At 45.2% G+C, this 144179-nt stretch overlaps 2 protein-coding genes across 2 annotated transcripts; one reads left to right on the top strand and one right to left on the bottom strand.

The window, feature by feature from the left end:
• Positions 1 to 27532: 27532 nt before the first annotated feature.
• LOC141056823 (uncharacterized) lies at positions 27533 to 118883 on the bottom strand. Its single transcript, XM_073553297.1, has 3 exons — positions 118868 to 118883; positions 111982 to 112983; positions 27533 to 28564 (listed from the first exon to the last, which is right to left on the bottom strand). The coding sequence occupies exons 1-3, from the start codon at positions 118881 to 118883 to the stop codon at positions 27780 to 27782; spliced, it is 1803 nt and encodes a 600-aa protein (XP_073409398.1). The 3' UTR covers positions 27533 to 27779.
• Positions 49982 to 108149, top strand: LOC141056798 (zinc finger protein 316-like). Its single transcript, XM_073553283.1, has 6 exons — positions 49982 to 50090; positions 69093 to 69262; positions 69345 to 69468; positions 69552 to 69649; positions 69848 to 69938; positions 108106 to 108149. The coding sequence occupies exons 1-6, from the start codon at positions 49982 to 49984 to the stop codon at positions 108147 to 108149; spliced, it is 636 nt and encodes a 211-aa protein (XP_073409384.1).
• Positions 118884 to 144179: the final 25296 nt, after the last annotated feature.

The raw sequence follows: 144179 nt of genomic DNA, 5'->3' as shown, positions 1-144179 counted from the left end.
GGCAAAAACCACTCCATTGTACTATGTCCTGAGTTTTCCAATCAATTACCGGGTTGTGTCTGGACAACCATGGAAAACCCAGGACCATTTGTGCTGGGAGATTACGGAGGACCCTACATGTAACCGACTCAGAATGTAGGACCCCAATGTGGAGTTTCACCTCTGCCACAAACTCCGTAATCTCCCCTTGAGGGAGGGGAACAGCATTAATGGTCACCACCTGTATGGGGTGAGGAAGTTTTTCAATCTTAAACCCGGCGGTGTGTGCAAACTCCTCATCTATGAGATTGGTGGCGGAACCGCTATCCACACTGATATTGGTAGCTCTCTGCCCGCGATAATAACCTTGGCAGGGAGCATACATTGAGATACCATCATGGAGGATATGCATACGCTCAGTTGGGTCTCCTCCATACCCTCTGAGCTTAATAGTTTTCCGCCGATGTGACCCTCTTAGGTAGTACCGGGCAAACGTTAATATAATGACCTCTTTTACCACAGTAGAAACATGCTCCGGGCTTCCGGAATCCCGGAGCGCGATGCTTAACCTGTGCCACGCCAGCAATCTGCATAAGTTCAGGGGACTCATCTACTTCAACCACACTTGCACCTCTGCTTTCCCCCAGAGGTAGCGTCTCCTGTGCCCCCTGACGAAAACGGCGATCAATACGTATCACCAAACTCATGGCAGACTCCAACGATGCCGGAGACTCATACATCAGGAGGGCTTGTTTAACCCTCCCTGACACCCCATGCATAAACTGGCTCCGCAGCGCTGGGTCATTCCACTGTGTGTCTACGGCCCAGCGGCGAAATTCCGAACAATAGTCCTCTGCCAAGCGCTCCCCCTGGCGGAGGGCGCGGATTTTAGATTCCGCTAGAGCCAGTCGGTCAGGATCATCGTAAATGAGTCCGAGGGCAGAAAAAACATTATCCACAGAAAGAAATGTAGCAGAGTCAGCTGGTAAGGAAAATGCCCATGCTTGGGGGTCACCACTCAGTAATGACAACACCAGCCCTACCCGCTGGGCCTCATTACCTGCGGAGATTGGCCGCATGCGGAAGTATAACTTGCAGGCCTCCTGAAATACGACAAATTTGCTGCGATCCCCTGAAAAACGTTCTGGCAGCGGAAACTTCGGCTCTGCACCGATACCTGCAGATGCCGTTTGCACCTTCGCTACTACCAGGCCCTGCTGCTGAACTGCCCCTTTCAACTCGGAGACCTGTAAGGACAGCGCCGCCAACTGGCGGGTTATGGAATCTAATGGATCCATGGACTCCTGAAAAAATGTGGGCCGATTATAATGTCTCGTGGGGCTTAGTCCCACTAAGGCTGTAATACCCTGGGGGCCCTGTGATGTCCCTATAACTAGGGGAAACCCTGTCTGACCATCAACCCAGGGTTTTTGCTGATGGTGCAAATGCCTGAGCCTCCAACCTTTCCTTGTCTCCTGCTCAGCCCTGCACTTAACCCTCCACCCAGTGAGGAGACACACCACCAAAGCCCCCCCACACAAATAAAGACAGACAGGGAGAACTTAAACTGCACTGCGCCGCACACACACAGGAATATACAGTAATGTGAACAGGGCACAACTAAACACAAATATGGGAAGGAGAAAGGATAACAACGGATTATACGACACCAGATATGAATCTCTCTCTCTGCAACACCTCCACTCCAGACCGGAACCACTTGGTATGAAACACAAGCTATAATCGGCGACGCCCATAGGCCAGCATGACTATTTAAAGACCGTGGGCGTGACTAACCATCCAACCTGGTCTCCAGCAGGATTAACCCCCGAGAGCCTGAAGATCAGGCCGGCGCCACTGAGGCTATAGTGGCTGGAGGTGGAACTACCTCTGCCTGCTGGACGCTGTGGTGTGAACAGCGTCCGACATGACACCAACATCACGTGGACACTCAGGGTATCCTTCCCATACAACAGGCTCCTTACCAGGTACCTGAATCTGTTCGAAACACCATGCAGCACGAACTGGAGGAGATGTTACAGCTTGGGGTAATCCAGGCCTCCCATAGCCCTTGGGCCTCTCCTGTGGTGTTAGTACCCAAGAAGAATGGGAGTACTCGATTTTGTGTGGACTATCGACGACTAAACGACCATACTGTCAGCGATCCTTACCCAATGCCCCGTATTGACGAACTTCTAGACCGACTGGCTGGGTCCCGATATGTCACTACCTTGGATCTCAGTAAGGGATACTGGCAAATCCCTCTCACGGAGGAAGGGAGAGAACGGTATGCTTTTATAACCCCCTTTGGTCTGTATGAATTTCTAAGCATGCCTTTTGGAATGAAGAATGCCCCGGCAACCTTCCACAGAATGGTGGACCAGATCCTCCGGGGATGTGGTGACTTTGCTTGTGCCTACTTGGATGATATTGCCATCTTCAGCCAGACGTGGGAGGAACATCTGAATCAAGTAGCCATTATTCTTGACCTGATTCTTGCAGCCGGCCTAACCATTCGACCCAATAAATGCCAATTGGGGATGGGTGAAGTCCAGTACCTAGGGCATAGAGTAGGAGGAGGGAAGCTCCGTCCTGAACCTGCCAAAATCCAGGCTATTAGAGACTGGCCTGTACCCCAAACTAAAAAACAAGTTATGGCTTTTTTGGGCACTGCCAGTTATTACCGAAAATTTGTTTCTCATTTCAGCACTGTGGCCAAGCTTCTTACCGACCTGACCAAGAAAATTATGCCCCAGCTGGTGATCTGGACTCCAGCCTGTGATGAGTCTTTTAACCGGCTGAAGGACACCCTGGTCTGCGACCATGTTCTGGCTGCTCCAGATTACAAGAGGAGATCCATTGTGCAGACGGACGCCTCTGCTTATGGACTGGGAGCTGTCCTCAGCCAGGTAAATGCAGCTGGGGACGAACACCCCATCGCCTACCTTAGCAGGAAACTGCTGGACCAAGAAGTGGCCTATGCAACTGTTGAAAAAGAATGTCTGGCTGTAGTGTGGGCCCTTAGGAAACTAAGACCGTATCTGTATGGACGAGAATTCACTGTCATTACTGATCACAATCCACTCACCTGGCTAAACCGAGTCTCTGGGGACAATGGACGCTTACTACGATGGAGCCTGGCTCTGCAGCCCTATAACTTTACCATACAGTATAGAAGAGGCAGCCAACACCAAAATGCAGATGGACTGTCCAGGCAGGAGGAGCCCTGAGTCTGGTCAGCCATGCCTGTGTGTACATAACAAGCGACCTGTAGAGGTCCCTAGTACGTACACAAATTGGGAGGGGAAGGGATTGTCATGATTTATAGTTTTGCCCTGTCCTGTATTTTGTATAATATGTCATTTAACTTTTCTCTGGTTGTATTTGCTGTAAATTAACCATGTCTCCTTCCCCCAATACTTTGCAATGTCTTGTGATGTACCTGGACCATAATCTAATTTAGGCTTGTGTCAACAGTTAGTGGAACTTTGGCTATTGTTTTCCTAAGCAGAAGATAGCCTACAATACACATCCTGTAGACTAAGTGGAGCCCTTACATTTCTAGAATCATCTGATGGACCAAACCATTGAATAGTAGGTGTGACCCCTACCCCCCTTCAGATGGGCTGATCCTAGGAGCCCTGACAATACATTCTTGTTTTAAGATCAGTTGTGATTTGAGTGCGGACGTGGAAGGAGTCACGAACTGAGTTGAGGCCAGCTCGTGACGTCCGTGGGATTGTGTGGAATCCTGTGGACTATTGCAAGGATTATTGTTATCGTATCTGGCACAAGGACTATTGTGAGGTGCCCGGATTTGTTTCCATTGTGTGGACTTATTGTGGACTTCTCATGGATTCCAAGGACATTATGGATATTTTATGTTGTATGCTCCCTGCCTTAATAAATCTCATTGGATCGTCCCTCAGCCTGTTGTCCCTTCTTGCTCTGTCGTATACCCATCACAGATGGGCCCTACTAATGCTCCATATATAATGGGCTCCATTTCTAATTCTCCAGTGTATAATGGGCCCGTAAATGCTGCTCCAGTGTCTGATGTCCCCCATTTGGAATGCTCCAGTATATGATGGGCCCCATTTTTAATGAACCGAGGCATGGTAAGTAAAAAGAGCTCCATGGAGTTATCTTAAGTGTGTGCTACCGCATCCTTCACTTTTGATGTGGGTGAAGGACACAAGGTAAGGGGTTGCTCCTGACCAGAAGCCTGCACTGACGACTCAGTTCTTGTTTTTTTAAAACTTCAGAACAATGTAAGGCAACACCAGTTCCTGATGCTCCAGCTTTAAAAGCAGTCTACCTACTCCCAGAAAAGGGAGCCTTATAGGCCTTCCGGAGCTACACCATGACGCTGGCTCAACACCTCCTGCCTTAGCTGATATTGTGTTTTTGGTACTACCAGCAGATGCATCACCACAACCATCACTAACAGGTGGCCCCCCACGCCCACATCCGCGTCCTCTTCCATCATACTTCCTCATGTTTTGAAAAATGGACCCAAAATACCAGCTGATACAGTACCATATATCAGAAACGCACAGCTCTATACAGTCTAGGAATAATAGTAAATCTCCGTATATATTTCATGAGTCATACACAGATGCTCACAGGCTCAGTATGTATTACACCAGAATTTAAATAGTAGAGAAAGGGAAAGGTATTCGAGGCGTACACCAGTATACAGTGTTGTGGTACTTTTAAATCTTCGTATATATTTCAATTTCAGTAAACCATCCAGGCTCTCCGCTACTGCAAACTACATGGATAAAAGTTCAGACGGAAAGTCGAGTGTTTGCGGAAATTTGGGAATCACACATCGTGGGAAAACCTCACAGTAGATGTTGCAGAGACAATGTAGACCCTCAATTACTGTGTCTGTGGAGACAGTGAAAACGGTTCTTTGTGAAGAAAGGATAGCTTTATCGCAGTAGCGTGGATCACATCACCGTTACTCGTTTCCATCAAATTGTGATCACAGGGAGAGATGTAGACATGGTCCTTACTGCCTATCATGATGTGTCTGGGCATTTTGGAGGGCAAAAGACAGAAGCCACAGGCCGTAGGCGATTCTATTGGATTGGCATGAAAGGAGACATTGAAAAATGGCGGCAGGAATGTCACACATCTGTGACTAGGAAAACTGTGAAAGCTGATCATAAAGCACCACTGCATCCGATTGTGAGTTGACGTCCTTTACAAATGGTAGCCATTGATCATCTGAAGGTAGAGGCCAGCAGGACAGGCCATAGCTACATCTTAACCATCATCGATCAATACACCAAATTTCTAGTAGCCGTCCCTGTGAAGGATTTAACTGCCCAGACTACACAGCGGTGGAGCACAGAGAGGTAAGTATTGCAACTTGCAAGTGCTGTGGCCATGACCAAGCAGGGGGGCACACTTGTGGGCGACGGTACTGGCACAGGGTCCCTCATAGTACGCTGGTGTGTCTGACGGCGAGTGGGCCCCCCCACCATCAGGGACACTGTGTTGTACTATGAGGGGCCCTCTGTTAGTGCAGTCGGCCATCAGTGGGCCCATCCACCGGTTCAGAGCAACGGCACTTGCCCGGGTGTGCCAGGTGTTGACCCCAACCCTTGGGGGGGTGGGCAGCCCAGTTAGGGAGGTTTAAAAAATGACATATGTTGATGTGTAGGCTGGACATTCAGCAGCTGTAAATGGCAGAATTGGGCAAGTCAGAGGAAGAGGAGAACAAAAGCGAGGCAGTTTTCTGGCAACCTATGTGTCATCAGGGGAAGGTGTGATAAAATCCTTGGAAACCCATGCATGGTTCATTTTAATGAAGGTTAGATCATCAACATTTTGGGTTGACAGATGGGTCCTTTTTTCTGTAAGGATTGATCCAGCAGCACTGAAGACTCTTTCAGATAACACACTAGTGGGTCGCCCTCCCAGGGCTGTGGGGTACTCGGTACCGGGCCGGTGTCAGCGGGATGTGTCACAGCAGCGGTGACCCGGTCCGTGGCCCTGGGCGCCCAAGTATTAGGGGAGATTGAATGGTGGAATGTAGTTAATGGAATAGTTCGTGATGCCACCTGTGGTGTTCGGCAAGTGAGATGTTAAGCCGACGCTGCATGCAGATCCACTGGGACTGATGGTATGGTGCAGCAAAGATGTAAAAGCTCCCCACAGGTGAAGCTGTAGTCACACGGCAGTGTAGATGTGGTTGGCATGGGGATGTAGCAGTGCCGGAAGGGTAGGAAGCAGACAAAGACACAGCGGGGTGCAATTTCTGTACCTTTACTTGATATGCAGTCCAGGGTCCTGATTACAGATGGTACTGGAGCAGGCTAGCCTGGAAGCAACTCAGGGATTCTCTCTCAGCAGATGGGCTGTGCAGTCTCCTTCTTAGCGCTTATTTGAGTAAAGTACTCCTAGTACTGAGTTACATTGAAGTTCCTCATAATTCTTTTCTACTAGCACTCCTCGTATGGCAGACAGATGTAGCCGCTATTCCTCTCTTGGCTCACTCCATGCTGTTGTGCCTCCGAGTCTTAGATGGGGGTAGGGCATTTACAGCCTCCTACTCCTCTGGTGTCTGTTGCAGGATCATTAGTATCCATACAACGGTGGAGACAAGGCTCCAGTTCATGCGCTCTCGCTGTGAGGGAGCTCTCTTTCCTCAGCTCAACCTCCAGCTTCTCTCCATACTTCACCCTCCTCACACTAACTGACCACTCCTTCCTCTTGGCCCTCAGAGAGCACTCCTCCCTTCAAATCTGGTTCAGAGTCACACCCTGTTGGCCTAGAGTGGAACTGTGTTGCATGTATAGGTTAACTGCGAGAGAGACCCTTCACTGCTTCCAAGCCTGGCATTAACCTACCTGGAGGAAGGCAAAGCCACTGTGGCGGCCATACTCCTGGGGGCGCCACACTAGCAGCAGGGCAAGTGAGCTCCAGTAAGGCATATTGTGCCAATTCAGGCCAGGTGTCCAGTTTAGAGGCTCAATAGTCAAAGGGGAATGACCTGTGAGGGAGAACATCAATATGGGAGGATAAGTAGTTTGCAAACATAGTTGACAACTGCTGTCTCCTGTCACTTTGAATCGATGTAGTATTAGCTGTCGTGTGAGCGGTACTTGAGAAATCAGTCCACAACATGGTCATTAAACCCCTGTCTCCAACGCCACTTCGGCTGTGTGCACCACGAACACCTCTTCCGTTGTGCCCACTACGGCTCGTGGGAGAAACAGCACCGCTGCTGTGTGCTGGGAAAGACTCAAGCAAACGGTTTACCAGAGTTGATTGTTTGTTAGCCTATATTATCACTAGGTTCTTCTGTGGCATGATGTTGTGTAACTTGCCTTTGTAGCGTGGATCGAGGATGCTGGCCAGCCAGTAGTCATCATCCTTCATCATTTTGGCAATGCGGGGTCCCTTTTTAGGATCCGCTGATAAGGAGAGAGTTAAATTAACCCTTCACGGTTGAGCCAGTGATTTCCAAATTATTCCAGTGTTGCTAGCAACTCAAATGACCACACGGAGACTGGGGTCTCTGTATGGGAGGATCGAGGCAGATCACTAAGCCCCTTTATTTTAGTCACATCTTTTATAATCTTTTGCTTAATTATGCAAGGTTCTCAAGTACCAATAGCATCATTTCACTTTATAAGCCAATAATATTGCAAGAAAACCGGAAACTACATATATGTCCGTATCCAAATAGAAAGTAGTATAATGGCATATTCAGAGCAATATACTCCCCCCCACCCGAGCCCCTTATCTTGCACCTGATGGAAGCAGTCTGGTTTCATGACAGGCCATGCCAATTATAAAAATTTATCTTACAACAACAAAAATGGAGAAACGAAACCTTACATTGAATGGATAAAACGAAACTTCAACTCTGATTTTAGTATTAACCCTTAACATTCCCCCCTAGATAAATTTTTTTAACACATATGCAGCATCAGAGGTGCTATCCCAAGCTAACAGCTTGAGGGGTACTGGTCTTCACATGACTGATGCCATGTTACCAGTCATGGCTGTCGCGGCGCACCCGTCCCCCCTGTATACTGCAGTTCACGAATAACAATTTTTGATGACGGTGGTGGGGATCTTTTGTAGGTAGCCATGCGCTTGGCTTCAACATCTTCATCAAGTAGCCTTTTGAGATCGGTGTAGAGAAAAGCAGAGGCAACGACACCTTTGGTATCATCATTAGCTGTCTTAGTGCAGAATTTCCTAATACATACAGAAATACACCAAAGAACAAGTTTTAGTATCACATATACAACAAGGATACAGGCAGCAATGTGTAACAAGCATTGTAAGATCCCAGTTATCCAGCCCCCAATTCCCTTAAACCAATTGGCTGAATTGAAAAAGGAGGTGTCTGAACAACCAACTGTCCTTATTACGATCATTGTCTTTATCATATTAATCTCTGAGTCATTGAATATCTTCTAACTTTAACCTTTAACTTCTACCAATAATAATATGAAAAATGCGGAAAACCAAAACATTATGCCCCTTCATTTGCTATTGGCTTGTTGGGTGATGAGGAGAATTTGATAGGGACCGTCATACAAGGGTTCTAGTCCGTGCTTCCTGACATGCCTTTTCACGAGTACCAAATCGCCAGGCTTCAGGTTACAACAGGTATCGGTTTCTGCTGAATCTGGAAAGGAAAAGAAAACTAGAACATAGGTGTTAGCAAGATTTTTACTAAGCAGAATAACATATTGAACATCACGGTCAGTCTCTTCTGATAACTGCTGAGGCTGGAAATTTGCAACTGGGGGCCTAGTACCAAACAATATCTCATATGGGGACAGGCCATATTTTGTAATAGGGGTAGTACGGATGTGGTATAGCACAATGGGTAGGCGCTCCGGCCATGGAGCCGTAGTCTCCTGCATCATTTTGGTCAATTGTCCCCTCAGTGTGCCATTCAACCTCTCAACTTCCCACTGGATTGTGGGTGGTACGGAGTATGGAGGGCTACAGTGGATGCAAGCATTGTCAGAACTTCTTGGTACATATGAGAAGAAAAGGCCGGGCCTTGATCACTTTCAACAACTTCTGGAACCCCATATCTGCATATAACTTCCATCACCAGTTTCTTCGATGTGGTCTTTACAGTCATGTTGGTAACAGGGAATGCTTCCGGCCACATGGAGAACCGAGGCCCAGTAGAATTTTTGCACCAGTGCGAGGGCCTGATTTTTTCCTCGATATATAGGTCCATGTGCCCATATGGCAATAGCAGGGTACATCCGCTTAGGGAGACACACGAGTTGGTCCTTTTTCCAGAGACCATTATCCATTTGTGCCCCATCAGTCTTCCATTGCTTCACCTCTCCTTTGGAGACATTCTCTGCATCGTCATTAAGCGGTCTAGCGGGGTCCGACAGAAAACTTCAGTCTGTTGAAGATCATCAGGTTCTTGTAGGGTCAATGCTTCTTGTAACTGTTTACGCTGAGAGCGTGTGGTCACCATAGTTGGTATGGTTGGTTCAACGGATAAGAGAGCGGCGGCTTTTGCTTGCATATCCGCAAATGTGTTGCCATCAGTCTATGGACTGGTCCTAGGATCCTAGGACCGTGCGCCTTAACTTTGATAATAGCCACCTGAGTAGGTAATTTGATCGAGTCCATGAGGGCTTTAACAGCTTCAGCATTTTTCACTGGGGTTCCGGCAGTAGTAATAAACCCTCGATTGGCCCATAGAGCCCCAAAATCGTGAGCAATACCAAATGCATACCGTGAGTCCGTGTATATATTAGCCCGTCTGTTCTTGGCCAAAGTACATGCATTAGACAGAGCCTGAAGTTCTGCTTCTTGTGCTGACTGTGAGGGCGGGAGTGCAGCTGCGTGCACTACAGTGTCCTCTGTGGTAACAGCATATCCCGTGTGGAATCTACCAAACTCGTCAGCATATCTTCAACCGTCCGTGTATAACACCAGATCAGGATTTGGGAGTGGGTTCTCACTGACATTTGGTGGAGTAGCTGTTTCTTCAGTCAAAAGTTGGGAACAATCATATTGGAGGTAATCCTCATCACTGCCATCTTCCCTTATAGGTCATTATACCGTCTTTCAAGGCGTTGTAAAGGGGTTGCATTATGCGGGATGCATCCGGTATCCACTGACAACAATAAGTGCATAGTCCAAGAAAACGCTGGAGTTCAGTTTAATCTTTTGGGAAATGAAGGGAGCTGACAGCTATTTTTCTTTCTTCTGCGAGGTGTCTGACACCCTGAAGGAGACAGTGACCCAAGAATATCACTTGACCAAGGCAGAACCGAAGTCTCGAGGCCGAAACCCGACAGTTCAGTGCTGCCAGATACTTAAGGAGGCTAACAGTGGCAGAAATGGCAAAAGACACCTGCTCATATTTTTTTGCAAACTGGTTGGGACTGTTTTGGGCCCCTTGTGACATAGCAGGGACGACAGTTAATATGGACAGTTAAGTGAATACAAATAGAAACTGGCAGTCTGGGTATAACGGAATGCTAAAGAAGGCATTGGTAAGATCAATAACTGTAAACCAAGCAGCATCCTGGGGTATTTGGGACAAAAAAAGTATGAGGATTAGGCACCAGGTTTGAGAAACACTTTTACTGGTTCTACAGGCATTTTCCCTATATCATTTGGCCCTTTTGACAGGAGTTTAGATAGTATCTCTGAGAGGTATGGGGTGAGTCATTGATCCTCAGGCAATATTGGGGGTGGATCTGGGCCTATCAGGGCCATCATAACTGTAGGAAGGGCATGCAAAATACAGATTTTCTCACTGTCTTCATCTACATAGGGATTATATAACAAAAAAAAACAAAAAACATCTGACCATCATCTTGGAATTGTATTCAGGAGCGGAACTGCGATAATAAATCTCTCCCTAGTAAATTTACAGGGCATGTGGGAGAGATTACAAACTGGGCAGTAACTTCGGGGAAGGGTCCCACAGAAATAGGGTTTATAAAAGTATATTAATTGGGTCTACCATCTACTCCGATCAAAACAGCAGGGGAATGACAATCTCTTATAGTGCTCGAGTCTGGCGCATCGCCAGAATTAGCAGGGAGGGGCTGAGGAGCAGGATTCCCAGTAGCTGAAGTCTGAGGGGGGGGGGCAGAGTTTGCTGCGTGCTCCAGTGATAAGAGATTGGCTGTGCACTCGCAGCTGCGGTGGGGGCGATGGGGGATATGGTGTGGGCTAAGATGGGAGGGGGCACTGAAGCAGCTGCAGCTACTAGCTTGCTTTTTTTTTTTTTTTTTTTCTCTCTCAGACTATCCCTCCGGACACCTCTGGTTATATCTATCTATCTATATATACCTGAGTTACGTATCCTACCCATCTTCGATCACATGACCACACCCAATACTAATAATGATCAGGAATTCAGGATATTTTGACTATAAAGAGAGTCACAATCACTGGTCAATCCGGGGTGTCCGTCCCTTATGAGGTACGGTTCGAGCACTGGGCCCCCAACGGGACTACACCTCTATATGATTCCACCCATGAATCACCCCACCAGGGGACAAACCTCAGATCCTCTTTGCAGCAGCAAGCACAGGAAAACCACACCAACGATCAGTCTGAACAGTATAACTGCCAACTTACCGTGGTCGTGGGGGGGGTGATCAGTCCCAATTTTCCAGCACCTGTGTCCGCTCCGAGGGTCCTTTGTCTTGTTGTCCTCCGGGGGGGCAGAGGCATCCCTATTCAGGGGCCCCACGTTGGGCACCAAGCTGATAAGGAGAGAGTTAAATTAACCCTTCACGGTTGAGCCAGTGATTTCCAAATTATTCCAGTGTTGCTAGCAACTCAAATGACCACATGGAGACTGGGGTCTCTGTACGGGAGGATCGAGGCAGATCACTAAGCCCCTTTATTTTAGTCACATCTTTTATAATCTTTTGCTTAATTATGCAAGGTTCTCAAGTACCAATAGCATCATTTCACTTTATAAGCCAATAATATTGCAAGAAAACCGGAAACTACATATATGTCCGTATCCAAATAGAAAGTAGTATAATGGCATATTCAGAGCAATATACTCCCCCCCCCCGAGCCAATTATCTTGCACCTGATGGAAGCAGTCTGGTTTCATGACAGGCCATGCCAATTATAAAAATTTATCTTACAACAGCAAAAACGGAGAAACGAAACCTTACATTGAATGGACAAAACGAAACTTCAACTCTGATTTTAGTATTAACCCTTAACACCGCAAGGCATAATCGCACATGTGGGCCAATGTTCCAGGTGTCAATAATGCACTGCCACTGCTGGGTGGAGGAGCACTTTCTGGAAAATCCACATCCCTCCAGTCACGCACAAACCTTGGAACACCAACATTTTCTCTTGCCCCCAAGAAGCATCCTCCTGCCCAAAATAATTATCCCCCTCATCCTCCACCTCGTCCAGGACAGTTCCCTGACCAGACAATGGCTGACTGTCAGTAAGGCTTCCCTCCTCCTCCTCCTGTTCCTCCTCCGCTGCAGACAAATGTTCCTTAATGTGCGTCAAGCCTTGCATGAGCAGACGCATAAGTGGGATGCACATGCTAATGATGGTGTCATCAGCGCTTACCAGCCGTATGCATTCCTCAAAACACTAAAGGACTTTACAGAGGTCTTTCAACTTTGACCACTGCACCCCCGACAATTCCATGTCCGCCCTCAAACTGTCTGCCCGTGTATCCTCCCACAAATGCATTACAGCCTGCCTCTGTTCGCACAGCCTCTCAACCATGTGCAGGGTGGAGTTCCACCTTGTTGCAACGTCGATAATTAGGCGGTGCTTGGGGAGGTGGAGCAATCGCTGCAGCTTCTGCATACGACTGTAGTGTACGGCCGAGCGACGGATGTGCGAGCAGTCTTCGTAGCTTATGGAGCAGGGATGTTAACTCTGGATAATTATTAAGGAAGCACTGCACCACCTGGTTCAAAGTGTGAGCAAGGCAAGGTATGTGTGTGAGTTTTGCAAGGCCTATGGCTGCCACAAAATTACTGCCATTATCACTGACTACCTTGCCTGGCTCAAGATGTAGACTGCCCAGCCATGACTGTTTGTTGCTGCAAGTAGTCGGCCAGTACCTCCGCGGTGTGTCTGTTGTCACCCAAAGACATCATCTTTAACACAGCCTGCTGACGCTTACCACTAGCTGTTCGATAGTGGGACACCTTGTGTGCGACACTGGCAGCTGCGGCTGGAGTGCTCATGCGACTGTGCTTTGTGGACGAGCTTTCGCTTATAGAGGAGGAGGAGGAGGCTCGAAAGCCTACAAGCAACTGTTTTCTATACCATGGGCTAGGCAGCACTGTTCCACCGCCACTGTGCCCTGTGGAGCCTGCATCCACCATATTAACCCAGTGCGCAGTGATGGACACGTAACGGCCCTGGTCATGCCTACTGGATCATGCATCTGTTGTGAGGTGCACCTTTCCACTCACTGATTGCTTGAGGGCATGAACAATGCGGTCTTTCACATGCAGGTGGAGGGCTGGGATGGCTTTTCGAGAAAAGTGCCGACTGGGTAGGTCATAGCATGGGACAGCGACGGCCATGAGCTCGCGGAAAGCTTCGCTTTCAACCAAACGGTAGGGCATCATCTCTAACGAGATTAGTTTGGCAATGTAGGCATTCAAACACAGTGTACGCGGATGAGAGGATGAGTACTTGCTTGTCCTACTCAGAGTGTCTGGTAGGGTGATCTGTACTGGAGAGCTGCATATGGGGGAACTGGCGGTGGACCGGACAGAGTGAGAGGGGGTGGGTGGTGATGGCCTAGATTCAGTGTTGTGTTGCAAAACCATTGTGATTCCCTGAGTGCTTTGGCCTTGCGACGACACCTCAACATTTTGTGCTGGTGGTGTACTTAATGGTGGCAGTGGTGTTACAGAGGGGGAAGTGATGGAGCGTTGCTGGCTACCTTTAGTCGGAGCAGGTGCACATGTGCTACGTGACGTTTTGTAGTCCGTCCACTATTGCAAGTGCATGTTGGTTAAATGTCTAAGCATGCAACTGGTATTCAAATTTCTGAGTTGTTTACCTCGGCTAAAGGTCCTTCCGCACTTCTTACAGGTAACCTTTGCCTCACCAGTAGGATTTTGGACAAAGAAGTGCCACACTGCACTCTTCCTACTATGGTAGACATTTTCTGGCCTTGCACACTCTGCTAACTTGACCATCTGACCAAGCTGTCATGCAACGCTTTTATTTTTTGGTCCACGTTTTTGGACAGCTATGGGCCTGCCAGATAACAGCTGCGATGTCAATGCCTGCTGCAGATCTTTCTCCTTATCTGAACTATTGCCAGCGCCACCCTCCTCCCCCAATGGATGCCAATCCAGGTCAAGAACTGGGTCATCCATCACCTCCTCTTCAAAGTCATCTGCACCTTCCTCTTTACTTTCCTCTGTGTTACCGTGTAAGGTGGTATAGTATGCAGGAAGGGGCACCTGAGTTTCATCAGAGTCAGATTCGGGCTCAGTAGAGTGCGAGGGCAATGTAGTGCTCTGGGTCAATGTACCAGCAGAATCATCTAGCAGTGGCTGTGCATCAGTGCACTCCATGTCAGATTCATCTTGGACTGGGAAATTCAGGATTTGACTGGATAACCTAGGCATGGTATGTGAAAAGAGCTCCATAGAGTAATCTCAATCGTCGGCTGCCGCATGCTTCACTTTTGGTGGGGGTGAAGGACACAGGGAAAGGTGTTTTCCTGACCAGAACCCTGCACTGACGACTTCGTGCTTGCAGGTTTGGAACGTTCAGAAGAGGAGGCAATAGAGCTGGTGGCTGTTTCACCAATGTACGCCAAAACCTGTTCCTGATGCTCCGGCTTTAAAAGCGGTTTTCTTACTCCAAGAAAAGGTAACCTTATAGGCCTTCTTGGGCCAGACGATGACGCAGGCTCAACACCTCCTGCCTTAGCTGCTATTGTGCTTTTGCCAGAACCAGCCGATGCACCACCACTATCAGTACCAGCTGCACCCCCCTGCCCATGTCGACGGCCTCTTCCACCATACTTCCTCATGTTTGGGAAAATGTACCCGAAATACCAGCATAGAGATGGTACTGTATGAGGAGCGTTCAGCTGTGTAAGGTGTATTAAAAAAATTAAATCTACGGATATTTTTTGTTAGTCACAGACGCTCTCCCAGTATGTATTTGACCGTAATACAAGCAGATATACGGTACTGTATCAGAAGTGTACAGCTGGATACGGTTTTTGTCTAACTAACAATGTCCGTATATGTATTTAAAAAGTGTCACACACACACGCTGACTCTATAGAGAGGTGACTGTAATGCGAACAGCAGATACACAATACTGTTTGAGAATCGGACAGCTCAATACGGTGCAGGTCTGGAAAAATGGAAAATCTCCTCGTTTTTTTTTCCAGAAAAACACACAGATACTAAACTGTTTGCAAAGCCGACAGCTCTATACAGTGTAGGTCTGGAAAACTGACAAATCACCTCAGCTTGGTTTTCCAGAAAAACACACAGATAGATTGTATTTGTCAGTGATCCCAGCCGGTACACGGTAGTGTGTGAGGAGCATACACCGCTATACGGTGTCTGTATGGAAGATTGTAAATCTCAGGCTATGCTCAAACGGAGTGACACACGATGTTTCTGTATAGTTTGGACCGTGATCAAACAGCACATATACTAAACTGTTTGCAAAGATAGCTTGTATTTGTCCACGATCCCAGCCAGTAGATGGCAGTGTGTGAGGAGCGTACACAGGTATACGGTGTGTGAAAAAATGAACGCTCGGTAAATGAGCAGAAGAAAATAATAAAAGTTGGAGTGCTTTGAAAAAAGCAGTTTGAACAGCAGTGTGCACACAGCAATGCAGCTAGCAGGTAGCCTTAAAAGGCAGCCTAATCACTACAAGCGCTGCTGCACACAACTAAAATCCTCCACTTCCACTGCACACTAACTGTACAGTGAAAAGCGCTAGTAGCAGAAGCTTTTTTTTTTCTTCTTCCCTGCCTAACGCTCTCCCTATTCAGCATCAGCACCTCTCCCTGTTCTAAGATCGGCAGAAGTAAGATGGCGGTCAGTGGTCATGGCCTTTTATAGCCCCTGTGACGCCACACAAAGCCAGCCAATCACTTCAATGCCCTTCTCTAAGATGGTGGTGGCCGCTGCACATGTCATCGCGTTGCCCACAGTGTGCGTCCTCCATCATTGGCTGAAAAAAGGCGCTGAAAGCATAATTTGAAAAGCGACTTTGGTGCGCGGATCGGCGACCTCATGGCCGACCTCACGCTATGGTCGGGTTTCGTTTCATGAAACCCGACTTTGGCGAAAATCGGTGAGTTTTGAATTTGACTGACACGTTTCGCTCAACTCTAGCTGTGACTACAGATCTTCCAGGGTGGCTACCTCACCCTTGGCACACACACACAGAGGAGGTAACGACAAGCGTAGGAAGATGACAGTCCATACAAGGCCAGTTGATCCGAGGATCACAGCCTAGCTTCTCCAAACATATCCATTGTTTAGTGATGGTCAATGGAGCAGATCTGTATTCTTCCAACCGAGGCTGAAAACCCCTAGGTTGTTTCCTATAGAATGATAGATCCGTGTCCCTTGTAATGGAGCCATGATGTAAAATGGCTGCTGTCCTGTCTCTGGTCCTTTAGATGTATAGATGTCTTGGCAGAATCTCTCTGCCTGTTTCTCTCAGAATCTTTATACAGAGGCCTGTAACCTATTTTTAGACTTAACAAGTGTCCCTCATTCAGTATTTACATAAAGGGTAAGAATGGAGATGAGATTATTATAGCATTACTTGATTATTTAAATTATTTGCATAGTTTTTCCCTCTCTGCTTTAGAAGTCAACAAAAATGGCTCCAAAACACAATGTATAATTAGCATATAGCAAACATCACTAGTGATCAAGGATAAGTGCACAATAAAAGTCAATATCACTGGCTTACACAAACAAAAGTCTGTTTTCTTGACCAACCAGAAATCAACACTTAAATTTGAAAGCCAACATACAGATAACATTCTATTATTCTTCGTTTGCTAAAAATACTCATCTGGATAATTACGATACAATGCTGTATGTCTTCACAATGCCAAAAGTAAAAAAAAAGTTTTTAAAAATATATAAAAATACATAAAAGTTCAAATCACCCCCCTTTCAAAATAAAACAATAAATAGAAAATAAAACATATACATATTTGATATTGCCGCATTCAGAATAGCTTGATGTATGAATATTAAAAAGAATTAACCCGATCGCTAAATGGCATAGCAAGAAAAAAGTAAAAACGTCAGAATTAGGTTTTTTTGGTTGCCGCAACATTGCATTAAATAACGGGTGTTCAAAAAATTGTATCTGCACCAAAAAGTCCTTAAAAACGTCAGCTCTAAGTGGCACGCAAAAAATAAGCCTTCACTCAACCCTAGATCACGAAAAAGGAGATGTGACGGGTATCGGAAAATGGTGCAATTCTTTTATACTTTACCTAATAAAGAGGATATTTTTACTGATAAATGTTTGTTTTGCGTTTATTTTCTGTTGGTATTTGGTTTATCCTATAAAGCTCCCATATAATATTCTCACCTTGAATTTATCTTATAAAACTCCCATATAATATTCTCACCTAGAATTTATCCTATAAAACTCCCAAATAATATTCTCACCTTGAATTTATCCTATAAAACTCTCATATAATATTCTCACCTAGAATTTATCCTATAAAACTCCCATATAATATTCTCACCTTGAATTTATCCTATAAAACTCCCATATAATATTCTCACCTTGAATTTATCCTATAAAACTCCCAAATAATATTCTCACCTTGAATTTATCCTATAAAACTCCCATATAATATTCTCACCTTGAATTTATCCTATAAAGCTCCCATATAATATTCTCACCTAGAATTCATCCTATAAAGCTCCCATATAATATTCTCACCTTGAATTTATCCTATAAAACTCCCATATAATATTCTCACCTTGAATTTATCCTATAAAACTCCCAAATAATATTCTCACCTTGAATTTATCCTATAAAACTCCCATATAATATTCTCACCTTGAATTTATCCTATAAAACTCCCATATAATATTCTCACCTAGAATTTATCCTATAAAACTCCCATATAATAATCTCACCTTGAATTTGTCCTATAAAACTCCCATATAATATTCTTACCTTGAATTTATCCTATAAAACTCCCATATAATATTCTCACCTAGAATTTATCCTATAAAACTCCCATATAATATTCTCACCTAGAATTTATCCTATAAAACTCCCATATAATATTCTCACCTAGAATTTATCCTATAAAACTCCCATATAATATTCTCACCTTGAATTTATGCTATAAAACTCCCATATATTCTCACCTTGAATTTATCCTATAAAACTCCCATATAATATTCTCACCTAGAATTTATCCTATAAAACTCCCATATAATATTCTCACCTAGAATTTATCCTATAAAACTCCCATATAATAATCTCACCTTGAATTTATCCTATAAAACTCCCATATAATATTCTCACCTAGAATTTATCCTATAAAACTCCCATATAATATTCTCACCTTGAATTTATCCTATAAAACTCCCATATAATATTCTCACCTAGAATTTATCCTATAAAACTCCCATATAATAATCTCACCTTGAATTTATCCTATAAAACTCCCATATAATATTCTTACCTTGAATTTATCCTATAAAACTCCCATATAATATTCTCACCTAGAATTTATCCTATAAAACTCCCATATAATATTCTCACCTTGAATTTATCCTATAAAACTCCCATATATTCTCACCTTGAATTTATCCTATAAAACTCCCATATAATATTCTCACCTTGAATTTATCCTATAAAACTCCCATATAATATTCTCACCTAGAATTTATCCTATAAAACTCCCATATAATATTCTCACCTTGAATTTATCCTATAAAACTCCCATATAATATTCTTACCTTGAATTTATCCTATAAAACTCCCATATAATATTCTCACCTAGAATTTATCCAATAAAACTCCCATATAATATTCTCACCTAGAATTTATCCTATAAAACTCCCATATAATATTCTCACCTAGAATTTATCCTATAAAACTCCCATATAATATTCTCACCTTGAATTTATCCTATAAAACTCCCATATATTCTCACCTTGAATTTATCCTATAAAACTCCCATATAATATTCTCACCTAGAATTTATCCTATAAAACTCCCATATAATATTCTCACCTAGAATTTATCCTATAAAACTCCCATATAATAATCTCACCTTGAATTTATCCTATAAAACTCCCATATAATATTCTTACCTTGAATTTATCCTATAAAACTCCCATATAATATTCTCACCTAGAATTTATCCTATAAAACTCCCATATAATATTCTCACCTTGAATTTATCCTATAAAACTCCCATATAATATTCTCACCTAGAATTTATCCTATAAAACTCCCATATAATAATCTCACCTTGAATTTATCCTATAAAACTCCCATATAATATTCTTACCTTGAATTTATCCTATAAAACTCCCATATAATATTCTCACCTAGAATTTATCCTATAAAACTCCCATATAATATTCTCACCTTGAATTTATCCTATAAAGCTCCCATATAATATTCTCACCTTGAATTTATCCTATAAAACTCCCATATAATATTCTCACCTTGAATTTATCCTATAAAACTCCCATATAATATTCTCACCTAGAATTTATCCTATAAAACTCCCATATAATATTCTCACCTTGAATTTATCCTATAAAACTCCCATATAATATTCTTACCTTGAATTTATCCTATAAAACTCCCATATAATATTCTCACCTTGAATTTATTCTATAAAACTCCCATATAATATTCTCACCTTGAATTTATCCTATAAAACTCCCATATAATATTCTCACCTTGAATTTATCCTATAAAACTCCCATATAATATTCTCACCTTGAATTTATCCTATAAAACTCCCATATAATATTCTCACCTAGAATTTATCCTATAAAACTCCCATATAATATTCTCACCTTGAATTTATCCTATAAAACTCCCATATAATATTCTTACCTTGAATTTATCCTATAAAACTCCCATATAATATTCTCACCTAGAATTTATCCTATAAAACTCCCATATAATATTCTCACCTAGAATTTATCCTATAAAACTCCCATATAATATTCTCACCTAGAATTTATCCTATAAAACTCCCATATAATATTCTCACCTTGAATTTATCCTATAAAACTCCCATATATTCTCACCTTGAATTTATCCTATAAAACTCCCATATAATATTCTCACCTAGAATTTATCCTATAAAACTCCCATATAATATTCTCACCTAGAATTTATCCTATAAAACTCCCATATAATAATCTCACCTTGAATTTATCCTATAAAACTCCCATATAATATTCTTACCTTGAATTTATCCTATAAAACTCCCATATAATATTCTCACCTAGAATTTATCCTATAAAACTCCCATATAATATTCTCACCTTGAATTTATCCTATAAAACTCCCATATAATATTCTCACCTAGAATTTATCCTATAAAACTCCCATATAATAATCTCACCTTGAATTTATCCTATAAAACTCCCATATAATATTCTTACCTTGAATTTATCCTATAAAACTCCCATATAATATTCTCACCTAGAATTTATCCTATAAAACTCCCATATAATATTCTCACCTTGAATTTATCCTATAAAACTCCCATATATTCTCACCTTGAATTTATCCTATAAAACTCCCATATAATATTCTCACCTTGAATTTATCCTATAAAACTCCCATATAATATTCTTACCTTGAATTTATCCTATAAAACTCCCATATAATATTCTCACCTAGAATTTATCCTATAAAACTCCCATATAATATTCTCACCTTGAATTTATCCTATAAAACTCCCATATAATATTCTCACCTAGAATTTATCCTATAAAACTCCCATATAATAATCTCACCTTGAATTTATCCTATAAAACTCCCATATAATATTCTTACCTTGAATTTATCCTATAAAACTCCCATATAATATTCTCACCTAGAATTTATCCTATAAAACTCCCATATAATATTCTCACCTTGAATTTATCCTATAAAACTCCCATATATTCTCACCTTGAATTTATCCTATAAAACTCCCATATAATATTCTCACCTAGAATTTATCCTATAAAACTCCCATATAATATTCTCACCTAGAATTTATCCTATAAAACTCCCATATAATAATCTCACCTTGAATTTATCCTATAAAACTCCCATATAATATTCTTACCTTGAATTTATCCTATACAACTCCCATATAATAATCTCACCTTGAATTTATCCTATAAAACTCCCATATAATATTCTTACCTTGAATTTATCCTATAAAACTCCCATATAATATTCTCACCTAGAATTTATCCTATAAAACTCCCATGTAATATTCTCACCTTGAATTTATCCTATAAAACTCCCATATAATATTCTCACCTAGAATTTATCCTATAAAACTCCCATATAATAATCTCACCTTGAATTTATCCTATAAAACTCCCATATAATATTCTTACCTTGAATTTATCCTATAAAACTCCCATATAATATTCTCACCTAGAATTTATCCTATAAAACTCCCATATAATATTCTCACCTTGAATTTATCCTATAAAACTCCCATATATTCTCACCTTGAATTTATCCTATAAAACTCCCATATAATATTCTCACCTAGAATTTATCCTATAAAACTCCCATATAATATTCTCACCTAGAATTTATCCTATAAAACTCCCATATAATAATCTCACCTTGAATTTATCCTATAAAACTCCCATATAATATTCTTACCTTGAATTTATCCTATAAAACTCCCATATAATATTCTCACCTAGAATTTATCCTATAAAACTCCCATATAATATTCTCACCTTGAATTTATCCTATAAAACTCCCATATAATAATCTCACCTTGAATTTATCCTATAAAACTCCCATATAATATTCTTACCTTGAATTTATCCTATAAAACTCCCATATAATATTCTCACCTAGAATTTATCCTATAAAACTCCCATATAATATTCTCACCTTGAATTTATCCTATAAAGCTCCCATATAATATTCTCACCTTGAATTTATCCTATAAAACTCCCATATAATATTCTCACCTTGAATTTATCCTATAAAACTCCCATATAATATTCTCACCTTGAATTTATCCTATAAAACTCCCATATAATATTCTCACCTTGAATTTATCCTATAAAACTCCCATATAATATTCTTACCTTGAATTTATCCTATAAAACTCCCATATAATATTCTCACCTTGAATTTATTCTATAAAACTCCCATATAATATTCTCACCTTGAATTTATTCTATAAAACTCCCATATAATATTCTCACCTTGAATTTATCCTATAAAACTCCCATATAATATTCTCACCTTGAATTTATCCTATAAAACTCCCATATAATAATCTCACCTTGAATTTATCCTATAAAACTCCCATATAATATTCTTACCTTGAATTTATCCTATAAAACTCCCATATAATATTCTCACCTAGAATTTATCCTATAAAACTCCCATATAATATTCTCACCTAGAATTTATCCTATAAAACTCCCATATAATATTCTCACCTAGAATTTATCCTATAAAACTCCCATATAATATTCTCACCTAGAATTTATCCTATAAAACTCCCATATATTCTAACCTTGAATTTATCCTATAAAACTCCCATATAATATTCTCACCTAGAATTTATCCTATAAAACTCCCATATAATATTCTCACCTAGAATTTATCCTATAAAACTCCCATATAATATTCTCACCTAGAATTTATCCTATAAAACTCCCATATAATAATCTCACCTTGAATTTATCCTATAAAACTCCCATATAATATTCTTACCTTGAATTTATCCTATAAAACTCCCATATAATATTCTCACCTAGAATTTATCCTATAAAACTCCCATATAATATTCTCACCTTGAATTTATCCTATAAAACTCCCATATAATATTCTCACCTAGAATTTATCCTATAAAACTCCCATATAATAATCTCACCTTGAATTTATCCTATAAAACTCCCATATAATATTCTTACCTTGAATTTATCCTATAAAACTCCCATATAATATTCTCACCTAGAATTTATCCTATAAAACTCCCATATAATATTCTCACCTAGAATTTATCCTATAAAACTCCCATATAATATTCTCACCTTGAATTTATCCTATAAAACTCCCATATAATATTCTTACCTTGAATTTATCCTATAAAACTCCCATATAATATTCTCACCTTGAATTTATCCTATAAAACTCCCATATAATATTCTCACCTTGAATTTATCCTATAAAACTCCCATATAATATTCTCACCTTGAATTTATCCTATAAAACTCCCATATAATATTCCATCCTTGAACGCACGCCGCGTGCATCATGTGTTTGTACAATTTGTGAATAATATATATAGGTTCTCCTCGTCTGAGTTATTTTTGATGGTCAACAAAATGCGATTTTCCTGTAATTCATTTCTCACACTCTAGGTATAATAATGACTTTTCTCTGTGTGGGATTTTTGATGTTTGAAAAGGTTGTTGGTACTTGCTTTCTTGGGTCTCTTGTGGTTTTTACGTCATGTGATCCCTGTGCCCAATCAGCACTGACATCACTGTCCCCACCTTCGGACAAATCAAGCATCATGAAGCCGTCAGAGAGCAGCCACAGCCCTGGCTTCCTGTTCATGTTCAATACGTCCGAAGGAAGGAACAGTGAAGCTGCCGCTGATTGGGTGCAGGGCTCGTGTGATGTGAGAACCTCACATAAGCCCCGGGACAGTGAGTCTCAACACCACTGAAGTGGAGCCGGCACGCCAGCGGAGTATGAGTGTTTTTATTTTAATGAGGCCAAACATGAGGAATGAGTTCACTGAGAAAAAAAAAAAATACCGTAATTTTTGGACTATAAGACACACCTAGGTTTTAGAGGAGGAAATTAGGAAAAAAAATTGAAACAAAAAAGTGGTCAATTCTGTACTTAACGTTGGTTGGTGGGCAGATAATATTTGGGCAAATTTTATGATAAGCGTCTCATATTTTTTCCAAAGCCGTATTGCTATTCAAATTTCACATATTCCACATTGACATGCTTTAGCATGATAGAGTGCAACCTTTTTTTTGTATACTGCATACTAGTATAGGGATGAGGGCAATCATTCTGGCCAGGATAGGGATGAGGGATCCCTGTATACCAGGATAGGGATGAGGGGGCCTTGTGTATCAGGATGGGGATGAGAGGACCATATATACCAGGAAAGGGGATAATAAGTACAGAAATGACCACATTTTTTGCTTCATTTTTTTTTGTCATTAGGTAGAAGCTGCTAATGATCTTTGGAGCAGGTGAGTTTTCCCTGAGTGGTACATATTGGGCCGTCTGAAAACTGAGTTTAGTCTAGGGCAGTGATGGTGAACCTTTCTGAGACCGAGTGCCCAAACTGCAACCTAAAATCCAATTATTTATGACGAAGTGCCACCAGGGCAATTTTGTGTTATGAAAAATGTGTAGTGGTGTCTCAAGGTCCTGCAGCACTCCCCTCATTCAAAATGAATGAGAACTACTCAGCAGTGACCGTCATAAGCGCTGCACAGGAGGAGAGTCATAGAATCATAGAATCGTAGAGTTGGAAGGGACCTCCTGGGCCATCTGGTCCAACCCCCTGCTCAAAGCAGGATTCGCTAAATCATCCCAGTCAGATGTCTGTCCAGCCTCTGTTTGAAGACTTCCATTGAAGGAGAACTCACCACTTCTCGTGGCAGCCTGTTCCACTCATTGATCACTCTGTCAAAAAGTTTTTTCTAATATCTAATTTGTGTCTCCTCCCATTCAGTTTCATCCCATTGCTTCTAGTCTTTCCTTGCGCAAATGAGAATAAAGTTGATCCTTCTACAATGTGACAGCCCTTGAGATATTTGTAGACAGCTATTAAGTCTCCACTTCTGCAAGCTAAACATTCCCAAATCCTGCAACCTTTCCTCATAAGACAGGGATTGCAGACCGGTCACCATTCCGGTCGCTCTTTTCTGAACTTGCTCCAGTTTGTTGATGTCTTTTTTAAAATGTGGTGCCCAAAACTGGACACAATATTCCAGATGAGGTCTGACCAAAGAGGAGTAGAGGGAAATAATGACTTCACGTGATCTAGACTGTATGCTTCTGTTAATACATCCTAGAATCGCATTTGCCTTTTTTGCTGCTGCATCACACTGTTGACTCGTATTCAGTCTGTGATCTATTTGTATACCCAAGTCTTTTTCACATGTGCTGTCACTTAGCCCTATTCCTCCCATTCTATATATGCTTTTTTCATTTTTATTGCCCAGATGTAGTACTTTGCATTTCTCCCTGTTAAAAACCATTCTGTTAGTTACTGCCCACTTCTCCAGTTTATTTATATCTTTTTGAATCCTCTCTCTCTCTTCTCTATTATTAGCTATCCCTCCTAGCTTTGTGTCATCAGCAAATTTAATCAGTTTACCCTCAATTCCTTCATCTAAATCGTTGATAAAGATGTTGAACAATACAGGGCCCAGGACAGAGCCCTGTGGTACCCCACTTGAGACATTCTTCCAACTGGATGTGCAGCCATTTACGACCACTCTTTGGGTCCGATCACTAAGCCAGTTATGAATCCACCTAACAGTTGCCTTGTCCATTCCATACTTAGTCATTTTTTCAATAAGGATTGTATGAGAGACTTGGTCAAATGCTTTGCTGAAGTCAAGATATACTATATCTACAGCATTTCCTTGATCCACCCAATCAGTGATTCCGTCATAGAAGGAAATTAAGTTAGTCTGACATGACTTATTAGTTACAAACCCATGCTGACTCTGTTTAATCACTTCATTCTTATCCAGGTATTGACATACATGTTGTTTAATAATTTGTTCAAAGATCTTTCCTGGTATAGAAGGAAAAGCTGCCACCTCTCATCCCTGTACAACGCTTGCCGTCCCTAAACCTTGACGATCAATTCTATTATGTAAACAATTCATTGATTTGAAACTTACCTTTGCAGTCTTCTCTTCTGTTCAGCAGGGGGGCTTCAAGCTCATGCGTGCTTGTCGCACACTGACACTGAGCCACTCACACTGCCCTTTCCAGACACAGCGGCTGGATTGATCTTTAGGGAAAAAAATGCAGATTAGATAGATAGATTTTAGCATGGAATAACTTAGTAACATAGTTAGTAAGGCCAAAAAAAAGACATTAGTCCATCCAGTTCAGCCTATAAAATTCTGTCAGAATAAATCCCCAGATCTACGTCCTTCTAAAGAACCTAACAATAACAAGCAGATTCTACCCTGAAATATGCCCCATCATTGTCCCCTTCTTGTAGTAATATGCCCCATCATTATCCCCTTCTTTTAGTAATATGCCCCATTCTTTTAATAATGTGCCCCATCCTGATCCCCTTCATGTAGAAATTGCCCCATCATGATCTCCTTCATGTAGAAATTGCCCATTCCACCTCCATCATTTTCTCCTCACCACCCCATCATTGCCCTCTACATCACTCACATCATTGCCCTCTCCCCATCATTGCCTTCTCCCCATCACCCGCATCATTGCCTTCTCCATCACTCCCATCCTTGCCCTCTTCACTACCACCCCATCTTTGCCCTCTCCCCCATCATTGCCTTCTCCATCACTCACATTATTGCCTTCTCCATCACTTCAATCATTGCTATCACCCCCATCATTCCCATCATTGCCTCCTCCATCACCCCATCATTGCCTTCTCCATCACACCCATCATTGCCTTCTCCCCATCATTTCCTTCTCCATCACTCACATCATTAGACACACACACACCTCTCCGCGAACTCGCCGGAAGCTTCCTCTCACTGGCACAGCGGCTGCGGAGCTGAATGATGATGTTATCCAGCAGCGCTGCTGACTGCCATGTGAGGCAGGAAGCTGCAGATCTGGAGCGAGGACACTTGTAGATGAGGGGATACCACGTGCCAGCAGAGAGGGCTCTGCATGCCATAGGTACGCCATCACTGGTCTAGGACAATTTGTTTACACCACTAATTAACAGCAGTTACAATACCAAACTAGGTCGGCCCCTATAGGAGAAAACACAAGAATTATACTGTATTTTCACATACTATCTATTCCTGACACTGGAGTGGCTTATAAACTTACAAAGTATATAGTTTGAGGTCTGGGGTCTGCCAATATGTGGCTAGTTTTCTGACTGTTTCGGATAACATGATTTTAGTTTTTTTTGTCTAGTCTCACTTGAATATAGGTCAATATTAAATAGTCTCCTGATGAGTCGTCTTTGGTGAGGATGATGAAACCCGTAGAAATGAGAGGCTTGGAGAGTGAGTGTGTATATTTCACCTCACCCTATATACCCTCAACCTATTAGTCACCTACTGACTAACCTTCAGGGAGTGAATTATGGGTATAGTTTTACATTTGGAATTAATAAAGTTTATTTTTTCCTTTCATCAGTAAACATGAGGAATGACAAGAGACAACCCCTTTAAGAAGATCCAACATTATGAACATAAAAAAGGCTTCTCCCCTATGTGACGTCTCTGATGTTTATTAACAGTTGATTTTCAAGTAAAATATTTCCCACATTAAGAAAATGAAAAAAGCTTTTCCTCTGTGTGACTGCTGTGATGTCTAACAAGATGCTCTTTCCGGTCAAATCATTTCCCACATTCTGAACAGGAAAAAGGCTTCTCCCCTGTGTGAGTTCTCTGGTGAGTAACAAGCAGTGATTTATCTGCAAAAGATTTCCCACATTCTGAACATGAATATTGCTTCTCTCCAGTGTGAGTTCTTTGGTGCTTAACGAGATTTCTTTTCAGGTTAAAACATTTCCCACATTCTGAACATGAAAAAGGCTTCTCTCCTGTGTGTATTCTTTGGTGTGCAACACAATGTGATTTGTTGTTAAAACGTTTCCCACATTCAGAACATGAAAAAGGCTTCTCCCCTGTGTGAGTTCTACGGTGAGTAACAAGCAGTGATTTATGTGCAAAACATTTCCCACATTCTGAACATGAAAAAGGCTTCTCCCCTGTGTGAGTTCTATGGTGAGTAACAAGCAGTGATTTATGTGCAAAACATTTCCCACATTCTGAACATGAAAAAGGCTTCTCCCCTGTGTGAGTTCTATGGTGAGTAACAAGCAGTGATTTACGTGTAAAACATTTCCCACATTCTGAACATGAAAAAGGCTTCTCCCCTGTGTGAGTTCTATGGTGATTAACCAAATCTGATTTCTGGATAAAACATTTCCCACATTCTGAACAGGAAAAAGGCTTCTCCCCTGTGTGAGTTCTATGGTGATTAACCAAATCTGATTTCTGGATAAAACATTTCCCACATTCTGAACAGGAAAAAGGCTTCTCCCCTGTGTGAGTTCTTTGGTGTGTAACAAAACGTGATTTCCATGTAAAACATTTCCCACATTCTGAACATGAGAATGACTTCTTTGCCTTAGGAGCAGTTTGTTTTTTAATGCCTCTTTTGTGACATTGATTTCCCTTATTAGTCAGTAATGAATCAGAAGATGGGACCTGTTTCATAGGATCAGATGACAGATCTTTGCTGTGAATGGATGATGGTATATCTGGAGTAATAGCAGTCACTTCATTTGTATCTTGTAGGATCTCAAGATCATCAGATTTAAAAGTTGAAGATGTCAGCTGTCCCTCTGATCTCCTGGTACAGTCATCTGCTAAGATAAAAAAAAAAAAATTAATAAAATATCCTTGAGTTTTATATTTTTGAACATTTCTACTTAAACTGTCCATAAAAATGGCAAGCTATGTAAAAAACTTTAATTATTTACCAAGACAATGACAGTTCACAGTCTAATAGAAAACCTTGTTGGATGAGCCAGTAGTGTGTGGTGTTCAACTGTTCGTTCATTCTGCCTCCCAAATATCAAATAGAAAGAAACCAATCAATGTTATGTAGGCAAAAATAATACCAATTCTCATCTCACAAAAACAAGTCCCCACTCAGGTCCATCATCTGTCAATGGAAAAACAGGTTCCCACACTATTAGTGGCTCAAATGCTGTTGAAAAGTAACAGAGTTTCTATAAATCAATCCAGCAAAATCCGCTCTCACTTCGGAGTCTTGCAGTGTGCGCAAACTACATTTAGGATCCCTGTATTTAGCAATATTATAGTGAGAAGAATCCACTTAATTTTTGGTGTGTGTCTCCTGGAGCACAATCTGGGCACTATGTGCTGGGTAATAACATGGCAAATGTGTAATTTTCACTCTCCAACATCCACTGCGTGTTAATTTCCGGAAAGTGGCTGTGGAATCAAAATATTCACTCCTCCTGTGGTCTAAATTGCAGGTACCCCTCGTTTGATGACAGAAAAACCCACAATGGTGACAGAAATATCTTGAATCTGACAAAAGTAGTAATAAATAAAAAATCTGTGAAAATGAGCAAATGAAAGTCAGACATTGCTTTTCAACAGAAAAGTAACACCCGCGGTCACAGGGGTCGCAGCTGAGACGGGGCCCGAGCGCTTAGGGGTCCGGGCCCCCACTCAGGGCATTAATGCCCTGACTGGCGTATGGAGCCCAATGAGCAGAGGAGGCCCGCATTGGGCCCCAGCGGCGGGGCAGGCTGGGCGGGAGGGGGGTCAGAGAGGCACCATGTCAGCGCCGACCCCCCCCCCCGCCGCATTGAACTGTACCGGCGTCTATGATGCCGGTACAGTTCAAAGCAATGATGGAGGAGAGAGCATCAGCCGATGCTCCCTCTCCCATCATTCCCCTCTCTGCCTCTGACACATGCGCACTAACTGTTTATCAGGCAGAGCAGGAGACAGGAGCTGGGAGCAGCGGAAGCACGATTAGAAGGTGAGGAGAGTTTTTCTTTTAGTTTATGCAACAGTACAGCCAGGACTGTGGGGCCATTCTCGGGGGGGGGCTGTATACCATGGTGCTGTATACCATGCAGGGCTGTATACCATGCAGTGCTGTATACCATGGGGGTGCTGTGTTGTATACCATGGGGGTGCCGTGCTGTATACCATGGGGGGTGCCATGCTGTATACCATGGGGGGTGCCATGCTGTATACCATGGGGGGTGCTGTACTGTACACCATGGGGGGCTGTATACCATGGGGGTGCTGTATACCATGGCGGGATGCTGTGCTGTATACTATGGGGGGTGCTGTGCTGTATACCATGGGGGGTGCCATGCTGTATACCATGCCGTGCTGTATACCATGGGGGTGCTGTGCTGTATACTATGCTCTGCTGTATACCATGGCAGGGTGCTGTGCTGTATACCATAGGGGACTGTATACCATGGGGGGTGCTGTGCTATACACTTCATGTCCTCAGAACTTCCAACCCTTATCCGGGGAGATTTCAACATCCCCATTAACAGCCCTACTTCCACATCTGCATCCCAGCTTCTATCACTAACCACCTCTCTAGGCCTCTCGCAGCTTTCAACATCTGAGACACACAAGGACGGTAACACCCTTGATCTGGTCTTCGGCCAGCTATGTTCAATCTCCCACCTAATTAACTCACCGCTTCCACTCTCTGGCCACAACATTTTCTCCTTCACACTCACAAATCCTCGCCCACCCCAGCTCACTCCTACCTACCACACAGTCAGAAATCTACAAGCCATTAACCCTCAGACACTTTCAGATTCCCTACACTCATCACTGTCCCCAATCTCCTCTTTATCCTGTCCTAATCTGGCTGTTCATCACTACAATGACACTCTTCAATCAATCAATCAATCAAATTTATTATCGCCAAGTACATATTACATATATACAAGGAATTCTTTGTGGCAAAGAGGCAACATAATATATAACAACAGATACAACAAGTAACATCTAACAAGACAGATACAGTATATAGTCTACACATGACGATTTAATTGTTGAACAGAGAGTGGATAGAAGCTGTTCATATGGCGGTTGGTGCTGCATTTGGGGACTCTGAAGCGACGTCCTGAAGGGAGTAGTTGGAATGAGGAGTGTCCCGGGTGAGAGGGATCGGATGAAATTTTCAATGCGTGGGATCGAATACTCTTATCATAAAGATCCTGGATTTTAGGCAGGGGGGAACCTATAATTCTCTCTGCTGTTCTGAAAGTCCTTTGTAAGCGGAGTTTGTCATGCACAGTGGCTCCCCCATACCAGACTATCAGAGAGGAACAAATCACAGATCTGATGACAGCATTAAAGAATAAGATCAGCAGATTCTTAGACAAACCATATCTTTTCAGCTGACGCAGGAAGAACATCCTCTGTTGTGCTTTTCTTATAACAGCATCCATGTTTTTCCCCCATTTAAGATCATGAGAGATGATAACACCAAGGAATTTGGTCTCTGTGACCCTAAGAACCACTTCGTCATGGATGTAGATTGGAAGTATCTCATGTTGATCTTTCCTAAAATCCACAACCATCTCAGCAGTTTTTTTAGTGTTGAGTACAAGATTATTGGCTTTACACCAGTCACATATTCTTTTCACCTCACTCCGATACAAGTCTTCAGCATTTCCCCTGATGAGACCAATCAGTGTCATATCATCGGCAAATTTCAAGATTTTTACTGAGTCTGCTGAAGAGATGCAATCATTCGTATAGAGAGAAAACAGTAACGGGGACAAAACACACCCCTGAGGTGCCCCGATGTTTGTGACCAAGGTGTCCGAAGTGAATGGTCCAACTTTTACACTCTGTATCCTGGCTGTCAGGAAGTTATAAATCCACAAGCATAAGTTGAGAGGGACTCCAAGAGCTACCATTTTCTTATGAAGTAAATTCGGATCAATGGTACTGAACGCTGAGCTAAAGTCCATGAAAAGAATCCGGGCATTTGAGTGCAGTTCATCTGTATGATCCAAAATGTACTTCAGTGCCAGATTGACAGTGTCATTTGCTGAACGATTCTCCTTATAGGCAAACTGAAGCGGGTCCCATAGCTTCTGCGTGAATTTTATCAGGTGGGACATCATAATTCTTTCGAAGACTTTCATAGCTACAGATGTGAGTGCTACTGGTCTATAGTCGTTCAACTCAGAGGATCCCACTTTCTTGGGGACAGGGATAATTGTGGAACTTTTCCAACAATTATCCAACACTCTTAGAAGCACCCTTGACCAAGTAGCTCCCCTCACCCTCAGAACCTCCAAGCACAGAGTAAAACAGCCCTGGCTCACATCGCAAACTCAACTTCTCCAGCGATGCTCTAGGAGTGCTGAACGCCTATGGAGAAAAACCCGCACACCAGAAGACTTCATCCACTTCAAATTTATGTAAGAACCTATAATGCTGCCCTTCACCTCGCCAAACAGACCTACTTCACCACCCTGATCTCCTCACTAGCCAACAACCCCAAGAAACTTTTTGACACTTTTCAGTCCCTCCTCAGGCCAAAAGCACAAGCCCCTATCACAGACATTTGTGCTGATGCCCTGGCCTCCCACTTGACAGAAAAAATAGATAATATTGAAATCTCTCAACCACCAAGTGCCATGACTCCCATCCCTTCCTGCATCTCCCCTGGCTCACTTTCCACATTTGATCCCATCACAGAAGAAGAAGTCTCCAGACTCCTCTCTTCTTCTCGTCCGACTACATGCACTACCGACTCTATTCCCTCACATCTCCTCCAGTCTCTCTCTCCAGTCGTCACAACCCACCTAACCACAATCTTTAATCTCTCCCTCTCCTCGGGCATTTTCCCATCCTCCTTCAAACACGCCATTGTTACTCCATTACTAAAGAAACCGCTCTCAACCCATCCTGCACCAACAACTACAGACCAGTCTCCAATCTCCCCTTCATCTCTAAACCTTTGGAACTCTTAGTTTACTCCCGCCTTACCCGTTACCTCTCCACTCACTCCCCTTCAAAGTCCGGCTTCCGCCGCCTACATTCGACTGAAACTGCACTCATCAAAGTGACCAATGACCTTCTGACAGCAAAACGTAATGGTGACCACTCTCTGCTCATTCTTCTTGACCTATCTGCAGCTTTCGATACTGTTGACCACCATCTCATACTCTCTAGGCTCCAGTCACTAGGCATTAAGGACACTGCTCTCTCCTGGTTCTCTTCCTATCTCTCTGACCGCTCCTTCAGTGTTTTGTTCTCTGGCTCCACGTCATCTCCTCTTCCTCTTGCTGTCGGGGTACCTCAGGGCTCAGTCCTTGGCCCCCTTCTTTTCTCTCTCTACACGGCCCCAATTGGACAGACCATCAGCAGATTTGGCTTTCAGTACCATCTTTATACTGATGACACACAACTATATACGTCTTCTCTCGACCTTGCCCCCGCTGTACTACAGAACGCCAGTGACTGTCTGTCCGTAGTCTCCAATATCATGTCCACTCTCTATCTGAAACTCAACCTCTCCAAAACTGAACTTCTTCTGCTCCCACCGTCTACTAACCTCCCTAAATCTGACATTTCCCACTCCGTGGATGGCACCACAATAACACCCCGGCATCAGGCTCGCTGTCTGGGTGTTATGTTTGACACCAATCTCTCCTTCACATCCCATATACAATCTCTTGCCCGCTCTTGCCGCTTACACCTAAAGGACATCTCTAGAATCCGCCCTTTTCTCAACATGGAAGCAACAAAAACCCTCACTGTAGCATTGATCCACTCCCGCCTGGATTACTGCAACGCCCTATTAATTGGCCTCCCTGTTGTGGATGAGTCACCGAAGGAGGAAAAACAGGCCCTGAAGCCGCTAGGCTTCAAAAAGACTATATCAGCGCTCAGGTAAATTCTGAAGACAGAGCCAGAGATCAACAGATCAGAGACAAAAATGGAATTCAGCTCACCCCCGGCCGGGGATGGCTGAACTCCATAAAACAAGGCAAACAAAACCAGAACTAAAGAGTACAAAAGGCAGAGCAAAACTTAGCTTTGAGAAGCAGAAATCAGACTGGTCTCCAAGAATCCAGCAGGAAAATCACCAGCAAGGCAGCAGGGCATCGGCTGCCTTATATCCAGTCATCAGTTCCTGTGACCCAGTCATCATCTACCTGCTCAGCTGTTTGGTAATCAGCCTCACTACCTTCCTTCGCCAGAAGAGGGAGTTCATCAGACCTCACTGGTGAAGGGAAAAATGAACTCACAACAGTACCTCCCCTTTGAGGAGGGGTCACCGAACCCTCATCCATGCCACCACGGCGATCAGGGTGAGCCCGATGAAAGGCACGCACCAATCTTTCGGCATGAATATCAGAGGCAGAGACCCAGGAATTATCCTCCTGACCATAACCCTTCCACTTAACCAAATACTGAAGTCTCCGTCTAGCCAGATGGGAATCCAGTATCTTCTCTACCTCATACTCCATGTTACCTTCAACCAATACAGGGTCAGGAGGTGCCACCCCAGGAACTACTGGTTCAACAAACCTCTTCAACAAGGACTTATGGAACACATTATGAATCTTAAACGTGACAGGAAGAGCCAACCGAAAAGAGACCGGATTAATAATCTCCAAAATCTTTTAAGGTCCAATAAATCTAGGCTTAAACTTAGGAGAAGCCACCTTCATAGCGATATTTTTTTATGACAACCAAACTATATCACCCACCTTAAACTAGGGACCAATGGTCCTATGCCGGTTGGAAAACCGCTGGGCCTTTTCCTGGGAGAGAGACAACTTATCCACCACTTGGTCCCAGATCCGGTGCATTCTCTCCACCACAGTGTCAACACCTGGGCAGGCAGAAGGCTCCACCTGCCCTGAAGAAAATCGAGGATAAAACCCAAAGTTACAAAAAAAAGGTGACATCAAAGTGGCAGAACTAGCTCTATTATTTAAAGCAAATTCGGCCAAGGGCAAAAATGAAACCCAATCATCCTGATCAGCCGAAATAAAACATCTCTAATACGACTTCAAAGTCTGGTTTGTTCTCTCCGTCTGCCCGTTGGTCTGAGGGTGAAACGCAGAGGAGAAGGACAACTGAATTCCCAGCTTGGAACAGAAAGTCCTCCAAAATCTAGACACAAACTGAACTCCTCTGTCAGACACAATGTTCTCAGGAATCCCGTGCAAGCGAACTACCTGTTGCAAAAACAAGGGCACCAACTCAGAGGATGATGGCAACTTAGGGAGTGGTACAAGATGGACCATCTTAGAGAATCTATCACAAATCACACAAATAACGGTCATCCTTTGAGAGACAGGCATATCAGAGATGAAATCCATTGAAATATGGGTCCATGGCCTCTTGGGCACCGGCAAAGGCATCAACAACCCACTAGAGCGAGAACAAGGTTTAGACCGGGAGCAAGTCCCACAGGACTGCACAAAATTCCTGACATCACGAGACAAGGCGGGCCACCAAAAAGACCGACTCACCAGATCTCTAGTACCAAAAATACCTGGATGACCAGCCAATGCAGAGCAATGAACTTCAGACATCACTCTCTTCCTCCACTGGTCAGGAACATACAACTTTCCACTGGGACAACGCTCAGGTTTGTCCTCCTGGAACTCTTCCAGAGCACGTCTCAAATCGGGCGAGATGGCAGAAAGAACTACCCCCTCACCTAAGATGGTAGCAGGCTTGGTCACAACAGGAGAATCAGCAAAGAAACTCCTAGAGAGGGCGTCTGCCTTGACATTCTTAGTGCCAGGAAGAAAAGAGACCACAAAATCAAAACGTGTGAAAAACAAGGCCCACCTAGCCTGTCTAGGATTCAAGCGTTTGGCCGACTCCAGGTAAATCAAATTCTTGTGGTCAGTAAGGACCACGACCTGGTGTTTAGCTCCCTCCAACCAATGTCTCCACTCCTCAAATGCCCATTTCATGGCCAACAGTTCCCGATTCCCCACATCATAGTTACGTTCGGATGGGGAGAACTTTCAGGAAAAGAAAGCACAGGGATTCATTTTAGATGTCACAGGATCTTTTTGGCACAAAACAGCTCCTGCACCAATCTCAGAGGCGTCCACCTCTACCTGAAACGGGAGTGAGACATCAGGTTGCTGCAGAACGGGAGAAGTGAATCTTCGCTTCAGCTCCTGAAAGGAAGAAACAGCCTCCGGAGACCAATTCAGCACATCAGCACCCTTCTTAGTCAAATCAGTCAATGGCTTGGCAATACCAGAAAAATTAGCTATAAATTTACGATAAAAATTAGCAAAACCCAAAAACTTCTGGAGGGCCTTCAAAGAAGTGGGCTGAACCCAATCATAAATGGCCTGTACCTTGGCCGGGTTCATTTCAATAGTTGACGGAGACAAAATGAATCCCAAAAATGAAATCCTCTGTACCCCAAAAAGGCATTTCGATCCCTTGACATACAGGGAATTCTCCCTCAAAATCCAGAACACAGTCCGAACATGTTCCACATGAGACTCCCAATCCTTGGAGAAGATCAAAATATCATCCAGATAGATAATCAAAAATTTATCCACAAAGTCTCGGAATATATCGTTCATGAAGCACTGGAAGACAGAAGGGGCATTACCAGGTACTCAAAATGTCCCTCCGGAGTATTAAACGCCGTCTTCCATTCATCCCCATGCTTAATGCGAATAAGATTATACGCCCCCCTGAGGTCAAGCTTGGTAAACCAGCAAGCACCTTTAACTCTGGAGAATAGATCAGAAATCAGGTGTAACGGATACTGATATTTAACAGTAATTTTGTTGAGGGCACGATAGTCAATACAAGGCCTTAATGAACCATCTTTTTTAGCCACGAAAAAAAACCCAGCACCAAAGGGTGAAGAGGATGGTCTAATATGACCCTTCTCCAACGACTCCTTAATATAGGATTGCATAGCCTCGTGCTTGGGTACAGATAAATTGAAAAGCCGACCCTTGGAAAATTTACACCCCGGGCTCGGCTCAATTGCACAGTCATAACTCCTATGAGGAGGCAAAGACGCAGACTCATTCTCACTAAATACATCATAAAAGTCAGCCAAATAGTCAGGAACATCATGCGACTGGGGAGAGGTGGAGAAAACAGGAGCATCACTAAGGGCACACCGACAACCCCAACTCACCACAGACACAGATTTCCAATAACGTTTAGCAAAATCCAAGTCCATCAGGTTCAGAGCTGCTCCCAAATCCACAAAAGCCTTGGCAGAAAATGTGGACAGGGAGCAGATCAGAGTAATTGCCAGAAGAAACTTAGGTTGAACACCACCCACAGAAAACGTGTGAGCACAACGTTTCTCTCGTTTAGGGCAGACAGAAATAATATGCGAGGCATCTCCACAAAAAAAACACAGCTTATTACGCCTTCTGAACTCCTGACGTTGCTCCCTGGACAAAACTCTATCACATTGCATAGGTTCAGACATTTGTTCAACAGGTGGCAACACCTCTCGTGCAGTCTTGCGTTCACGCAAACGCTGATCAACCTGAATGGCTAATGACATAGAATCGTCAAAACCAGAGGGAACAGGAAATCCCACCATAGTATCTTTTACGGTTTCTGACAAACCTTTCCGAAAGAGAGCTGCCAAGGCATCATCATTTCAGGTAGTAAGGACCGCCCACTTTCGGAATTTTTGACAGTACAACTCTGCAGAATCCCGACCTTGGCTCAATGCCAACAAGGCCTTTTCAGCCTGATCAATAGCATTGGGTTCGTCATACAACAACCCCAAGGCTTGAAAAAATGCATCCACATTATTTAGAATAGGATCATCAGGTTTCAAAGAAAACGCCCAATCCTGGGGATCGCCGCGCAGCAAAGAGATGACAATTTTAACCCGCTGCACGGAGCTCCCCGACGAGTTAGGCTTCAAGGCAAAAAATAATTTACAATTATTCTTGAAATTCAAAAATTTAGACCGATCCCCAAAAAACACATCAGGAGTAGGGATCTTTGGTCCAGCAGCATGTGAATGAGTAAGATAGGCGGAAATTCCCCGCACTTCCGCAGCAAGCTGCTCCACACGATCAGACAATTGCTTCATCTCCATTGAGAGAAAAAAAAATTCCCCCTACGGCCTCAGAGATATAGAGGAAAAAATATACACAAAGAAATTCTGACACTTTTTTTTTTTCTTACAATTCTTTCCTCCTATTGAGTACCCTAGGATCTGCGGTATGGCTGGTGATTCTGTTATGGATGAGTCACCGAAGGAGGAAAAACAGGCCCTGAAGCCGCTAGGCTTCAAAAAGACTATATCAGCACTCAGGTAAATTCTGAAGACAGAGCCAGAGATCAACAGATCAGAGACAAAAATGGAATTCAGCTCACCCCCGGCCGGGGATGGCTGAACTCCATAAAACAAGGCAAACAAAACCAGAACTAAAGAGTACAAAAGGCAGAGCAAAACTTAGCTTTGAGAAGCAGAAATCAGACTGGTCTCCAAGAATCCAGCAGGAAAATCACCAGCATTGCAGCAGGGCATCGGCTGCCTTATATCCAGTCATCAGTTCCTGTGACCCAGTCATCATCTACCTGCTCAGCTGTTTGGTAATCAGCCTCACTACCTTCCTTCGCCAGAAGAGGGAGTTCATCAGACCTCACTGGTGAAGGGAAAAATGAACACAACACCTCCCTGTCACTTGACTATCCCCTCTCCAGTCCATTCTTAATGCAGCGGCCAGGGTCGTCCATCTGGCTAATCAGTACTTGGACGTGTCCGCTCTTCGTCAGTCATTACACTGGCTGCCCATTCATTATAGGATCCAATTCAAAGTACTTGTTCTCACCCACAAAGCTCTCTACAGTGCGGCCCCCCCCCTACATCTCCTCCCTCATTTCTGTCTATCGGCATAGCCGATCGCTGCGCTCTGCAAACAACTTTCGACTTACCTCTGCACTAATCCCACTCCCGACTCCAAGACTTCTGCATGCTGCTCCTATCCTCTGGAATGCTCTACCCCAAGAAATTAGGACTAACCACAATTTGCATAGCTTTAGGCGCTCCCTCAAAACACATTTGTTCAGAGTGGCCTATCACATTCACTAATCAAAGTCATTCTATGTGTAAGTGTGCGTGTGTAGCCCATTCACTATCTCTATCCATCCTTCACTCCCTCAAAATGGCTGGACCTTCATTGTAAAAACACAAATGTAAATACACACCTGTACTTTGTATCTCCCTCACCTCATTGTAGATTGTAAGCTCTCACGAGCAGGGTCATCTTATTTTGTCTTATTCTGCTTTAATTATTGTATTGTTAACATTGTTACTTATGACTTGTGTTTTGAAACTGTTAAACTGCAAAGTGCTGTGGAATATGTTGGCGCTATATAAAGATTATTTATTATTACACCATGGGGGGTGCTGTGCTGTATACCATGCTGTGCTGTATGCCATGGGGGGTGCTATGATTGGGTCACCGAGGAGGAGAGCAAGCCCAAGCTAAGCCCCAGAAAACCAGAGAGGTTGGTAACTATGCGGATTGCAGACCCCGATCCTATCCACACAACTAGCTGTAGCCGTGGAGCGTACCTACGATGATCCTAGACGCCTCGGCACAGCCGGAGAGCTAACTAAGCCTAAAGCAAGAAAGGGGAAATCTAAACTGCCCCAGAGCAAACCCCAAAGGAATAGATAGCCCTCAAACATATATTGTCGGTGAGACAAGATGAAAACACAAACGCAGGCAGGAAAATAGACTGAGCAAATGATGGGGCCCACACTGACTAGACAGGACAGGAAAGGAAAGACGCTGTCTGCAATCACGCAAAAAGCCCTGCAAAAAGTCCAACACGTCTGATGCAAAAAAACACTGAAGTCACACGACTTCACCCACTATATCAGCACTCTGGTATATTCTGAAAGCAGAGCAAAAAGAGGCCAATCTAATAAGGGACAAAAACAAACTGGCACAAGCAGTAACATATGGACGGTGATTCAGCACAGCCCCAGCCGGAGCTGGCTGACCTGCACAAAACTGAAATAGACAAAACCAGATCAAATTTAAACAGAATAGCAAAAGAACACTTAGCTGAACATGCAGGGACAGAGCTGGAAACATCAGACCTCAGGAGGCAAGAAGAAAATCACCAGCAGGGATAGAGGGAGTCGGCTGTCTTAAATCCCAATCTGAAACCCCAGATCTCCAATCGTCGTCCTCATTATCAGGTGGCAAGCCTCTGTTAATCAGATCAGCTCCATTACCTCCAGTAACCACCAGAGGGAGCCCAGAAAGAGAACTCGCAATCCCTCTGTCAAACTGACCAGCTCCACTACCTTCAGTAATAACCAGAGGGAGGCCAGAAAGCGAATTCACAACAGGGGGTGCTGTATACCATGGTGGGGTGCTGTGCTGTATACCATGTGGTGCTGTGCTGTATACCATGCGATGCTATATACCATGAAGGGGGCTGTATACCATGCGATGCTGTATACCATGGGGGTGCTGTGTTGTATAGAATGGGGGGTGCTGTAATGTATACCATGCGGTAATGTGCCGTATACCATGTGATGCTGTGCTATATACTATGTGATTGTTACATCGCTCCGCCATACTCACCCGGCCTCCGCTCCCACGCCGCAGTTGGCCTCCGCTCCCATGCCGCAGCCTCTCTCCACTCGACGGCCGCGGCGGTCACCTGAGACGGGCTCGCGACCGATGCCGTCCCTGCATGCTATGCGCATGCACCATAGGCCGCGCCTCCTTCCTGCTTCTTATGCTCCGGCTGTGCCCTGACCCGGAAGCACCTTTGGACCAATGGTGGACCAGACGGGGCCATATCAGGCCGCTTTCCCCTGAGGGAGGCGCCTGATCGTTGTGTTTCCTAGCACTCTGGCCTCGCTACATCGTGTGCGCTCTGCTCCTGCAGTTCCGTTCTCGGCTGCTCCCTGCAGCAGCTTCTCAGTCCTGCTACCCGTGTTCCTTGTTCTCTTCTGCAGTTCTGTCTCCTGTGTTCCTGCTCCAGTCCTGTCTCCAGTGTTCCTGCCATCCTACTCCAGTCCTGCCTTCAGTGTTCCTGCCGTCCTACTCCAGTCCTATCTCCAGTGTTCCTGCCGTCCTACTCCAGTCCTGGCTCCAGTGCTCCTGCCGTCCTACTCCAGTCCAGCCTCCAGTGTTCCTGCCATCCTACTCCAGTCTCAGTCTTACTCCGATCCATCCTGAGCCGCCCCTCTTGGTACCGGCTACCGTGGTACTCAAACCCCTGGGCCTGCTCCTAACGGTCCCTGTATAGGGGTCGGTTCCACCTGGCAGCTCGCCCGGGGTCCCTCGGTGCCACGGTCCAGAGGGTCCACTCCCGGGGTTTCCTGCTCCAGACCACTCACGCTAACAGTGATGCTGTGCTATATACTATGCTGCTGTGTTATATACCATGGGGGGTACATTATATTCTATGGGGGAGGCTGTGTTATATAATATGAGGGGCGGCATTATATTCTATGGTATAGCAAGTCAGACATCTGCCCTCTGCTCCTTTCATTCTCTATGTGGGGGTGGAATTATGGGAACGATGGGGCTGTGGACAGTTCGGGGGATGGAGGCTGGTCTCAAGGGGGCCCCAAAAATGTTGCCAGTATGGGGTCCCCGAAACTCCTAGTGGCAGCCCGGGGTGGGGGGGCCCCATTTGAAAGTTTGCATAGGGGCCCATAACTTTGTAGTTACACCATAGCTTTTTAACCATGCTTCCACAGTATTTAAGAAAAAGTAAAACTCATGAAATATATTTTTTATTTTAGGATATTTGTGTTTTTTGCTTTCTCTGGTTAATGGTCATGTGTTAATATGCACTTACATTGTGAATACACATTAACTTACTTTCTCAGTTCAGACTCCAGTTTTTTGTTTTTTTTTTAACTCATGAAATAGGCCTGGACAGGAATTTTGGTACCCTTAACTTAACCGCTTTGTGACCACCAAGAGTAGATAAACGTCGGCGCTAGCAGGACTTTGTGCACCGCCGACGCTTGTCAGCGGTTTTGTGCTCATCGGGCCCCCCATGTACCTTATAACTGGGGGATTCTGGCACACAGCGCTTCCTGTGACCCCCGACCTCATTGAGACCTGATTGGTTCAGGTCCTTATGACGTCAGTGTCACACCAGCCAATGAGACAAATCACTAGATAAGTTTGTTGTAGCAGCAAACTTTTCCGGGCAATCTGCCTCAGATCTCCTGTCAGTGAGACATTAGAGGAGAAACAGTGTTACAAGTGCTGCTGCAAACAGCTGTGTCAGTCAGCGATTTTACTATAAAGTAAAAAGAAACAGATAAGGCATGTTAGAGTTAGTGCTAGAGTTAGGGTTAGTGTTGAGGCTAGAGTTAGGGTTATTGTTAGGGTTACTGTTAGTTACTGTTAGGGTTTATTCTAAAGTGCGGCGGTGCTTTGTGCTGCGTGGAGAGCTCCGCTGGCATTTTGTCATAGCCTGGAGACCCCCGCAATTCCATTGCTGGGATGCGGTGGTCTCCGGAAAAATGGCCGCCGTGGGCGGCGCATGCTTGGATTCAGATCTCTGCCACCGCATCGCAGCAATGGAGCTGCAGGGGCCTCCGGCTTTGACAAAATGGCGGCATAGCCCCCCCACGCAGCACAGAGCACCGCCGCCCCAGCATAGAGCGCTGCCGTCACCCCAGCACAATGCGCTGCCGCCCCAGCACAAAACACTGCCGCCTCCCTAGCACAGAGCGCTGCCGCCTCCCCAGCACAGAGCGCTGCCACCCCAGCACAGAGCACCGCTGCCACACCAGCCTGGGATGGGATTTTCAGGAGGCCACCGCATCAGCGTGGGCCACCAAACAACCTCTGTGACCACTCTTGCACCTGTGCTGATCCCCCCGATAAGCTGAATTCAGACTGTAAGATGGACCCCCATTTGGCACATTTTTTCCCCTATTTTCCTTTTGAAAATTTGGGGTGCATCTTATAGTCCGAAAAATACAGTAATTATTTTTTCTTCACTGCCCAATGGTATAATCTTCTATGGAACATCTGTGGTGTCAGTATGCTCACTGTACCACTAGAAGAATTCATTCAGGGAAGTATTTGGAAAAATGTAGTCACTTTTGGGGGCTTATGCTGTTCTGGCACCTCAGGGGCTCTGACAATGTGACATGTCACCCACAAACAATTCCAGCAAAATCTGCTCTCCAATATGGTGCTCCTTCCCTTCCAAGCCCTGCCATGCGGCCAAACAGTAGTATTCTTCCACATATGGGGTATGGGCGTACTCAGGAGAAATTGCTCAACAACTTTTGGCGTCCAATTTCTCCTGTTACCCTTTGGAAAAAAAATGAGGGTGAATAGCTTAGTTACTCACCGATAACGGTGTTTCTCGGAACCCATGATAGCACCATGGAGAGAGGGGATCCGCCCATCAGGTACAGGAACCTACAGATAAAAAGGGAGGCACCTCTCCTCCGCCCCCAGTTGGTTACAGAGCATCAGAGGGTCTCCAGGTTAGTTAACAACAAAAGAATATACATAACATTGTAATGTTGCAAATTATCAAGAAGCACCGTGTCTAGATGAAAACCAATCTACGAACAGTAAAACGTGCTCACCGCACGCATGAAGGGGGGGAATAAGCGGGTGCTGTCATGGGTTCCGAGAAACACCGTTATCAGTGAGTAACTAAGCTATTCTCTCTCACCCATAACAGCACCACGGAGAGAATTTCAGAGATTTGTAGCTTAGGGAGGGACCACAGCCTGAAGGACCCTTCTCCCAAAGGTCAGGTCAGACGTAGAGGCTAGATCTAAACGTAAGACAGGATGTTGAGAAGGCCGAACTTTTAAATTCCTATTTTGCATCTGTTTTCTCTCAGAAAGGAAATGTGACATCAACTGTTCTTCACTGTCCTATTAAGGGAATAGAAGAATCCAGGATATCTATAAACAGAAAGATAGTGAGGAAACACTTAGCTAACCTAAATGAATTCAAGTCTCCAGGTCCAGATGAATTACACCCCAGAGTACTGAAGGAGATAGCAGAAGAAATTTTTGAACCCTTCTCCATAATCTTTGAAAATTCTTGGAGAACAGGAGAAGTCCCAGAAGACTGGAGAAAAGCAAATGTTGTTCCTATCTTCAAAAAGGGGAAGAAGGTGGACCCAGGCAACTATAGGCCGGTGAGTCTGACTTCTATACCAGGAAAAGATCTTTGAACAAATTATTAAACAACATGTATGTCAGTACCTGGATAAGAATGAAGTGATTAAACAGAGTCAGCATGGGTTTGTAACTAATAAGTCATGTCACACTAACTTAATTTCCTTCTATGACGGAATCACTGATTGGGTGGATCAAGGAAATGCTGTAGATATAGTATATCTTGACTTCAGCAAAGCATTTGACAAAGTATCTCATATAATCCTTATTGATAAAATGGCTAAGTATGGAATGGACAAGGCAACTGTTAGGTGGATTCATAACTGGCTTAGTGATCAGACCCAAAGAGTGGTTGTAAATGGCTGCACATCCAGTTGGAAGAATGTCTCAAGTGGGGTACCACAGGGCTCTGTCCTGGGCCCTGTATTGTTCAACATCTTTATCAACGATTTAGATGAAGGAATTGAGGGTAAACTGATTAAATTTGCTGATGACACAAAGCTAGGAGGGATAGCTAATAATAGAGAAGAGAGAGAGGATTCAAAAAGATATAAATAAACTGGAGAAGTGGGCAGCAACTAACAGAATGGTTTTTAACAGGGAAAAATGCAAAGAATGGGAGGAATAGGCCTAAGCAACAGCACATGTGAAAAAGACTTGGGTATACTAATAGATCACAGACTGAATATGAGTCAACAGTGTGATGCAGCAGCAAAAAAAAACAAATGCAATTCTAGGATGTATTAACAGAAGCATACAGTCTAGATCACGTGAAGTCATTATTTCCCTCTACTCCTCTTTGGTCAGACCTCATCTGGAATATTGTGTCCAGTTTTGGGCACCATATTTTAAAAAAAGACATCAACAAACTGGAACAAGTTCAGAAAAGAGCAACCAGAATGGTGACCGGTCTGCAAACCCTGTCTTATGAGGAAAGGTTGCAGGATTTGGGATTGTTTAGTTTGCAAAAGAGAAGACTGAGAGGAGACTTAATAGCTGTCTACAAATATCTAAAGGGCTATCACATTGTAGAAGGATCAACTTTATTCTCATTTGCACAAGGAAAGACTAGAAGCAATGGGATGAAACTGAATGGGAGGAGACACAGATTAGATATTAGAAAAAACTTTGACAGTTAGAGTGATCAATGAGTGGAACAAGCTGCCATGAGAAGTGGTGAGTTCTCCTTCAATGGATGTCTTCAAACAGAGGCTGGACAGACATCTGACTGGGATGATTTAGCGAATCCTGCTTTGAGCAGGGGGTTGGACCAGATGGCCCAGGAGGTCCTTTCCAACTCTACGATTCTATGATTCTATGATAGTGTCTGAAAAAGGTAGAAGGTGATGACCAGGTGGCCGCCTTACAGATCTGTTCTATAGATACCTCCGATCTTCCAGCCCATGAGGTCACCATCGCTCTTGTGGAATGGGCTCTCAACCCTTCCGGGATGGTATTTCCACTTGATGAATATGCCCTGGCAATCGCATCCCTTATTCACCTTGCCAGGGTACTCTTAGATGCTTTGAGTCCTTTCCGAGGTTCCTGGAAACACACAAAGAGAGAGCCTTCCTTCCTACATCCTTTGGTGGCCTCTAAGTACTGAACTAGGCACCTCTTTACATCTAGGGTATGAAATCTTTCCTCTCCCCTATTCCTAGGGTTTGGGCAGAAGGAAGGAAGGACTGCCTCCTGGGACCTATGAAAATGTGATGCTACTTTAGATAGATATGCCGGGTCAGGCTTTAAGATGACTCTGTCGTCTAGTATTTTAGTAAACGGTGGCGCCGCTGATAAAGCTTGAATATCGCTCACCCTGCGAGCCGACGATAGCGCCACCTGAAGCACGGTTTTTAATGATGATATTTAGGGGTACTGACTGGATAGGTTCAAACGGGGGACCTGTTAGTGCGGGTAATGCGAGATTCAGGTCCCACAATGGTAATTTCAGGCTGACTATTGGCCTGGACCTGGTTGCGGCCCTAATAAACCATGTTACCCCGGGGCTGCCTGCCATATCCTGGTTATAAAGGGCACCTATGGCTGCTATCTGTACTTTCAGTGTGTTAACCGCCAGTCTCTGCTCTAAGCCCCTCTGCAGAAATTCAACAATTCTTTCAATCTGGACCCCGTCCTGAACCCTTGTCCCGGAGGTGGACAGAAATTTCCTCAAAGTTCTCCCATAGGCTCGTCGTGGTCGGTTGCCTACTCTTTTGTAGTGTAGAAACTAGGCTTTCGGAGAACCCCCTTTTCCTCAGCAGTGCCCTTTCAAATTCCATGCTGTCAAATGGAGGTTCACTGCCCGAGGGTGTAACCTTGGTCTCTGAGACAGTAGGTCTGGGAGATCTGGTAAGATCCAGGGGTCAGTTATCGAGAGCATTCTCAGCCAGGAGAACCAAGTTCTTTTTGGCCAGCAGGGGGCTATCAGTATCATTCTCGACCCATCCTCTCTGACTTTCCTTATGACAGCCAGAATGAGAATGATCAGGCGAAAGGCATACGTTAGGTTCTGTGTCCACGGGAGCATCAAGGCGTCCAGGGCCCGAGGATTCCCCCTGGGGTCTAGGGGACAAAATGCTTCCACTTTTTGTATTTTTGTAGTCGGCAAACAGATCTATGTCTGGGATTCCCCACATTTCCACCATCTGCCGAAAATGGACTGTTTTAAGGCTCATTCTCCCTGGCGCAATTGAGTGCAACTCAGAAAGTTTGCTGTCTGGTTCTCTGTTCCCTGTATGTGCAGTGCAGGAAGAGATAGTAGGTTTATCTCGGCTAGGGTGAGGATTTTGGAGGACGTGTTCATTAGGGCTCGGGACCTGGATCCCCCCCTGGTGATTTATATAGGCCACTGTCACTTGATTGTCCGAAAATATGCGGACATGATGACCTTGCAGCATGGATAGGAAGTGTGTTAAGGCATAGCCTACTGCCCAGAGTTCCTTTTGGTTTGAGGAGGCTTCTAATTCCTGGCCTCCCAATTCCCCCTGAGCCACCCTGCTGTTCATGTGTGCTCCCCATCCATTGGGACTGGCATCCGCGGTAATTATATGTGATTTTTATTACCCACGGAATCCCTTTGGATAGATTGTCTGTGTTTCCCCAACAGGCTATTTAATGAAGTTTTGGAATCTAGGGTAATGCGACCATCTAAGTGACCTCCTAATGCTAACTGGTTGGCTAATACATCCCATTGGAGATCTCTCCTATGTAGCTGTGCCCATTGGACCGCCGGCAGGCAGGCGGAGAGAGAGGAGAGAGCCTAGTAGTGACATTGCTTTTGTTAGTGTCATGGAAGGGTTCTGAATCGCCTTTGCTATCATTTGAGCAATTCTCTCTTTTTGTGGTCCGGGAGGTAACACTCTTGGGTGTTTGATTCCAGTGTTAGTCCTAGGAACTCCTGAATTTTGCTGGGCTGCAACCTTGATTTTTTCCAGGATTAGAAGCCAGCCGAGGTTCTGTAGAGTGTTCATCACTCTGTCCCTCCGTTCCTTGCATTTTGAGCCGAGTCGCTTGCTATTAAAAAGTCGTCCAAACATGGAATTATTAATATGTCCTGCTGCCTTAGGTGGGCCATCATTTCTGCTACTAGTTTCGTGAAAACTCGTGGGCTATAGATATTCCGAACGGAAGGGCCCTGTATTGAAACTCATCTCGCCATTTATAGAGACCGGCAGTCTGAGGTATTTTCGGTAGTCTTTGTGGATGGGGACGTCATAGTATGCGTCGCTGAGATCTAATACTGTCATAAGGCAGTGAGGGAACAGGATTTTGGTGGTTGACTCCATTTCCTCCTTTCTTTAGTAAACTTAGGACCTCATTTCCAAGAGTTTTTTGTTCTCATATAGATCTTATGGAGTATGGAGTTACCACGTATTTTTGAGGTGTGTGATGAACAGCCCACAGCTGCCACCAAATATGACGAACGGGGGTCCCGCTGCCACCAAAACGTGACGGACAGCAGACCCTGTGTCACCAATTTGTCACAATCCCACCACTGACACGGGTGTATCAATGGACGGAGGGACGCGACACACTGCCGGCACACGGCTATCACAGGCACAGTGGGGGCTTATCTTAGTTATCCCACCACTGGCACCATGTGACCAAAATGCAGCAAACTAACCTTGCTCTAACAATTTACCGCAGGGGGGGTTATTTTGGATGCCTTCACCTCTGCTAACAACCTTCCAAGAACTGCGAGGATTTATGTATAGCCCACTTTCTCAGTTCCACTTTGGAACTCGCAGCTCTCCGGCGCCCCCCTTACCCTCAGGTCAGTCAGGGAACTGCACCTAGGATAATTAGTCGCCGGACGGGCTGCTTGTTGTGCACTGGCCTCTAGACTACTGCAGTAAGGAATTATCAATGCTGTGGCCGCAGCCCCTCATTCAGCAATATAAGACCCTTCTGTACTGCCAGCTAGTCTCGCCAGCCGCGCACACCACGCTGCCACCAGCCACACTTTACTTAATCACAGAGTTAATTAAGAGGGTCCGTGACAAACCCCAAATTAGTAGCGATTATCTAAATAAGGCATATAGTTCGTTTCTAAGAGCATGAAGACAGACTGAATTATTATATCATTTATTCCCCAAAATGAGGGCAGTGATTATATAGATAAAAATTGCTATAAAGTTGAGACATTACATATGTACAGATACAAGTATAAAACAAAAGTGGATGAAAACAGAAAGTACACTCACGGTTGCTTATGAATCTTTAGGCATCCCATGTGGCTGGAGGGGGAGGGGCACGTAACCAAACGTCGCCACTCATCGGCACGTCTCTCTGGCATGAGGACTTCAGCTGCTCTGAACTGGTTTTGCCAAGGGAATGCCTTATAGCCTCTGCTGTGTGACATCACGGAAGGGGCAGTCTGGAGAGGGTCTGCCCCCTACTCTTGGATTTAGAATCAAACTACAAAACTTAATATAACTGTATCTCGCAGGAGGAAGTTCGCACAAACACGCACATGGTATCATTCTTTGTAGTTTGTTGATTACAATAATTCAAGACCAAATATGCAGTATTTCGGACACACCGTTTAGAAGGAATCCATATCTCATTTTCTAGAAGTACGAGAATCGTGAAACTTAGGGGTTTAGACAGCTGGCTTTGTGCCCTTCGCAGAAATGTGGGTTTTATATCTCTGCTGCGTATTGTTTTTACGGTACAGTCTCTTTAATATCACCCATAGTTTCATTCAGCCACAGATCTGAGAACAAAGGAACATCTTTTCCACTAGCTTAATTAACATTCCTAGATCACAGGAAATGGACGGTTTCAGGTTTCACAGAGCTGTGCCCATGAAGACACTGGTGTGTGTGTGTGTGTGGGGGAAGAGAAAGGGGGGATTTGCAGCAACATGGCAGGCTGCAATGTCCTGATAAGAAAATGGGAGACTTCTAGAAGGTTCCAACAGAAAACATCATATTTTGCAGACATTACATTACAGTGGGAGAGAGAGAGTCTATCCTTAGGCCCGAGCCAATCAGACTTACCAACCAAGGGCTGTTCGAGATTTCCCTCCAAGCTGGGAGAAAAAGGTTTAGACTCCCCCCCCCCATCTTGGGCAAGTGTCACCAAGAGGGTTTCTTGTCTCGGGACGAGTTACCGAAGAGAATCCCCATATCTCTCCTTCTGTCATCCTATTTCTGCTCTGAAAGAACTTTCTGTTACGAAAGGACCTCAAACACTGTAGGACCCAGATTTGGGAATCCCTTCTTTTATCCCCTGCCTTTTGGAGGATGTCATCTAGCGTCTCCCCGAATAGGAACTTCCCTTCGCAGAGGATCGACCTAGGTTCATTTTAGTTTGTAAATCCCCTGGCCAACATTAGAGCCACAACGTTCTTTGGGCTGCGTTTGACATGGCTGCTGCTTTAGATGATAATCTCACCAAGTCAGCTGATGAGTCCGCCAAGAATGCCACCGCTCCCCTTATTTACTGGAATAGATTCCAGAATCTTCTCTCTGGGTGTACCTTCCTTTAACTGTCTCTTTAGTTGATCCACCCATACCATAAGGGCTCTGGAGGTACATATTGCCACAATAACTGGCTTCAGATTTCCCCCAGCTGATTCACAAGCGCCCTTGAGGAAGGTATCGGCCATTTTCTCTAAGGGGTCCTTCAGAGTACCCTAAAAGTGTCCTCAAAGGGGAGTGCAAAACTTTTTTGAGGCCTTGGCGACAGCTACGTCTAGTGTCGGGGCTTTGTCCCAAGATGTGGACGCCTCTTCATCAAAGGGATATTTCCTCTTAAGGGAAGGGACCGTGGAGTTTTTCCACTCTGGTTTTTCCCTTTTCTTTTTTTAAGGCCCTGTATGTTCTCGTTTAGCGGGAACACTCTGTTTCTTTTGGCCCAGTCCCCCAGACATTATGTCCTGGACTGACCTATCAGGGTGAGGGACTGCCACCCCCATGGTAGATCTTATTGCCTTAACTAGCGTGTCTACCTCCTCTGGGGGAAAACAATGATGGCCTCCCGTTTCCTCGTCTGAGGATGATGAGCCGGTGACTGAGGTATGTGAGGTAACCTCCCCTGACGCCGAGACTTCTGACTGGGAACCCACTCCAGCGTCCTTCCTTTTAACTTTTTCCCCTTGTTTCAGGGATAAAAGGGCACTCTGAACCTCTGATCTGATTACAGCACTTAGGTCCAAGGCGAAATCCGGGGTTTCCTCACAAAGAACTTCCTGTATGCAGGATTCGCAGGGCTCTGCTATAAGTGGGGCATTCCCTGTTCTTTGTTCCCCCTTCTTTTTTCCCTGATAAGGGAAAAGAAGTCTATTACAATGGTGAACATTCTCGAAGGTCACTCACCAGATATGCGCGGCTGCAGGTATCGGTTCGGGAGGTGGATTCAGGTCCCGTACGGGCTGATCCAAGGATGGCGACTTGCTCCTTGCAGCCGACCTGCTGCGTTGCGTGGAGTGGCGACTGGATCGGCCATCACTCCTGTCCTGCTCTTTTTGCCGGTGATGCTGGTGTTGCTGCTGCCTGGGCTGCTGCTTAGGCTGCTGCTTGAGCTGCTGCTCCTCTTGCTGGTCGCTGTCTTCCATACTTACAGGGCGCTTACAGCCAGGAGCAATTCCAGCACTTTCATTTTCGAATTTTGCGGCGCGTGACGTCACCTCCTCTACCAGACTGCACCGCTGTCTGCCCCGGGGAGTGCGCAGTGCGCTGACTCAGAAGTCATTTGTCCATTTCTGGGGCAGCACCATATTGGTACACCTCTGTACCATGGCGCTGCCCGTGTGTGTCCCGGGTCCCCACCAGCCCCAGAATCCTTTCCAGAGCGGCGGCTCAGTCCTCTCCCCCCAGCTCACCCTGTCGAGCCCGTCGGCTGCAGCGGTGGCGGCTTCAGGAACCGACCCGCCATGACAGGGGCTTCCCCGCTGTGAGCCCCCGGACGGGACAGCCCTGGATCTCCTATTAGGTAAGCTGCTGCGGTTCTGTAGGTCACCCGTCAGGGACAGGAACCCAACCAGGGGTGGAGGAGAGGTGCCGCCATTTTTATCTGTAGGTTCCTGTCCCTGATGGGCGGATCCCCTCTCTCCATGGTGCTGTCATGGGTGAGAGAGAAGCGATCATTTTTTGAGAAAAAAATATGATTTTTTATTTTCACGGCTCTACGTAATTAACTTCTGTGAAGCACTTGAAGGTTCAAGGTGATCAATACACATCTGGATAAGTTGACATTTTGCTGGATGTAATTTTTTTCTAAGCCTCACAATGGCCACAATATTATAGGCATTATCACCAATAATATCAATGCTATTATATGCATTATGTAATAATGGGGGCAGGTCAGTGAGGGGTCAGCGACCTGTCATAAGTCAATACAGAGGAATATGTAATCAGAGCACCACATAAAGCCCCGCCCACAGCCCCGCCCCAGAGCACGAGAAATCTCATTAACTGAAAACTACAAATACAGATTAAACAACAGTAAACTAGAGTTGCCCTCATTTATGGTGGAGCATTGGATCTACTATGGATCCTGAGCAGAAGATTAGAGAAAATAATATTGCTCCCCATTTCAGGAGAGATTGTGCAGTAATCTGAATTCCTTAGGATCAGAAACAATGTAATTGGTTGTAAGTTCTATAGAAAAGGGCTTTCAATGCCCAAAGTCATTTGAACAGTTTTGGGTGGAGGAGAATGTTGTGATCTAGAGACAAAATGGTGATCATGGTAATACGGCCGGACTACACCACCGATAAAGCAGCCACAGCCGGTGACTGAGAGGAATCTGTGACGTCTCTGCATTCAGTGGTCACTACTCACCTGGGTAGTCATATGTGGGAATCTCCTCTTTACACCACTCATCATCTCTCACATCTGTCTCTGTAGTATTAATATGGGTCAGATCTTCACCCTGAAACAAATATTGTAAAAGTCACCGACAGATGGAGAAGTCCCATCTATGATCAGCTCTAATCCTGCCATCTCCACCGCTCTCATTACACAAGTATAAAACATATAATACTGGTGGATAAAACAAGACTGAGCACAAGACCTTCACAGCCGTCTACACATCATAGGGGAGATCTCCTGACACCTTCTCTCCATCTACCTGATGATCCTGAGGAGCACTGGGATCTTCTTGGTTACAGTCCTGTGGAAGAAGAGGACGGGGACATCTCTCTGGTGTTGTCCTCTTACTGGATAGATCTGGAGGAAACACATACAGGGACTGAATTCATTCTCTACATACAGATAATTATAGGCCGTGTGTATTTAGTCCTGTCTATTACCTGGAGATGTGAGGGGCTGGGGAACCTCCATTATGACGTTCTTATACAGATCTCTGTGTCCTTCTAAATACTCCCACTCCTCCATGGAGAAATAGACAGCGACATCCTGACACCTTATAGGAACCTGACACATACAATGATACCGTCATCCCCCCGATCCCTTCATAGTGTTACTGTATAATGTCCCAGCATTCCCAGCAGTGTCACCTCTCCAGTCAGCAGCTCAATCATCTTGTAGGTGAGTTCTAGGATCTTCTGGTCATTGATGTCCTCATGGATCAGGGGGTGAGGTGGAGGCCCCGTGATTGGGCTCAGGGGTCTTCCCCATCCCTCAGACACAGGGTCCTGACAGCGATCACTAGAGGTCTTCTTCACCACTGTGTAATCCTGGTTATGGAGAGACACATTAATAAATCTCACTCCAGACATTCCCAGAGTCCTCACCTCTCCAGTTCTGTCCATCTGTTATTCCCATAGATAAGAATGATGTAATGTGACGTCATCAGAATCTCTCACCTCTCCAGTGAGACGGAAGAGGATCTCTAGGGTGAGGTGTAACATCCTCTCCGCCATCTTGTCTCTGTCCATATCCATCCTTGATGGGTAAATCAGGAAAATTCTCTTCTGTAGAAGATCTTCACTGTGAGGATCCGATATTGTAGAGACCTGAATGAGAAGAAGATGATCCGATGTAACATCATAAGAATCCTGTGTAATAATACAATTACTGGAGATAATAAGGGAAACATATGAGGAGATTTATTATCTTACAGGGTTTAGTTTTCTCCCCTGACATCTACTAATAAAACCTATATATTTAGGCCACAGACAACAAGCAGTTTCCTCCTCGGAGTCGGCAGCTGAACACGTTCCTCATAGACTCATCTTCCATAACGCTAATTCTCGTCTCATTACCGACACTGGAATCGGCATTAGCAATACTGCAGGAGAGATTCATTACACGCGACATGAGAAATAACTCCTTCATGATGAGGACGACATCTTCATCTTCTACTGCGGCTCTAGAGACAGATGTGGCCAGAGTCGGTCACTGCCTCCATCCCCACCGGCCGTCTATATGAAGGTTTCCCGTCTTCCCCGCACTGGAATCTTCTATCTATATGTAATATATGGGTACAACCTCAAGAACACAGTCCCAACTGCGAGGCCTAGTGGGGGAAACATCACACTTTGGGGGGGCTTTTCTGTAAAGGGGACAGGACAACTGCAACGTATTGAAGAAAGGATGGATGGGGTCATGTACCGGGAGATTTTGGCCAACAACCTCCTTCTCTCACTAACAGCATTGAAGATGGGTGGAGGCTGTGTCTTCGAACAGAACAACGACCCGAAACACAGAGACAGGGAAACTAAAGAAAGAATAACACAGGGGCGAAAGGGTTAATAGGACTCACAGGAGGAACCGGCCCAGAAAGCAGAAGGTCCAGGAGCATCTGCCACATATATGGCTGCTCTGTGCACACAGGACCTGTGATGAGGTCACAGGAGGGGAGGAGTCAGGGGTCACATGATCAGGGGCCTCAGTGTGTGCAGGACTCTGCTGTGCTGGTTGTCATGGTGCTGGATGAGGGGAAGTTTATGTGTGGGGTCAGGAGGGGTTTACAGGGTGGATGTAGCAGAGCCGTGTGTGTACGAGGTGTACGGAGCGGAGCCGTGTGTGTACGAGGTGTACGGAGCGGAGCCGTGTGTGTACGAGGTGTACGGAGCGGAGCCGTGTGTGTACGAGGTGTACGGAGCGGAGCCGTGTGTGTACGAGGTGTACGGAGCGGAGCTGTGTGTGTACGAGGTGTACGGAGCGGAGCGTGTGTGTACGAGATGTACGGAGCGGAGCCGTTTGTCTACGTGGTGTACGGAGCGGAGCGTGTGTGTACGAGGTGTACGGAGCGGAGCGTGTGTGTACGAGGTATACGGAGCGGAGCCGTGTGTGTGTACGAGGTGTACGGAGCGGAGCCGTGTGTGTACGAGGTGTACGGAGCGGAGCCGTGTGTGTACGAGGTGTACGGAGCGGAGCCGTGTGTGTACGAGGTGTACGGAGCGGAGCCGTGTGTGTACGAGGTGTACGGAGCGGAGCCGTGTGTGTACGAGGTGTACGGAGCGGAGCCTTGTGTGTACGAGGTGTACGGAGCGGAGCGTGTGTGTACGAGGTATACGGAGCGGAGCCGTGTGTGTACGAGGTGTACGGAGCGGAGCCGTGTGTGTACGAGGTGTATGGAGCGGAGCCGTGTGTGTACGAGGTGTACGGTGCGAAGCCGCGTGTGTACGAGGTGTACGGAGTGGAGCCGTGTGTGTACGAGATGTACCGAGCAGAGCCGTGTGTGTACGAGGTGTACGGAGCGGAGCGTGTGTGTACGAGGTGTACGGAGCGGAGCGTGTGTGTACGAGGTATACGGAGCGGAGCCGTGTGTGTACGAGGTGTACGGAGCGGAGCCGTGTGTGTACGAGGTGTACGGAGCGGAGCCGTGTGTGTGCGAGGTGTACGGAGCGGAGCCGTGTGTGTACGAGGAGTACGGAGCGGAGCCGTGTGTGTACGAGGTGTACGGAGCGGAGCCGTGTGTGTACGAGGTGTACGGAGCGGAGCCGTGTGTGTACGAGGTGTACGGAGCGGAGCCCTGTGTGTACGAGGTGTACGGAGCGGAGCGTGTGTGTACGAGATGTACGGAGCGGAGCCCTGTGTGTACGAGGTGTACGGAGCGGAGCCGTTTGTCTACGTGGTGAGCGGAGCCTTGTGTGTACGAGGTGTACGGAACGGAGCGTGTGTGTATGAGGTGTACGGAGCGGAGCGTGTGTGTACGAGGTATACGGAGCGGAGCCGTGTGTGTACGAGGTGTACAGAGCGGAGCCGTGTGTGTACGAGGTGTACGGTGCGAAGCCGCGTGTGTACGAGGTGTACGGAGCGGAGCCGTGTGTGTACGAGGTGTACGGAGCAGAGCCGTGTGTGTACGAGGTGTACGGTGCGAAGCCGCGTGTGTACGAGGTGTACGGAGAGGAGCCGTGTGTGTACGAGATGTACCGAGCAGAGCCGTGTGTGTACGAGGTGTACGGAGCGGAGCGTGTGTGTACGAGGTGTACGGAGCGGAGCGTGTGTGTACGAGGTATACGGAGCGGAGCCGTGTGTGTACGAGGTGTACGGAGCGGAGCCGTGTGTGTACGAGGTGTACGGAGCGGAGCCGTGTGTGTGCGAGGTGTACGGAGCGGAGCCGTGTGTGTACGAGGAGTACGGAGCGGAGCCGTGTGTGTACGAGGTGTACGGAGCGGAGCCGTGTGTGTACGAGGTGTACGGAGCGGAGCCGTGTGTGTACGAGGTGTACGGAGCGGAGCCGTGTGTGTACGAGGTGTACGGAGCGGAGCCGTGTGTGTACGAGGTGTACGGAGCGGAGCTGTGTGTGTACGAGGTGTACGGAGCGGAGCGTGTGTGTACGAGATGTACCGAGCAGAGCCGTTTGTCTACGTGGTGTACGGAGCGGAGCGTGTGTGTACGAGGTGTACGGAGCGGAGCGTGTGTGTACGAGGTATACGGAGCGGAGCCGTGTGTGTGTACGAGGTGTACGGAGCGGAGCCGTGTGTGTACGAGGTGTACGGAGCGGAGCCGTGTGTGTACGAGGTGTACGGAGCGGAGCCGTGTGTGTACGAGGAGTACGGAGCGGAGCCGTGTGTGTACGAGGTGTACGGAGCGGAGCCGTGTGTGTACGAGGTGTACGGAGCGGAGCCTTGTGTGTACGAGGTGTACGGAGCGGAGCGTGTGTGTACGAGGTATACGGAGCGGAGCCGCGTGTGTACGAGGTGTACGGAGCGGAGCCGTGTGTGTACGAGGTGTACGGTGCGAAGCCGCGTGTGTACGAGGTGTACGGAGTGGAGCCGTGTGTGTACGAGATGTACCGAGCAGAGCCGTGTGTGTACGAGGTGTACGGAGCGGAGCGTGTGTGTACGAGGTGTACGGAGCGGAGCGTGTGTGTACGAGGTATACGGAGCGGAGCCGTGTGTGTACGAGGTGTACGGAGCGGGGCCGTGTGTGTACGAGGTGTACGGAGCGGAGCCGTGTGTGTGCGAGGTGTACGGAGCGGAGCCGTGTGTGTACGAGGAGTACGGAGCGGAGCCGTGTGTGTACGAGGTGTACGGAGCGGAGCCGTGTGTGTACGAGGTGTACGGAGCGGAGCCGTGTGTGTACGAGGTGTACGGAGCGGAGCCGTGTGTGTACGAGGTGTACGGAGCGGAGCCGTGTGTGTACGAGGTGTATGGAGCGGAGCTGTGTGTGTACGAGGTGTACGGAGCGGAGCGTGTGTGTACGAGATGTACCGAGCAGAGCCGTTTGTCTACGTGGTGTACGGAGCGGAGCGTGTGTGTACGAGGTGTACGGAGCGGAGCGTGTGTGTACGAGGTATACGGAGCGGAGCCGTGTGTGTGTACGAGGTGTACGGAGCGGAGCCGTGTGTGTACGAGGTGTACGGAGCGGAGCCGTGTGTGTACGAGGAGTACGGAGCGGAGCCGTGTGTGTACGAGGTGTACGGAGCGGAGCCGTGTGTGTACGAGGTGTACGGAGCGGAGCCTTGTGTGTACGAGGTGTACGGAGCGGAGCATGTGTGTACGAGGTGTACGGAGCGGAGCGTGTGTGTACGAGGTATACGGAGCGGAGCCGTGTGTGTACGAGGTGTACGGAGCGGAGCCGTGTGTGTACGAGGTGTATGGAGAGGAGCCGTGTGTGTACGAGGTGTACGGTGCGAAGCCGCGTGTGTACGAGGTGTACGGAGTGGAGCCGTGTGTGTACGAGATGTACCGAGCAGAGCCGTGTGTGTACGAGGTGTACGGAGCGGAGCGTGTGTGTACGAGGTGTACGGAGCGGAGCGTGTGTGTACGAGGTGTACGGAGCGGAGCCGTGTGTGTACGAGGTGTACGGAGCGGAGCCGTGTGTGTACGAGGTGTACGGAGCGGAGCCGTGTGTGTACGAGGTGTACGGAGCGGAGCCGTGTGTGTACGAGGTGTACGGAGCGGAGCCGTGTGTGTACGAGGTGTACGGAGCGGAGCCGTGTGTGTACGAGGTGTACGGAGCGGAGCCGTGTGTGTACGAGGTGTACGGAGCGGAGCCGTGTGTGTACGAGGTGTACGGAGCGGAGCCGTGTGTGTATGAGGTGTAAGGAGCGGAGCTGTGTGTGTATGAGGTGTAAGGAGCGGAGCCGTGTGTGTACGAGGTGTACGGAGCGGAGCCGTGTGTGTATGAGGTGTAAGGAGCGGAGCCGTGTGTGTACGAGGTGTACGAAGCGGAGCCGTGTGTGTACGAGGTGTACGGAGCAGAGCTGTGTGTGTACGAGGTGTACGGTGCGAAGCCGCGTGTGCACGAGGTGTACGGATCGAATCCGCCTGTGTACGAGGTGTACGGAGTGGAGCCGTGTGTGTACGAGGTGTACGGAGCAGAGCCGTGTGTGTATGAGGTGTACGGAGCGGAGTCGTGTGTGTACGAGGTGTACGGAGCAGAGCTGTGTGTGTACGAGGTGTACGGAGCGGAGCCGCGTTTGTGTGGACCCCTCTGTGTACTCCCAGCTTCGGTCGCAGACGCCTCTGTGTATGCTGTATAAACCCATATACCCCCAGCTCCAGTCGCAGACCCCGCGTCTCACACTGTATACACCTGTATACCCCCAGCTTCAGTCTCAGACCCCTATGTGCAGGCTGTATACACCCGTATACCCCCAGCTTCGGTCACAGACCCCTCTGTGTACGCTGTATACCCCCAGCTTCGGTCGCAGACGCCTCGGTGTACGCTGTATACACCCGAAAACCCCCAGCTTCAGTCTCAGACCTCTCAGTGTATGCTGTATACACCTGTATTCCCCCAGCTTAGATTGCAGACCCCTCAGTGTGCTCTTTATACATCCGTATACCCCCAGCTTCGGTCACAGACACCTCTGTGTACGCTGTATACACCTGTATACCCCCAGCTTCGCTCACAGACCCCGCGTCTCTCACACTGTATACACCCGTATACCCCCAGCTTCAGTCTCAGACCCCTGTGTGTATGCTGTATACACCTGTATACCCACAGCTTCGGTCCCAGACCCCTCTGTGTACTCTGTATACACCCGTATGCCACAAACTTCAGTCGCAGACCACTCTGTGTACACTGTATACACCCGTATACCCCCAGCTTCGGTCACAGACCCCTGTGTTCACTGTATACACCTGTATATCCCCAGCTTTGGTCGCAGACCCGTGTGTACACTGTATACACCCGTATACCCCCAGGTTCGGTTGCAGACCCCTGTGTATGCTGTATACACCTGTATACCCCCAGCTTTAGTCACAGACCCCCCTGTGTGCGCTGTATACACCCGTATACCCCCAACTTCAGTCGCAGACCCCTCTGTGTACGCTGTATGCACCCGTATATCCCCAGCTTCGGTCGCAGACCCCTGTGTACGCTGTATACACCCGTATACCCCCAGCTTCAGTCGCAAACCCCTGTGTATGCTGTATACACCCGTATACCCCCAGCTTTGGTCGCAGACCCCTGTGTACGCTGTATACACCCGTATACCCCCAGCTTCAGTCGCAAACCCCTGTGTATGCTGTATACACCCGTATAACCCCAGCTTTGGTCGCAGACCCCTGTGTACGCTGTATACACCCGTATACCCCCAGCTTCAGTCGCAAACCCCTGTGTATGCTGTATACACCCGTATATCCCCAGCTTCGGTAACAGACCTCTGTGTACTCTGTATACACCCGTATACCCCCAGCTTTGGTCGCAGACCCCTGTGTACTCTGTATACACCCGTATACCCCCAGCTTCAGTCGCAAACCCCTGTGTATGCTGTATACACCTGTATAACCCCAGCTTTGGTCGCAGACCTCTGTGTACTCTGTATACACCCGTATACCCCCAGCTTCAGTCGCAAACCCCTGTGTATGCTGTATACACCCGTATAACCCCAGCTTCGGTCACAGACCCCTCTGTGTATGCTGTATACACCCGTATACCCCCAGCTTCGGTCACAGACCACGCGTCTCTCACACTGTAGAACTGACGCCGGACACACACGGTAAAACTGCGGTCGTCGGTCTCTCATCTCTCGCACTTATACTGATAACATAAGATGGAGTCAGACGAACCTTCCTACAGAACATGAGAACAAAGTCATTACTACAGGACTGTGTGAGAAAGGGATTTATTCTACAAGAAACACTGGGGCCACAAATGAGAATAACATAATGTCGTTCATCTTCTCTTTCACCATAGATATTGACAGTGAGGGCGACTTCCACTTTGCCGCAATGTGGATTTTAGTGGCCATACATAAGTAGTTTACTAGCTTCTGAAAGCTTTCTGGAAGCCGGGAAGGCCTGGTTCCCAGTAATAGGTTCCAGATCAACCGATCCACCATACATCTGTGCTATCAGACACTTCACCTTCTCCCAAAGCCCAGAAACCACCGTACAAGACCACCAAATATGTCTCATGTCACCAGATATTCCACAGCCCCTAAAACAGTCTCCCGAGATTTTAGGAAAAATGCTGTGAATTTTTTCCGGTACATAATAGACTCTGTGCAATAGTTTTAAGGAGGTCTCAACAAGGGAAGTCTGGTGACTACCTCATGATATGGTGTCACAGCTACGATACCATTCATCAATTGACTGTTCAAACCCCAGATCCTCCCCCCACTGTAACATATACTTCAATTTTTTATCATTTTGTGGAGAATTTATAGCATAGTAGATCAATGAGATCGTTCCCCTGCCCAAAGGGTCATTTAGACATTTTTTTTCAAAACTCGCTGCCCTGAGAGTAGTACCGCTCGGGAGGATCTGCTTTGCAAAGTGGAAGATCTGGTTCAGTCGCATTACCTCCCTAACTGGAGGTTCAAATATTTGAACAAATTCCTGTCTGTCAAGTAAGATATTAAATGGGGACACAAATGTTGAAGTATATGAATACCTTTCAGCTTCCACCAAGAAAACATTTGTGGCTCAAGACCTGGTGGGAACATGGGGTTTTGTAATATAGCTGTCAGGGGAGAAGGGCTTGATTGTAAGTTATATTTAAACCGGACTTTCCTCCAAAGAAGCAACGAGTGGACTGTAAAAGGAGCCACATTCATTAACCCCCGTGGAAGTCGGTCTGTGGTCCACATTAGGCCTGATAAAGAGAATGGTTTGGAGAGAAATGATTCCAGAATAACCCATCTCGGACTATTGGGATATGAACACGCACTTATTAATGGAGCAATCTGTGCCGACTTGTAATAAAGTGTAAAATTAGGGAGGGATAAACCCCCTTCTTTTCTGTGACGGAACATAAGTTTTTGCACAATTCTGGGTTGTTTTCCTAGCCAAAGAAACTTAGACATCGTAGAGTGTAAATGAGTGAACGTTCTGGCTGGTACCATAATTGGGAGGGACCTAAATAGATATAAGAAGCGAGGCAGTGACACCATTTTTAATGCCTGTATTCTGCCGAGCCAGGATAACTTTGAGGAAGCCCATCTATCCAGGTCCCTCTGGAAGTTTTGGATCAGTGGAGTGTAATTCCACCGAAACAGAGGTGACCTGTTGGCTGTTAAGTTGATACCCAGATATGTTAGATAATGTTCTTTGTGTATAAACCCAAAATGGGAGGCTATATTAGTTTGCTCTGTCTTAGGAAAATTTACAAATAATGCTTCGGATTTATCAATGTTAATCTTTAACCCTGAGATCTTCGTGAAGGAGGGAAAACAAGTGAGGGAGTGTAGTGTGGGGACTTATTAATGTTAGCAGGAGATCATCCGCAAAGAGACTGACTTTATATTGGTCTCCCATATTCTCAGGGCCCAGGATATTCTGATCTCTCCTTATTGCTTCCACAATGGGTTCCATTGCAAGTGCAAAAAGATCCGGAGATAGAGGACAGCCCTGCCTGGTACCCTCTGAATATTAATTGGAGGGGGATGTGGTGACGGGAGTTTTACATAAGCGATAGGGCTATCATATAACAATTGGAGGCACTTTATAAGTTTAGGGGAGAATCCGACTTCCGATAGAACCGTAAAGAGATACGTCCAGGACGCAGAATCGAAAGCCCTCTCCATATCTAATGCAAGCAGGAGAAGTCGCTTTCGCTGTAGGTTAGTTGTATAAATAATATTTAACGCTCTCCTAATATTATCTGGGGCCTGTCGCGCTGGTATAAAACCAACCTGATCCCGATGGATGAGGTGAGGGAGGATTTTATTGATCCTGTTAGTCACAATGGATGTAAAGATTTTGAAGTCAATGTATAAGAGGGATACTGGTCTATAATTTGTTGTGAGATGATCTCTCTTAGGATTAGGGATTACGGTTACATGCGCCACGTAGAACTCAGGGGGCAGCTGCGAGCCATTTAGTAGTGAATTACAGAGGTTTTTATATGTGGTGTCAGCACATCGCTGCATTTTTTATAATATATTGCTGTAAGACCATCCGGCCCCGGGGCCTTTCCTCTTTTAGTTTTTTGAGTGTTGAAGCTATTTCCTCCTCAGAGATGTGTAAATGGAGTTGTTGTGCCGCGGACTCAGTCAGGTTAGGTAGATGTAGTGTGTGAAGGAATGACTCCAGTAGTGAGGGGGGGGTGATTGTGGGGGCGAATACAAACTCTGGGAGTATTCATTATAAGTGCTATACATGACATCGGGGTGGGCTGAGATCTGACCCTTAGGGTCTTTTATAGAGGAGATTATATTCAGTGAGTTATGATTGAGTCACCGTAGGAGGCAAAAACAGAAATGCTCGCTAAGTCCAGAAAAACCAGAGAGGTTGGCAGCTATCGGATTGCAGACCCCTGATCCTATCACAACAACTAACAGTAGCCGTGGGGGGTTCCTACGATGCCCTAGACCCCTCAATCACAGCCGGAGAATTAAATAGGCCTAAAGAAAGAAAGGGGAAATCTAAACTGCCCCAGAGCAGACCCCAAAGCAATAGGCAGCCCCCAACATATAATGACGGTGAAGCAAGATGAAAACACTAACACAGACAGAAAGATAGACTGAGCAAAGACGGGGCCCAAGCTAACTAGATAGGAAAGGACAGGAAGGCTGCTGTCTGCAATCCGTGAAAAACCCTATGAAAATAAGAGCCAACAGACTGACAGTGAAAAAGGCCCTGAAGACGCTAGGCTTCAAAAAAGCTATGTCAGTACTCAGGAATATTCTGAAGACAGAGCAATCGGCAAAAGGAGATTCAGCTCACCCCAGCATTGAATGACAGAATCCAGAAAAGCAAGGAAAACAAAAACAAAACACAAATGCTAACAGGCAAAGCAGAAAACTTAGCTTTAGAGGAGCAGGAAACAGACTGGTGTCCTAGAAGTCCACAGAGAAATCACCCGCAGGGCAGAAGGGCGTCGGCAGCCTTATATTCAGTCTGTGACTCCACTCAGCCAGTCATCCTCATTAGGCTCAGGTGCCTGATAATCAGGCTCATTACCTTCCTTTACCAGAATAGGGAGTTCACCAGACCTCAGTGACGAAGGGGAAAATGAACTCACAACACAGTGACTCCCTCATTCTGAGCTTACGAGCGGCATCTTATTAGGCTTATTGGCATGGTGATAAAACGCGGCTTTACTCCAAGTTAGCGCCTCTCCGTTCTGGTGGTGAGAATGGCGTCTAATTGTCATTTCATGTCTTGTATTTGTGTAGATAAGTATAGGGGTGAAGAGCGCTGATTGGCCAATTCTAACTTCTGCAGTTTCTCCTCCAGTCTGGGCTGTAATTCAGACCTTTCTTCTTCCTGTCGGCCGATAACTTAATCACAGAACCGGGAATAGATTTTCTGTGCGCGAGTCACATTGCTCCAAGTGAGGCCTCCTCCGCTGTGTGAGTTTAGGGGAAATTTGTTATATCTTCTCTTATAGCGGTTACATTAGAGATTTGGGCATTTTAGCTCCTGGTGTGGAGTCGATAGCACAATCATATGCCGCCATATAGTAGACGGCCGGTAACTGGTGAGAATTCCCTCATGTGTGGGGTCTATTTCCCTCCAGAGAAATCACACGTTACATTCCACACATAACACTGTGTAGAGAAGGCGGCGCGGGGTAATTGTGCCAGTAGTGAGGGGCGAATAATGGCGGGAATGTCACTGACTGAGGAGAAGGCTCCATGGTGGTCTGCACTCCGGAGATCATGTGACCCCTGACTCCTCCCCTCCTGTGACCTCATCACAGGTCCTGTGCGCACAGAGCAGCCATATATGTGGAGTGCGACTCTGCAGGTTAGTGATGGGCAGTCCAGCTCTTCTGGCTCCTTTCCCCACTTTTATCCCTCCTGTCCCTTCACTATAAAGCCTGGGCCTCATTATACAGCTGTACAGGGGTCTAGTGAAGGCTTTTTAGCCCTTTCCTCAGACTGTAGCTCCTGGGCACAGGCCCTCACTCCTGTCTCTTCACTATAAAGCCTGGGCCTCATTATACAGCTGTACAGGGGTCTAGTGAAGGCTTTTTAGCCCTTTCCTCAGACTGTAGCTCCTGGACACAGGCCCTCACTCCTGTCCCTTCACTATAAAGCCTGGGCCTCATTATACAGCTGTACAGGGGTCTAGTGAAGGCTTTTTACCCCTTTCCTCAGACTGTAGCTCCTGGGCACAGGCCCTCACTCCTGTCTCTTCACTATAAAGCCTGGGCCTCATTATACAGCTGTACAGAAGTCTAGTGAAGGCTTTTTAGCCCTTTCCTCAGTCTGTAGCTCCTGGGAACAGGCCCTCACTCCTGTCCCTTCACTATAAAGCCTGGGCCTCATTATACAGCTGTACAGGGGTCTAGTGAAGGCTTTTTAGCCCTTTCCTCAGTCTGTAGCTCCTGGGCACATGCCCTCACTCCTGTCCCTTCACTATAAAGCCTGAGCCTCATTATACAGCTGTACAGGGGTCTAGTGAAGGCTTTTTAGCCCTTTCCTCAGACTGTAGCTCCTGGGCACAGGCCCTCACTCCTGTCCCTTCACTGTAAAGCCTGGGCCTCATTATACAGCTGTACAGGGGTCTAGTGAAGGCTTTTTAGCCCTTTCCTCAGACTGTAGCTCCTGGGCACAGGCCCTCACTCCTGTCCCTTCACTATAAAGCCTGGGCCTCATTATACAGCTGTACAGGGGTCTAGTGAAGGCTTTTTAGCCCTTTCCTCAGACTGTAGCTCCTGGGCACAGGCCCTCACTCCTGTCCCTTCACTATAAAGCCTGGCCTCATTATACAGCTGTACAGGGGTCTAGTGAAGGCTTTTTAGCCCTTTCCTCAGACTGTAGCTCCTGGGCACCATGTGATTTCACCATAACCCAAACAAGCTAATTAAGGTGTGAAATCTTGATCAAAATCATCTCAGTACACAAATCTCTAAAGGTGCCCAAAGTTTGCATCGCCCCTTTTTCCTTTTTGCAATTATGAAATTGTAAAAAAGTCTATATATATATTTTTTATTATTATTATTGCCTAAAATACAAAGGCCATGTGTCATCTTAGAGGTTCGGCCTTTTAGAGATCATTTCATCTTCACGTTACTACTGTTCACAATAACAGTCATTTTGACCAGGGGCGCCCACACTTTTACATGCCGCTGTCAATGCTTCATCCCGCTGGTGCTCAATATTTAATAGGGTCTTACTATCAAACTTAATGAAAATTTCGGTGAATTTCTTTGAGCTGTTATTACTAGAGATGAGCGAATATTGTCGGAGAAGTTGTTATTGGCTAATATCGCTTACCGAATAGCTGCATCGGGACCCCGGATCCCTGGAGCGCTCCCGATAATCAGCTGCATGTGTCGCCCTCCATGCAGGTGCTGTGACTATCACACAGCGCGACACACGCAGCTGATTATCGGGAGCGCTCCAGCACACTGAGTCCTGCACACACTGAGGCCCCTGATCATGTGACCCCTGACTCCTCCCCTCCTGTGACCTCATCACAGGTCCTGTGTGCACAGAGCAGTCATATATGTGGCGGACACTCCTGGATCTTCTGCTTTCTGGGCCGGTTCCTCCTGTGAGTCCTATTAACCCTTTCGCTCCCTGTATTCTCCTTTCTGACAGGACAATATCTGAATTCGGATAGTGTGACAGGAATTTAAGCAATGTGGAAGGAAAAAATGACAATTTTATTTTTTTTTCCTCACAAAAATGTGACTTTACCCCAAAATTAGCAGCGTAACAAATCCTTATTTTCCCCACTGTAGTTTGTAGACTCCATATACAGATCCCTTAAGTGTGAAAAGAGCTGAATTCCCCACTTAAGTTATTGCATTTTGGAAATTGCCCCCACTGGGAATTTATCTCCAGGTAAAGGCACAATTGTGTCTCCATGGGGGTTGTGCTCACAGCCCAACATCGTGTGGCCTCCAAAGAAATGCCACCCCGCACCATTACTGACCACTGCCAAACCGGTCATGCTGAAGGATGTTGCAGGCAGCAGATCGCTCTCCACGGCGTCTCCAGACTCTGTCACGTCTGTCACATGTGCTCAGTGTGAACCTGCTTCCATCTGTGAAGAGCACAGGGCGCCAGTGGTGAATTTGCCAATCCTGGTGTTCTGTGGCAAATGCCAAGCGTCCTGTACGGTGTTGGGCTGTGAGCACAACCCCATCTGTGGACGTCGGGCCCTCAGACCATCCTCATGGAGTCAGTTTCTAACCGTTTGTGCAGACACATGAACATTTGTGGCCTGCTGAAGATCATTTTGCAGGGCTCTGGCAGTGCTCCTCCTGTTCCTCCTTGCACAAAGGGGGAGGTAGTGGCCCTGCTGCTGGGTTGTTTCCCTCCTACGGCCCCCTCCACATCTCCTGGTGTACTGGCCTGTCTCCTGGTAGCACCACCAGCCTCTGGACACTACACTGTCAGACACAGTAAACCTTCTTGCCACAGCTCGCATTGATGTGCCATCCTGGATGAGCTGCACTACCTGAGCCACTTGTGTGGGTTGTAGAGTCCGTCTCATGCTACCACAAGTGTGAAAGCACAACCAACATTAAAAAGTAACCAAAACATCAGCCAGAAAGCATTGGTACTGAGATGTGGTGTGTGGTCCCCACCTGCAGAACCACTCCTTTATTGAGGGTGTCTTGATAATTGCCAATAATTTCCGTCTGTTGTCTATTCCATTTGCACAACAGCATGTGAAATTGATTATCAATCAGTGTTGCTTCCTAAGTGGACAGTTTGATTTCACAGAAGTTTGATTTACTTGGAGTTATATTCTGTTGTTTAAGTGTTCCCTTTATTTTTTTGAACAGTGTATATAGATAGAGAGATTTTTTTTTCCTTACGTTAGAGGGTCCAATTCCAGCTATTGCTGTGTGATCTGTGATTTCTATCTACTCCACTGTGTACAGGATAATAGAGTATAATAAAGTAGTTATGGACGTGACGTAACTAACATTGTGCAGTGACTCTGCTTTCCATATAGTGATGGATATTTCTTGTTGCTGAAACTGTGATATTTTCCCCCTTTAAACCTTTTTTAAACCCCTCTGATCAGTGCGATCATACAACATACAAGCCTCTGATGGCTCCGGTGATGCCCTGTACTACTGTAGTGCCGTGTATCATCACTGCCTGTCAGTGTAATACTAACGGCCCCATACACATGAGATCAGAGTTGGCTGAACGGTCATTTGGCAGACGGCGATCTCTCCCGACTCCCCCATACACACAAATATTCCAGCTTTCCTGTGGTCTGTATGAGAGAGTCGCCTCCAGACTCCTCTAGAGGAGGATTATCTACAGGAAGAACAAACGGATTATCCTCTGAAATTCAGGATGTCAGATCCTTCTCTGCCCTGACATCATCTGTCGGGAGGCCCCCAAATACATTATATGGTCGGCCAATCCCCCCGAAATCAGAGCTTTCATGGAACTTTAGTCTACTGTGTATGGGGGCGTTATAAGGTAACTTATTGGACGTTGCCTCTGGCCCGGCCTAATAGACCTTCATACATTGCAGCCCAGACCCCATTATTAGGCATGTAAGTATCGGAGTAACTAGGCCGCCCCATACTATCGAGTACTTGGAGGCGGGGGGCATTCAGCCAAACTCTGTCACACCTTCTTAGATGCCATGTTTGCTTTTCACAGCAGCAAGTGGTTAAACTGTCTGGGTTTTTGTTGCAGCCTCATCTGTGCCGTCCCTGCGGTGTACATCTATGTTCTGGGGCTCAAAAAGATTAATTTATTTTTAATAAATGTTTAACATGTTAAAAATTATAAAATGTGTCTTCTGCTTTTTTGTTATTTTTTTCTTCTTACAAGAATTGTTGGAGCCAATTTTCTTTAGAAACATTTTAATATCGGCTTTTTCTGGAGTTTTTCTTGTAATATAGGAAAGCCTAAGGCCAGAAATAATCCCCATAAATCACTGTACATGGAGACTTTGGGATCAGATCATTTCTGTCCGTTGTGTTTGTGGAAACAAAAAATCTTTTCTAAAAGCCTCAAACTTCTGTGTGTGACTCAGAGCTGAGATCTAACGTGAGAGAAGATTCCAGTGCGGGGAAGACGGGAAACCTTCATATAGACGGCCGGTGGGGAAGGAGGCAGTGACCGACTCTGGCCAAATCTGTCTCTAGAGCCGCAGTAGAAGATGAAGATGTCGTCCTCATCATGAAGGAGTTATTTCTCATGTCGCGTGTAATGAATATCTCCTGCAGTATTGCTAATGCCGATTCCAGTGTCGGTAATGAGACGAGAATTAGCGTTATGGAAGATGAGTCTATGAGGAACATGTTCAGCTGCCGACTCCGAGGAGGAAACTGCTTGTTGTCTGTGGCCTAAATATATAGGTTTTATTAGTAGATGTCAGGGGAGAAAACTAAACCCTGTAAGATAATAAATCTCCTCATATGTTTCCCGTATTATCTCCAGTAATTATATTATTACACAGGATTCTTATGATGTTACATCGGCTCATCTTCTTCTCATTCAGGTCTCTACAATATCGGATCCTCTCAGTGAAGATCTTCTACATAAGAACATTTTCCTGATTTACCCATCAAGGATGGATATGGACAGAGACAAGATGGCGGAGAGGATATTACACCTCATCCTAGAGATCCTCTTCCGTCTCACTGGAGAGGTGAGAGATTCTGATGACGTCACATTACATCATTCTTATCTATGGGAATAACAGATGGACAGAACTGGAGAGGTGAGGACTCTGGAAATGTCTGTAGTGAGATTTATTAATGTGTCTCTCTATAACCAGGATTACACAGTGGTGAAGAAGACCTCTAGTGATCACTGTCAGGACCCTGTGTCTGAGGGATGGGGAAGACCCCTGAGCCCAATCACGGGGCCTCCACCTCACCCCCTGATCCATGAGGACATCAATGACCAGAAGATCCTAGGACTCATCTACAAGATGATTGAGCTGCTGACTGGAGAGGTGACACTGCTGGGAATGCTGGGACATTATACAGTAACATTATGAAGGGATCGGGGGATGACGGTATCATTGTATGTGTCAGGTTCCTATAAGGTGTCAGGATGTCGCTGTCTATTTCTCCATGGAGGAGTGGGAGTATTTAGAAGGACACAGAGATCTGTACAAGGACGTCATAATGGAGGTTCCCCAGCCCCTCACATCACCAGGTAATAGACAGGACTAAATACACACGGCCTATAATTATCTGTATGTAGAGAATGAATTCAGTCCCTGTATGTGTTTCCTCAAGATCTATCCAGTAAGAGGACAACACCAGAGAGATGTCCCCGTCCTCTTCTTCCACAGGACTGTAACCAAGAAGATCCCAGTGCTCCTCAGGATCATCAGGTAGATGGAGAGAAGGTGTCAGGAGATCTCCCCTATGATGTGTAGACGGCTGTGAAGGTCTTGTGCTCAGTCTTGTTTTATCCACCAGTATTATATGTTTTATACTTGTGTAATGAGAACGGTGGAGATGGCAGGATTAGAGCTGATCATAGATGGAACTTCTCCATCTATCGTTGACTTTTACAATATTTGTTTCAGGGTGAAGATCTGACCCATATTAATACTACAGAGACATATGTGAGAGATGATGAGTGGTGTAAAGAGGAGATTCCCACATATGACTACCCAGGTGAGTAGTGACCACTGAATGCAGAGAAGTCACAGATTCCTCTCAGTCACCAGCTGTGGCTGCTTTATCGGTGGTGTAGTCCGGCCGCATTACCATGATCACCATTTTGCCTCTAGACCACAACATTCTCCTCCACCCAAAACTGTTCAAATGACTTTGGGCATTGCAAGCCCTTTTCTATAGAACTTACAACCTGGAGGATCCACCTACCCCCTGGGATTAATAACAAGATTCCCATGTAAAATGCTAAAATGCCTATGGATGATACCAAAACAATTTGTTCACCCTAGGCACAAGCCACATCAGCTCCTATAAACATGGAAACACCGGAGAAAAAAGGGAGCAAAACGACGACTGCAAAAATATTAATAATTTTTATTAACTATCGTACAAAGAAGTGCACAAAATCATGATGAGGTGCCAATATAAAGCAGATGAACACATACCCGACCATCCCCCCGTCCATCCAAGATGGAAATAATGTCCTCATATATGTATTTTAGACATCATGCCCAAGTGGAAGCCCAAAATATAATACCGCCCTACAAAAATCAATGGCCATATGGCCCAGATTACTTCAAGTAAATCCCCTGAGCAAAGCTCAAAAAGTAAGGAGGAGAGACATATAATGTCCTTAGGGTGCAATGAATCTGGACATAAACAAGGGCGACCACCAGTGAAAGACAGAAATAAATGTCAGATCAAAATCTTACCAGAGGATGCAGGAGGAAGAGGGGAAGCGTCTGGCAGTGACCCCTGACGCACGTTTCGTGGCGCAGAAAGGCCGCTTTATCAAGGAGATAGTAACCATATCTCCACAGGACCTTCATATACCCTGTGACCACAGTCACGTGACCGAGATCAACCAATCATCGTGGCCTCATCGGCGCATGCGCTCTGAGGTCGGAAAGCACCGCTGCACAGAACAGGCGTCATGCTGAACACAGGACACAAGTCAAAAGACCAAGGCGCCCATGTACAACACATAAAGATGCCCATCTGTCAGCAGCACAATTACCACCGCAGAGAGATGCTCACAGCCGCCCATAATTGTATCCCATATATAGGGTAAATGGAAATCCCAAAAATCCATACCGGGAAGATGAATGATTTTTAAAGGGGTCATGGCCATACAAAAGAATCATCACATACATACATGGATATGCATCACATATAGCCCAGGCGATAAAGAGTCTCATATATTAAATACATCAAATGCATAAAACGGATATATGGTCATGACATATACAACTATAAAGGCCACTAGATCCGATTCACATGTTTGATATAATATGCTCATAATTATATCCCATACATGGGAAGAACCGTAAGGTCCATGCACACAATAATCCTAATCGGGTCATGACCGTAAAAAAAGTCATCACATATATATAAATGTACATCGTATATGACATAAACAGTGAAAAAATCTCACATACTAAGTACATAAAATACATAGAATACAATATATGGTCATGATTCCCACAACTGTAGAGACTGCTGGATGCGGTTCACATAGATATGGTACAGGGTGAGGGTCCAAGGAGACATATGGTGTCCTCAAGGTCACTAAATATAAATTATTGACATACAAGAAAAGATTAGTGAAAATAAAGAGTAAAAATTAAAAACAATATAAAAACAACACACTGCCAGAAAAAAGGAGGGAGTGTGATATAGACCTGTGGAGGAAAAAGGACAGGAGGAATTCTCATTACCTATATATTATATGCCTATAAATATACCCAGATATCCATATGCAATATACTATAAAGAGAATAATGCAAATCATCCCATTGGGAATCCATTAACAAAAAAGAAAATAATATCCGGGACCAATTGATGCATAATTGTTAAATCCCCAAAGACTATAGGAATGGGGCCAAGCTCAAAACTTCATTGAGTCCATTAGGGGTCATGGTGTCCAGTTGAATGAACCACCTGAGTTCCGTCTGTGATAAAAAATGTTTGCTGTCACCACCCCTAATCCCCATATGAAGCGCATCAATCCCTCTAGTTCTCTTCTCATCAGATGGGACAAGGGAACTCCAGATTAGACAGAGAATTTCCTGTGGAACTTCAAACGTGATTTACTATGCCACGTGCCCTTGTCCCAAAATATATGTGGGTCTGACAATAAGAGAACTCAGGATTCGAGTGCGCGAGCATGTGCGGGACATTGGCGCGGCCAAGACAGTGTCCGATATTGGGGATCTGAAAACCATTCCCCAACACTATAGATCATGTCATAATAGCGATGCGACCTTATTGAAGATTAGAGGGATTGATGCGCTTCATATGGTTTATGTGGCTTCATACTCTAATTACACCAGAGAGGTTTCACCACTAGTTACTCATTTATTACTGATGGAGACTGTGGAGTTTGATCATTTCAGTAGTTCCTAATCAGGCCCCATTATTAATATCTGACGTGTGTCACTTTATGTGGTGGTAAGTTTTGAATTCTTCACAAAGGATAATAGGAAACAAATGGATCTTAGAAATTGTTTTCCAGCTTCGCACTGTACCCTATATACACTACTGTCTGGCGGTGTTCAGAAGGGAAGGAGCGCCATTTAGCTATTTGAATGCAGATCTAGCTGAATAGTTTGCAGACACAATGTATTGGGAGCACTGTTCGTGGTCACCTGGCAGCTCAAAAGATGTCCACCATGAACATGCTTGGCTCTATCTTCTTTGCTTTCCCAAGGATTGCCTTGCTCATCGCCCTATAACACCCTCACATGGAATCTGGACTTACACTGGGACCCCTAGGCTTGGACCATGGTGTTACCTGCTACTCTGTGGTGTTAGATGGCAAGAAGAATAGTCAGGTAGCCGGGTCAGAACCAGAAGGAAAGAATCAGTAGACACAAGAGTAGTCAGTAAACGGGCCACGGTCACAGCAGGAAACAAATACACAAGCCACAAGCTGAGCACAGAGGACTGAACCAGAGGAGAACAGCGCTGTATCTGGCAGATTCCGGCCATGTGCTTTGCGCTTTAGTAGGGTGTGGTACTTTCCAATTGGCTGAAGTAGGGAGCAGATTACTCCAGCTGGACAGCAGGAACAGATCCCAGATGAGATTGGACACACCATATGCAGAAGCCCTAATATAACTAAATGACAGAAAACCAGAATAGTAGAAATCCCCATAAAGTGATTCCATTTTATAAATTAATTCACTGAGGGTTATAATCCTTAGGAGGAGTGAATATTTTGACTCCACAGCCACTTTCTGGGAATTAACACACAGTGGATGTTGGAGAGTGAAAATTACACATTTGCCATTTTATTACCCAGCACATAGTGCCCAGATTGTGCTCCAGGAGACACCGCAAATTAAGTGGGTTCTTCTCACTATAATATTGCTAAATACAGGGATCCTAAATGTAGTTTGCGCACACTGCAAGACTCCGAAGTGAGAGCGGATTTTGCTGGATTGGTTTATGGAAACCTTGTTGCTTTTCAGCAGCCTTTGAGCCACTAATAGTGTGGGAACCTCTGTTTTTCCATTGACAGATGATGGACCTGAGTGGGGAATTTTTTTTGTGAGATGAGAATTGGTATTATTTTCGCCTACATAACATTGATTGGTTTCTTTTTATTTGATATTTGGGAGGCAGAATGAACAAACACTTGAACACCGCACACTACTGGCTCATCCAACAAGGTTTTCTATTAGACTGTGAACTGTCATTGTCTTGGATAAATAATTAAAGATTTTTACATAAACTGTCCATAAAAATGGCAAGCTAAGTAGAAATGTTCAAAAATATAAAACTCAAGGATATTTTATTTAAAAAAGTTTTTTTATCTTAGCAGATGACTGTACCAGGAGATCAGAGGGACAGCTGACATCTTCAGTTTTTAAATCTGATGATCTTGAGATCTTACAAGACACAACTGAAGTGATTGCTGTTTCTCCAGATATATCATCTATTCACAGCAAAGATCTGTCATCTGATCTTATGAAACAGGTCCCATCTTCTGATTCATTACTGACTACCAAGGAAAATCAAAGTCACAAAAGAGGCATTAAAAAACAAACTGCTCCTAAAGCAAAGAAGTCATTTTCATGTTCAGAATGTGGGAAATATTTTGCATGGAAATCACATTTTGTTACTCACCAGAGAATTCACACAGGGGAGAAGCCTTTTTCCTGTTCAGAATGTGGGAGATATTTTGCACAGAAATCACATTTTGTTATCCACCAGAGAACTCACACAGGGGAGAAGCCTTTTTCCTGTTCAGAATGTGGGAAATATTTTGCACAGAAATCACATTTTGTTACTCACCATAGAACTCACACAGGGGAGAAGCCTTTTTCCTGTTCAGAATGTGGGAAATGTTTTAACCAGAAAATACATTTTGTTATCCACCAGAGAACTCACACAGGGGAGATGCCCTTTTCCTTTTCCTGTTCAGAATGTGGGAAATGTTTTGAACATAAATCAAATTTTGTTATCCACCAGAGAACTCACACAGGGGAGAAGCCTTTTTCCTGTTTAGAATGTGGGAAATGTTTTAGCACTAAATCCGATTGTGTTAATCATCAGAGAATCCACACAGGGGAGAAGCCTTTTTCCTGTTCAGAATGTGGGAAATGTTTTAACACTAAATCAGATTTTGTTAAGCACCAGAGAATCCACACAGGGGAGAAGCCTTTTTCATGTGTAGACAGTGGGAAATGTTTTAGACAGAAATCACATTTTCTTACCCACAAGAGAACTCACACAGGGGAGAAGCCTTTCTCATGTTCAGAATGTGGGAAATGTTTTGCACATAAATCACGTTTTGTTAGCCACCAAAGAACTCACACAGGGGAGAAGCCTTTTTCCTGTTCAGAATGTGGGAAATGTTTTAACACTAAATCAGAATGTGTTAAGCACCAGAGAATCCACACAGGAGAGAAGCCTTTTTTATGTTCATAATGTTATAATGTTGGAATAGTTTTAACCAAAATTGAATCTTCTTAAATGGGTTATCTCTTGTCATTCCACATGTTTGCTGACAAAAGGATAAAACTAAACTTTATTAATTCCAAATGTAAAACTATACCCATAATTCACCCCCTGAAGGTTAGTCAGAAAGTGACTAATAGAAAAAACATATACCCCACATCTCAGTATATAGGGTGAGGTGACATATACACACTCACTCTCATTTCTAGGGGTTTCATCGTCCTCACCAAAGGCAACTCATTAAGAGACTATTTAATATTGACCTATATTCAAGAGAGACTAAATGAGAAAAAAAAACCTAAAATCATGTATCATGTTATCCGAAACAGAAAACTAGCCACATATTCGCAGATCCCAAACACCAAATTATATACTTCGGAAGTTTATAAGCCCGTCCCGTGTCAAGAATAGATAGTATGAATTTGAATTTACCAAACGGTTGCAATGAAATAAAGAGTGAAAAATTTAAAGGGGTCTGAATACTTTCCATACCCGCTGTATCAGTAAAAATAACTCCTCTTTATTAGGTAAAGTGTAAAAGAATTGCACCATTTTCCGATACCCGTTGTGTCTCCATTTTTCATGATCTCGGGTTGGGTGAAGGCTTTTTTTTGTGTACCGAGCTGATGTTATTAACCCCTTTCTGCCATCCGACGTACTATCCCGTCCACGGTATCCGGGCACGTGGTGAGCGCCGCTGATCGCGGCCAAGTGTCAGCTAATTATCAAAGCTGACACCCGGCACAATGTGTCGGGCGGTCACGGACCGCCCCCGACACGTTAACCCCTTGCACACAGCGATCAAACACGATCGCGGTGTACTGGGGGTTAAAGGGAAGCATCGGCAGGGAGGGGGCTCCCTCCGTGCTTCCCTGAGCCCCCCACGGCAGCGCAATGTGCAGCGCTGCTGCGGGGGACTCCCTTCCTCCAGGCCCCCGAATCCAAGATGGCGACGGGGGCCTTCGGGGGCCTGCGGAAGCTGGCTTCCTCAGTGCCTGCAAAGCGCAGGCATGAGGAAGCCTTCTGCACTGCCTGTGTCAGATCGCTGATCTGTCACAGTGATCTGTGATGTGACAGATCAGCGATCTGTCACAGGACAGTGATGTCCCACCTGGGACTATTTAATAAAGTAAAAAAAAAAATAAAAAAAAGTGTAAAAATAATTTTAAAAAAAATCGCCAAATAAATTAGAAAAAAAAAAAAAATATTCCCCCAATAAATCCATTTTTTGGAAATAAAAAAAAAACAATAAAAGTACACATATTAGGTATCGCCGCGTCCGTAACGACCCGCCCTATAAAACTGTCCCATTAGTTAACCCCTTTAGCGAACCCCTTAAAAAATAAAAATAAAAAACGAAGCAAAAAATAATGATTTATTATCATACCGCCAAACAAAAAGTGTAATAACGCGCGATCAAAAAGACGCATATAAATATCCATGGTACCGCTGAAAACGTCATCTTGTCCCGCAAAAAACGAGCCACCACACAGCATCATCAGCGAAAAAATAAAAAAGTTAAAGCGATGCAAAAATAATTATTTTTTATATAAAATAGTTTTCATTGCATAAAACCGACAAAAACATAAAAAAACTACCTAAATGAGGTATCGCTGTAACCGTACTGACCCGAAGAATAAAACCGCTTTATCAATTTTACCGCACGCGGAACGGTGTAAACGCACCCCCCCAAAAGAAATTCATGAAACGCTGGTTTTTGTTCATTCTGCGTCCCAAAAATCGGAATAAAAAGCGATCAAAAAATTTCACGTGCCCGAAAATGGTACCAATAAAAACGTCAACTCGTCCCGCAAAAAATAAGACCTCACATGACTCGGTGGGTCAAAATACGGAAAAATTATAGCTCTCAATATGTGGTGATGCAAAAACTATTTTTACAATAAAAAGCGTCTTTTAGCGTGCGACAGCCGCCAAACATAAAAACCGCCATAAATAGTAAATCAAACCCCCCGTTATCACCCCCTTAGTTAGGGAAAAATAATAAAATAAAAAAAATGTATTTATTTCCATTTTTCCATTAGGGTTAGGGCTAGGGTTAGGGCTAGGGGTGTGTTGGGGTAGGGTTAGGGCTAGGGTTAGGGTAGGGTTAGGGCTAGGGTTAGGGTTAGGGCTAGGGTTAGAGCTAGGGTTAGGGTTAGGGGCGTGTTGGGGTTAGGGTTGGAGTTATAATTGGGGGTTTCCACTGTTTGGGCACATCAGGGGCTCTCCAAATGCAACATGGCGTCTGATCTCAATTCCAGCCAATTCTGAGTTGAAAAAGTCAAATGGTGCTCCTTCCCTTCCAAGCTCTGCCATGCGCCCAAACAGTGTTTTACCCCCACATGTAGGGTATCAGCCTACTCAGGACAAATTGCAAAACAATTTTTGGGGTCCAATTTCTCCTGTTACCCTTAGGAAAATAAAAAATTGGGGGCAAAAATATCATTTTTGTGGAAAAAAATGATTTTTTTATTTTCACGTCCGAGTGTTATAAACTTCTGTGAAGCACTTGGGGGTTCAAAGTGCTCACCACACATCTAGATAAGTTCCGTGGGGGGTCTAGTGTCCAAAATGGGGTCACTTGTGGGGAGTTTCAATAGTTTAGGTACATCAGGGGCTCTCCAAGCGCACATGACACCCGCAGACCATTCCATCAAAGTCTGCATTCCAAAACGTCACTGCTTCCCTTCCGAGCCCCGACGTGTGTCCATACAGTAGTTTTCTCCCACATATGGGGTGTCAGCGTACTCAGGACAAATTGAACAACAACTTTTGGGGTCCAATTTCTCCTGTTACCCTTGGGAAAATGAAAAAATTGGGGACTAATTGATCATGTTTCTGGAAAAAATACGATTTTTTTATTTTCATGCCCGGGCATTATAAACTTCTGTGAAGCCCTTGGGGGTTCAAAGCGCTCACCACACATCTAGATAAGTCCCTTAGGGGGTCTCGTTTCCAAAATGGGGTCACTTGTGGGGGTTTCCACTGTTTAGGTACATTAGGGGCTCTCCAAAGGCAACATGACACCCGCAGACCATTCCATCAAAGTCTGCATTCCAAAACGTCACTACTTCCCTTCCGAGCCCTGACGTGTGTCCATATAGTAGTTTTATCCCACATATGGGGTGTCAGCGTACTCAGGACAAATTGGACAACAACTTTTGGGGTTCAATTTCTCCTGTTACCCTTGGGAAAAAAAAAAATTGGGGACTAATTGATCATGTTTGTGGAAAAAATACGATTTTTTTATTTTCATGCCCTGGCATTATAAACTTCTGTGAAGCCCTTGGGGGTTCAAAGTGCTCACCTTACATCTAGATACGTTCCTTAGTGGGTCTAGTTTTCAAAATGGGGTCATTTGTGGGGGGTTTCCACTGTTTAGGTACATTAGGGGCTCTCCAAAGGCAACATGACACCCGCAGACCATTCCATCTAAGTCTGCATTCCAAAACGTCACTACTTCCCTTCCGAGCCCCGACGTGTGCCCATACAGTAGTTTTCTCCCACATATGGGGTATCAGCATACTCAGGACAAATTGGACAACAAATTTTGGGGTCCAATTTCTCCTGGTACCCTTGGGCAAATAAAAAAAATGGTGACTAAAAGATCATGTTTGTGGAAAAAATACGAATTTTTTATTTTCACGCCCGGGCGTTGTAAACTTCTGTGAAGCACTGGGGGGTTCAAAGTGCTCACCACACATCTAGATAAGTTCCTTGGGGGGTCTAGTATACAAAATGGTGTCATTTGTGGGGGGTTTCCACTGTTTAGGTACATTAGGGGCTCTCCAAAGGCAACATGACACCCGCAGACCATTCCATCAAAGTCTGCATTCCAAAACGTCACTACTTCCCTTCCGAGCCCCGACGTGTGCCCATACAGTAGTTTTCTCCCACATATGGGGTATCAGCATACTCAGGACAAATTGGACAACAACTTTTGGGGTCCAATTTCTCCTGGTACCCTTGGGAAAATAAAAAATGGTGACTAAAAGATCATGTTTGTGGAAAAAATACGAATTTTTTATTTTCACGCCCGGGTGTTGTAAACTTCTGTGAAGCACTGGGGGGGTCAAAGTGCTCACCACACATCTAGATAAGTTCCTTAGGGGGTCTAGTTTCCAAAATGGTGTCATTTGTGGGGGGTTTCCACTGTTTTGGTACATCAGGGGTTTTCCAAACGCGACATCGTGTCCGATCTCAATTCCAGCCAAAAACGTCAAATGGCGCTGCTTCCCTTCCGAGCTCTGCCATGCGCCCAAATAGTGGTTTACCCCCACATGTGGGGTATCAGCGTACTCAGGACAAATTGCACAATAACTTTTAGGGTCCTGTTACCCTTGGAAAAATAAGAATTGAGGGTGAAAAGATCATTTTTGTGGAAAAAATATGATTTTTTAATTGTATGGCTTTATGTTATAAACTTCTGTGAAGCCCATGGGGGTTCAAAGTTCTCACCACACATCTAGATAAGTTCCTTAGGGGGTCTGGTTTCCAAAATGGTGTCATTTGTGGGGGGTTTCCACTGTTTTGGTACATCAGGGGTTTTCCAAACGCGACATCGTGTCCGATCTCTATTCCAGCCAAAAACGTCAAATGGCGCTGCTTCCCTTCCGAGCTCTGCCATGCGCCCAAATAGTGGTTTACCCCCACATGTGGGGTATCAGCGTACTCAGGACAAATTGAACAATAACTTTTAGGGTCCTGTTACCCTTGGGAAAATAAAAATTGGGGTGAAAAGATCATTTTTGTTGAAAAAATATGATTTTTTAATTGTACCGCTGTACGTTATAAACTTCTGTAAAGCCCTTGTGGGTTCAACGTTCTCACCACATATCTAGATAAGTTCCTTGGGGGGTCTAGTTTCCAAAATGGGGTCACTTGTAGGGGGTTTCCACTGTTTAGGTACATCAGGGACTCTCCAAACGTGACATGGTGTCCAATCTGAATTCCAGCCAATTTTGCATTGAAAAAGTCAAACGGCGCTCCTTCCATTCTGAGCTCTGCCATGCGCCGAAACAGTCGTTCTCCCCCACATATCAGGTATCTGCGTACTCAGGACAAATTGCACAATAACTTTTGCAGTTCAATTTCTCCTGTTACCCTTGGTAAAATAAAAAAAAATTGAACCTGAAGTATTTTTTTTATGAAAAAAAGTTAGATGTTCATTTTTTTTTAAATATTCAAAAAAATTCCTGTGACGCACCTAAAGGGTTAATAAACTTCTTGAATGTGGTTTTGAGCACCTTAAGGGGTGCAGTTTTTAGAATGGTGTCACTTTTGGGTATTTTCTATCATATAGACCCCTCAAAGTGGCTTCAAATGTGATGTGGTCCGTAAAAATAAAATGGTGTTGTAAAAATGAGAAATCGCTGGTCAACTTTTAACCCTTATAACTTCCTAACAAAAAAAAATTTTGGTTCCAAAATTGTGCTGATGTAAAGTAAACATGTGGGATATGTTAGTTATCAAGTTTTTTGTGTGCCGTATCTCTGTGATTTAAGGGCATAAAAATTCAAAGTTGGAAAATTGTGAAATTTTCAAAATTTTCGCCAAATTTCCGTTTTTCTCACAAATAAACGCAAGTTATTTGAATGAAATTTTACCACTAACATGAAATACAATATGTCACGAGAAAACAATGTCAGAATCACCGGGATCCATGGAAGTGTTCCAGAGTTATGACCTCATAAAGGTACAGTGGTCAGAATTGTAAAAATTAGCCCGGTCATGAACGTGCAAACCACCCTTGGGGGTGAAGGGGTTAATGGAGACCATTTTGGTGCAGATACGATCTTTTGGTCATCCTTTATTGCATTTTAATGCAATGTTGCAGCAACCAAAAAAAAGTGATTCTTGTGTTTTGACCATTTTCTCGTTACCCATTTAGCGATCTGGTTAATTCTTTTTTTATATTGATAGATTGGGCGATTCTGAACGCGGCTATAACAAATATGTGTATGTTTGATTTTTTTATTGTTTTATTTTGAAAAGGAGCGAAAGGGGGGTGATCTGAACTTTTATATTGTTTTTTATATTTTTAAAAACATTTCTTTTTTTACTTTTGGCATTGTGAAGACATACAGCATTGTATCTTAAATAACCAGACAGCTATTTTTTCGCAAATGAAGAATAATAGAATGTTATCTGTATGTTGGCTTTAAATTTAAGTGTTGATTTCTAGTGGGTCAAGAAAACAGACTTGTTGGTGTAAGTCGGTAATATTGACTTTTATTGTGCGCTTATCCTTGATCCCTAGTGATGATTGATTGCTGATATGCTAATTATGCATTGTGTTATGGAGCCAGTTTGTTGACTTCTAAAGCAGAGAGGGAAAAACTATGCAAATAGTTTAAATAATCAAGTAATGCTATAATAATCTCATCTCCATTCTTACCCTTTATGTAAATACTGAATGAAATACAGTTAAGTGTACTTGGGTGTAAAAATGGGTTACATGCCTCGGTATAAAGAGACTGAGAGAGAGAAACAGCCAGAGAGATTCTGCCAAGACATCTATACATCCAAAGGACAAGAGACAGGACAGCAGCCACAACATCATCACAAGGGACACAGATCTATCATTCTATAGAAAACAACCTAGGGGGTTTCAGCCTCGGTTGGAAGAATACAGATCTGCTCCACTGACCATCACTGAATCATGGATACGTTTGGAGAAGCCAGATTGTGATCTTTGGAGCAACTGGCCTTGTATGGACTGTCATTGTCAAAGAAATGGTTAATCTTAGTTTCTAAAGTCCAGAAAAATAACTGAAAAATAACTTGCAACTCATGACACAATTTTAATTGTTATCATCTGTCTACGTGGTTAGGAGATTCTGCCAAGTGGTCAGTTTCAAAAATTCTCTCTTTTCTCAGAATAATGTCTAAAATGTCAAGGCTAAGTATTCTGGCCTATTAGTATTACCGGATGCAGTTCCACGAATTGTTAAATTGATATCAAGGAAGTGCCATACTCCCGTCATCCCCAATTAGACACATAATATATCATTTTGTCATATCTGTTATATAACTATTGTTTTTGCCAACTATCCACCATTTCGAAGTTGTTACACAACATTACGGAAGTATCCATATTTGTTCATTTCCTCTTTCTGATTCACTATAAAAGATCTACCCTGACCCTCCCAATAAAGGAGATTAACTTGAAAGACAAGCCACCTGTGTCTCTCTCTTTATTCTTCCACTTCTAGGATCCTAGGTAAGAGAAGCTCTAAATGAGCTTTACCCGAGGTTGGTGACCATAAGAAAAAATCCCGGCGCTGACACATCTTCCTATGTTTGTCGCTACCTCCTCTCTGTGTGTGTGTGCCACAGCTGGGTAGTGACCCTGGAAGATCTGAAGTCACAGCAGCTATTATCCCAGTGGGTCAGTGGAGGGTGAGACTCTGTAATGTGCCCCATCTTGGGTCCTGTGCTGGGACTGTTCTATGTGTTATCTGCCTGTTCTGTGGTAGAATAAAGCATTGCCCACACTGTGTTACCCTCACCCTGTGTTGTCTGAGTAGCGTTTTGCCCATGTTAAAAGGAGAGCGGGAGTTCGGCAGGACGATCCCTAGTTCATGTGGTTTTGTGTAGCGGGCGGCGCTCATAGCATTCCAGCAGTGACAAGCATAGAGGTCTGCTGGAGATCTCTGGTTATCATGCCAACCCATCGGTGACCCATGATCTTGTGGTGGGGTCACCGATGGGTAGGATTTTTGATGCGCTTGCTGGAAGTGCGCATTAAATGTCGCTGTCAGAGGCTGTTAGGGGCAAATGGCAGCTGTTCAAAACAGCTGACATGTGCCAGAAAAGATGTGGGCTCACCGCCGGAGCCCAGATCAAAGAGAGGAAGTACATTTACACCTGATGTCGGAAAGGAGTTAAAGGGGATTGTTTTTACAGAGACAGAAGTGGTAATCAATCAGGCTGCCACGAGAAGTGGTGAGTTCTCCTTCAATGGAAGTCTTCAAACAGAGGCTGGACAGACATCTGACTGGGATGATTTAGCGAATCCTGCTTTGAGCAGGGGGTTGGACCAGATGGCCCAGGAGGTCCCTTCCAACTCTACGATTCTATGATTCTATGATTCTATGTATACATACAAATAATTACAAAAATACACAGCTTCTAATGGTAAATAGTATAGAGTTACCACAAGAAAATATAATTTGTGTAAACCATGTATAGATATAAAAATTCAGGCAAATGTCAAATGTAGCGCCATCTAGTGGCTATGTGCAGAAGTGCCATCATAGAGTAACATGTATCCTAAGAGAGTGTCACTATCAAGGTGGAGATGAGATAAGTGCTCCGTATTTATTGAGTGTAAGATAAATCCATACATAGATATATGTAACCGGATTGTAGATCTATCACTGGATATCAGTGTATGAGGGGAATAGATCCTGTGCACTTATAGATGAATAGCTTATATAATGAGAGGACACAGAGCAAAGGGTATAAATAGTAAGAAAATAAAGAGCTAACAGCGCATTACATCCCTGGAATACAAATAGGAGATATAAAGTGCAGCCAGTGCTATATGGGATATCCCAGGAATACAGCACAGCCCATATAGTGTAAAGGAGGAACCATCCTAACAAGAGATGGAGATTACAGATCCTACAGACGACATGCCGGGAGTGTACAGAGAAAGATGGCAGATTCACCACTGTTCCCTCTTACTGGTGTTTCGCCACGTCAGCTTCCTCAGAGGGTACGGATAAGTGTTTCCAACACACCAAGGTCCTGCACTAATCCAGGCAAGGGGGGTAACTCTGGGGTAAAGTGGGGGTGTTCCTAAAGGAATTGGGGCTGTTCCCCGGTCACATCTTCCCCAGTGAAGCAGGAGGATCAGGATGAAAACCTGTTGGTTAGACCAAGATGGATAATGCTGCATAGAGCCATCTGGTAGCGATCAGTCAGATGAAGTGATAGTGAGGGGGGTCCGGAAACAAAACAATGCAGGTGAAAAGAGCCAAATGTGACCCCACCGAGTGACCAGTGAGAGTGCAACTGTGCAACGGGTAAGAAAGGAGAATAAACAGTGATATGGTAAAGATATAAAGAGAAAAGCAGCTTAATAACAGTGATGATAATAAAATCTATGGGAAGTGTTTGTGGTGAAGTGTATACACTCCTAGAAATGTTTCCTCTACAATATAGAGATATAAATGATCAGTATTAGGACGTGTAACAAAGAGGAATCTGTTATTATATAGAGAGAATGTAACGAGCAATAAATGACGGGAATAATCGGGAATGAAATTGTTATTAATAATATAATGAGATCCCAGCACCTGACACTTCCCGGGATATATGGGCTTATATTAGAATCCCAATTACCAACTGGAAAGATAAAAACAAAGGGAAAAGGGCGGAACAAAAAACAAGCCCCAAACACCTCATAACCCACAATGTAAGGGCAGAAAAATACCGGAAAATATAAGTTTCTATTCACACTGCAATATTAGTCACCTGTGATCTGTGTCTCTCCCAGAAGAGAAGTCATCACAGCGTCATTCCCCGTAATAACCGTATAGAGGAGGAAATGATCGCGGAGAGAGCGTCCATTGTTAGAATAGTGGGGAGACACAGATGGGGTCCAATGCTCCTGACTGTCCGGATGTCTAGAGGATCGTCACCATCGGAGAGTAAAGTGCAGATCGGCGATCTTGTGACCGGTGTATTATGGGGAGATAAGAAACAAATAAGACACATTGAGTCAGAGAAACCTGTTTTTTGTAATAAAGAGTGTAGAGAACGAATTCCACCAAACCCCCTATAGGAAAGGGGAGAAGCTGAGAACGTCATCTACACCATTAGGATGTAAGGGATTTAATTGCCGGATCCATTTACTTTCTAATTGTGACCAGTAGTGATGGGCGTATCCCCCGATGACCGATATCGGTGGGTTCACCCGAGTTTTTTTGTAAAGTTTGATCTCAGGGCCGGAGATGACTCGAACTTGCGTCCGAACCCCGAGCTTGGACTTTACAGATATGGGACGGGGCAGGGGGCTGTAAAACAAAGCATACAATTAATAATAAACATTATAATTATACATACTGGTCCAGAGACGCGTCCTCCCGTCTCCCAACCGCATCTTGTTATGATGAGTCACCGAAGGAGGAAAAAACAAAATACTAGCTAAGTCCAGAAAAACCAGAGAGGTTGGCAGCTATCGGATTGCAGACCCCTGAACCTATCCACAACAACTAGCAGTAGCCGTGGGGGGTTCCTACGGTGCCCTAGACCCCTCGATCACAGCCAGAGAACTACATAGCCTAAAGACAGAAAGGGGAAAAACTAAACTGCCCCAGAGCAGACCCCAAAACAATAGGCAGCCCCCAACATATAATGACGGTGAAGCAAGATGAAAACACTAACACAGATAGAAAGATAGGTTGAGCAAATGATGGGGCCCAAGCTAACAAAATAGGACAGGATAGGAAAGCCGCTGTCTGCCATCCGCAAAAACCCTATCCAAAATGTGCCAACCGACTGATAGGAAAAAGAGGCCCTGAAGTCGCTAGGCTTCAAAAGACTATATCAGCACTCAGGTATATACTGAAGACAGAGCAAAAGATCAACAGATCAGAGACAAAAATGGAATTCAGCTCACCCCCGGCCGGGGATGGCAGAACTCCCAAAAAAACAAGGCAAAACAAAAACAAAACTGAAGTGTACAAAGCAGACCAGAAAAACTTAGCTTTGAGATGCAGGAATCAGACTGGTCTCCAAGAATCCAGCAGGATCACCAGCAAGGCAGAAGGGCGTCGGCTGCCTTATATCCAGTCCTCAATTCCAGCCACCCAGTCATCATCTAGCTGCCCAGGTGTTTGGTAATCAATCTCACTACCTTCCTTCACCAGAGGAGGGAGTTCATCAGACCTCAACGGTGAAGGGAAAAATGAACTCACAACAGTACCTCCCCCTTGAGGAGGGGTCACCGAACCCTCATCCATGCCACCAGGGCGATCTGGGTGAGCCCGATGATAGGCACGCACCAATCTTTCGGCATGAATATCAGAGGCAGAGACCCAGGAATTATCCTCCTGACCATAACCCTTCCACTTAACCAAATACTGGAGTCTCCGTCTAGCCAGACGGGAATCCAGTATCTTCTCTACCTCATATTCTATGTTACCTTCAACCAATACAGGGTCAGGAGGTGCCACCACAGGAACTACTGGTTCAACAAACCTCTTCAACAAGGACTTATGAAACACATTATGAATTTTAAATGTGACAGGAAGAGCCAACCGAAAGGAGACCGGATTAATAATCTCCAAAATCTCCAATAAATCTAGGCTTAAACTTAGGAGAAGCCACCTTCATAGCGATATTTTTTGATGACAACCAAACCATATCACCCACCTTAAACTGGGGACCAACGATCCTACGCAGGTTGGAAAACCGCTGGGCCTTTTCCTGGGAGAGAGACAACTTATCCACTACTTGGTCCCAGATCTGGTGCATTCTCTCCACCACAGTGTCAACACCTGGGCACGCAGAAGGCTCCACCTGCCCTGAAGAAAATGAAGGTGAAACCCAAAGTTACAAAAAAAAGGTGATATCAAAGTGGCAGAACTAACTCTATTATTTAAAGCAAATTCGGCCAAGGGCAAAAATGAAACCCAATCATCCTGATCGGCAGAAATAAAACATCTCAAATACGACTCCAAAGTCTGGTTTGTTCTCTCCGTCTGCCCATTGGTCTGAGGGTGAAACGCAGAGGAGAAGGACAACTGAATTCCCAGCTTGGAACAGAAAGTCCTCCAAAATCTAGACACAAACTGAACTCCTCTGTCAGATACAATGTTCTCAGGAATCCCGTGCAAGCGAACCACCTGTTGCAAAAACAAGGGCACCAACTCAGAGGAAGATGGCAACTTAAGGAGTGGTACAAGATGGACCATCTTAGAGAATCTATCACAAATCACCCAAATAACAGTCATTCTCTGAGAGACAGGCATATCAGAGATAAAATCCATTGAAATATGGGTCCATGGCCTCCTGGGCACCGGCAAAGGCATCAACAAGCCACTAGAGCGAGAGCAAGGTTTAGACTGCACAAAATTCCTGACATCATGAGACAAGGCGGGCCACCAAAAAGACCAACTCACCAGATCTCTAGTACCAAAAATACCTGGATGACCAGCCAATGCAGAGCAATGAACTTCAGACATCACTCTCTTCCTCCACTGGTCAGGAACATACAACTTTCCACTGGGACAACGCTCAGGTTTGTCCTCCTGAAACTCTTCCAGAGCACATCTCAAATCTGGCGGGATGGCAGAAAGAACTACCCCCTCACCTAAGATGGTAGCAGGCTTAGTCACAACAGGAGAATCGGCAAGGAAACTCCTAGAGAGGGCGTCTGCCTTGACATTCTTAGTGCCCGGAAGAAAAGAGACCACAAAATCAAAACGTGTGAAAAACAAGGCCCACCTAGCCTTTCTAGGATTCAAGCGCTTGGCCGACTCCAGGTAAATCAAATTCTTGTGGTCAGTAAGGACCACGACTTGGTGTTTGGCTCCCTCCAACCAATGTCTCCACTCCTCAAATGCCCATTTCATGGCCAACAGTTCCTGATTCCCCACATCATAGTTACGTTCGGATGGGGAGAACTTTCGGGAAAAGAAAGCACAAGGATTCATTTTAGATGTCACAGGATCTTTTTGGGACAACACCGCTCCTGCACCAATCTCAGAAGCGTCCACCTCCACCTGAAACGGGAGTGAGACATCAGGTTGCCGCAAAACCGGAGCAGAAGTGAATCTTCGCTTCAGCTCCTGAAAGGATGAAACAGCCTCCGGAGACCAATTCAGCACATCAGCACCCTTCCTAGTCAAATCAGTCAATGGCTTGGCAATACCAGAAAAATTAGCTATAAATTTCCGATAAAAATTAGCAAAACCCAAAAACTTCTGGAGGGCCTTCAAAGAGGTGGGCTGAACCCAATCATAAATGGCCTGTACCTTGGCCGGGTCCATTTCAATAGTTGACGGAGACAAAATAAATCCCAAAAATGAAATCCTCTGTACCCCAAAAATGCATTTCGAACCCTTGACATACAGGGAATTCTCCCTCAAAATCCGGAACACAGTCCGAACATGTTCCACATGAGAGTCCCAATTCTTGGAGAAGATCAAAATATCATCCAGATAGATAATCAAAAATGTATCCACAAAGTCTCGGAATATATCGTTCATGAAGCACTGGAAGACAGAAGGTGCATTAGTGAGCCCAAAAGGCATCACCAGGTACTCAAAATGTCCCTCCGGAGTATTAAACGCCGTCTTCCATTCATTCCCATGCTTAATGCGAATAAGATTATACGCCCCCCTGAGGTCAAGCTTGGTAAACCAGCAAGCACCTTTAACTCTGGAGAATAGATCAGAAATCAGGGGTAACGGATACTGATAGAGTTGAGCGAAACGGGTCGAAAAATTTCAAAAGTCGCCGACTTTTGGCAAAGTCGGGTTTCATGAAACGAAACCCGACCCTAGGATGAGGTCGGCCACGAGGTCGGCGACTTACGCGCCAAAGTCGCGTTTCAAAAGTTTGTTTTGCGCTCTTTTTCAGCCAATCAGGATCCACGGACACTGTGGGCAACGTGATGACATAGGCAGGGGTCACCACCATCTTTCAGAAGGGCATGCAAGTGATTGGCTTGCTTTGGTGGGCGTCACAGGGGGTATAAAAGGGCGTGCACGCCGACCGCCATCTTACTTCTGCCGATCTCAGTATAGGGAGAGGTTGCTGCTGATTCTGTAGGGAGAGCGTTAGGCAGGGAAGAAGACAAAAAAACTGCTTCTGCTGCTAGCGATTTGGCCTACACAACACACCAGTCACTGTGTGTGCAGTGCAAGGGGAGGCTATATAGTGGTGTATCAGTGGTGTTGGTTGTTGGGCTGCCTTCTAAGGCTTCCTGACATTCCTGCATTGCTGTTTACCCACTGCTCCGCAAACTGCTTTTTTAAAAGCAATCCCAATTTTTTTTTTTTGTCCTGCTGAGAAGAAAAAAAAACTGCTTCTGCTGCTAGCAATTTGGCCTGCACAACACACCAGTCACTGTGTGTGCAGTGCAAGGGGAGGCTATATTGTGGTGTATCAGTGGTGTTGGTTGTTGGGCTGCCTTTTAAGGCTTCCTGACAGGCTGGCATTGCTGTTTACCCACTGCTCTGCAAACTGCTTTTTTAAAAGCAATCCAATCTCCCTTATCCTCTAGTCACTTTTGTCACAGCTGTGCCATCGAGCCTGTCACATAGCGCTCAGATATTCATTGGGCCTCACACAATCCAAAAGTGCCCAGTGTCCAAAAGTGTGTGCAGAGATTCAAAATCTCCCTTATCCTCTAGTCACTTTTGTCACAGCTGTGCCATCGAGCCTGTCACATAGCGCTCAGATATTCATTGGGCCTCACACAATCCAAAAGTGTCCAGTGTCCAAAAGTGTGTGCAGAGATTCAAAATCTCCCTTATCCTCTAGTCACTTTTGTCACAGCTGTGCCATCGAGCCTGTCACATAGCGCTCAGATATTCATTGGGCCTCTCACAATCCAAAAGTGTCCAGTGTCCAAAAGTGTGTGCAGAGATTCAAAATCTCCCTTATCCTCTAGTCACTTTTGTCACAGCTGTGCCATCGAGCCTGTCACATAGCGCTCAGATATTCATTGGGCCTCACACAATCCAAAAGTGTCCAGTGTCCAAAAGTGTGTGCAGAGATTCAAAATCTCCCTTATCCTCTAGTCACTTTTGTCACAGCTGTGCCATCGAGCCTGTCACATAGCGCTCAGATATTCATTGGGCCTCACACAATCCAAAAGTGTCCAGTGTCCAAAAGTGTGTGCAGAGATTCAAAATCTCCCTTATCCTCTAGTCACTTTTGTCACAGCTGTGCCATCGAGCCTGTCACATAGCGCTCAGATATTCATTGGGCCTCACACAATCCAAAAGTGTCCAGTGTCCAAAAGTGTGTGCAGAGATTCAAAATCTCCCTTATCCTCTAGTCACTTTTGTCACAGCTGTGCCATCGAACCTGTCACATAGCGCTCAGATATTCATTGGGCCTCACACAATCCAAAAGTGTCCAGTGTCCAAAAGTGTGTGCAGAGATTCAAAATCTCCCTTATCCTCTAGTCACTTTTGTCACAGCTGTGCCATCGAGCCTGTCACATAGCGCTCAGATATTCATTGGGCCTCACACAATCCAAAAGTGTCCAGTGTCCAAAAGTGTGTGCAGAGATTCAAAATCTCCCTTATCCTCTAGTCACTTTGGTCACAGCTGTGCCATCGAGCCTATCACATAGCGCTCAGATATTCATTGGGCCTCACACAATCCAAAAGTGTCCAGTGTCCAAAAGTGTGTGCAGAGATTCAAAATCTCCCTTATCCTCTAGTCACTTTTGTCACAGCTGTGCCATCGAGCCTGTCACATAGCGCTCACATATTCATTGGGCCTCACACAATCCAAAAGTGTCCAGTGTCCAAAAGTGTGTGCAGAGATTCAAAATCTCCCTTATCCTCTAGTCACTTTGGTCACAGCTGTGCCATCGAGCCTGTCACATAGCGCTCAGATATTCATTGGGCCTCACACAATCCAAAAGTGTCCAGTGTCCAAAAGTGTATGCAGAGATTCAAAATCTCCCTTATCCTCTAGTCACTTTGGTCACAGCTGTGCCATCGAGCCTGTCACATAGCGCTCAGATATTCATTGGGCCTCACACAATCCAAAAGTGTCCAGTGTCCAAAAGTGTGTGCAGAGATTCAAAATCTCCCTTATCCTCTAGTCACTTTGGTCACAGCTGTGCCATCGAGCCTGTCACATAGCGCTCAGATATCAGTGGGCCTCACACAATCCAAAAGTGTCCAGTGTCCACAAGTGTGTGCAGAAATTCAAAATCTCCCCTGTCCTATAGACACCTTGTACCTTGTTTTACATTACTATATAGTTTGTTGGATTTTGTCTACATTTCTACCAAAAATGAGGAAGGCTGGTGGAAGAGGCCGTGGAATTGGGCGGGGGTTGGCAGCTGGTAATGATGGTGTTGGTGGTGGATCTGATGGTAGTGGCAAGAGCAAAATAGGACCGAATGCAGGAGGTGTTGAGCCTGCGTCATCGTCTGGCTACATAAGGCCTCGAACGCTTAGTTTTCTAGGAGTTGGCAAACCGCTTTTAAAGCCAGAGCATCAGGAAAAAGTTTTGTCTTACATTGCTGACTCAGCCTCCAGCTCTATCGCCTCCTCTTCTTCAGTTGTAAAAAGTAAAAGCACTGAGTCGTCATTGGAGGCTCATGTTCATGAACCACACCTTTCCTTGTGTCCTTCACCCCAACCAAGATTGAAGGATGACGCAGGCCATACTTCTGATTACTCCATGGAGCTGTTTTCACATACCATGCCTGGATTATCAAGTGAAATGGTGAATTACCCAGGCCAAGATGAATCTGACATGGAGTGCACTGATGCACAGCCGCTGATGGATGATTCTGCTGGTACATTCACTCAGAGCACTACATTGTCCTCGCAGTGTACAGAGCCAGATTCTGACCATGATGAGACTCAGGTGCCCCTTCCCGCACACTATACCACCATACACGGTGACACAGAGGAAGGTGCACATGACATAGAAGAGGAGGTGATGGATGACCCAGTTGTTGACCCAGATTGGCATCCATTGGGGGAAGAGGGTGCTGCTTCCAATAGCTCAGATGAGGAGCATCCACAGCAGACATCTACATCGCAACAGCTATTATCTGGCAGGCCCGGAGCACTCCAAAGACAGGTTCCAAACATCAAAAGAGTTGCTGGACAGCTTGTCCAGAGGGTCAAAAGATCACAGCGTGCTAGGCCGCAAAATGTCTGCCAAAGTAGGAAGAGTGCAGTGTGGCACTTTTTTGAACAAAATCCTCATGATCAGGCCAAGGTTATCTGTAAGAAGTGCGCAAAGACCTTTAGCCGAGGGAAAAATCTGAAAAATTTGAATACCAGTTGCATGCTTAGACATTTAACCAGCATGCACTTGCAAGCGTGGACACAACACCAAACCTCAAGTGCCACATGTGCAACTGATCACAACGAAGGTAGTCAGCAACGCTACATTGTTTCCCCCACTGTAAGCCCACCGGTTAGCACAGCAGCAAATGTTGAGGTGTCGTTGCAAGGCCACAGCAGTCAGGGAATCCCACTGTTATATCAACGAAAGACTGATTCTAGGCCATCAGAAAGAACACCAACTCCATCACCATCATCAACCCTCTCTCAGTCCGCCCTGTCCACCGCTACTTCCACCATATGCAGCTCTCAAGTCCAGCTCACCCTCCCAGACACTATGAGTAGGTCAAGAAAGTACTCAGTCTCTCATCCGCGTACACTGGGTTTGAACGCCCACATTGCCAAACTAATCTCGTTTGAGATGATGCCCTTTCGGTTGGTGGAAAGCACAGCTTTCCGCGAACTCATGGCCTATGCAGTACCACGCTATGACCTACCCAGTCGCCACTTCTTCTCTCGCAAAGCCATCCCAGCCCTCCACCATCATGTGAAAGACCGCATTGTCCATGCACTCAAGCAGTCAGTGAGCGGAAAGGTGCACCTCACAACTGATGCATGGTCCAGTCGGCATGGCCAGGGCCGTTACGTGTCCATCACTGCGCACTGGGTTAATGTGGTGGATGCAGGGTCCACAGGGGACAGCGGTGGTGGGACAGTGCTGCCTAGCCCACGGTATAGGAAACAGTTGGCTGTATGCGTTCGACCCTCCTCCTCCTCCTCCTCCAGAAGCGAAAGCTCGTCCACAGAGCGCAGTCGTACGAGCACTCCATCTGCAGCTGCCACTGTTGCACACGATGTGTCCCCCTATCGAGCAGCTAGTGGAAAGCGTCAGCAGGCTGTGTTGCAGATGATGTGTTTGGGCAACAGACACACCGCCGAGGTGCTGGCCGAGTACTTGAAGCGACAAACTGAGTCATGGCTGGGCAGTGTACATCTTGAGGCAGGCAAGGTAGTTAGTGATAACGGCCGTAATTTTGTGGCAGCCATAGCCCTTTCAAAACTCAGCCACATACCTTGCTTGGCTCACACCTTGAACCTGGTGGTGCAGTGCTTCCTCAAAAATTATCCAGAGTTAACAGCCCTGCTCCAGAAGGTGCGAAGACTGTGCGCGCACATCTGCCGGTCGCCTGTACACTCCGTTCGTATGCAGAAGCTGCAGCGATTGCTCCACCTTCCCAACCACCGCCTCATTATCGACATTGCAACAAGGTGGAACTCCACCCTGCACATGGTGGAGCGGCTGTGCGAGCAGAGGCAGGCCATAATGCATTTGTGGGAGGATACACGGCCAGGCACTTTGAGAGCAGACATGGAGTTGACAGGTGTGCAGTGGTCGAAGCTGAAAGACCTCTGTAAAGTCCTTCAGTGTTTTGAGGAATGCACACGGCTGGTAAGCGCAGACGATGCCATCCTAAGCATGAGCATCCCACTTATGCGTCTGCTCATGCAAACTTTGACGCACCTTAAGGAGCAGGCGTCTGCAGCCAATGTTGATGAGGAGGGAATCCTTGATGACATTCAGCCATTGTCTGCTCAGGGACCTCTCCTGGACGAGGTGGAGGAAGAAGAGGAGGAGGAGGAGGAAGATGGGGATGATTACTTAGGGGAGGAGGATGCATCTCGTGGGGCAAGTGAAAATGTTGGCGTGGCAAGGTATGGTACAGGGTTTGTGCGTGACTGGAGGGATGTGGATTTGCCAGAAAGTGCTCCTCCAACCAGCACTCGCAGTGCATCATTGACACCGGGAACATTGGCCCACATGTCAGATTATGCCTTGCAGATCCTAAAAAGGGACCCACGCATTGCCAAAATGATGAACGATGACGACTACTGGTTGGCCAGCATCCTGGATCCACGCTATAAAGGCAAATTACAAAACATCATGCCACAGGAGAACCTTGACCTAATATTGGCTAATAAACAAGCAACTCTGGTAAATCGGTTGCTTGAGGCATTCCCAGCACACAGCAGCGGTGATGGTTCTCACACGAGCCGTACGGGCCGGGGGCAGCTTGGCAGAGGTGTTCGTGGTGCACACAGCAGAAGTGGCGTTGGAGACAGGGGTTTCATGACAATGTTGTGGACTGATTTTTCAAGTACCGCTCACACAACTGGTAATACTGCATCGATGGAAATTGACAGGAGACAGCAGTTGTCAACTATGGTTACAAACTACTTTTCCTCCCATATCGATGTTCTCCCACACAGGTCATTCCCCTTTGACTATTGGGCCGCTAAACTGGACACCTGGCCTGAATTGGCACAATATGCCTTACAGGAGCTCGCTTGTCCAGCTGCAAGTGTGCTATCGGAAAGAGTCTTCAGTGCAGCTGGATCAATCCTGACAGAAAAAAGGACCCGTCTGTCAACCCAAAATGTGGATGATCTAACCTTCATTAAAATGAACCACGCATGGGTTTCCAAGGATTTTGTCCCACCTTCCTCTGATGACACATAGGGTGACAGAAAAATGGCTTGCTTTGGTCCACCTCTTCCTGGGACTTGACCTATTTCACCTTTTGCATCAGCTGAATGTCCAACATCAACATATGCCACTTTCTAAAACTCCCTAACTGTGCTGCCTCCCCCCCCATGGCCGGAGTCACCACCTAGCGCACGACACCGTGCGAGTGCCGTTGCCCTGGACAGGTGGGTAGGCCGACTCTTGGGCGCGGGCACTGGTACAGGGTCCTTCATAGTGCAATCAAGTGTCTCTGACGGTGGTGGTGCACACCCGCCGTCAGACACACCGCCGTACTATGAGGGGCCCAGTGCCAGTACCGACGCCCACAAGTGGGCCCCCCTTGCTTGGGCAGGGCCCCAGCATTTGCAATCTTTACCTCTCCCTGCTCCTCTGCTGTGTAGTCTGGGCCGTCAAATCCATACTGTGCCTGACACCGTCTGAGCCTGCCTCCTGAGACATATATTTTGAATGTGTACGCTATCCATACATGTTATCCGGGTAAACGGTACCCTTTCTAACCTTTGTGCAATCACGTGCAATCCATACTGGGCCTAACACCGTCTGAGCCTGCCTCCTGAGACATATATTTTTAATGTGTACGCTATCCATACATGTTATCCGGGGATACGGTACCCTTTCTAACCTTTGTGCAATCACGTGCAATCCATACTGGGCCTAACACCGTCTGAGCCTGCCTCCTGAGACATATATTTTGAATGTGTACGCTATCCATACATGTTATCCGGGGATACGGTACCCTTTCTAACCTTTGTGCAATCACGTGCAATCCATACTGGGCCTAACACCGTCTGAGCCTGCCTCCTGAGACATATATTTTGAATGTGTACGCTATCCATACATGTTATCCGGGGATACTGTACCCTTTCTAACCTTTGTGCAATCACGTGCAATCCATACTGGGCCTAACACCGTCTGAGCCTGCCTCCTGAGACATATATTTTGAATGTGTACGCTATCCATACATGTTATCCGGGGATACGGTACCCTTTCTAACCTTTGTGCAATCACGTGCAATCCATACTGGGCCTAACACCGTCTGAGCCTGCCTCCTGAGACATATATTTTGAATGTGTACGCTATCCATACATGTTATCCGGGGATACGGTACCCTTTCTAACCTTTGTGCAATCACGTGCAATCCATACTGGGCCTAACACCATCTGAGCCTGCCTCCTGAGACATATATTTTGAATGTGTACGCTATCCATACATGTTATCCGGGGATACGGTACCCTTTCTAACCTTTGTGCAATCACGTGCAATCCATACTGGGCCTAACACCGTCTGAGTCTGCCTCCTGAGACATATATTTTGAATGTGTACGCTATCCATACATGTTATCCGGGGATACGGTACCCTTTCTAACCTTTGTGCAATCACGTGCAATCCATACTGGGCCTAACACCGTCTGAGCTTGCCTCCTGATGTATAGACATATATTTTGAATGTGTACGCGATCCATACATGTTATCCGGGGATACGGTACCCTTTCTAACCTTTGTGCAATCACGTGCAATCCATACTGGGCCTAACACCGTCTGAGCCTGCCTCCTGAGACATATATTTTGAATGTGTACGCTATCCATACATGTTATCTGGGGATACGGTACCCTTTCTCACCTTTGTGCAATCACGTGTAATCCATACTGGGCGTGAGAACGGCTGGCGAGCTGTTAAGCAAGCTACAGCACCTGTGGTTTGCACACGTAAGTTTTTCATTTTTTCAGGAATGATGGTTAGGCCTAATTCCGGAACTGCGGTTGACCTGCACTTACTGGGAGATCATTGTTCGCGGGTAATAATTGTAATCAGTGATCCCCATCACTAACGTTGTTCAGCGGGTTATCTGCACCTGTAAGCGACAAACGCTGGCCTTTTCAGTGTAGCGCACATGCAGCCACGGACATGTAAGGGCATGACACACCAGTTATTGGCCAATCTCATGTGCCAGAGCCTCACATGTCCCTCTAGTAAGCCGGACTCGGACCGCGGGGCATGACGGAGTCTCGTTCGTTAACGGAATCAAGCTTGCAATGTGTGCATCTGTTCTGTAGCTGGCATGGTTGAGGTTTCCCATGTGGAGTCGAATTTAACCGTAGGCTCCACTCCTGGTGGTGCCCTTCTGGACATTCCTTTAAGGTTCAGCTTTGCAACCATACTGCCCACGTAAAACAAACACTTTGCCTTCATGAACGCTGTTTGGAGGGTCATGACTCGTGGGAATAAAGCCGCCCAATCAGTTAACCTGCTAGAGAGATCCTTCGTTGCTCCCAAGCATGACATCACACTCCCTAGGAAGAAGGTAAAGCCACTGTGGCGACCGTACTCCTGGGGGCGACACAAGTGCACTGATTCCCAGCCACTGCTCGATGAATCTGCTGGTACATTGACCCAGACCACTACATTCCCCTCGCACGCTACACGACCTGAATCTGACCCTGATGAAACTCAGGTTACCCTTCCCATATACAGTTCCATCTTACACGGTGACAAAGAGGAAGCTGCAGATGAAAGTGCAGGTTCGGCCCACCCGCCATCAGACACACCACCGTACTATCAGGGGCCCTGTGCCAGTGCCGTCGCCAACGAGTGGGCCCCCCCCTGCTTGCTCAGGATCACAGCACTTGCAAAGTTGAAATACTGTGCAGTGAGATGGAAGATGGGGACGACGAGGAATCCAGACAAGTACAGGGATTCCCTAGCGAGGAGACTTATTTGATTGTTTTCAATGTTGGGACAGCAATTTTTGGGGAGCACTATACTCTGGAGAATGATAGATGGGGCCCATCATACACTGGAACATTCCAAAGGTGGACATCAGACACTGGAGCAGCATTTACAGGGCCCATTATACACTAGAGCATTAGAAATGGGGCCCATTATGTTTGGAGCATTATTTGGGCCCATAAGACAGTGGAGCTTCATCCATGGGGACCAACATATACTGTAGCATTATGTGGAGCTCATCATATACTGTTTCAAACATTATATGGGACCAATGATTCTGTATGGAGAAATAGATGGGCCTCGTCATGAGATGTAAAAAGTGAGGTATTTTTCATTGTACTATACCGCTATTTCTCTGCCGTATCGGAGCATGATGAGTTGTGGTATGTGTTAAAGGGGCGCTCTTTCGCCCAGGGCACATGAAAACCTGCAGCCAGCCCTCCCCCCCACAACTTTAGCCAAATAACCCCCATTTTTCAGTGCGTAACTTGTATTATGAAGTTAATTAAGGTTGACAAGCTTAAGTAAGAAGAATTGATGCTTTTGGCATTCAAATGGGCACTGTAGGTGTGTTTCCTGTCCTCCTCTCACTGCCGACTTTTATTCCCCATTGACTTACATTGGGTTTCGTGTTTCGGGACGACCCCGACTTTTCCCTATAATCGGACGATCTTGCTCGACCCGACTTTTGGAAAAGTCGGGTTTCACGAAACGAAACGCGACCCTAAAAAACCAAAAGTCGCTCAACTCTAGATACTGATATTTAACAGTAATTTTGTTGAGGGCACGATAGTCAATACAAGGCCTTACTGAACCATCCTTTTTAGCCACAAAAAAAACCCAGCACCTAAGGGTGAAGAGGATGGTCTAATATGACCCTTCTCCAACGACTCCTTAATATAGGATCGCATAGCCTCGTGCTCGGGTGCAGATAAATTGAAAAGCCGACCCTTGGGGAATTTACACCCCGGGTTCAGCTCAATTGCACAGTCATAACTCCTATGAGGAGGCAAAGACGCAGACTCATTCTCACTAAATACATCATAAAAGTCAGCCAAATAGTCAGGAACATCAAGCGACTGGGGAGAGGTGGAGAAAACAGGAGCATCACTAAGGGCACACCGACAACCCCAACTCACCACAGACAAAGATTTCCAATCCAGAACAGGATTATGGATTTGCAACCAGGGAAACCCCAGAACAATCGTATCATGCAAATTATGCAACACCAAAAATCTGCAATTTTCTTGATGGTCTGGGGCGACCCGCATTACCACCTGGGTCCAAAACTGAGGTTTATTCTTTGCCAAAGGAGTAGCATCAATACCCCTCAAAGGTATAGGCATCCACAGAGGTGTCATAGGAAATCCACAATGTTTAGCAAAATCCAAGTCCATCAGGTTCAGAGCTGCTCCTGAATCCACAAAAGCCTTGGCGGAAAATGTGGACAGGGAGCAGATCAGAGTAATTGCCAGAAGAAACTTAGGTTGAACACCACCCACAGAAAACGTGTGTGCACAACGTTTCTCTCGTTTAGGGCAGACAGAAATAATATGCGAGGCATCTCCACAAAAAAAACACAGCTTATTACGCCTTCTGAACTACTGACGTTGCGCCCTAGACAAAACTCTATCACATTGCATAGGTTCAGACATTTGTTCAACAGGTGGTAACATCTCTCGTGTAGTTTTGCGTTCACGTAAACGCCGATCCACCTGAATGGCTAATGATGTAGAATCGTCAAGACCTGAGAGAACAGGAAATCCCACCATAGTATCTTTTACAGTTTCTGACAAACCCTTCCGAAAGAGGGCTGCCAAGGCACAATCATTCCAGGTAGTAAGGACCGCCCACTTTCGGAATTTTTGACAGTACAACTTTGCCGAATCCTGACCCTGGCTTAATGCCAACAGGGTCTTTTCAGCCTGATCAATAGCATTAGGTTCATCATACAACAACCCCAAGGCTTGAAAAAATGCGTTCACATTATTCAGAATAGGATCATCAGGTTTCAAAGAAAACGCCCAATCCTGGGGATCGCCGCGCAGCAAAGAGATGACAATTTTAACCTGCTGCCGTCGAGTTCCCCGACGAGTTAGGCTTCAAGGCAAAAAATAATTTACAATTATTCTTGAAATTCAAGAATTTAGACCGATCCCCAAAAAACACATCAGGGGCATGAATCTTTGGTTCAGCAGCATGTGAATGAGCAAGATAGGCGGAAATTCCCCGCACTTCAGCAGCGAGCTGCTCCACACGATCAGACAATTGCTTCATCTCCATTGAGAGAAAAATTCCCCCTATGGCCTCAGAGATATAGAGGAAAAAATATGCGCAAAAAAAAAAAATTCTGACCCCCTTTTTTTTTTTTTTACAATTCTCTCCTGCTATTGAGTACCCTAGGATCTGCGGTATGGCTGGTGATTCTGTTATGATGAGTCACCGAAGGAGGAAAAAACAAAATACTAGCTAAGTCCAGAAAAACCAGAGAGGTTGGCAGCTATCGGATTGCGGCCCCTGAACCTATCCACAACAACTAGCAGTAGCCATGGGGGGTTCCTACGGTGCCCTAGACCCCTCGATAACAGCCGGAGAACTACATAGCCTAAAGACAGAAAGGGGAAAAACTAAACTGCCCCAGAGCAGACCCCAAAACAATAGGCAGCCCCCAACATATAATGACGGTGAAGCAAGATGAAAACACTAACACAGATAGAAAGATAGGTTGAGCAAATGATGGGGCCCAAGCTAACTAAAAAGGACAGGATAGGAAAGCCACTGTCTGCCATCCGCAAAAACCCTATCCAAAATGTGCCAACCGACTGATAGGAAAAACAGGCCCTGAAGTCGCTAGGCTTCAAAAGACTATATCAGCACTCAGGTATATACTGAAGACAGAGCAAAAGATCAACAGATCAGAGACAAAAATGGAATTCAGCTCATCCCCGGCCGGGGATGGCAGAACTCCCAAAAAAACAAGGCAAAACAAAAACAAAACTGAAGTGTACAAAGCAGACCAGAAAAACTTAGCTTTGAGATGCAGGAATCAGACTGGTCTCCAAGAATCCAGCAGGATCACCAGCAAGGCAGAAGGGCGTCGGCTGCCTTATATCCAGTCCTCAATTCCAGCCACCCAGTCATCATCTAGCTGCCCAGGTGTTTGGTAATCAGCCTCACTACCTTCCTTCACCAGAGGAGGGAGTTCATCAGACCTCAACGGTGAAGGGAAAAATGAACTCACAACAGCATCTACTTCCGGGGCCGCTCATTAACTTCCGGCTTATTCACTCCACTGCTTGGCAATTTTCGGCCAGCGTTGGTAGTGTTCGCGCGGTGATGTCAGGGTTCACCCCAGGCTGAGCCATGAACTGTGGTGAACCCTGACATCATCGCATGAACACTGCCTGAAAAAGCCGAAGACCGCTGAGTGCATTGGTACCCAGTTTAAGTGATCAAACAATAATTTAATGTCCACAATCGTAGTAAACAAAACGTTTTGTTCTTACATCAGTTACAGATTAAAGAACACTTATTAGGTCAGTAAACCGAATCAAAAGAAAAACCCGAATTTTTGGTCAAAAAATGTAAAAATTAAATAAAATATATAAATAATAAAAAAGTCATAAAACAGATGTAAGATTAAAATACCTTTATTGAGTAATAGTAATACAAATACATATAAAAAAGATATAAAAAAGATGTGTGCTCAAAAGAATTTTATATACACCTATATAGGTTAATAAAGCACAGCGTTCCCCATTAATAAACAACTATATTTTATCCCTCTATATATTAGCTCCTTAAATGAGTGACATAGAATATACAGAGCCCATATAGGCTCAAACAAGTGTCTGTGCATAAAACCGTGTGGTAATGCAAAACAATCAACAAAGAGAGGAACCAATATGATGGTATAAAGTGCAAAAAATGCAAAACACAAAAATAAATATAAAAAAGTGAATGTGGGGGAAAGGAGGGAAGAATAGAGGGTATATACCTTGGATGAACGCTGCTGGATGAGCTACACAGGTATATTAAGGGAATTATAACCATTTTATTATTTATTGTTATATATATATAATATATAATTTTTTTTAATTTTTTTTTTTTTTTTTTCCGTGTTTTTTGTGGTATTGCCTTAAAATCAGGTTAATTTGAGCCATCACTTATTAGGTCAGGTGGACTAATACATTTGGCTGAAGATCAGTAGATCTAATAATCTTCAACCAAATATATTGGTTTATTTACTCAAGCGAAATGTCAATCTCCTCTCCATATTGGGGCAAGCTATACAGTTACAACAAGGAAAAAATCCCTTTTATTACCCTCCGTGCCAAAGTAGTTAGGTGTGTTGGCTAAGTTACTTGTGACACATAAGAACCAGCTGTGTGCCGAATGTATTACAAAGATCCTAAAGAAGGAGCAGACCTCATTCATGGCTGACATGAGGTCTATAATTGGGGAAGACGCGCTAAGCACAGTTTCCAGTCCAGTTCCCCCTCAGACAGTACAGGTCATGTCCCATCATAAGAGAGCCAGGTGGGAAACGGCAGTATCATCAGAGAAAGATGAAGGTTCTTATTATCGGTACCAATATCTGGAGGGTGGAGAGGAAATGCCTCAGGTTCTCCCAGAGGAAAGGAATAAAGATTATTTCTCATCCGACGATACAGAACGAGTACAATGAAAGCTGAGGAAGCACAAATGACTCACTCAATACAGGATGAAATGTTTAGGGGCTGTGAACCCAGAGAAACAGAGTCTTTCCAGCTAACAAACACATAAGAGCCATGATAATGGAAGAGTGGGGAGATGAACAAATAGCTAAAAAGAGACCCTCCTACTACTTACAGCGATTCTAATAAATACTTTCCATTGAGTTCTCCTTCAATGGAAGTCTTCAAACAGAGGCTGGACAGACATCTGACTGGGATGATTTAGCGAATCCTGCTTTGAGCAGGGGGTTGGACCAGATGGCCCAGGAGGTCCCTTCCAACTCTATGATTCTAAGGTGGGCTTATCATATCAGAGGTACAGTGAGGAGAAGTTATCTAGCCATATTACGGCCTATCACTCAGCCCGCCTTCCCGCCGAGGTTGGCACCCTAACATTGCGATATGGCGGCCACGCTCACTGCCGGCTTACACTCAATGACCTAAATACACCCTACCTATATAGTGGTTATGGAAAGTATTCAGACCCCTTTACATTTTTCACTCTTTGTTTCATTGCAGCCATTTGGTAAATTCAGACAATTTCATTTTTTTCTCATTAATGTACACGCTGCACCTCATCTTGACTGAAATGTAGACATTTTTGCTAATTTATTAAAAAAGAAAAACTGAACTATCACATGGTCATAAGTATTCAGACCCTTTGCTCAGACACTCGTATGTAAGTCTCATGCTGTCCATTTCCCTGTGATCCTCCTTGAGATGGTTCTGCTCCTTCATTGGGATCCAGCTGTGTCTTTTTTTTAATCGTTGTTTTTATTGAATGCAAAAAAATGTTCCTACATATATCCATGCAGATAATGTTTGAGTCATATGTAACATAAACCTCCTCATTAGAGATCGCATCGGTACACAGAACAATAGATCAAGACAAACCTGAAAAACCGGGGAAGGGAAAAAAGGAGAAGGAAGCGGGGGGCATGTCAAACACAAGCATAATGTTTACCCATCAGACACCCAGCACATGTATCCAACCTTAAGTTCAGGACCCACCGTCACCAAAGTACACCCCAAACACCCCGAAGTGTCTCTCCGCAGCGGTTCTCCCAGAGACATCAGTGGACAGGTGTCTCCCCCAGTAGTAGTTGCTCCTGGTACCAGACTGTCGGCTGAGAACAGGTCTTAATATTGCTGTGGATGCGTTTTGGGAGCAGAGAGATGAAGCTTTCCCAAGTTTTGAAAAAGGCCTGCACCCTTCCCTCTTTATGTAAAGAGGCCTCAGCCCAGTCCATTTGAAGCAAGAGCGACAGCTTCTCTAGATATTGAAAGGAGGGGCATGGTCGTGGATCCATGTCTGTAAAATGGCCTTAGTACAGGCGGACGCCACCCAATGCAGTAGTTTACAGGCCCCTGGAGAACAGGTGTAATTATCTGGTTTTAGGTATCCAAACATGGCCCATAAGGGTTCATCAGGAGCAAAGTTTGTCAGATGTGTGGCGGTGTATTGCCGTACTCTTTCTCAAAATAGTCTAATGACCGGGCATGCCCACAAACAATGAAACAGGTTGGCTTCTGGGGAATGGTATGTAAAACATGTAGAAGTTGTGTACAACCCCATTCTATGACCTTTTGTGGAGTCAGGTAAGAGCCGTGACAGATTTTCAATCTCATTTCTGGGAAACGGGCTGAGGGGAGGAATTTGTAGGCTGGGTCTAGAGCTTTCAGAATAGTGTCACAGGACATGCTGGGGTCTTCAGTCTGCCATTTTGTTACTGGAAATTGGAGTTGTTCATAATCCAGAGCTGCATGGATGAATTTGTAATTAGTGGCTATTTGGACAGATGGAGAATTATATTTCGTGAGCCATCTAAGCACGGATGGTCTCCATTCATATTCAGAAAGATGTGCTAACACTTTTGTTCCATAGCTTTTACCTTGCAATATTAGAAGGGAGGGAATATGGCAGTGGGATATTTACATTTCAACTCCTCTATTGAGTAAATCCGTCGTTCCTCGGGGTGGACTAAGTGCTTAATAGATGTTATACCTTGGGAGTACCACTGGTAGAAGACAGGGTGAGAGTGCCCGTCCTGAAAGTGGGGGTTACCAATAAGTGGAAGAAGAAGAGACATCCAGGCAGAGAGCTGGAAATGTTAACGTAGTTTCCACCATACCCTCCATGTAGACATTAAAAGGGGGTTAGCTCTCATGAGTGTAAGGGGGTAAGATATGATGTCTTTCATGCTCCACTTCCCTCTGATTGTCTTCCAGTTCTAAATGTTTACAGACGTGTTTTATGATAATTGCCTGTGGTACTGCTACATGTATAACTATGTATTACTGCTCATTGCTTATGGTATTGCCACTTGAATGTGTTACCATTGTATAGAAAACTGTATATATTGACTTGTATTCCTGTATTATAATGCTTACATATTATGTGTTCTTTGTATATGTACAGTCAAGGAAAGGTAGTGTATCCTTCTTGGGATATTAGAGAAGGACACTCTTACTATATAGTTTCCCCTATACACCAGGTAGTTGTAATTATGTTGTGGACCACTAGAGGGGGGTATACTAGTGGGGCCTGATAGGAGGTTCTTAGAGGGTTAATTGTAGGAGGGGCTGCTGAGAGTTAAGGTTAGTGATGAAGAGTGGTTTAGTCAGATGGGGCCAGGGTGCCCAAGTGTCCACATGGGCTATAGGGCCAGACAGCTCGGCAGTCACATAAAATTAAGTCGTTATTGTCCACGTTACCCACGGCCACTGCATGCCTAAGCAGTGGGTCAGAATCGGAAAAGGAAGATGTGGCATTTTACCGCCTGTGCCAATGCTTTTAGGGCAGAAGTTGGCTGGACTAAGGAGATGAAAGGAGTTGGAGCTTCGACAAGATCAGTACAGACAGGCCGGATGCTTCACTAGGGGTCACCAAACGTAGTGATTGATGAATTCATGTCTGGGGTGAAACAGGCTGAAAGAAATGTCATTATAGTGAGGTCAGGCCTGGAAGGAACTGGGAAGCAGTGAAGTACGGGCCGGGCGTTTACTGCACAGAAGTGACAACAAGCAAGGGAAAGATCAGGAAGCAAGAAAATGTTATGATGTACCAACTGTGAATGTAACGTGCAAAATTCTAAGTAGAGAAAGTGTTAAAGTTGTCTCGGACTGTGTCTCCATTGATGGGGGTCGCATTAGAAGAGAGACTGCTATGGCCTGGGAAGTGCCCGGGTGAAACTGAATCTGGAGATGCAGGTATGCCGAGAATAGTATTGTTTCATGTAGGGGAAGGACTGGACACAGCTGTCACCGGAATACAGGTCACGACTACAGTCCTGTCCCTCCCTTATACTTCAGTCAGCAATTCCGTATAAGGGAGATGTAGAAGGGTAGGGAGAGCCAGTGCCGGGGTAAGACAGCTCCAGGTCATATTGGGCATAATAAGACATTCCTCTCAGCCAGTCCACCACCACCCGGTACAGGGATGCTAAGGTATAGTGTCAAATGTCAGGGAAATTTATCCCCCCGTTTCGCCGCAATAATTGGAGTATTTTGAAGGCTATACAGGGCATTTTTCCCTCCCAGATGAATGAGCGATACAGATAGTTAATTGGGATAGTATGGAAGAGGTAGAGGAAACGTGGGAATTCCGTCATCTAAATTAAGTTGGCTCTGCCTAGATATGACAAGTTAAAATCTTTCCATTTCACTAAGGTAGATTCTACGTTTTTAAGATATGTATTAATATTAGTTTTCTATAATTTAGCTGGGTGTTTTGTCACCTGTATTCCCAAGTATTTTAGTGAGCCATTAGTAAATTGACACGGGAACCTTAATGCCCGCAAAGGTTTGAAAGGTTTGAAATGCGAATGTTTGCCACGCTGCTGCATCCCTGAGTAAATCCTGTCTTAGCCTCACATAGGCCATGTAGCAGCATCTGCAGTCAGTTCGCCAGGATCCTCACCAAGAGTTTATAGTCGTGGTTGAGGAGAGCTGCTCCATAAAGGCTGATGGCCCCATAAGATGCTCCATAGAATAATATGCCCCATATGCTGCTCCATAAAGGTTGATGGCCCCAATAGATGCTCCATAGAATAATATGCTGCCCCATAAAGGTTGATGGCCCATAAGATGCTCCATAGAATAATATGCCCCATATGCTGCTCCATAAAGGTTGATGGCCCCATAAGATGCTCTATAGATATATATGCCCCATATAATGTTGCATAAATGTTGATGGCCCCATAAGATGCCCTATAAGATGCTCCATAGATATATATGCACCATATGCTGCTGTGATTAAAAAAAATGACATACTCACCTCTCACCGCTGGGGGCCAGATGACGGTGTCATGAGCAGGTGCGGATACTGGCATGCTATGGGGGCCAGGTGCTAGTGTCGCCACTTGCTCAGGGCCCCGACACCTGTGATATTCACCTGCGGTACCACGTGACGGCTGAACACAGGAAGATCTGCGGCACCGGAAACCATCTGAGAAGCAGGTAAGTGCAGAGACCGGGCCAGGAGGGGGTGAGGATGATCTGACAGCCGCCGGCTCCTGTGCTCCCCCTCCCCCGCCTACCCCCTGAGACAATGACTCGAGAATAAGCTGAGAGGGGCACTTTCAGCCTAAAAAAAATGAGCTGAAAATTTCAGCTTATAAGCGAGTATATACGGTAAATAAATTTAACTCACTACCTGATTTGACATTTCCATGAAAAAAATCACTGATAATATAAAATCATTGGAAGACAATATATATTCAAGACTAAAGACACTAAGGACTATAAAAACAATCAAGTATATAATTGGAATAAATCTTCTTTTCATGGTTCCTCTAAAAAATCCATCTTGAGAAATGATGTGAACGCTTCCAAGCCTGGTTATAAACGCAATAAAACCGTCTATTTTTCTTCATCTGAATACCGTAGCTCGGATTATGATACTGGCCATTCTTCACATAGTATGACTGTGGATACATGTGACCCTCGTAATTTTTCCACTGTTGCAACAAAAAACGCAATGTGTGTAGGAGAGAAGGACGGAGACAGAGAAAACCGTCCATGGAGACGCTATCCTACGAGGCACAGGAAAACAACTTAGTAAAAGCCATTGATAATTTTTCTAATGTCCTGATTCTGACCCTGTGGTTTTATCTAAAGCACAAATGGAAGTTTTATCAAAAGGACTGAATTCTGTACAGAGCAAAAAGTTCAACTTATTCCAGACCATCAAAGATGTTAATAAACTTACGAGGTTGTTAACCGTCAAAAGACACTTTTTCTCTGTGGATCAGCAATGTAATTGGCCAACATTTGAACCCGCTTCGACACCTATGACTACCGCATTATTTTCACTTGAGGAACAGAAAGCCATTTGTACATTATCATCTCTTCAGGATCCAAAATGCAATCCATGTTCTGTTCAAGACAATGACATTTTTGTTTCTTAGAATTCGACTTATTACCTTTTACAATCAAGGGTTCCTTCTCTTGATGTTTTCCAATCATTGGTTGAAAAAGAACTGAGAGCACTGGATGCCAAAATTGACATAAATCATGTTAATAATTTGTCTATTAATCTAATGCTGTCGAGGAATTACAGTGCAACTCCAACATTGTGATGCGTCAATCTGACAAAGGGGGTTGTAGTGTGGAAAAGCCACACGTGCCGGCATCATAAATTCTAAAGCCAGCAAATGGCTATTACCAGATCATGAGATTATTCCTGGTTTTCATGGTCTACCCAAGACTCAAAAATGTCTTTCCACCACCTTTACGTCCTATCATTTCTAGAATTGGATCTTTACATGAGAATTTGAGTTCTTGGGTGGACGATCATTTAAGCCCTCTTGTGTCCAGAATCCCGGGGATTTCCAGGATACCTTGTTGATCTTGCGGGTTTTTGAGCATTTTCATTGGCAAGAGGATTTTCAATTTTTTACATGTGACGTTGTTATCCTATATTCTCCTATTCCCCACAATTTGGCTGTACGTGCGATTATTCACCATTTAGATTGTTACAGCAATGATTCTGATCGTCTTAAGTCATTTATCATTGATTCTCTTACATATTTGTTAAAACATAATTTTTTCCTATTTAACAATGAATTTTTTTTGTTGCAGGTCCTTGGTGCCCCAATGGGCTCAAAATTCTCCCCAACATTAGCTTTTCTCTATATGGCTTGGTGGGAGGAATTATATTTATTTTCTGATTCCAATCCTTTTTGTATAAATCTTGTTTTTTCTGGTAGGTATGTGGATGATTTACTGCTCATTTGGCGAGGTTCCCATCTGATTTGTCTTCCTAACATACGTATCTGAATTCTAATATTTTGAATCTTTCTTTTACTGTCAGTAATATAAATACCCAAATCCCCTTCTTGGACATTTTTCTTATGGGCGATCCCACCCTCCATTGTATTCACACCACTATCCATAGGAAGGAGAATTCTGGTAATTCTCTGTCACTTTCTTCATCTTCTCATCCCCATCATACAACTAAGGCGATCCCTTACGGTGAGTGTAACGGAGAGGAGCGTATATGCTGTGATCAGTGTTTGTTCTATAAGGAGAGTGAAATTATCAGTAAACGTCTACTTCACAGGGGTTATAGTAACCTGAACATCAAGCGTGCATTTAATAACGCTTCCAATAAACCCAGCGCATTAGAACCGACTAAAACATCATCCGTTATTCATTTTCATTCCGACTCTATTATCACCTTTTCCGCGCCTTACAGCCCCAATATAATCGAATAATATCTATAATTAAGAAATATTTACCAGTATCAGGAGGACAAATTGCGGCATATTATCAGTACAGGCTGCGGTCCGTGGCCAGACGGGGTTGCAGTTTAGCTAACGCTCTTTCCCCTAGACTATTAAAGCCAATGTCTACTCCTAAATCTTGGTCGTCCATTTCTGGTTTCTATAAATGTGCCGGTAGTAGGTGCAATGTTTGCACGCATGCGATAGACAGAAAAAAGGTTTTTCAATCATCAGACGGTAAATCGTACGACATCACCTCATTTATCAATTGTGACCCCCAATCCGTACTTTATTGTATTTGCTGTACATTGTGTGGGATAAATTACATCGGATGTAACACACGGAAAATAAAAACAAACGTATTGCCGAGCACTTGACCAATCTTCCCAATAAGAATGTGGCTTATTCGGGGGCTGCCAAGCACTTTGTTAATGTTCACAGAGGAGATGGTTCTAATTTTACCTTTTATGCGTTTGCGAAGGTTTATAATCCGACCAGAGGAGGCAATAAACACAAACTTCTGACTATACGTGAAGCATATTGGATCTTAAAGCTTGACACTAAACACCCCAGAGGCATGAATTTGAGAAACTATTTGTTTATATTAGTTTTCCTGCCTTCTTATTTTATGTTTTCTTTTCATGGCTGTACAATTATCATGTTAATAATTTTTATATCACCAGTTTTTGTTATTTAAGACAGGATCAGTGTTGGGTCCATTGACTATTGTATTGTGTCTTTCCAATCCCAGGTTCATTCGCTCACAACTAGGGATGAGCGAGTATACTCCTTAGGATTCGGTACTCGGCAAGTAATGAGATACTCGTGGTACTCGAATCCTAGCAAGTAAGTTTCACTGCTCACCTCGCAATATTCGGATCTCCCACCTGGCATGCGCTAACCAATCACAGTAAAGCCGCCGCCTTCTTTATTGTGGCATTACTGTGATTGGCGGGCCGCGCAGCATCACTGTATCGCTGGAGCCCCTGGAGAGCGGTCATTATTAATGGGATTACAGCAGAAAGGTCAGTATACAGTAGGTTACTTTATTATTTTTATTTTTTTTACAGGTGATAATAATATAATAATAAATTTTATTTCTATAGCGCCAACATATTCCGCAGCACTTTACATTTCAGAGGGGACTTGTATAGACAATAGACATTACAGCATAACAATAATCACATAGATCATAACATACCAAGAGGAGTGAGGGCCCTGCTCGCAAGCTTACAGTCTATGAGGAAAGAGGGAGACACGAAAGGTGGGTGGTAACAGTTGCCCTGATTGTATGGACCAGCCATAATGTTAAGTGTGTAACAGTACAGACACAGAGGGCTAATGGATGCATAAAGCATGTGGGAACATGATGCGAGGAACCTGGCCATGGTAAAAACTTTTGACTGGGCCACACAGGGATAGATTAGGTTAATGCATTGAGGCGGTAGTCCAGTCTGAATAAATGCTTTTTCACAGCACACTTAAAATTGTAGGGATTGGGGACTAATCGTATTGACCTGGGAAGTGCATTCCAAAGAATTGGCGCAGCACGTGTATAGACTTGGAGACGGGAGTGGGAGGTTCTGATTATTGAGGATGCTAACCTCAGGTCATCAGCAGAACGGAGGGCGCGGGATGGGTGGTATACTGAAGCAAGGGAGGAGATGTAGGGTGGTGCTGAGCCATGGAGGGCTTTGTGGGTGAGGGTAATAAGTTTATACTGAATTCTGGACTGGATGGGTAGCCAGTGTAATGACTGGCACAAGGTAGAGGCATCGGTGTAATGATTGGCGAGGAATATGATCCTGGCTGCAGCATTCAGGACAGATTGGAGCGGGGAGAGTTTGGTAAGAGGAAGACAGATTAGAAGAGAGTTACAATAGTCGAGACGAGAATGAATAATAGAAACAGTAAGAGTTTTTGCGGAATCAAAAGTAAGAAAAGGTCGAATTCTAGAAATATTTTTGAGGTACAGATAACAAGAGCGAGCCAGTGATCGGATGTGGGGGGCAAAGGAAAGCTCGGAGTCAAGTATGACTCCATGACAGCGGGCATGCTGCTGGGGAGTAATAGTGGAATCACACGGAAATGGCAATGTCAGGTATAGGTACATTAGTAGCGGGAGGAAACACAAGGAGTTCAGTCTTTGACAGGTTCAGGTGATCAATGGCTTTGGGGAATTAGGTGTGTGCACTGAGTATGTACTCTATGTTATGTGCTGTATGTTATGTGTATGTACTGTATGTTATGTGTTGTATGTTCTGTATGTCTTTTTCTTTTTACACATTCACCCCATTAGCCGGATGATGGGAATACTACTTTCCCATCATCCACTAATGCTGTCACTGTAGCGGGCATAGCCAGATGGGACAAGTAGTCCCATCGGACGATGCCTGCACAGCCCGCACAAGCCCCGCACACACACACACAGCCCCAAAAACCCGCGTACACATTCTCCACGCACACATAGTCTCCGCCCACACACATTCTCTGCCCATTACTCGCATTTCCAATAGACTTACATTGGAGTCGCTACTCGTTACGAGTACCCGAGTGCTAGGAGCTACTCGTAATGAGTACAGCGAGTCCGAGTATTTCACTACTCGCTCATCCCTATTCACAACTGGTGCATAATTAATGTCATTATTATTCACATGATTTTGATTGGTTTTCTGTTGTATATGATGCTTATGTCAGTTTGTTTTTCTATATCCTATGAGTAAGGGCTCTTGTAACGTGCCAGAAACGCCTTAGGTGTTTGAGGTTTTTAAACCGGTTTCACATGCTGCTATAAAGTTTTTCTTCTATTTTTACATAGGTGGTGTGCCGAATCCATTCCTTGTTTTTTTGTTACGAGGTATATAGTTTGAAGTCTGGGGTCTGCCAATATGTGGATAGTTTTCTCTTTCGGATAACATGATACATGATTTTAGTTTTTTTTTGTCTAGTTTCGCTTGAATATAGGACAATATTAACTAGTCTCCTGATGAGTCGCCTTCGGTGAGGACGATGAAACCCATAGAAATGAGAGGCTTGGAGAGTGAGTGTGTAAACGTCACCTCACTCTATATACTGAGATGTGGTGTACATTTTTTTTCTATTAGTCACCTACTGACTAACCTTCAGGGGGTGAATTATGGGTATAGTTTTATATCTGGAATTAATAAAGTTTAGTTTTATCATTTTGTCAGCAAACATGAGGAATGACAACAGACAACCCATTTAAGAAAATTCAGTTTTGGCTAAAATTATTCCAACATTATGAACATAAAAAAGACTTCTCCCCTATGTGACGTCTCTGATATTTATTAACAGTTGATTTCCAAGTAAAATATTTCCCACATTAAGAAAATGAAAAAGGCTTCGTCCCTGTGTGACTGCTCTGATGTCTAACAAGAAGCGCTTTCAGGTTAAAACATTCCCCACATTGTGAACAGGAAAACGGCTTCTCCCCTGTGTGTGTTCTCTGGTGACTAACAAAATTCCCTTTATGGTTAAAATATTTCCCACATTCTGAACAGTTAAAAAGCTCCCCTGTGTGGGTTCTTTGATGGCTACAAAGATCTATTTTCCATTTAAAACATTTCCCACATTCTGAACATGAAAAAGGCTTCTCCCCTGTGTGAGTTCTATGGTGATTAACCAAATGTGATTTATGGCTAAAACATTTCCCGCATTCTGAACATGAAAAAGGCTTCTCCCCCGTGTGAGTTCTCTGGTGTTTAACAAAATGTGATTTCTGGATAAAACATTTCCCACATTCTGAACATGAAAAAGGCTTCTCCCCTGTGTGAGTTCTCTGGTGATTAACCAAATGTGAATTATGGCTAAAACATTTCCCACATTCTGAACATGAAAAAGGCTTCTCCCCTGTGTGAGTTCTCTGGTGTCTAACAAAATGTGATTTATTTGCAAAATATTTTCCACATTCTGAACAGGAAAAAGGCTTCACCCCTGTGTGAGTTCTCTGGTGTGTAACAAGATTCCCTTTATGGGTAAAACATGTCCCACATTCTGAACAGGCAAAAGGCTTCTCCCCTGTGTGAGTTCTATGGTGATTAAAAAGATGTGATTTCTTGTTAAAACATTTCCCACATTCCGAACATGAAAATGGCTTCTTTGCTTTAGGAGCAGTTTGTTTTTTAATGCCTCTTTTGTGACATTGATTTTCCTTAGTAGTCAATAATGAATTAGAAGATGGGACCTGTTTCATAGGATCAGATGACAGATCTTTGCTGTGAATGGATGATGGTATATCTGGAGTAATAGCAATCACTTCAGTTGTAACTTGTAGGATCTCAAGATCATCAGATTTAAAAACTGAAGATGTCAGCTGTCCCTCTGATCTCCTGGTACAGTCATCTGCTAAGATAAAAAACAATTATTTTTATAAAATATCATTGAGTTTTATATTTTTGAACGTTTCTACTTAAACTGTCCATAAAAATGGCAAGCTATGTAAAAAAAAAAATTAATTATTTGCCAAGACAATGACAGTTCACAGTCTAATAGAAAACCTTGTTGGATGACCCAGTAGTGTGCGGTGTTCAACTGTTTGTTCATTCTGCCTCCCAAATATTGCATATAAAGAAACCAATCAATGTTATGTAGGCGAAAATAATACCAATTCTCATCTCTCAAAAAACAAGTCCCCACTCAGGTCCATCATCTGTCAATGGAAAACAGAGGTTCCCACACTATTAGTGGCTCAATTGAAAACCAACAAGGTTTCTATAAACCAATCCAGCAAAATCCGCTCTCACTTCGGAGTCTTGCAGTGTGCGCAAACAACATTTAGGATCCCTGTATTTAGCAATATTATAGTGAGAAGAACCCACTTAATTTGCGGTGTCTCCTGGAGCACAATCTGGGCACTATGTGCTGGGTAATAAAATAGCAAATGTGTAATTTTCAGTCTCCAACATCCACTGCGTGTTAATTTCTGGAAAGTGGCTGTGGAGTCAAAATATTCACTCCTCCTACACACGTGGTCAAAATTGTTGGTGCCCCTCGTTTAATGACAGATAAACCCACAATGGTCACAGAAATAACTTGAATCTGACAAAAGTAATAATAAATCAAAACTCTATGAAAATGAACAAATGAAAGTCAGACATTGCTTTTCAACCATGATTCCATAGTATTATTTGAAAATTAAACCTCATGAAATAGGCCTGGACAGAAATGATGGTACCCTTAACTTATGCGCTTCCAGACTGTCAAAGGTAGATAAACGCTGGCGCTAGCAGGGCTTTGTGCAGTACCGACATTTGTCTATGGTGGGCGGTTTTATACTCATCGGGCCCCCATGTATCTTATAACAAGGAGATTCCACCGCAAAATGCATCCTGTGACCCTTGACCTCACTGAGACCTGATTGGTTCAGGTCCTCATGACGTCAGCATCACAACAGCCAATGAGACAAATCACTAGGAAAGTTTGTTGTAGCAGCGAACTTTCCCGGACGATCTGCCTCATAAAAACACTGTTTCTCCTCAGATCTCCTGTCAGTGAAAGATTAGAGGAGAAACAGTGTTACAAGTGCTGCTGGGAACAGCTGTGTCAGTCAGCGATTGTGCTAGAAAGTAAAAAAAACAGATAAGGCAGGTTAGGGTTAGTATTAGGGTTAGGGTTACTGTTAGGCTAAAGTTAGGGTTAGGGTTTATTCTAAAGTAAGGGGTAGGGTAAAGAATTAGGCTTTTCTCAATTGTCTCCCCAATAATTTGGTCATGTCAGAGATTTCTATTTACAGAAAAAAAAAATAAAACGAATAAAATGGCCGGTCAGTATTATAGTGCAGAGGAGGCTTATGCACTTTTATGTTCTGACAGTGAAGAAAGTGCAGTGTCAGATGGCGATGTGGATTTCGAGGGCTTTAGTAGCAGAGACAGTGATAGCTCAGAAATGAGCAGTGATTCTGGTCCATCCTCACACACTGTCATGATCCCAGTGCAAGTTTTGACCTGCACAGTTAGGGGTTAATGTCTTGAGCCCAGTGCAAGCTTTGACCTGCACGCCTGGGGTTAATTATTGTGGACTCTCTTTGGTTCAGGGAGAGCTTCTTATAGCCCTGAGAAACTCCAATCAGTTATACTTTTGCCTTTGGCCGAGTGTGTTGACCCGTGTGCCTGTTCGTTGTCTTCTAGCTTGCTTATATGGTTCTGACCCGGTTCTGTCCCCCGTTGTGCATTTGCCTGTTGATTCTGTACTGCGCTACCCTCTCTGTGTATGACTCCTTGCCTGTGACCTGACTATTCTTTGCTCGCCTCTCTTGTACTTTGCAGCTATCTCTGTGTATGACTCATTGGATACATCCTGACTCACCGTTCTGCCTATCCTCTGGTTTTGTAGTGCTATCTCGTGCTTTGACCCCAGCCTGTCTATGCCCCTTGGTAACTTTGTCCCGTAGTTACCCTGCTAGGAGTTTTCCTGCAGCTCCTAGCTCTCTGAGGTTTAGGCCATGCCCCCAGCAGTCACATGCTTTAGGTCCTGCTGGTCTGAAGCACGCACCTTCTCTGCTGCTGCCCGCTCCGCAGGTATCGCTGAGCACAGTTTGTCTTACTCAGGACACGTGCACTGGTTCAGTGAGCAAGTGCAGTGCGGTGTTCCTGACACACACAAGGACCAGTACAACAAGAAGGACAAATAGCGCTTCTGGAGAAATGTCTCCAACTCAGAGAACAATGCCCAGTACTAGCGCTGTCCCTAGTGCTCGTGAATTGGTGCACACCAATGTCCAAGGGGCTTTGCCTCTTGATGTAGCATTTCTCAGATGGGAGGCTTCGGATTCGGCTACTCCATTCATCCCTAATTTTAATGCCATTCCTGGTATAAATGTGGAGGTGGAAAATTTTGGACTAATTATATTTATTAATTTGTTTCTGACAGATAGCTTGCTAGAGCATATTATCCGACAAATTTATGTGTTTCCCAATTCATCAGCCAGAATCCACCATCCTATTATGCTAGGTCACATTTATGGGACCAACCAATATCCTAGAAATGAAAACATTTTCAGGACTTACATTCGCTATGGGGCTTGTTAAAAAAAATGAGCATTCAGTCCCATTGGTCCAACTGCCCTGTTCAAGCCACCCCTATGTTATTTCCATTGATGAGTCCCTTGTAAAATTCAAAGGAAGACTGCACCTCAAGCAATTTATTCCTTCTAAGAGGGCAAGGTTCGGAATAAAGCTCTATAAAATGTGCGAGAGTTCAACCGGATACACATCAGCTTTTCGCATTTATGAGGGGAAAGACAGCCAACTAAACCCACCAGGATGCCCTACTTATCTGGGGACATCTGGAAAAATGGTTTTGAGCCTTTTTTTTTTTACATAAAGGCTACAATCTGTATGTTGACAACTACTACACCAGCATACCTCTATTTAAAAATCTAGTTGAACATAACATAGGGGCTTGTGGGACCATTCACTAAAACCGTCAGGGGTTTCCACAGTCATTGGTCAAAGAAAATTTCCAAAAGGGGCAGTCAGGGGCTTTACACAATGGAGAGCTGCTTGCCCTTAAGTATAAGGATAAAAAAGATATTTTTATCCTGAGCTCGATCCACACAGATGCCACAAGGGCCACTGCAGACCAACAGGGATCCACTACTCCAAAACCTGTGTCTGTCAGTGACTACAACAAATATATGGGGTGTGGACCTTGCAGATCAGGTTCTACAGCCATACCAGGTATCAAGAAAATCATATATCTGGTATAAAAAGTTAGTCATGTATTTGTTTCAGGTGGCCACATATAATTCTTTTGTGTTATACAAAAAAGCCGGAAATGCAGATACTTTCCTTGATTATCAGGAAAAGGTCACTGAAAATCTTGTTTTTGATAATTTTGCCCCCACTAATCCTTTAGAATCTGAAGATGTGAGAAGACTCACTGAGCGACATTTTATTGCACTCATCCCAGTAACTGAAACAAGAAAGAACCCCCAGAGAAGATGTCGTGTATGTTCCTAGAGAGGAATGAGGCATGATACCTGCTATTATTACCCACAATGCCCATCATTGCCAGCCTTATGCCTCCATGACGGCTTTACAATCTTCCACACAGAACCACGTTTTTGAACTGTTTTGACATTCAAGCATTTGGATTATTTAGTGACAGACACATTTGAGTAGAGCTGACTTAACAATTTCCGGGGGTAGGTGGGGGGAGGTCTCCAGAGACACAAGCTGGGCACAATATATTGGGCACTACAATGACATTTCTGCAATTTTTGCTATAAAACTTCTACTACGAGTTTCTGGAAATCATCCATGTAGTGAAAATGGTCACAATATACACAGATGAATTCCCAGAGGGGTGTCATTTCCAAAATGGGGTCACTTCAGGGGGGATTCTGTTGTTCTGTTACTTAGCGGCTCTCCAAAGTGCCATAACAGCAGAATCCCCCCTGAAGTGATCCCATTTTGGAAATGACACCCCTCTGGGAATTCATCTATGGGTGTAGTGACCATTTACCTATCTACCTATTTTCCAATGTAATATCTGGGGTTAAAAAACATTTTCGTCTCATAAATGTACCATTTTATTCGGAATATCAGACGCACTTTTTCCCAAATATTTTTTTGGGGAAATGGGGGCGTGTCTTATAGTAGGAATATACTTACAAATGATGCAGTGGCGGTCTGTGCTGCGTGGAGGGCTCCGCCAGCATTTTGTCAAAGCCCAGAGGCCCCTGCAGCTCCATTGCTGCGATGTGGTGGTCTCCAGAAAAATGGCCGCTGTGGGCGGCTCATGCTCAGATTCAGATCTCGCCCCAAGATCTCGTTGCCGAGATCTGAATCTGAGCATGCACCGCCCCCAGTTGCCATTTTTCCAGAAGCCACCACATCGCAGCAATGGAGCTGCAGAGGCCTCCGGCTTTGACAAAATGGCGCCGCCGCCCCAGCACAGAGCGCTGCCACCATCCCAGGTAGAGCGCTGCTGCACCAGCATAGAGCGCTGCCGCCACCCCAGCACAGAGCACCGCTGCCGCACCAGCCTGGGATGGGATTTTCCGGAGGCCACTGCACCAGCATGGACCACCGAACAACCTCTGTGATCACTCTTGCACCTGTGCTGATCCCCCCGGTAAGCTGAATTCAGACTGTAAGACGGACCCCCATTTTGCACATTTTTTCCCCTATTTTCGTTTTGAAAATTTGGGGTGCATCTTATGGTCCGAAAACTACAGTAATTTTTTCTTCACTGCCCAATGGTATAATTTTCTATGGAACAGCTGTGGTGTCAGTATGCTCACTGCACCACTAGAAGAATTCATTCAGGGAAGTATTTGGTAAAATGCAGTCACTTTTGGGGCTTATGCTGTTCTGGCACCTCAGGGGCTCTGACAATGTGACATGTCACCCACAAACAATTCCAGCAAAATCTGCTCTCCAATATGGCGCTCCTTCCCTTCCGAGCTCTGCCATGCGCCAAAACAGTGGATTACCCCCACATATGAGGTGTCAGAATACTCAGGACAAATTGCAAAATAACTTTCTGGGTGCAATTTCTCCTGTTACCCTTTGGAAAAAACATTTGAGATCGAAAAGTTCATTTTTTGTCGAAAAAATATGATTTTTTATTTTCACAACTGTATGTAACTAACTTCTGTGAAGCACTTGGGGGTTCAAAGTGCCCATCACACATCTAGATAAGTTCCTTGGGGGGTTTAGTTTCCAAAATGGGGTCACTTCACTGTTTAGACACGTCATTGTCTCTGACAATGTGACATGTCACCCACAAATAATTCCAGCAAAATCTGCTCTCCAATATGGCGCTCCTTCCCTTTCAAGCTCTGCCATGCGCCCATACAGTGGTTTAGCCTTTTTATTTCCACGGCTCTACATTATGAACTTCTGTAAAGCACCTGTGGGTTCAAGGTGCTCAATACACATCTGGATAAGCTCCCTAAGGGGTCTAGTTTCCAAAATAGGGTCACTTGTTGGGAGTTTCCACTGTTTAGACACATCAGGGGCTCTGCAAATGCGACATGGCAACCGCTAATTATTCCAGCATATTTTACACTAAAAAAAAATGAGAATTTGCAAAACAAAATGTATCGTCCATTTTCTCCTGTTACTCTTGTGAAAGTAAAAAAAAAATTAGCTAATGAAGGCCTTTGTGAAATAGCATGTGCTATTGTGGATCACTTTTTGAAACCTCTTGTGACACAACTGCCCTCTTTTATTAAAGACACTAGCGCAGCTTAGGGTCATCTGGAGAACATTCAACTTACTGAGGAAATGGTACATGTCACCGCAGATGTGGAGGCATTATATTTTTCTATCGGTCATTCAGACAGATTGAAGGCAGTAGAGAAATATTTGAGTCATAGTAACTTGAATGATATGTCCTCCTTTATCTTGAAACTGTTGAGGTTTATCCTTACTCATAATGACTTCACTTTCGATGGGAAGATATTTTTGCAGCAAAGAGGAACAGCAATGGGGGCCTCGTGCGCCCCCTCTTATGCAAATTTGTTTATGGGGGCCTGGGAATGGTCCATCGTCCAAGGTGAGGAGATCCCTAATGTTGATCGGGTCCACAACTGGATTCGTTATATTGATGATATTTTGTTCATCTGGGAGGGTCCAGTTGTGGACCTTGAGACATTTATGAATGCACTTAATGATAACGATGAAAATATCAGACTATCTTATAAATTTGGACGAAAGATCAATTTCTTGGATTTATCCATTTTCAGTGCTCCCTGATGGAAGTTTGTCTACCACGGTTTTTCGTAAACCAACATCAACTAATTACTTACTGCATGCATCCTCCGCTCATCAATGGCGGATCCTAATAGGGGCGGATGGGGCGGTCGCCCCGGGCCCAAGGTTTTTTGGGGGCCCAGGGGCAGGGGCGGGCTGGGCCGGGTGGCAGAGAGGCAAATGCCACCCGGACCAAATTCTTGCCCCGGGTGCCAGAAAGCTTAGATACGCCTCTGCCCTCCGGCTATACTTCCGGGTCAGATGTCGGGCGTGCGCGATGACGTCATCGTGCACGCGCCAACATGTCCCGGAGGATGCTGAAAGCAGAGGCGCTGCTGGGGAGCGAGCCGGCTGTGAGGTAAGTATGGGGAACTTTTTTATTTTTTTTTTATTTATAAAATGAATTAAATGGGGGAGGGGGTGAGTGGGGGCTGTACACAATGAAGGGGGGGTGACTGGGGCCTGTATATGATGACGGGGGGGTGACTGGGGGCTGTATATGATGAAGGGGGTGACTGGGGGCTGTATATGATGAAGGGGGGTGACTGGGGGCTGTATATGATGACGGGGGGGTGACTGGGGGATGTATATGATGAAGGGGGGTGACTGGGGTTGTACAGGATGAAGGGGGTGAGTGGGGGCTTCACAGGATGAAGGGGGGATGAGTGGGGGCTTCACATGGTGGAATGGTGACGGGTTTTCCGTATGGACCCGCAGCAAACCAAGTGCTGCGGTCCGTACGGCTGTCAATTCCCGCACGGGGACCGCAGCGCTCAGGTGGGAAGGGGGGTACAGGGGCCCAGGTTTTATGAACAGCCCCGGGCCCATAGTCCACTTAATCCGCCACTGCCGCTCATCCTAAATCAACAATTCAAGGCATACCAATTGGCCAGTTTCTGCGCATCAGGAGGATTTGTTCGGAAGATCCTCAGTTTGAGGAACAATCCAGTATTCTTAAAAACGGTTCCAAGATCGAGGGTACGGCCACCAGGCCATTCAAAGGGGATATAATAAAGCCAAAAATACGCCAAGAGAATCACTTCTTCACAAAAATCAGCCCCTGGTGTCGTGTGATGAGGGGGACAAGCAGGTAAGGTTTATTACCAATTATAACAGTAGGTGGCCAGAATTGAGAGGAATTATTGACAAACACTGGAAAATCCTTCTCACTGATCCCATTCTTAAACAATGCTTGCCAGATGCACCGTCTTTTGTGGCAAGAAGGGCCCCCAACCTGCGGGATATATTGGTCCACAGTGCATATGACCCCAAAAGAAAAGAAAAAAATAAGAAAAATTCAGAACGTAAGGGGTTTGTTAGGAATCTGTGTCCTGCCATACTAATGCAGAGATCCAGATCCTCACATTCATCTCCAGAGGCTAAGTCCTTTCTGCCAGCTTGTGAGCATGCTCCTGGAATGAGCTCCCTTTGGAGTTCAGGAGTCAGGTGCTCAGGTCCTGCTCCTGATTCCATTGGTTCAGCTGAGGTCTCTGGAGATTTCCGGAAGGTCCCGGTCACTATAAAAAGTGCGCATGGCCGTTATGCCATGCGCTAGTATTTTCTGATACTTGCTGCTGTATGTTTGTTGATGGATGCGTGGTCTGGTGGATGACTTATTATGAAACCCCTTCCCTCGGTTATTACGAGTGTGTGAGTGATTGGGTCAGCCAGTAGCAGCGCTAGCGCCAGCGCGCTCAAGCTTCAAGCCATCTCAGCAGCAAAGCGTCCTGCATCACGCTTGCGTTATTGCGGTTGCAGACTTCTGTGGCGTTCGCAGTTGCGACGTCGTGCACACGCTCATTTACGGTAAGTCCGTTTGGTTGTAGTGCCACTTTAACTACTCCTGTGTTCGGCTACCGTAAGTGTGCCGCTGTGCCCCTGTGCGTTTAACAGGCTCAGCGTTACCTTTTCTTTATTATTTTCCTGTGCAGCTCTGTGTCCCATAACAGAGACTGCCTCTTTTGCACTTGGGTGATTTAGAACCCTGTGCACACTACCACTGTAGTGCACTGCCTCCCTTAGCAGCGGTTTTGCCATCTGCCGCACGGTGGACCCCGAGTGGCGAAGGCACTTTAATTATTTATTTTTTTAGTGCCTTCCGCCACTCTTAACATAATACTAGCGCCAGGGTCTGGCTAGAGATGGCGGATCAGCAGCAGCTGTTACAGCTTGTGCGTCAGCTCGAGGCTCGCTTGGCCTCCCTCGAGAGGTCTCTCGCAGCTGCGCAGGCCACAGATGCTGCCGTCCAGGCACTTACGGACGCGGTAGGGCGTATGTCCATGTCCGCCCTTGCGCCGACAGTTACCCGCCTCCCGTTGCCCGATAAATATGCTGGGGATGGCGCCTCCTGTAGGGGTTTTATCAGTATTGCTCGATACACCTAGAGCTGCTGGCTGCGCAATTCCCTACGGAGCGGGCTAAGGTGGCTTTTGTCATCTCCCTACTGTCGGGCAAGGCGCTGGAATGGGCTACGCCTCTGTGGGAGCGTGGTGACCCCGAGATTCGGTCCGCGGCTAACTTGCTGACTGCCATCAGGCAAGTTTTTCTCGGTCCTCGGGTCACGCATGATACGTCCCTGCAGCTACTCGCCCTTACTCAGGGGTTACTCTCGGTTAGCCAGTATGCCGTCCGTTTTCGGACACTGGCGTCCGAGTTGGAATGGTCCGACAAGGCCCTAATCCCCGTTTTTTGGCGAGGTCTAGCGGAGCATGTGAAGGATGCTCTCTCTACTAGAGAGATCCCCACCAGCTTAGAGGAGCTAATCTCTGTCTCCTCACGGATTGACCTCCGTTTTTCGGAGCGCGGTATGGAGCGGGCGCACTCCAAGCGCAAATCCGTTTCAGCTCCCAAATTTTTTGAACCCCTTGAGCTGGCGGAGCCAGAGGTTCTACCTCCTGAGCCCATGGAGATATCTCGTACCAACCTTAATTCAGACTCCGACCAGGAATCCATCTGCGGTTGTCATCTGTCTGTGCGGTTTCTCCGGAAGCCGTCTCCCCGCAAAGGTTGGAGTCTGAACCAGTTATCGAGACCATTGTTCCTCCTCATCTTAGGGATCAGGTGCTCGCCTGGGCGCATGCACCTAACACGCACCACCATCGGGGCTATATGCAGGTCTCAAAACTGTTGGCTGGTGCGTATTGGTGGCCCCATTGAGCTCGGGACATAAAAAGATATATTCAGGCTTGCACCTTGTGTGCTCAGCCTAACCCTCCTAGACAGAGGGTGGCGACAACTGCCAACACGCGGCAGCGTGCCTCTGTCACTCCCGCTCCTACTATCTCCCAAGTGTCCCTCTTGAAACCTGGTGACCTCGGTTCCTCTGATGCCTTCCAGGTGTCTCGGGTTACTGTAACTCCTACCAGGGCTCGGGGAGGAGGGGGCCTTAGGAGGGGGGGTAATGTTAGGAATCTGTGTCCTGCCATACTAATGCAGAGATCCAGATCCTCACATTCATCTCCAGAGGCTAAGTCCTTTCTGCCAGCTTGTGAGCATGCTCCTGGAATGAGCTCCCATTGGAGTTCAGGAGTCAGGTGCTCAGGTCCTGCTCCTGATTCCATTGGTTCAGCTGAGGTCTCTGGAGATTTCCGGAAGGTCCCGGTCACTATAAAAAGTGCGCATGGCCATTATGCCATGCGCTAGTATTTTCTGATACTTGCAGCTGTATGTTTGTTGATGGATGCTTGGTCTGGTGGATGACTTATTATGAAACCCCTTCCCTCGGTTATTACGAGTGTGTGAGTGATTGGGTCAGCCAGTAGCAGCGCTAGCGCCAGCGCGCTCAAGCTTCAAGCCATCTCAGCAGCAAAGCGTCCTGCATCGCGCTTGCGTTATTGCGGTTGCAGACTTCTGTGGCGTTCGCAGTTGCGACGCCGTGCACACGCTCATTTACGGTAAGTCCGTTTGGTTGTAGTGCCACTTTAACTACTCCTGTGTTCGGCTACCGTACGTGTGCCGCTGTGCGTTTAACAGGCTCAGCGTTACCTTTTCTTTATTATTTTCCTGTGCAGCTCTGTGTCCCATAACAGAGACTGCCTCTTTTGCACTTGGGTGATTTAGAACCCTGTGCACACTACCGCTGTAGTGCACTGCCTCCCTTAGCAGCGGTTTTGCCATCTGCCGCACGGTGGACCCCGAGTGGCGAAGGCACTTTAATTATTTATTTTATTTAGTGCCTTCCGCCACTCTTAACAGGGTTTTTCCCTTACGGGTTTTGCAAGGGTTGTGCTAATATGAAAAAGGGCTTTAGTTTCTCTAACTTTGACCAGTCTAGAAAATTTGACATTAGGGTCAATATCACCTGTTCATCTAAGGGGGTTGTGTATTATGCAGAGTGTCCCTGTGGAAAAATGTACATAGGTATGACCAGTCGTGAGCTCAAAGTTCATGTCCGTGAGCACTGTTTAGACATTGAGAAAGCTAAAACAGCCACTGACATCAGCTCTCTAAAGACCCTTCCTAGGCATTTCAGGAAGTACCATCAATGTAATTCTAGACTGCTTAAGGTGAAGGGGATTGATATGGTGACCCTTGGCCCTAGAGGGGGGGGATGTTTCTAAAATACTGGCCAAAAAAGAATGTCAATGGATTTATAGGCTGGGGACCCTCACACCCCAGGGTCTAGATGAAAGCTTTGGCTTTAGCGCTTATCTCTGATAACTTTAGGGGTGGTTACTTTGAGGGTAGGGGGTTTTAATGTGTCAATTAGTTTGTGTGTCTCTTTTTAATTGTATTTATTTTTATGTTTAGTACTCCTGCCTCCACTCCTGTTCATATCGCAGAATGATGTACATCTTTCCTCAGATGGGATCATGAAGAGGATTTTTTACGATGGGGTTTCGTTGTCCTGCACTAATAGATGGATGGATGCCATTATGGATACGAGATGACCATGAGATCTTGTGTTTGCTGTTTTTGGTTGACACCGCAGCAGTGACGCCTTGTGTGACATCATCATCTCTTGTGCTTTGCACTTGAGTGGTGATGTTGCTGAGTGATACCGCTATGCGATATTAATAATACCATTCTAGTACGGCATTCAAATATTATGTAGATTTTTTGATATTGTCTTGTCAGTTAAATACTATAATCAAAAGTCTGATATTACTGAGGAATATTATCATGTGATATTAATAACAAATGTATTGGTTAATCCTAGTACAGCGAATAAACGTTATATATACTTTTTTGATATTGACAGGGCATTGGAATATCATAATCGAGTTCATGTTTGCACTAGATATGAATATTTAGACATAGCTCTTTTATCGATTTACTGATACTTTAATTGCACCGTCACTTTATTATAGCTATGTATTCACTAATATGATATGATGGAATTGTGGTCGTGTTATTTCATGCCCACCCATTTGTGGTAGCACGCGTGCGTGGTATACGGGGACGGTGGAAAATGCAAAGCGGTCTGTTCATGAATTAGGTGCGCACATCTCCACATAGGACCTGGCGATGCCTTATCATGTGACCGCAAAGTATTATTCCCATTGGACTCTATGTCCCACGTGATGCAGCGCATGCGTCATAAACACCTCAGTATTGGGATTTGAGCAGGACCTTTGGTGTTCATCGCACGCAGGCGCAGCTGATCATTTGGTATAGTGACTATAGACTATAGACCTATGCTGCGCAGGCGCCGCCACTGATCCCCCACAACGGTACAATTGTTTTCTGCGCAGGCGCCAGTAGCGATCTATTATGGTGGACATAGTGAACGCAGGTTTGCGCAACTTTTAATGATTATGCACACGTGGTACTGGTATATAAATCGGATCTCCCCCTGCCCTGACACGCCTCCCGAAGAAGCAGTGCGAAACGCGCGTTGGGGTCGAGGGACGTCCAGGCATCTCCACCCGCATTTACAGGTATAGAATTGTCTAGCCTTTATTATATTCACCGGCATTAATTTTACCTCAATTGAGGTTCATTTTTGGGATAATTGGATATAGCTGCTTTTATGCAGCAATGAAATGTCATAATACAAATGATGTGGCCAGCAAATGTTTTACCATTGCAAGGTGATGATCTGTAGGATATCAGGTGCATTGTTCTTTTACCCCCTTACTTTTTCTTTGGTGAATTTTGGTGTTAGGATGTGAGATTCCATGGACTTGTAGGCCCCCTCCTTATTTTATGTTCCAGCACTTTTCCTGTGTATATATTTTTGTGTCTTTTTGTGCAATAAAATATAAATTTTTAACAAGTATACACTATTGTGTGGGGTCAACATTTTTTGTTACGTTGTTACCACAAAAGTAATAATATGATTCTGTGGTGAATTATTTATGCATGGATTCATGCTTTTTGGGCCAATTTTGTGATTGTATGGATTTCTAAGGGCCAATGCAGACGGCCATATATATTCCCTGATCTGAGAGAATCGGCCAATTATACTGTAAAGCTGACACTTGGATCAGGATCTGACCCGAGTGTCAGCACAGTGTGGTCCGATTGTCTAGGATGAGAGAATCAGAGAACACTGAGGAAAAGATGGAGATCAAACTCTTCTCCATTATGTCATCGGAGTGGTTTGGTGTTTTCCACGCACTCATTGTATTGCATTACTGAGTGTGATCGGAATATCATACGTTACCAATATATAACATATAACGCATGTTCCAACCCCATGGATAGAGACAAACACCTTGGTCACCTCTCACCTCAGAAAGTCCTTTTTGAGTCAGGGCTACCATCCAAGAACAGCTGAAAACCAAATTACAAGAGCCACCAGAATGTCAAGGAATCACCTGCTACATTACAAAGCTGAAGAAGAGAATAACCGGGAGCCTCTAGTGGTCACCTACAACCCAAATCTGGAGGTGCTAAGGGGAGCGGCACGGAAATTACAACCTTTACTACAAAAAGATGCCCGATTACAATCCATGTTTCCAGACCCCCCACTGCTGTGTTTTAGGCAGCCCCCTAATCTAAGAAGCATCATTGTCAGAAGCTCCCTGTCCTCTCCAACAGCTGCAGGAACCTTTCCTTGCAACCAGAAAAAAATGTAAAACCTGTCCATTTATAATGACCACGGACAAGATAAAGATTCCCAACTCACATCAGGACTACAAGATCCCAGGTACTCTCAGCTGCATCACATCTAATGGGGTGTACTTAATTATTTGTACTAAATGTCCAACTGGGGTCCGTATGTGGGAGAGACCAGGCAAAAGCTTAGAACAAGGATGAATGCTCATCGTCACACAATAAGAGAAAAAAGAAGGGATCTACCTGTGGCAAAACATTTTTGTATCCCCGGTCATAGCATGATGGACATTAAATTACTTGTATTAAATGGTAACTTCAACTCTCAGAGAGACAGGAGGGTTTGGGAGTATAAATTTGTGACATCTTTTGACACACTCAGTGCAGGAATGAATGTGTCACATGGATTTATGTCTTTTTACATCAATTAAGGAATTTGCTCTTCAGAACTTCTGGGGTCATCACACAACACAGAACTAGACCCCAATCAGTGGATAATAAAACTTTCACACTCCTTATCTGTGAACTGTTCCAATATTTATGTTTATCCCTCTCCCATAATGACAATTCTGCTAAATGTCACTTGTCTTATCTATTGCGATATTTCTGTGTTGTTTTGTGTATAAATATGTGATTTTTCAGATGTTGTATTAGTCTAGCCTGACGAAGAGACCTGAGTAGTCTCGAAAGCTTGCAATGTGTTACCACCTTTTCAGTTAGCCATTAAAAGGTATCAACCACTGAGGACTCTCAATTCTAAATATTCTTCTATCTACTGGCTTACACGGTACAAAGATATATATGTTTCCTGTATCAAAGTCATTTGAACAGTTTTGGGTGGAGGAGAATGTTGTGGTCTAGAGGCAAAATGGTGATCATGATAATACGGCCGGACTACACCACCGATAAAGCAGCCACAGCCGGTGACTGAGAGGAATCTGTGACTTCTCTGCATTCAGTGGTTACTACTCACCTGGGTAGTCATATGTGGGAATCTCCTCTTTACACCACTCATCACCCCTCACATATGTCTCTGTAGTATTAATATGGGTCAGATCTTCACCCTGAAACAAATATTGTAAAAGTCACAGACAGATGGAGAAGTCCCATCTATGATCAGCTCTAATCCTGCCATCTCCACAGTTCTCATTACACAAGTATAAAACATATAATACTGGTGGATAAAACAAGACTGAGCACAAGACCTTCACAGCCGTCTACACATCATAGGGGAGATCTCCTGACACCTTCTCTCCATCTACCTGATGATCCTGAGGAGCACTGGGATCTTCTTGGTTACAGTCCTGTGGAAGAAGAGGACGGGGACATCTCTCTGGTGTTGTCCTCTTACTGGATAGATCTGGAGGAAACACATACAGGGACTGAATTAATTCTCTACATACAGATAATTATAGGCCGTGTGTATTTAGTCCTATTACCTGGTGATGTGAGGGGCTGGGGAACCTCCATTATGACGTTCTTGTACAGATCTCTGTGTCCTTCTAAATACTCCCACTCCTCCATGGAGAAATAGACAGCGACATCCTGACACCTTATAGGAACCTGACACATACAATGATACCGTCATCCCCCCGATCCCTTCATAGTGTTACTGTATAATGTCCCAGCATTCCCAGCAGTGTCACCTCTCCAGTCAGCAGCTCAATCATCTTGTAGGTGAGTTCTAGGATCTTCTGGTCATTGATGTCCTCATGGATCAGGGGGTGAGGTGGAGTACCCGTGATTGGGCTCAGGGGTCTTCCCCATCCCTCAGACACAGGGTCCTGACAGCGATCACTAGAGGTCTTCTTCACCACTGTGTAATCCTGGTTATGGAGAGACACATTAATAAATCTCACTACAGACATTTCCAGAGTCCTCACCTCTCCAGTTCTGTCCATCTGTTATTCCCATAGATAAGAATGATGTAATGTGACGTCATCAGGATCTCTCACCTCTCCAGTGAGACGGAAGAGGATCTCTAGGGTGAGGTGTAACATCCTCTCCGCCATCTTGTCTCTGTCCATATCCATCCCTGATGGGTAAATCAGGAAAATTCTCTTTTGTAGAAGATCTTCACTGAGAGGATCCGATATTGTAGAGACCTGAATGAGAAGAAGATGATGCGATGTAACATCATAAGAATCCTGTGTAATAATACAATTACTGGAGATAATAAGGGAAACATATGAGGAGATTTATTATCTTACAGGGTTTAGTTTTCTTCACTGACATCTACTAATAAAACCTATATATTTAGGCCACAGACAACAAGCAGTTTCCTCCTCGGAGTCGGCAGCTGAACACGTTCCTCATAGACTCATCTTCCATAACGCTAATTCTCGTCTCATTACCGACACTGGAATCGGCATTAGCAATACTGCAGGAGATATTCATTACACGCGACATGAGAAATAACTCCTTCATGATGAGGACGACATCTTCATCTTCTACTGCGGCTCTAGAGACAGATTTGGCCAGAGTCGGTCACTGCCTCCATCCCCACCGGCCGTCTATATGAAGGTTTCCCGTCTTCCCCGCACTGGAATCTTCTCTCACGTTAGATCTCAGCTCTGAGTCACACACAGAAGTTTGAGGCTTCTCTGGAAGAACAGGACAGGAGAGATCTGAGGCCGATGTCTCCATGTACAGGGTTTCCCCTCGGGATAAGAGGCTTTTCTATCCCTTTCCCCCAATTAGAGGGGACACCTGTGGATATCGGGGTCTTTACCGGCTGCAGTCCTGGGGGGGATTTACCCGGTAACGTGGACGTTGGACAAACGTCACCATCAATTCCCATCAGAGTGAAGGAACATCGCTCCTCTATTCAGCTCTATGGATCCAGGATGAAATCCACTGCGGCCCCTGCAAGAAAAGAGCGAAGTCTGGTGAGACCCCCGAGGCCGGAGATTTCTACAGCTGCTCTGTGTGCACAGGACCTGTGATAAGGTCACAGGAGGGGAGGAGTCAGGGGTCACATGATCAGGGGCCTCAGTGTGGGCAGGACTCTGCTGTGCTGGTTGTCATGGTGCTGGAAGAGGGGAAGTTTCTGCCTGGGGTCAGGAGGGGTTTACAGGGTGGATGTAGCAGAGCCGTGTGTGTACGAGGCGTACAGAGCGGAGCCGTGTGTGTACGAGGTGTACGGAGCGGAGCCGTGTATGTACGAGGTGTACGGAGCGGAGCCGTGTGTGTACGAGGCGTACGGAGCGGAGCCGCGTGTGTACGAGGTGTACGGAGCGGACCCGTGTGTGTATGAGGTGTAAGGAGCGGAGCCGTGTGTATGAGGTGTACGGAGTGGAGCCGCGTGTGTACGAGGTGTACGGAGCGGAGCCGTGTGTGTACGAGGTGTACGGAGCGGAGCCGTGTGTGTACGAGGTGTAAGGAGCGGAGCCGTGTGTGTATGAGGTGTACGGAGCGGAGCCGTGTGTACGAGGTGTACGGAGCGGAGCCGTGTGTGTACGAGGCGTACGGAGCGGAGCCGCGTGTGTACGAGGTGTACGGAGCGGAGCCGTGTGTGTATGAGGTGTAAGGAGCGGAGCCGTGTGTGTATGAGGTGTACGGAGTGGAGCCGTGTGTATGAGGTGTACGGAGTGGAGCCGCGTGTGTACGAGGTGTACGGAGCGGAGCCGTGTGTGTACGGAGCGGAGCCGTGTGTGTACGAGGTGTAAGGAGCGGAGCCGTGTGTGTACGAGGTGTAAGGAGCGGAGCCGTGTGTGTATGAGGTGTACGGAGCGGAGCCGTGTGTACGAGGTGTACGGAGCGGAGCCGTGTGTGTACGAGGTGTACGGAGCGGAGCCGTGTGTGTATGAGGTGTAAGGAGCGGAGCCGTGTGTGTACGAGGTGTACGGAGCGGAGCCGTGTGTGTACGAGGTGTACGGAGCGGAGCCGCGTGTGTATGAGGTGTAAGGAGCGGAGCCGTGTGTGTATGAGGTGTAAGGAGCAGAGCCGCCTGTGTACGAGGTGTATGGAGTGGAGCGGTGTGTGTACGAGGTGTACGGAGCGGAGCCGCGTGTGTTTGGGGTGTGATGAGCGGAGCCGCGTGTGTACGAGGTGTACGGAGCGGAGCTGCGAGTGTACGTGGTGTACGGAGCAGGGTTGTGTATGTAGAAGGTGTACGGAGCAGGGTCGTGTGTGTACGAGGTGTACGGAGCGAAGCCGTATTTGTGTGGACCCCTCTGTGTACTCTGTGTACGCTGTATACCCCCAGCTTCTGTCGCAGACCCTTCAGTGTGCCCTGTATACACCCATATTCCCCCATCTTCGGGTGCAGACCCCTGTGTACGCTGTATACACCCGTATACCCTCAGCTTCGGTTGCAGACGCCTCTGTGTACCCTGTATACACCCGTATACCCCAAGCTTCAGTCGCAGACCCCTCTGTGTATGCTGTGTACACCCGTATACCCCCAGCTTCAGTCACAGACCCCTGTGTATACTGTATTCACCCGTATATCCCCAGCTTCGGTCGCAGACCACTCTGTGTATGCTGTACACACCCGTATACCCCCAGCTTCGGTCACAGACCCCTCTGTGTACGCTGTATACACCGTATACCCCAGATTCGGTCACAGCCCCCTGTGTTCACTGTATGCACCCGTATATCCCCAGTTTTGGTCGCAGACCCCTGTGTACGCTGTATACACCTGTATTCCACATCTTTGGTCACAGACCCCCCTGTGTACGCTGTATACACCCGTATATCCCCAGCTTCGGTAACAGACCCCTGTGAACACTGTATACACCTGTATACCCCCAACTTTGGTCAAAGACCCCCCTGTGTACGCTGTATACACCCGTATACCCCCAGCTTCAGTCATAGACCCCTCTGTGTATGCTATATACACCCGTATATCCCCAGCTTCGGTAACAGACCCCTGTGTATGTTGTATACACCTGTATACCCCCAGCTTTGGTCACAGACCCCCCCTGTGTATGCTGTATACACCCGTATACCCCCAGCTTCTCTCACAGACCCTTCTGTGTATACTGTATACACCTGTATACCCCCAGATTCGGTCACAGCCCCGTGTTCACTGTATGCACCCGTATATTCCCAGTTTTGGTCGCAGACCCCTGTTTACGCTGTATACACCCGTATACCCCCAGCTTTTGTCACAGACCCCCCTGTGTACACTGTATACACCCGTATACCCCCAGCTTCAGTCATAGACCCCTCTGTGTATGCTGTATACACTCGTATATCCACAGCTTCGGTAACACACCCCTGTGTACACTGTATACACCTGTATTCCCCCAGGTTCGGTCGCAGTCACCTGTGTACCCTGTATACATCCGTATACCCCCAGCTTCGGTTGCAGATCCCTGTGTACTCTGTATACACCCGTATACCCCCAGCTTCGGTAACAGACCCCTGTGTATGTTGTATACACCTGTATACCCCCAGCTTTGGTCACAGACCCCCCCTGTGTATGCTGTATACACCCGTATACCCCCAGCTTCTCTCACAGACCCTTCTGTGTATACTGTATACACCTGTATACCCCCAGATTCGGTCACAGCCCCGTGTTCACTGTATGCACCCGTATATTCCCAGTTTTGGTCGCAGACCCCTGTTTACGCTGTATACACCCGTATACCCCCAGCTTTTGTCACAGACCCCCCTGTGTACACTGTATACACCCGTATACCCCCAGCTTCAGTCATAGACCCCTCTGTGTATGCTGTATACACTCGTATATCCACAGCTTCGGTAACACACCCCTGTGTACACTGTATACACCTGTATTCCCCCAGGTTCGGTCGCAGTCACCTGTGTACCCTGTATACATCCGTATACCCCCAGCTTCGGTTGCAGATCCCTGTGTACTCTGTATACACCCGTATACCCCCAGCTTCGGTAACAGACCCCTGTGTATGTTGTATACACCTGTATACCCCCAGCTTTGGTCACAGACCCCCCCTGTGTATGCTGTATACACCCGTATACCCCCAGCTTCTCTCACAGACCCTTCTGTGTATACTGTATACACCTGTATACCCCCAGATTCGGTCACAGCCCCGTGTTCACTGTATGCACCCGTATATTCCCAGTTTTGGTCGCAGACCCCTGTTTACGCTGTATACACCCGTATACCCCCAGCTTTTGTCACAGACCCCCCTGTGTACACTGTATACACCCGTATACCCCCAGCTTCAGTCATAGACCCCTCTGTGTATGCTGTATACACTCGTATATCCACAGCTTCGGTAACACACCCCTGTGTACACTGTATACACCTGTATTCCCCCAGGTTCGGTCGCAGTCACCTGTGTACCCTGTATACATCCGTATACCCCCAGCTTCGGTTGCAGATCCCTGTGTACTCTGTATACACCCGTATACCCCCAGCTTCGATCATAGACCCCTCTATGTATGCTGTATACACCCGTATACTCCCAGCTTCGGTCGCAGATCCCTGTGTACTCTGTATACACCCGTATACCCCCAGCTTCGGTCGCAGACCCTTGTGTATGCTGTATACACCTGTATACCACCAGCTTTGGTTGCAGATCCCTGTGTACTCTGTATACACCCGTATACCCCCAGCTTCGGTCACAGACCCCTCTGTGTATGCTGTATACACCTGTATACCCCCAGCTTCGGTCACAGACCCCGCATCTCTCACACTGTAGAGCTGACGCCGGACACACACGGTAAAACTGCAGTCGTCGGTCTCTCATCTCTCGCACTTATACTGATAACATAAGATGGAGTCAGACGAACCCTCCTACAAAACGTGAGAACAAAGTCATTACTACAGGACTGTGTGAGAAAGGGATTTATTCTACAAGAAACGCTGGGGCCACAAATGAGAATAACATAATGTCGCTCATCTTCTCTTTCACCATAGATATTGGCAGTGAGGGCAACTTTCACTTTTCCGCAATGTGGATTTAGTGGCCATACATAAGTAGTTTACTAGCTTCTGAAAGCTTTCTGGAAGCCGGGAAGGCCTGGTTCCCAGTAAAAGGGTAGAAGGTTCCAGATCAACCGGTCCACCATACATCTGTGCTATCATACGCTTCACCTTCTCCCAAAGCCCAGAAACCACCGTACAAGACCACCAAATATGTCTCATGTCACCAGATATTCCACAGCCCCTAAAACAGTCTCCCGAGATTTTAGGAAAAATGCTGTGAATTTTTTCTGGTCCATAATAGACTCTGTGCAATAGTTTTGAGGAGGTCTCCACAAGGGAAGTCTGGTGACTACCTCTTGATATGGTCTCACAGCTACGATACCATTCATCAATTGACTGTTCAAACCCCAGATCCTCCTCCCACTGTAACATATACTTCAATTTTTTTATCATTTTGTGGAGAATTTATAGCATAGTAGATCAATGAGCAGAGGCGTAGCTAGGGTTTTGGTTCACGGGGGCGAAACTTCTGAGTGGGCCCCCAACCAGGTAACCTTGATTACAGCTCGGTGACGCACAGTAATAGTGGAGGAGAACCTCAGCAGAGGACGGCGCTGTTGCTGAATATAATTTCTAAATAAGACCAATATTGATATTACCGCCATATAGTGAGTGGTAGATACCCGTCCTACACAACATACCGTATAAGAGATCACAGCACAGTTACAGATGGTGACTTACAGCTGACGTTCTTTCTGTTGGAATCGTTCACTTTTCCATCTGGCCCAGACCAACATGACAACTTCTTCCAGCCAGGACTCGTCTGCAGAGATTACAACAAAGATTCATTTCATGTCTCATATTTTCAGCACTGTCACCAATGGGACTACTCCCTACCTGCACAAACTCCTTACCCTGCTGATACCCCAATGCTGAGCCGCTGCTGCTGTATGTGTCCCTTTAACTGTACCTGCTGTGTGGCTCTCTGTGCCCTCTAATTTCTAAAGCAACTCTCGAAAACAGTGCCCATGTTTTGTCCCCTAGAAAGTAATAGCGCCATTTGTGCCCCTTTGACAGTTACAGTTACCTGAGTTCCCTATAACAGTAAGTGCCCACTTTACATTTAATAATGTCATGAGTCTCCCCCTGTACAGCTCCCCTATACACTGTATGATGCTCCCCTATACACTGTATGATGCTCCCCTATACACTGTATGATGCTCCCCTATACACAGTATGATGCTCCCCTATACACTGTATGATGCTCCCCTATACACTGTATGATGCTCCCCTATACACAGTATGATGCTCCCCTATACACAGTATGATGCTCCCCTATACACAGTATGATGCTCCCCTATACACTGTATGATGCTCCCCTATACACAGTATGATGCTCCCCTATACACTGTATGATGCTCCCCTATACACTGTATGACGCTCCCCTATGCACAGTATGATGCTCCCCTATACACAGTATGATGCTCCCCTATACACTGTATGATGCTCCCCTATATACTGTATAATGCTTCCCTATACACTGTATGATGCTCCCCTATACACAGTATGATGCTCCCCTATACACTGTATGATGCTCCCCTTTACACTGTATGATGCTCCCCTATACACTGTATGATGCTCCTCTATACACAGTATGATGCTCCCCTATACACTGTATGATGCTCCCCTATACACAGTATGATGCTCCCCTATACACAGTATGATGCTCCCCTATACACAGTATGATGCTCTCTTATACACAGTCTAATCCCCCCTCACTGTATATACACTGACCGCTTAGTATTCCCCAAATTGTTTGATAGCTCCAGCACTGTAATCTCCACACTGTATGATGGCCCGCTAGATAGCCTCCATATAGTATAATGTGCCAGACAAGTCTCACTATAGTCCTCAATATAGTATAATGCACTCCCCATAGGCAGACCCTATAGAATAATGCAGCCCTTTATATAATGCACCCCATAGGCAGCCTCATAAAAAATAAATCCAAAACTCACCTTTCCTCCTGGTTTCTTCACTGCTGCGAGCTCCCGCACATCTCCGGACTGTAGGCTCCGAGCAGTGACGTCATTGCGACCCCCTGTCAGTGTTGGCGTTAGTGACATCAGAAGCTGATGAGAGGGGGATGATGGGAGAGGGAGCGTAATGCTCCTTCTCTCACCAATGTAGTCAGCTGAAATGGCCTCCAGCCAACACAGTTGATTTTGCAATGACAGGTGGGGACCCACTGCTGGCGCAGGGCCCTAACGCCTGCTCAGGGGCCCCATAGCGGCCGGGTGGCAGAGCAGGGAGATCGATTCTGCCTGATCTGCCGCAGAATGTAACACTATCGGCGTGCTGTGGGTGGGTCCCCTCAGAGCGCTGGTCCCGGGGTGACCTCCCTCCCCCCTGTAGCTCCCCACATTGTAGGATTAACGATAAGTCACCTGCATTACTGACACTAATATATCACACTAGTAACATGTCCATGCCACTAACAATCGCTGCATAGAAACACACTATTCCACAGCTATTTGTCACCAAGCACTAACTGCTGCTGTGGCACTACAAGTGCCAGACTTCACTTCCCAGTAGGAGCAGCAAACACTAGTTAGGCTGTGTGCAGACGTTGCGGATTCTGCTGCGGATCCGCAGTGGATTTGGTCCTGCGGATCTGCAGTTTCTGCTGCGTTGTACAGTACAGTGTATGAGAAATGAAGAACACAGTGCACACGCTGAGGATTTTCTGCGGATTTAAATCTGCAGCATGTCCATTCTTTGTGCGGAATCCGCAGCGTTTTGTCACCTGCCCCATTATAGGAATCTGCAGGTGTAAAAACGCAGGGGAAATCCGCACAAAATCTGCACTAAATCCGCAGAGTAATCCACAACGTGTGCACATCCCCTAATCCTCCAGGACTCGCTGTCAGCCTGGTAACGGGTAGGTTAATAATTACACGCCAGCACAAACAGCGAGATAAGGTGATACACTGGTTTAACCCTCCCTCTGCCAGGGAGGATGCGCCGCTCTCTCTGCACAGCTCAATGACTGCAGCCAGCAGTGCGATCTCTAGTTTGCACTTTTCCTGGTTTTCTCTCAGTCCCAAAGTGCAGTAAATTCCCAGGCCAAGACAAAGCATCGCCATATAGCGCATCAGTGACCGCTGCAAAGTGCCTGAAAACTATGTAACACGTAAGGAGAGCATCATGTAATGAATATTACACCCCAATAGCGGTAAGTTGTATGTATATATCCAAAGCAACAGATTAGACACTTCAAATAGTAATTACCATAGATACTCATCAATCCCCATGCTGTGTGCAGTGTCCACTGGTCCTGGAGCAGCGGCTCCTCAGCTGTCAGGCTCCTCTCAGTCAGAAGCAATCAAGTGCAGAGCAGACAGGGAGCTCAGCTCACAGGCAGAGGCAGAGCCCCCGCGTCCAGGCTGCTGCTGGAGCTGATGACTTCTCTGCAGCAGGGAGCTTTCAAGGAGAGCGCGCTCAGCCAGGATTGGGTGAGTGACCTCCCCTCCCCCTCTCCTCTGCAGAAGAGCGGTCACATGACTCACTCCCTGCTGCAGCATGTAATTATATCTGCGCGATCTGCACGCCGATATAGTTACATAGCATAGCTCGGGTGGGCCCCATCAGAGCGCGGGGCCCGGGGCCACCACCCCCTCTGCCCCCCTGGTAGCTACACTACTGTCAATGAACGATCGTTCCCCTGCCCAAAGGGTCATTTAGATATTAATTTTCAAAACTGGTTGCCCTGAGAGTAGTACCGCTCGGGAGGATCTGCTTTGCAAAGTGGAAAGATCTGGTTCAGTCGCATTACCTCCCTAACTGGAGGGTCAAATTTTTGAACAAATTCCTGTCTGTCAAGTAAGATATTAAATGGGGAACACAAATGTTTAAGTATATGAATACCTTTCAGCTTCCACCAAGAAAACATTTGTGGCTCAAGGCCTGGAGGGAACATGGGGTTTTGTAATATAGCTGTCAGGGGAGAAGGGCTTGATTGTAAGTTATATTTAAACCAGACTTTCTTCCAAAGAAGCAACGAGTGGACTGTAAAAGGAGCCACATTCATTAACCCCCGTGGAAGTCGGTCTGTGGTCCACATTAGGCCTGATAAAGAGAATGGTCTGGAGAGAAATGATTCCAGAATAACCCATCTCGGACTATTGGGATATGAACACGCACTTATTAATGGAGCAATCTGTGCCGACTTGTAATAAAGTGTAAAATTAGGGAGGGATAAACCCCCATCTTTTCTGTGACGGAACATCAGTTTTTGCACAATTCTGGGTTGTTTTCCGAGCCAAAGAAACTTAGACCTCACAGAGTGTAAATGAGTGAACGTTCTGGCTGGTACCATAATTGGGAGGGACCTAAATAAATATAAGAAGCGAGGCAGTGACACCATTTTTAATGCCTGTATTCTGCCGAGCCAGGGTAACTTTGAGGAAGCCCATCTATCCAGGTCCCTCTGGAAGTTTTGGATCAGTGGAGTGTAATTCCACCTAAACAGAGGTGACCTGTTGGCTGTTAAGTTGATACCCAGATATGTTAGATAATGTTCTTTGTGTATAAACCCAAAATGGGAGGCTATATTAGTTTGCTCTTAGGAAAATGTACAAATAATGCTTCGGATTTATCAATTTTAATCTTTAACCCTGAGATCTTCTCAAATTCGTGAAGGAGGGAAAACAAGTGAGGGAGTGTAGTGTGGGGACTTATTAATGTTAGCAGGAGATCATCCGCAAAGAGGCTGACGTTATATTGGTCTCCCATATTCTCAGGGCCCAGGATATTCTGATCTCTCCTTATTGCTTCCGCAATGGGTTCCATTGTAAGTGCAAAAAGATCCGGAGATAGAGGACAGCCCTGCCTGGTACCCTCTGAATATTAATTGGAGGGGGGTGTGGTGACGGGAGTTTTACATAAGCGATAGGGCTATCATATAACAATTGGAGGCACTTTATAAGTTTAGGGGAGAATCCGACTTCCGATAGAACCGTAAAGAGATATGTCCAGGACACCGAATCGAAAGCCCTCTCAATATGTAATGCAAGCAGGAGAAGTCGCTTTCGCTGTAGGTTAGTTGTATGAATAATATTTAACGCTCTCCTAATATTATCTGGGGCCTGTCGCGCTGGTATAAAACCAACCTGATCCCGATGGATGAGGTGAGGGAGGATTTTATTGATCCTGTTAGTCACAATGGAGGTAAAGATTTTGAAGTCAATGTATAAGAGGGATATAGGTCTATAATTTGTTGTGAGATGATTAGTGTTGAGCTTTCCGATACCGCAAGTATCGGGTATCGGCCGATATTTGCCGTATCGGAATTCCGATACCGAGTACCGATACTTTTTTCGTATCGGATACCGGAATCGGAAGTCCAAAATGCAATGAGCCACTTTTGTGGCTCTGATTGGCTGCCGAAATGACGTCATCATGATGCGCTGTCTGTGCGCATCATGATGCGCCGTCAGTTCGGGCCTTCGGGGGGGCTGTGCCGACTTTCCGGGGGTCTGTACCGGCCTGCCGGTGGTCTGTGCAGGCTCCGGTGGTCTGTGCCGGCCTGCCGGGGGGGCTGTCCCGGCCTGCCGGTGGTCTGTGCAGGCCTGCCGGGGGGGCTGTGCCGGCCTGCCGGTGGTCTGTGCAGGCTCCGGGGGTCTGTGCAGTCATCGTCCGATGGGACTACAAGTTCCATCGGGCGATGCCTGCTACCATGACAGTGATTGACACATTGGCCAATGATGGGACAGTAGTAGTCCCATCATCCGGCTAATGTGTTGAATGTAAAAAAAAAAAAATTTACATGCTACATACATGCTACATACATACAACATGCATACTACATATACATACTACATATATACTACATGTAACATACATACTACATACATGCTACATACATACTACATACATAATACATACATACTACATGCATGCAACATACATACAACATATATACCACATGCATGCAACATGCATACTATATATATACGATATATACTACATGTAACATACATACTACATATATACTACATGCATACTACATACATACTACATACATGCTACATCGGAAACCCACGTCAACCAATACTCTATTACATGCTGGCTCTTCACATCCGCGCTCAACCATCAACAGTATTCCGATTGGTCAGCATCTAAGAATTAAGAGAATATGCTCAACGAAAGAAACTTTTGATCAACAGGCCAAAGATTTATATTCGAGGTTCCGAGAACGCGGTTAAAGTCATAGGACTATTCGGCGGGGATATCGTAGAGCATGCAATGTCACCAGAAATGAGTTATTATATAAATCTCCTACTAGGGAGATTAATGCCAATTCATCACCTAGACTGATTACTTCATTTAACAATCAATGGGATTCTCTAAAGGGTATCTTCCAAAAACATTGGGACATACTGAAAATGGATCCCATCATTAGAAATTTTATCTCACCAGTACCGTTAGTTACAGCAAAAAGATCTCAAAATCTGCGTGACTTGTTGGTACGTAGTCACTATGAGGGATCTAGGCAAAAATCGATTGGTCAGTCTATTAAGGGTTTTTTCCCTTGTGGACTGTGCAAAGCGTGTAGAAATTTAGTTAAATGTAAGGAATTTTCTAACTTTGATGGATCCCGTTCTTTTAAGATCTTGCATCGCCTTACCTGTTCGTCCTCAGGAGTCATTTATCACGCTCAGTGTCCTTGTGGATTGATTTATGTAGGAATGACTACTCGCGAGCTAAAAATTCGTGTCCGAGAGCATGTACGTGACATTGAAAAGGCAAAGAATATGGATTCCATGGACACGTTGAAGACTCTTGCGAGACATTTTAAAGTTCACCATAAATCCGACTCAAGCAAGCTGATTGTTAAAGCTATTGACCAGGTATCTTTGGGCCCTAGAGGGGGGGACATATTTAAAAGTTTATCCCAAATAGAAAGTAAGTGGATATACCGTTTACATTCCATTACCCCCTTTGGGCTAAATGAAAGTTTTGGGTTCAGTTCCTTTTTATAGTATTATATGTGGGTCCTGTGTGTAGTTGGGTTGTATGTTTCATTTCTATTCTTTCATTTTATTTTGTTTTAATATTTTATGTATTTGATTTTAGTGTATAAAGATTTCCTTCTGACCTCTCTTTTCATTGAATCATCCTCTTCAAGTGGGACGTTCTAAGTAGGGATCTCTTGAAGAATTTTCTGCATCGTTCAAGATTTTCTACTACAGTATATATAATATTATGTATATCACAGTATGGTTAAATAATTTATTCTACTAGATTGTAGCCTATTTTGAATGTATATTGTGGTATTTTGATGCTGCTTTTGTATATTTTGTCTATTTTTTCATGTATTAGTTTTGTATTGTATTACTGACTATGCAAATGTATTGATATCCTATTTATATTATATTTTGGTTCTACTAGATTTCCCTAGAGTTAATATAATATCGACATTAACTGCTCTGTGGAGTGCGCATGTCCGGCTTGTTCGGGCTCCGACCTCTGATGGGCGGACAATGGGAAAGTGGTGCGCTTGCGCGGTCGTCTTGACGACGCGCCGCCGCTTCTGGTCCGGGTCCGCCCATCCGTGGTCTCCTTCTAGGGAGTGTGACGCCAGCGGCACATGCGCCATGAAGACAGGAAGCAGTGATACGTAATGGGGTTGGATTGCATGATAAATTGGTGACGTGCATATGTTGCTAACTTGTGATTGGCCGTCCAGTATATTTAATACCCATCCACCTAGCCATTAGACACGCCTCCTGACGAAGAAGCGAAACGCGCGTTGGGGCGAGTGGGAACGCCAGCGCCATTACTTATATCTTGTAAGTGTCCTTACCACATTGGTAGTATGTTTAAATATCTGTTTATACACATTGCTCATAGTTGGGCTCTTTTTGCTAAGTGATCACTGAGTGGTTTTGTATATACCCACTGTGGGAAGTACTGTGAGTTCAGTAACATTTGTGCTGTTCTCTTTGGGCTATTTAGCTGTACGTAGCAAATTACATGCCACTCTCTGATCAATATGTGTAATTATTCAACATTTTTATTTATATTTGGTTAAACGGGCAATATAAATATTCAGCTATATGTATTATAGCACATGCCACCTTCTGATCAGTGTGTGTAAATGTTCAATATTTGTACTTATATTTGGTTAAATGGGCACTAGTGCAATATGGCTCCTGCTTTGGATAGCAGTCACCCTTGTGTGTAATTTTTATCCTTGTATTTTTGTATTCAATAAAAGTGTTTATTTTTGGGCAATTTATACTTATTCTTGTTGTTTATGGATTCTAATTTGAGTTTTTGCCGTTATCATTTATTGGGTTTTTGTTGTTTATACATACTACATACATACACTACATGCATGCAACATACATACTACATATATACCACATGCATGCAACATACATATATACTACATACAATACATACATATAGACATACAGTACATATAACATAGAGTACATACTCACCGTCACTTGTCACTTTGATCCCCGAAGCCATTGTCGCCTGAGGAATAAATATCAAAATAAAAAAACACCAATATACTTACCCCGATCCGCAGAAGTCCACGAGGGTCCCACGTCCATCTTGCGTGGAGAACAGCAGCATCAGCTGATGCTACCGTTCTCTACCAGCTCCAGGAATACAATGACGGAAGGTAGGTATCCTTCCGCACTGTATTCCTCCACCACTGTAAAAAAAAAGTCTCTAGTCTCACTTTATGCCATTGCTGCGTGAGAATTTCCCACGCAGCAATGGCATAAAGTGAGACTAGGGACTTTTTTTTTTTTAAAGTGGTATTTTGATATTTATTCCTCAGGCGACAATGGCTTCGGGGATCAAAGTGACAAGTGACGGTGAGTATGTACTCTATGTTATATGTACTGTATGTCTATATGTATGTATTGTACGTAGTATATATGTATGTTGCATGCATGTAGTATATATGTAGTATGCATGTTGCATGCATGTGGTATATATGTATTATGTATGTTGCATGCATGTAGTGTATGTATGTAGTATGTATGTAGCATGTATGTAGTATGCATGTAGTATATATGTAGTATGTATGTTACATGTAGTATATATAGTATATATGTAGTATGTATGTTACATGTAGTATATATAGTATATATGTAGTATGCATGTTGCATGCATGTAGTATATACACTCACTGGCCACTTTATTAGGTACACCTGTCCAACTGTGTGTTACGACTTAATTTCTAATCAGCCAATCACATGGCGGCAACTCAGTGCATTTAGGCATGTAGACATGGTCAAGACAATCTCCTGCAGTTCAAACCGAGCATCAGTATGGGGAAGAAAGGTGATTTGAGTGCCTTTGAACGTGGCATGATTGTTGGTGCCAGAAGGGCTGGTCTGAGTATTTCAGAAACTGCTGATCTACTGGGATTTTCACGCACAACCATCTCTAGGGTTTACAGAGAATGGTCCGAAAAAGAAAAAAAATCCAGTGAGCGGCAGTTCTGTGGCCGGAAATGCCTTGTTGATGCCAGAGGTCAGAGGAGAATGGGCATACTGGTTCGAGCTGATAGAAAGGCAACAGTGACTCAAATTGCCCCCCGTTACAACCAAGGTAGGCAGAAGAGCATCTCTGAACGCACAGTGCGTCGAACTTTGAGGCAGATGGGCTACAGCAGCAGAAGACCACACTGGGTACCACTCCTCTCAGCTAAGAACAGGCATCTGATGGCTACTTTCAGCAGGATAATGCGCCATGTCATAAAGCTCGAATCATCTCAGATTGGTTTCTTGAACATGACAATGAGTTCACTGTACTCAAATGGCCTCCTCAGTCACCAGATCTCAATCCAATAGAGCATCTTTGGGATGTGGTGGAACGGGAGATTCGCATCAGGGATGTGCAGCCGACAAATCTGCGCCAACTGTGTGATGCCATCATGTCAATATGGTCCAAAATCTCTGAGGAATGCTTCCAGCACCTTGTTGAATCTCTGCCACGAAGAATTGAGGCAGTTCTGAAGGCAAAAGGGGGTCCAACCCGTTACTAGCATGGTGTACCTAATAAAGTGGCCAGTGAGTGTATGTTGTATGTTGCATGCATGTAGTATATATGTATTATATATGTAGTATGTATGTAGCATGCATGTAGTATATATGTAGCATGTATGTAGTATGCATGTTGCATGTAGTATATATGTAGTATGTATGTTACATGTAGTATATATAGTATACACTCACTGGCCACTTTATTAGGTACACCATGCTAGTAAGGGGTTGGACCCCCTTTTGCCTTCAGAACTGCCTCAATTCTTCGTGGCAGAGATTCAACAAGGTGCTGGAAGCATTCCTCAGAGATTTTGGACCATATTGACATGATGGCATCACACAGTTGGCGCAGATTTGTCGGCTGCACATCCCTGATGCGAATCTCCCGTTCCACCACATCCCAAAGATGCTCTATTGGATTGAGATCTGGTGACTGAGGAGGCCATTTGAGTACAGTGAACTCATTGTCATGTTCAAGAAACCAATCTGAGATGATTCGAGCTTTATGACATGGCGCATTATCCTGCTGAAAGTAGCCATCAGATGTTGGGTACATTGTGGTCATAAAGGGATGGACATGGTCAGCAACAATACTCAGGTAGGCTGTGGCGTTGCAACGATGCTCAATTGGTACCAAGTGGCCCAAAGAGTGCCAAGAAAAAATTCCCCACACCATGACACCACCACCACCAGCCTGAACCGTTGATACAAGGCAGGATGGATCCATGCTTTCATGTTGTTTACGCCAAATTCTGACCCTACCATCCGAATGTCGCAGCAGAAATCGAGACTCATCAGACCAGGCAACGTTTTTCCAATCTTCTACTGTCCAATTTCGATGAGCTTGTGCAAATTGTAGCCTCAGTTTCCTGTTCTTAGCTGAGAGGAGTGGTACCCAGTGTGGTC

Source organism: Dendrobates tinctorius, unplaced genomic scaffold (genome assembly GCF_039654945.1).
Source record: "Dendrobates tinctorius isolate UK_male_01 unplaced genomic scaffold, ASM3965494v1 ptg000200l, whole genome shotgun sequence".
NCBI lineage: Eukaryota > Metazoa > Chordata > Amphibia > Anura > Dendrobatidae > Dendrobates > Dendrobates tinctorius.
Note: the sequence above shows the minus strand (reverse complement) of the source record. Positions and strands in the feature narration are given on the sequence as shown.

Bases quoted from the DNA above. Each gene is read 5' to 3' on its own strand.
- LOC141056798 (XM_073553283.1), top strand. From the start codon at position 49,982: ATGGCTGCTGCTTTAGATGATAATCTCACCAAGTCAGCTGATGAGTCC. The intron at 69,650-69,847 runs GTAGATGGAGAG...TATTTGTTTCAG, and splicing joins GTGCTCCTCAGGATCATCAG to GGTGAAGATCTGACCCATAT. The intron at 69,939-108,105 runs GTGAGTAGTGAC...TTTTTCTGGTAG, and splicing joins TCCCACATATGACTACCCAG to GTATGTGGATGATTTACTGC.
- LOC141056823 (XM_073553297.1), bottom strand. The intron at 28,565-111,981 runs CTTTTTCATTTT...AGGCAAAGAAGT, and splicing joins CAGTCACACAGGGACGAAGC to CATTCTCATGTTCAGAATGT.